Below are 108,795 nucleotides of genomic sequence, written 5' to 3'. Positions count from 1 at the left end.
GATAGCGGTGGTCCATGTAAGCAGCGCCAGAGGACGACCACAGACGAGGCCTTCAGTGCTATTCCACAAAGCAAAGGAAACAACCAAAGGTGCCTTTCTCTTGTTAGTAACTGAAAATGTAACTGATCTCAGTGTGTGAGAGACTTGTGAGAGACGCAGAACCTGATTCTTGTTGATGGTAAATGCTCAGAATGTGAGGACATTGAAGAACTGATGAGGTACAAACAAACAAACAAACGTAAACAAATGTCCGCTAGATTCAAACCATTGTCAAGTTAGTCCAAAAAGGTTCATACTGTGTTACAATGTTACACGTGACGTGTCTTGCCAGGAAGAACAGACATGGTCAATAAAAGAAAAAGAAAAGAAAAAGCAGAAAATCACATCATGGACGAGGAAAAGGCCGAAGTCATCCACTCTGACAGTAACAAAAACCACCGCTGGAGCAGGGAGGACATCGAGCTCTGGAAACGGTCCCCGAGAACCATCAACGGTGCTGAAGGATCTTACATCCTGTCCCACAGCTGGGATGCTGTCCTCAACAGTACAGCAGGGGGCGTAGTCATCCTCTGCTGGCTGGCAAACCTGTATAGAACAGGATGCAAGACACATCACATGTAACATCACATGACTCTTCTGAGGAAGACCACAGGAAGTGGTCTAAACATGTCGAGGTAATGAAAGAAAAGCTTATTTTTTTCTGTATGACTGAACCAAACTTCACACAAGACACTCTGTGTTTCTCAGTGTAAAAGTGTTTCCATCCCATGTGACCCGGCAACTTTCCCTCACTGCACACAGGAAGTGACTTGTTTATATGAAGGCAGACAGAGGCAACAGCAACACTGTGCAAGTGAGAGTATTTACATGACAGAGCATGTTTTCAGCTTGAGGATGCATTCAAATAGTGTTACATTATTGAAGTTCAGAAAGACAAATGGAGGCAAAATAACATCTAGAAGAAAAAAAATCTCAAAAATGCACACACTGCAGCTTTTATTCATCCCATTTAGTACAACTGGTGGTTGTGGAGACACAATCTAATGTCTGGATTCAGGAAGTTACCCTGGCTTAACCTTTCTGAGCAATGATTCATTATTCATTATAATTTCCCTGCTTCAGATAACAACAGGTGTCAAATTGAGCAGTTAAGGATCTGTGTGGCAGGATTCTCCCTAAAGGAAATAATACTCTGAATCAACAATGAGCCAGCAGAGAAGAGCTATAATTCAAGAATGAACCAGGGAAACAAAACATTCACATTGTGGACATCAAGCTAAAGGGAAAGGCCTCTCTGTAAGAATTATAGATGTGTTAGTTGACAACAGTGTACCATTATAATATCCTGCAGGGTTTCACAAATGCCAGTATACTCGGCTGAACAACAACCACGCGCATCCTCGGAGATTTGGTGAAAAGTTCAGGCTCTAATAGTTGAGTTCCCTAAATATTTAATTAAAGTAAAAATATTTAATGTCATTTGTCAGATGCATTGTTGAATCCTGCTTTTATTAGTTGACAGCTAAAACTACTTACACTCAGTGTGATGATAAATCTTTCCTTAGGCGCTGTTTTACTGTTAACTGTTCTTACATGTTGTGAGTGACAATAACTTAAAGGTCCAGCACATATTTTGATTGTGTTTTTAATCGGCCTCTTCCTTCATCTGAAAATGGGCTCTGACTGAGGGAGTGGGTGGGAGACAAGAAGCATTTATCCCATCAAACTAAAGCTAAATGGCTGCGTTTTCTGAACAGTAGAATTCACTTCTGAAAACATTGCTTGGATTGCTTTCTTGTCATGGACTCACAATGCTTATGTGTGTAACACAGAGTGGTTACTCTGCCACATATGAAAGCGATAGTGTACATGTTGGAGATTATTTTCAAGGAAAGTAGTTCTCTGGGCTAACAGTAGTTGCCCAGCTGAGCTTTTAGTTCTCCCCTCTCAAGTTTATCTGTTTAAATCTCCTCTCCTCTCCTCTCCTCTCCTCTTCTCCTCCCTTGGTTTGTTTCCCTGTCCACCTCTGTTGTGTGCCTCAGACTCTCTCTGTCCATGCTCTGCTGTGACAGCTAACAGAGGTGACTGTTTACTCTCATGTGTCAGCCAATTCAAAACAGTGTATTGTGTTCATTCTTTCATTTGCCATCCATTTTTTCCATAGCAATGAAGAAGACAGTGAGATTTAATTTGAATTCGCTGCTACTGTATATCAGGAGAGTATATGTGTATAATAATATGGTATTCCCATACCAATGTTTCAAATAAGATCTGTCTGTGTTGCGTGCCACATTAGGTTTTTGTGCTCATTCTGTGGGGATGATTAATTCATCAGTCTGCTGTCTTTAAATATGAAGGTGGCTGCCTCTATATCGTGACAACAAAACTCACAGTCGAAGGACTTTAAGTCTGACTAAAATGAATGATGTCAAGCTTCCTGGTTTCCCCCGAAACATGACCAACGACTTATTTTTCTGTGCAGTGAAACATCAGGACCTAGAGTAGTGTTAAGGAGAAATATCTGCAGTGACAGTAACAAATCACCACCAGTGATTGGTGATCCTGAGAACATCAGCTATACTGTACATATTACAGGAAGCACAAATCCAAAGCACACACTGGTCACCATGTGTATTTATCATGGCAACAGCAACATACTGAATGAGAGTGTTGAGAGGGAGCAGAGCGATGACTTGCCCACTGATATGGGCTTCTTATGTTTTTAACTGAATTACTGCCTAATTAGGCCACAGACCATATGCTTATCTTTGGTGATAGATCTGATAAGATTATTGTAAATGAATGTAATTCCTAATTTGACGTCTGGATATCAACGCATTTTACCGTAATTGAATTGCAGTTTTTCTCATTTTGTCGGAGAGGGACCCAGAGGGGTGCCTTGAGGGATGCCTTTTTAAAGCTTATTAGATTGTACTCATTAACAAAGCAGCCAAGTGCCTGTGATTATCTGTTTCTATTTGTGTTCTTTCTTGATGGTGTGTGTCTGTGATTATTTGTTTGCGTTACATTGTGAGCACCTGGGGGTCACATGAAACAACATTTTATTAATACTGAGTCAAATTGATTTGATTTGAAAATAGTAGACAGGACTACAAACAAACATATATGACAGGTATGTTACTGCATTTGAATGTTTGTTGGTTAGTGCGTCTGAGTAATTCCCTGTGAGACCTTTGACCTTCTCCAGGTCGATAAAAAACACCGTGGCCACACCCATTTTTGAATCAGACCAAGATGGCACAACAAGTCTAATGATGCTTGCGAGCGGTGCACTGCGGGAATCAGTACGGTAAATACGTTTTTAAAGATATTTTCGGAGCATTTGCCTTGAAGAGTAAGTGTGAAGGGCAGGCAGACATGCTTCAAAGGCCACATACAGTATCAAACCTCAGAAGGCTGCAGCTGCAGCTCTATCTGGTTAGTAATTCAAGGCCCTGAAAAACAACAACAACAACAACAACAACAACAACAATGTTTCACACAGAGGGGCTAACAGCATGGACCATTTATCAGCCAGCTTGATTGTTTTGTGATGGCTCCCCTCTGCATTTGTACCTTTTACTCAGTTGTGCCTCTGGTTGTTTGATGAGGAGCTTCTTTCACTGGGTATTGCAGCACCCGCGATGGCCTGTACGGGCATTAGGCAACACTTTGCTGGGAAGAAAAGGGGAAAGTGAAAGGTGCAAGATGGTGGGTGGTGATACGGCATCTCGTTGAAGTGAATATAGGCTGTTAAAAAGAACAACTTCTATGTAATGTCCAAACCTACCGCTGACTGACTGGGGAGGGTCCTCATTATCCTGCTGGTGATGTTACCATAAAACAGAGAAACATTTTTATGTCCCTCCTCTGCTTATATGCGGCCTGCAGGAATATCATAATGTAATCATGACTCCAATAAGACTGTGTCTCACTTTAACTAGATAATGGCCTCTGTACACCTGCAGGTTTCCAAGCTACAAACACACAAACACACGTGTATGCATGGGCTATTATCGGTACAAACAGGGTAAGATCCATGTCCTCTGTTGGCTCAGACCCAAACACCCTTGGCTCTGTATTCCATCTTACTGTCTGACATCCAAGCAGCATGTCCTCCTTTACTCTTTCTCCTCCTCCCCCCTCCTCCTTTTTTACCTTACATCCCTGGGATGCCACTGTAAAAAGAAGTAAATGTGACTCCCTGAAACAACCCACCCGCTCCCAACAGCAGCATCAACTCTCCAGGGGCAACTACAAGAGTATAATTATCAAATCAATGCTCTAATAAGACCGAACACCAACTTGGGCCGTTCTAACACACCCACCCATCTACCCATCCCTGGCCAAGGTGGCCATTACCGTCCACACCATCACCATCACCACACACACACACAGAGGTTTGTGCTGCTATTCATGTAAGGACTCTCCGTTGACTTGAACGCATTTGGACGACCTAACCGAAGCATTAAACCTAAACATAACCTAACCCTAATTCATATCATTATCCTAACTTTAACTAGAGCATTAGAAATAAAGTTCTGCCTCAGTGGAACTGGGTCCCTATGAGGACCACTACACACACACACACACACACACACACATCAGTATGTCTTTAGCACTGGCCAGGCTGTAGAGGCAGTGAGAGGAGACTCAGACTATTAGTATTCAGAGCACAGGGAGGAAAAATAGAGGAGGGAGCGAAAGAGAGAGAGAGCGAGAGAGAGAGAGAGAGGGGATAGTGAAAGAGAGGGAAGGGAAAAAAACACAAGGAGGGGGAAAATATAAGAGAAGAACACAGGAAACAGGAGGGAGAAGAGGGGAGGGGAGAGATATCATATTGTTCATTTCTCCCTCTCAGTCTGCATTCCCGGTTGAGAGAGAGAGGGAGAGAGAGCGAGAGCGGAATGCTCCTTTACAGGCGTCGCATCTGACTAAAGCAGCGTAAATAGGAAACTGGACTGAGAGGGAGGCAGCAGTTTCTGCAACGCCAAGGTAAGATGTTCCTTTTGTTACTCTCCTCCTGTAGCGTTCACGTCGGCGGCATCTGCGTTATTCGCATCGCGCCTCCTTTGATCCCGCATCCATCCCACACTGAGCTCTGCTGTATTTGCCCTAAATCCGGCGGCATGTGTCTGTTTTCCATGAATATTTAATGTATATAATTTGTGCATCACCCCCCGAGCTCCGGCATCTTTGCATTCCACAATGTTTCGGGCACATTCAGCTATGAGGATGCATGTGGTGAGGAGGCAGTTTCTGTGTGAGGCTGTGTCGGATGTCATGTAGTACAGACAGCAGGCTCGTGTCTGTGTTCAAAGTGTACCAATGGCAGCCATGCTCACTGATAATCATGATTTAACTTTTTATTTTTTTTCCCCCTGCCACGCAAACGCGTTTAGATTAGAAGCCGAATAGATAGTGGGGGGTGCGCGCACGAGCACGCAGGAGTCAGGTTGACGTGCGTAAGACGTGCGTAATTCCCCCCTTCCACCCACACGGTCAGCCCCATCCACCCCACCCTATCCCACGCCACTCCGGCGTAGCTTCCCACAACAGAGAGCCTTATTTATGCAGGTGGTCCAAAAAAAACACACACGAACCCACCGACTCTTAGCAGTAGGTGAAAAATGAAGCGAGGGCGGCTGGTTCTCTCTCTCCCTCTCTCTCGCTCCCTCTCTCTCTGTATGTGTGTTGCCTTACACTCCCTATCTGTAAATAGGTCCCACTCTGCAGGCAGAGGATCTGCAGAGTGGGACCAGCATCTCATGGTTCCTGGCTGGCCACTTGCTTTCTATTTCCTGTCTCATGTTATAGATAATTTAGATTCTCGCAGGCCCGGTGAGATGGGAAGCTGTGAGAGGCTGAGCAGCAGCCTTTGATATGTGTGAATGTGAGACAGATATAGGTTGAGATGAAAGGAGACAGTTTTTTGCCTGACTGTGAGCGGGTGTTGAATTGCATGTTTACAGAGATATACGGCCTTAAACAGATATCATCGCCCGCTCTCCCCCCACCTCATGTTATTTATTCGCTTAAAGGATGTCCAGGAACTATTATAAGACTAGCTAAATTGGAACAACCTCAAGGCAGACGCCCAGCAAAGCTATTACCTCTAGTCAATAGACATTAATATCCCAACATTCAATCTTGGCTCCATACAGCGCTGTCTCTGTCCTGGAGAAAGTGTACTGGCCCACTGTAGTGACCAGAAAGATGGGTTGAAGTAGCGCTATTTGTTTACCACTGTGCATCAATCCGTCACAGATGAACAAGCAGAGAGCGATGATAGCATTGTGTCAGGCCAACAATCGCCGTGGCCTCGGAAGGAAGTGATGCAAAACAACAAAAAAAGCAGGGTATGTCATCTCTGGTGGAGCGAGGTCATGACCTCCACGAATGAGGGATTGTTCTCACAAATGGCGGATGATCTGAGTGTACAAGTGCATCGATTCAAAGTGGTACGCGCGACATGATGCGGCTCAGCAGGGTACAGCAGAGCAGACAGCATCAAAGTCCCGGAACAGAGAGGAGCGGGTCGCGGGGCCACGTCGGCAGCCTGTGGAGCATAGCATTCGGGAAATGGTGTGCTTTTAAAAGGCACAACTATGAGGAAAAAAACTGAAAGAGCAGACACGAGAAGTGTGAAATTCACTTTAACACTTAAAGTAAATTTACAGACCATAACCACCCCCCAAAAAACAAAAACAAAAACAATAACAAACATGCAAAACAAGGATGAGAGGTTTAATTAAAGATGACTTCTAGGTACTAATGAAAACAAAAGAAACAGCATGGCAGCAGATAAGAGGACTTTAAAGCAGGTTGAGTGAGAAAAACATCCTATTAGGAATGTCTAATGGATTGTCTACCGAAACATTATGTTCAATCCAAGTGGCGACGGGTGGTGATGTCACCCATAATAATCTTTACTTAGGTTTTGAAGCCTCCAGGATCATTTTGCAACCAGAATTTCAAAGATGGGACCTGCAACTCTGCTCCTATTTGACAATACCAGCTGTCAATCACACTGGTGTTCCATTCATATGTGCTGTACTGTATCACATATCATGTTCTTCTGAAGAAGACCCGAAACTTGCACTTGATACCAAGTGATATCCTCAGGAATACAATTGTTGAATCTTTGCACAACTGCAGTCACCATTTAATGTATTCTCATTGTGTCATGTCTCAACCAGATGTCAAGCGTTGTATGAGAATAGACTGCCGGCGTTGAAGAAACACTTTTCTGTCGCCCAATCAGCTGACTGTCGTGGGTCTCCATCCGTACTGTACCGTAACATTACTCTGGTGCCCCAAGGGAAGGGTACGGAAAAATGGAACGGTTGGGGCCGGTTACTTTGGTACTATTCCTAATGGAAACACAAAAAAATAGATACTATACCACACTGAACTGAACCGTTCCACTCACACCATATGTCCCTTTTACAGTCTTAGTCTATAGTTCAGTCACAAAAAAATGAATGTTAAATATTCATAGACTACACGTTGAATTGACGATGCAGTGTTCCAGCAGATCACAATGTTGTGCTAAGCATTTGAGTGTCTCTTTCTACGTCTCATCAAGCAGACAGAAGCATTTCAAATGGCTTATCACCGTAATTGCCAAACCCAGCTGAGGTGTGTGAATCATCCCTCAGCTACAGATTCCACATGCAGATTTCAGGCACACGCTCTAAAATGAGACTTGTCAGTGAAAAACCTGCCCTCAGGTTTTTTTTTATTATATTCACCGTCACTCTGCTCGAGGATTTTTGTTCACTGACTTGCGGAAGTGAAGCAGGAATTCTGGTTTAAAGGTGTTCCCAAGCCAAATAAGTAAATAACGTTAAGAAATCTGATACATCCATCTACCAGTTTATCCTCCACATGAGTGTCGTGGGGGACGCTGGTGCCAATCCCAGCTGACATAGGGCAAAATGTGGGGTACATCAATTAAGAGTGTCCAATTTACCTAATTCTCAAATCTGCATGTTTTTTGACTGTGGGAGAAAACCCACGCACTCGCGGGGAGAACATGCAAACTCCATGCAGAAAGACCCTTGTTCCGACCAAACCCGGGTCTTCCTGCTGTAAAGGCAAGAATGTGAGAAATCTGATACAACTAATCAAAAATGATGCCGCTAACTGACCCTCTCTTTTCTCTATGTCTCACTTGTAAAAGAGAATTTAAACTCGGTTTGATTCCCAGTAAAATACAGGTTGTATATAAATGAACAAAGAAAAGAAAAGAGGTTGTGCATTCCATATTAGATAAATATTCATTGGTGTGTACCGCAAACAAAAAAAACGGGAGCTCTGTGTGGAGTTGGTCTTTTTCTCTTTCATTCTGGATGCGTAACCGCAGAAGTGTAACTTCAATTTGAATTGGATTTTTGGGGATTTTGTTTTTCGGTGTTCTCCGTGCACTCAAATCTCTCTGTTCTGTGCAAATACAAGAACGATCCCTTCATTATAAGGGAGAACACACGTGAACGCCTCATCTGCTTTATCGCCGATAAACTAGATTGAGGATGTAACGGCTGGACAGAGCCATTAAAAATAAGACATCTCGCTGATGCACTTATCTTAAGTAATTAGCAAGAGGGGCGAGCCAGAGGCGAGCTGTCTTGCTCAAGGACACCTGTGCAGGCTTGAACTTGCATTATCTCCCTGGCTGGTATATCTGTGAGTTTGAGTGTATGTCCCTTGGGTGTCTGGTCCTTGTTTTCTGTGTTTCTGGAGCCTTTTTTTCACCCAGATTTAGCTCATGATCTGAAAACCAGTTTCTGTAATTGAGCACAGACTTTTGTCAGGACCTGCATATGCTGAAGCTCCATGTTTTTTTCTCCCCTCCGAAGTGTGATTAGACTCTGACCTTGCATGCAGTCCTGTCTCATCTGGCCAATCGGACTGTGACCTTACTGGTCGACTGGTCTTGTTGTGGCGTATTTGTTCCCCGGGAGTATTGATCCCAGGCACAACAGCAGTCAATGGAGCATCTGTGGGAGGTTTAGTGTTGCTCGAGTTGTATTGTGTGTTTCTGGGTATGACGTCTGAGTGGAAAGATTTGTTGACATGTGCCAGAAGACATATTTATCCGCCAATAAACACGTTGACCCTGTAAATATTTTTACTGGTAGTGAATTGCCTCCTCAAACCCTTGATTACCATTGTTGCTGTGTCACCCTGGCCACCAGCGTCCACTTTTTCTTTTTTTTGCCAATCTGTGCTTTAATTTCTTTCTCTTCCTCTTTATCTGTCTCACCTTCAGCTTATAGTCAGTGACCCCCCCCATCTCCCTCTTGCCTCTCATTTGCTCATTCTCTCTCACTCCTCCATTTCTTTATTTCCCCTTCCTCCCTTCCGATGCTCTTGCTGGCATTTGAGGTGGCCAGTTTTGTGCCAGACAGCCATTCTTCAGATTGAGATATCCTGGGTTTTAGGGTTGGAAACACTCAGACTGATTTACTATCTTAATTGGAGAGAGTGGAGGGGGGAGGGGGTACAAGAGTGGATGGTGTTTTGATTCGCTATTTTAGGACCAAATTCTGCAAAAGGATGTGCAGTGATGGACAGATAAGAAGACCGGATTGTCTGAGTTCTCCTTGGACTGACACAAAATCCTGGTGTGACTATCAGTTTCTCAAAAGAAACAGAGCAAGAACAAGAGCAGAAGAGTGTGTTTCTGACAGGAAAGGGAGAAAACTTAAAAGGGAGTGGGAATATTTTTTTTGTTTCGGATCTTGTTTAGTGTGAAATATGTCTTTGCCTAATGTGGTGATTGATGGATGGCTGGAAGATAGATGGACACATAAGGAGGGCATTTCAAGGGAGGTACCACTCAATGCACAAAGACTGACACTGACATTTCACAGAACAACATACATCAAATGATCAATAGTCCTTCCCCTGTCCAACAAGGCACCATGCTTGAGAAATAAGTCCTTCGCTCCACAAGGGCGGAAACATCCCGGTGGAAAAGTCAACTGACCTCTCACCGCGGCCATTGTTTTGGAAGTGATTTATTTTCGAATCAGACAAGGAGCCTGCACAAGACTTTGACATGGCATATTCAATACCTGTTTTTTTGCATCCATTTGATATTATTAGACACACTTTTGCATATATTCTCCTCAGTCTGAGTCCCTGGTGCCTCACAGACTGTGAGAAAGTAGAGTTTTGGGCATTGACCTGCTTTTATTCTGACAGAATGAGTTCAAAAATAAAGACAATATGTAAAGAGGTCTAGTTTCTCTTGGATCACACACACACACACAGTTATAGCAGCTAGACTTATTACAGGTGGTTATTCATTAATCTGATGTTTAGTCTTTGTCTGGTGCGTTTGTCCCTGTGTATCTTAATTGCTATAAATGTAAAATATGTACAACAGTGACCAACAGTGTGGTTACCAAAGTTTCCAAAACAAGTAAACACAGAGCTGCACATATTCCCACTGTTACACCTGGTTCATGCACATAGAAAACTGTCCCTCTGTCTCGTTTTATTCATTTATTTATTCATTCATTTTATAAATATTGATGAATTGTCATGTGTCAGCAACAGGCAGAGATTAAAAAGGAAAGTAGACGCAATGATCAGTTTTATTGGGTGGGTGACCAAACAGACCAAAAACACTGTAAATGGTCCATAAATGAAAATGGCCTCACCATTGTTATCATTGAATCATTAGTTTCTTACATGTAGCCCCTTTTTATTATTATTTTTTTGTTTTTTTGCAGGTGATGGTGGAGCGCTTTAAAATAAGAGTCTCTCAATTCTGAAAGTGACCTCCGATCCACACTGATGTGTTGGACAGACCACAGAAACCTGTGTGTTCCTCTATTTCCTGTCGGAGCTACATGACTAAGAACTCAACTCAGCTCCCGAACCTCCGCTTCTCTGCAGGTTACTGTTTCGCGGTCTTGGAAACTTTAGGAAAATAACAAGCTAAAGGTTATGCATGCACAAATCCCCTTTAATCTGCCAAGTATATTTGCAAAGGAAACTTCAGATGTCGAGGGCTTCTGCTGTGGTTTGCAGATTCACAAACCTGGGCTCGATGACTTTTTTTCTTACTTTGGTACAATAGATCAACAATATAGTAAATATAAAGTAGAGCAACATATGGACTTCAATCCATAATGTTTTGAGTTGTTTTGTTAAACCAGAAGACCTGTTGATGTTGTTGTTATTCTAATCCTACCATTTTTGGATTGTGTTTCCCATGAGCACATTTCACATTGAGAAAAGAGCTCCTCTCTCTCTCTTTCTCTCACTCTGTTTGTGGTCTCCCTAATATGTGTGTTTTGGAGGCTCAACAAAGGAACTTCTAATTATGAAAATGAGTCTGTAATTACAGTATCGTGTTTTGCTTGGAAGTAATACATTAACTTTCAAGATGATTGACCCACTGGTCAGTTTTAGACATCAAAATCACCACTGTATGCCCAGGAGATCAGTGACAGTACGGTCCTGTGCAATTAGGTATGAATCATCACTGAATCATCTGGCACTATTCAAACATACAGTAGATCGAGAAGTATGAGAGAGTGAAAACTGGGGCTTTTACTTAGAACCTGTGAATATAAATGAGGAACTAAAGCCTTGTTTTCACCAAGTGGCACAGTGCAGTTCAGTTTGGAAAGGTAAACCCTGATCTGGCTTTGAGTTTCCACTGCAGGGTGTTTTGGCTGAATGGCGATAGCTGAATCAGCAAGTAGCGTGACGTCATACCGGCGCGACACGGTGTAAGTCTGCCAAAAAAAAGTCCATGAAGAAAAAGAATGCGACACAGTAAACAAAAGGTAACAGTGGAGGACATCCAGCATTTCGTGTTCTTTCTTCTTGGCCTGTGGCTGTTTATCACACAAAGAAGACAAGCTTTGTTTCACAGAAAGCTGCAGGCTTCACACAAAATCCCTGCTGTTTTGTCCTTTTTTTTTACAGTTGCCTGGACGTGACAATTGTCTGTTGACAATAGTGCCGCAACTAAGGATTCTTTTCATCATCGATTGATCTGTCTCAATTAGTTTATTTAGTATTTGTTTGGTCCATAAAATAATCCCCAATCCTAACGATGATGTTCTCAGATGTCCACAAGCCAGTTTTAATGATTTCTTAATGAAACCAGAAAATATTCACAGTTAAGAAGCTGAAAAATCACAAAGCTTGTACTAAAAAAAAACACTAAAATGGAATAATCAATGATCAAAATAGTTGGCGATTAATTTTAGACTAATATTTGATTCATTGAATAATCGTTGCAGCCCTAGTTGACAAATCTAGGGCTTCACAAGTTTACGCAAATTGTACTGCACCAAACTGTACTTGGTGGAAATGGGACTTAAGTGTAATGGGTTTAATACTGTATATGCAAATTGTATTCTTTACATCCCAAAATAGCTCTTAATTCTTAATTCAAAACTGTGGAACATAGATTTCTGTAACATGACAAATGTTGTTCATAAAACTGAACCCGGTAAGAATCAACATCCAACTCTGTAAACGCTGCACAGTTTAAAACTTGTTTTAAATTCTGTTTGATTCAGAACACTTCAGCTGTACCTCAAGGGCCAATTTAAAGCTCATTAATTTGCTGGTTTGGTTCTTCCAGCCATGCAATCATAGTGGATTTTCTTTTTTGTCCAAGCACCAATCCCTGCCACGTTGTAAAGAGGTAAATTAAAATTAATTTCTGGTTTGCCTGAAGTAATGCCCTCTTATTCAAGATAACCCTCGAATCTTTTATATTTGGAGTGTGACAGGTAACTAAATGGATTTTTTCCATTTTTTTGGATGTGGAATGTCAGCAGGCGTCTGATTGACTTTATCGTGCATCAGACGTCACGTGTAGTTGTGTCTGTGTGTTACAAGATCATCTCCCTTTGACGTATCTATCTCTTTGTGGTGTGCATGCTTAAGTAATATTATGTAACTCTGAAGCCAGTGATCTATCAGGGACACACTGGCAGTTTTGGCATCAATGTTCCAACCGTAATGGGAAAAGTGACCGATGTGCCAAAAAATCTATTTGTCCTCTTCTACGTCCTCATCCTAACATTGCCACTTTTTCTTCCTTTTATCCTTTCCAGGGAAAGTGAGAGGGGCGTGGGTGTCGCTCAGTTACACATGAGCACATCAGTCTGGTCTTGGTGATCCGGACCGAGACACCCCTCAGAGCCCCTCGTGTTCCGCCTACAGCCGCCCCTGCCTCCCTCTTCTCAGGTCACACCTTGTAAAAGGTGGACGAGCCAAGACTCTACTTACCCGAGTGCCGTCCGCTAGGTGAGGGCGGGCGAGGGCTGTGTCATCATTGGCTGGCTGCTGGTGAGAGTGCGATGCAGATTGGAGGATGTCGGGGGACTGGGATGAAGACCTGTGTAAGAAGGCGCTGATGTTGGTGGAGGAGCTGTGCTTCAACTCCCAAAGAGGTTACAGCCAGAGCAAAAGCTGCCTGGAGTTCAGCTACCTGCTGAGAGGACGCAACAGACAGCTGGACCCAGGTAACTCGGCACAACGCACCTGACGCTTCGACTGATGTATCACTTTGATGATGTCTGTGCGTGTCTGAAACTGAGTTCAGTGGTTTGTAAGATAGCAATCTGCCGTCTTCTGCCCCCGAGTAACACTCCACCCAAAAAGATAACCTCATCCCTTATACACCACTTTTCCACTGGTTTAAACTCATGTATTAACAGCTTTTTGATCAATAATGACTCCTGGGTCAAATGACTGCAGTGCAAGTGGGTTTTTATCGGCTTCAGCTGTGATTGGCATTAGTGGGAACTCAGCGATGCATGAATTGTGATGCCACCAAAGCACCGCAAAATTAAACAAGTCTGAGACGGGGGGAGGGGGGGGTTTCATGGAGCTCAGTGACAATTTTACACTGGCTATTATTTTTGTATCTTTTACCTCAGTCTCTCTCTCTCTTAATCAATTTTTTCATTCGATGCGACTGATGAAATAAAAAGTACTGAACACTGTCCCAAGTCGTTAAAAGTAAGGTTCGCCACAAAGATTCACGGCTAATGGCTATGCTAACGCTTGCAAAATGAAATGATGCAGGGAGTTGCATCGCTGGCAGACAGAGGAAGTGGCTTACAAAGGTTACTAACTTCCTACTTCACCCAGACCACACAGCTGTGGTCAGCGTGAGTCATGTCAGTGCGAGCGTTAAAACAACCATTGGAGTTTGTCAAACACTGCCACTGAAGAACTCTCTCTGTTAAAGAGGAAACCGTGAACGCCTTTCAAGCCTGCAGAAGGTGAGTAAGTGAATCTTTGATCCCGGAAAGATTTAGAGAATCACCTACTCTGAACTGTTCTCTGTTTCCGATGATAGTCTGGCTTTGACATTCATGTTTGGTGATTCTGTCATGGAAACACAACTCAAAAAAAACCAAACGGCATAACATTTTCAGTATCACCGGCATCTCTGGTGGTTACGCACAACAGTACAAATGTGTGTTAGACTTTCAGGTATGGAAAGGGTAATGTTATGAGGAACGCTCATGTTTAAAGATGGTGAGGGTACTGTGCACTCTGAACAACAAACCATGAAATATTCATCTGTTAGATTGAAATGGCAACAGTACAAGTCAATCCCATTTCTTTTACGATCCCCAAAAGAGTCTCTATATCTAGATTCTAGTAGATAGTTATCTTGTAGCTAGATAACACACACATATATATATATATTTCTCTTATCTACCAAACGGAGCAGATGGATCATGCTGTACTGAGGTGTGTGCAGAGTATTGTGTGTGTTTTTTTTTTTTCTCAATTGAATAATTTAGAAAAGCAATGTACTGTTATGCAGATTAGCATGGATATCTCTGGCTCAGTGTAGATTAGCCTGGATTGGCTGCTTGTTGCCTCTGGAGATTTGGATGACTGTGTGAAGAAATGGCACACCATGGTTGCAGGCGTTGCCCCCCCCCCTTCACTCACTAGCTGTGACTCCTCAGTGTTTGCTGACGGAAGTCTCCAAGCCCTCTGAGAAGCAAGACCACCGTAAGCTGTCAACGGATGGCTTGTGTAAGCAGCAGAGATGTGTTTGATGTGGAGCGATGTACGACTCCCAGTGGGCTTGCATCAGTCGCTGATTGACAGGGAGTCTCAGTCCCACTTCACAGTGCACTTCAGAGGTTTCCAACCCACCCACCTACCCCCTGCTGATTCATTTTCTTATGCTTTGTGGATTAGTGATGGATCTTTGGCAGGATCAGTGCCTGGGAAGCCACAGCAAGTGCCCTAAAGAGAGACAAATTGAGGAGAGTGGTTTGGCCTCTGACAGTCGCTCTGCACGTTTGATCACAGCCACATCTTATCAGTGCACCCTGATCTGCCAATGACACACAACCTACTCCTCTGCCTCGCTTTGTTTTACCTCTCCAGATCAATACATTAACCTCTCTCAGCCTTAAACCACCCCCCCTTTATGTTTCACTCTCCATCACTGTCAAGTCTATCTCACACGCTGTGGTAGATGCATTGACTCGATCCGTTCTCATCCCCTTTTTTCTTCCACCTCACGTGGACGGGGGGAATAAACCCAGTCAGATGCATGTCTGTACGAGACATGCGCATCAATCTGTTTTCAGCCCTCTCTCCCTCTGTTTATCTCAGCGCCGCTGGTGATTCTGTGGTTTGGGTCATGTGTTTCTTTCACCCCCATTACGTTTCATCACTGCTGTCCTTTTCTTCCCTCTGATTATACTTCTACTTGGTCTTACATTGCTTTGCCCTCTTTTCCTCTCCTCTCTTACTCCAACGCGTTTCCCTCCTCCACTCTCACGAACTCCATCATCACTTACTGTCTTCGCTCTCGCTTCCCCTTTTCTCCCCGTTTCCCTCTCTTGTTGCTCACTTCCCACCCTTTCTTGTCCTCCACCGCGACAGATCGATGTCCCCTCACCCATCCCCCAATCATATCTTTTGAACAAGTGCTGATTAATGACATACACAGACTGATGAATAATTCACACAAGAGCATGAGGAAGAGAGAGAGCAAGGGAGCGAGAGGCAAAGGAGGAGGGATGAAGAGAGGTAGGGGTGACAAACAAAGAGACAGTTGCTGAGGAGAAGAATAAAGTCAGAACATGCAGAGCCAGACAGCATGGGAGAGGAGATGACAGCCAGGAGTGAGGGGTGTTTGAGGGAATTTTATGTAGAGGCAGAAACAGAAAGTGAGGGAGGAGTGGACGGAGATGGAAGAGAAACAAATTCCAGAGGACGTTCCTCTGGCTGGGGGATTGACTGCTGTTTTCATTTTTTTCCTCCTGTTACACATAAAACATCTTTTCCTCCCCGTTCTCTGAATGAATTGTCTATGTTTTGTAAATCCCATAGAGACACTAAACTGGAGTAAATTGAGCTAAAAGGGGTGAAAGAAAAGGAGGCATTTATGTGGGACTACTGTAGTGGTGAGTGGTGGGTGAAGAGAACATCCTCTGTGTGATGAAAATGCTGTTCTACACTAAGGCAATGATTGGCCTGCCCGCAGAAGAATTGTTAATTAGTGGCTCCAGTTTGGATGCGGTCCAAGATGGTGACAGGGAAGAATCTCAGCTATACTGTGCAAGTATACACAAATATCTGCACACAGCATCATGAAGATTCTTCAGCTAATCATAAAATATGAATATTCATATTCTGGGACCTGTAGTCAATTGGTGGTCTGACACTATTCAAGTATCTATAAGGATTTACAGAATATTTGTAGTATTTATGAATGTATGAATTCATAATGAATTCACCGTATCACAGGCTGCAACACGTGTCCTTATAAATCCCCCAAGAAAGCTGCAGTCGCTCCCCCAGCTGTTGACTGCTGCTTTCATTTCTGCCTCTTTTGACACAGGCTGTTGCTGGAACTGTCCAGCAGTCTGGTGCTGAAACAGCACATTTTCTTTTTTATTCTGTAGCCTCCACTTTTTTTTTTCATTGGCATGAGTCACACTCCACCCCCTTTCAAGCAACCACATCCCCACCCTTACATCCCCAGGCCCCACACCCCCCAAGACGCAATCCTTGAGCCGTCACGGAATACAAAATCTCATGATTAGAAGGAAATGCAGGAAGACATTGGTGTTTTTTATTTATTTATATATAGATTTTTTCCTTTTTATCTTACCCATCCCACCCCACCCACTTCACCTCATCTCTTCCTGGTGTTTGCCCCAGTTTAAGAATAGGATTTAAATAAGGGATGTACTATGAACGCTTAGGCGATGGCTGCCTATCAGTTAATACCGTCTGCAGGTGCCCCCTCCTGCTCCGTGGTGTGTGGTTTGTAGATATTGTGGTGATGATGGTGTGTGTGTGTAAAGGGGTTATATGTATATGGATTGATAGACTATTTATCTTACAATAAACGTGTAAAGGCAGGACACTACTCTAACAGCGTGGCACTATGGGTGGCATTGTATTTCTGTCGGCTGGTTGATTCGTACACTACTTTGATCCAGCTGGGTGGATTGCCAAGAATCTTGTTTCAGAGGCCATGAATCTTATTGGCTGTGGTGATCAACTGCCTTTATCCTTCATTGTGATCAAGAGGTCATGTGGGTTGTACTTTTTAGATTTCTTTGAGATTTGACACTGTCATGACTCTGTCTGTGGAGTTTCTCAGTTTTTTCCAGGTCATAGTCATCTTCAGGAGTTAGCTGTAGGGCAGCTGGACTTGCTTGCCAACATTTAACTCCTGATTATGATGTGCTGTAGTGTTGATATATATATATGTGATACAATGAGACACAGTATACCTTTATTGGCCCAGCATAGGTGAAATCTAGAAATGGAAGCTGTCACAGTGAATTTGTGGGTGAGATTTAGTCCTAGAGGATGAGACTCTCCTCCATTATTTGATTTTGCCGCATTGCCACGCTCAGCACATGCGTACGTACAAAAAACCCTGCAGATTTTGATATGACCGTTCAAACATGTTGCAGATCTACATGCTGATCAAATCGGACACGAATCTGCTTTGAAAATTGGAATCCATGATCAGATTGCGGTGTCCAGAAAGTCCCGAAAATCAGATTTTAGTCCAGGTAATGAATGTAGCCTCTGTCAAAACTGTAATAATGAAATTAAAGTGCCTCTGTGTCTTCTCTCCTTTACCTTCTCTCCTGGCCTGTAGAGATCTCTGTCAGTCTGCTGTCTGTTATTGTGACATTCTGTGGCATCGTCCTCCTCTCCGTCTCCCTCTTCGTCTCGTGGAAGCTCTGCTGGCTGCCATGGCGGGACAAGGAGGGCGGAGGCTTGAGTCTGACGTCGGGGCTGCTGCCTGGAACCGCCGGTGTTGGAAACCTCGGAGGCGCAGGGGGCTCGTCGCTCTTACCCCCGCTGCTGCAGAGGAAGGAGGGCCACTCCTCATCCTCGCTCTACCCCACCCTGGGTCAGCAGGGCCAGCATCACCCCCACTTCTCTGACCTGGTAGGGCTGGAGAGAGGGGAGGTTGGAGTTGTGGTCGGGGGGCCGAATGAGACCCAGGAGCATTCATACCTGGACATGGATTCCTACCCCAACAACGCTGGTGAGAAGAGCAACACAGGACACTGTTGGTACCCCCGTGTGACTGTGAGAGTAATGTAATGCCTTGGCCGTTCATTTCTCTGTTTTATATACTCACGGTACAGAATTAATACATTTACCTTCATACAGTAAAAATAATTTATCTGTGTTGCAGCAGTGTGATGGATGCTGACCATTAGTGAACATATAAATGGGTTTTCCCTCTCAGTTCAGCTACAGACGCTCAGTTTTACCAAAGTAAAATGCAGAAAAAAAAATCTAATTGAAAACACAATGCATTACAACAGTTTGGCACCATATTGCATGTTAGAAACACACAGATTGACGTATAATCTCCTTTAAGGTGCACTGGCCATCTCATAATATTTTATTATTTATTGAATTTGTTTTTAGCTTTGCATTGGACTCAGCGAACTAAGGACATCTGCCTCATCTTATGCTAAATATCCACCTTCATCATTCAGGTTTATTAAAGTTTGTTGCCCAAACAATGATGCAATGATCATAAAAAAAAACCTCAACAATATATGATTATATTGCAAGTTTTATGAATGTTTTTCACCTGCAATTATCAATTAAATAATTAGTCGCAGCCTTTAAACAAACACATAAAACAAGACTTTATGACATTGGCATAGTTTGACTCAGCCACTTAAAGTCAACACCAACCCGGACAATGACTTTCACAATAAACAATTAAATGTTTTAGCGTTTAGTTTGTTGTTGTTGTATTTATGCTGGCTGTCAGCGCCGATGCAGTTTGTTCATCATCACTCACCGTCAAATATTTGCCCGCTGTCTTTATTGCAGTTGGGTTGTATCCCTTTGATGCTGGCTCATGTTCTGCCGCTGTAAATATGTCTGGTCATTTCTTCCCTTGTCTCTGCTGTTAAATCACTCTAATTCAATCAATGAGATCAATCATTGAGCGGCTCCGGCTTTCAGAAAAGACACCTCGCTTTCGCTGTCAGAGCCACTGCAACGCGTCACTCCACAGCAGCACTAACTAAAGAAGTGGTTTTGTCCATTTTCATCCTCTGGTAGGAACTCTGAAGCTGAGTCAGACGTCTCCAGACGTGCCCAACACAGAGGGTGGAGCCCAACCCCCAAAAGACCTGCCCAACGCTCATTCCCAGCAGCAGGTCACCCCTCGGTCAGTAAACTGGACGTGTATGCTCACATGTGTATGGATTATTTTACAGTTGCGTGAATAAAAACTCTTTATAATTACTGAGAAGAGCTTGATTGAAAAGTACACAAGGACATTACCTGAATAAATGTTGTTTTGTGCTAATTAGAGGACGCTACTTTAATCTTTGTTCCCTCTAATGAAGAATTTTGGTTTCTGTAAAAAGGAAAAATAATTTTGAATAAAAAAATAAAATGGCTTCGACCTTTGGTCTTGAACAGCATGTCTTTTATGAGGCTGAGCGTCAGATAATAATTCTCTGTGGTTCATGCAGCACATTATGAAGCAACATTCTGCCTTCATTTGATTGCACTACAATGCACGCAGATGTAAAAAGGGTGTCTACTTTTTAACAACTGCACTATAAACAAGTGATAAACTTGTTTTGATGGTTTTACCCCTCACAGTATCTCTGATTAAGCTGCTGGACAGCAGTGTGTGTGTGTGTGTGCTTTTCATTTAATATTCACCCTTTGAGCTCTTATTTCTTTGTTTAGGCCCAAGCCTATGACTCACCAGCTCTCCAGTCCTGATTTCCACGGTGAGGAGAAAGAGCAGGTGACCTGTATTGGGCAGATAAAACCGGAGCTCTACAGACCCAAGGGCGACCAAGGCGAAGGCAAACAGGGCGACACCTGCGGCAAGATCAGCTTCCTCCTGCGCTATGCCTTCAAGTAAGCCGCCACCACCACATCACCTGACTCTCGCTCTGTGAAACTGTTGCATTGCAACATTAATAAATCATTTCCAGAAACATTTTGTAGATATAAAGTTTGAGGCCAGTACATTACCGCCAGGTTAGGCTAAAGATGCTGCACCAGTGTCTGTGTGTGAAGCCCCCGTTGACTTGCTGTCTGCAAAACTGCACACCAAAAAAAATAAAGTTTTCTTTGTTAGAACAAATCTGCTTTTCTGTGCGGTGCTGGATCCTCAAAATCATTTTTCATCGCATATTTAAGACCCCAACACTCGCCACAGAAAGTAAATGAAGAATTGTTGTCGACTTGGACTGACATTGAACAATGGTGACTACATAGCATGATGCTCTGGAGTCTACAGCCATTTTGTGCTGCAGGGCTGAGAGAGCAGGACATACTAGTTCATACCAATGATGCTTGGTTCCCTTTAAACCATATTACACAACACAACAGAGTATTGACCAGGGTGTAGAATCTAGTCAGACGCTTAAATCTAAGAAGTAGCAAATGTAAAAGCTGAGAGGAAAACACGGCATTAACTTGACACATTCACCCACAAATGAAAACAGATGAAACCGAAATTAAAACCATGATTCACTGAGCTGCAGAGTTTGAAGCTCGGTGATTAGATGCTTTGTGCCAAAATTCACCTTGAGAGACGGTGTCTACCTATGCTTTTTTTTTTTATGTACCTTCACCATTCTATCACAGAGCCAGCTTCACCCTGAAAAATACATAAATGAATAAATAAAATGAAAAAAAATGAGTCCAGGATTTTGTGGGCACAGTGATGGCAGAGCACTGCACCAAGTCGGTAAACCTGGAAATGGGACCTGAGCACCGTCTCATGAATCCAGCTGTGGATGGAACTGCTGCACGTTTGCACGTCTCCGCTGAATGTTGATATGACTGTTTTTTCGGTTTTTTTTGCCCCACTTTGATCGCAGTTCTTCAAACGCTGTGAGTTAGACGGCTGCAAAACTCTCTCTGATGCCCGAGTTTCTTCATGGTGAAGAACAGAGGGCGGGCGCTTCCATTTTTGTTTATCCTCCTCAGTAGACACAACACAAAAGTGGATTTTTGTGCCATTGGGCATTGGACTCAGCAAACAAATAAACAAGGTGTAGCTCAACGTCTGTATTAATGAACATAGAAGAAATATAAGTGACGCAGCATTGTCTTTACGATGTGACTTCTTTTTGACAATTCTCCATTAAATATTCTGTGCTGGAGAATTTGGTCCGCATAAGTAATTGGACGGTGTCATGCTGTGAGAGACGGTGAGGATATGAATGTGTGTAGCGTAAATGAGGGGCTGCTGTGTGTGTGTGTGTGTGTGTGTGTGTGTGTGTTGTGGGGAAGAGCGTGCAGCTCACTGTCTGTGGCTCAGCTGGCAGCTCGCCGCTCCTGCTCGGCCCTGACATGTAGAAACATTACAACGGGCGAAAGTGCTGATGGTCAGAAAAGAAAGGCAGCGCGAGGCCGTTTCAGTCATGAATTATTTATTACCGGCCACTTTAAACAGCAGCCCCTGTCAACACATAATAACAGCAGACTGTGTTATAGCCGGAGTCACAGACACGGAGAATTAGCAGGAGGGTTGTATTGGTAGGGAGGGTAATGATGAAAACTATTCATGTGTCTTTCTCTCTCTCTCTCTCTCTCTCCCCATTTATAAAGCCACAGGATAATTTATGTCGTGCTGTAGTCGCCTGTCATTACACTGGAGGGAAAGTGTTTCAGTGAGAGCAGTGTAGGACGGAGGGAGAGGGAAAAGAAGAACGCTTAGTACAGATGAAGCTGCATGGCAACTGCGTGCTTATGTGTGTAGGGCAAGATACACGTGGAGGTGTGTTGGCGCTTGGACTGGTGATAAGAAGAACATGTTAATGTGTGAAACCCCTGCTGTTGGGAGCAGCAGTCAGAACAACAATGTCAATCTTCCTCAGATCCTCTGGGAAAGGCATTTCTATTGACGATCCCATTAAAAGCTGACACATTTCCACCGTGGGAATTGCACGGTGGCTTTCGGGCATTGTCTACCAGGAATGAGGCTGTGAATTCTGCTCTGTGCTCGAGCAATAATAGATGTCCTGTGCAGCATGTCTCTGCAATTGTGTGGGGGGAAAAAAGAAGTAACTAATGCAGGAAAATGCATAATCATCAGAAATAGGTGGAGTTCTTTTTCCTTCTTTTAATGAGACATCTTCCTGTCATTCCCATTTATGTAGATCTGTGAACTGGTGGCAGTAGTCTACCACCAGCATGTCACAAAATTATACTGGATTAAATGATCATTAGATACATAATTAAATTGGTCAGGGTTTTTTAGTTCAAATATTTATCTGGCTCGGCTGTAACTGTAATTTCCTGTTGCAGTTTGCTCTGTGTATCACCTCCCTGATTTGCTCTGATTGCAGAGTGGCCATGTTTGTCTAATTGACTTAATTAGATGTGACGCAGAGGTAAACGAGTCCTGCGATTGGCCACGGCTGTATTGTCAACAAGCATCTTATTTGTGACTCGTGCACACAGGCAGCAGATGTTACAAGCGGGGTCACTGTTTCTGTCTGGCCCCCGCTGATCCTTCCTCCGCCCCCACGCGGCTCAAGTTCACGCGGCTCTCCAAAAGCCCCTGATGAAGTGCTGACACTCGGGTTAACACAGTGAGACACAAGTCTAACGAGGTCTGATTAAAGGCCTCCGAGCCGTCTTCATCTTCATCTGGTGATTAAATACATAATAAACTGTGCGTGAGATGCAGGCGTAACTGTGGAGGGGGCCGTCATGTGGATGTGTGCGTGTGTGTGTGTGTCCGATCGCTCAGGTGTACATTTACGTGTGTGTGCGTGACAGAAAAAGACTCAGAGTTCTGCTGCAGTGCTTACACGTGCATATGTGCTCGCTTTGTTGCTTTAAGGGCAAGTCAGCCTTTTTGTTCCTTTATTTTTATCCTATGCCAAAAATGTGTCCCAGGAAGTACAGTTCAGGTGTAGTGTTTATGTAATGTTTCTTGTCAATGAAAGAGCACATTAAGTATGAGACCCCACCCCCCAGGAAACCCAAATCCACCTTCTGGCACATAAAATAAGCAGCACTGAAATGTTTCAGAAAAGGTTTTTCATCTTATATAATTACAAAGTAAAAGACATTTCAAGGTCCAGACAGTCAATGATAATCAGTTAAATAGTCCAGAGATTCATTGGTGTGTTGCAACTGCATTTTGCCATTTTCTCAAACAAAAGTGAATTCAGTTACTTGTGTTTTAAACTTTGATGTTGAGTTTACACACTTGTGAACATGCTTTACTTTATTTCCCACTCCCGGAAGGTGCTGGCCCTTGTGGGGTTCCTGACCCCCAGGTTGTCAACCACTGCTGTAGAGGCTCAGTGCAGTATTGATCAAATTGTACATACTCAGTCTCAGCTGACATACATCAGTCCATCACAGGGTCACATAGGGACAAACAGACGAACCCAGAACCCATGCAAACTGCAGAAAGATCCTGGCTCCGACTGGGTCGCGAACCCGGTGCTAACCATGATTATTAGTGAAATAAATCTTGTTATGTTATTGATTAATTGCTCATGATGATCAGTCCAAACCCCCACAGCTATTTTGCCATTAAAAAAACCTGTTGATTGATTAGTCAGATAATCATCTTTGTCCTCTCCATTCATACCAATAAACACCTCTTTATTAGCTGTTTAAACATTATTAATGAGCTCAGCCTCGACCTGACTCCCTCTCACTAAACGTACATGTGTGCTCATGTTGAACACGGTGCATGCATGATAAAGCTGCAGGGATGACGCACAATCACACACACACACACACACACACACACACACAGCACCACCCACGCTGTGATGTGCATGTGTGGCCTGCACAGGTGTTTGTAAGTGTGGGTTGATCCTGTCTGGGTTGAGTATTTGTCTAAATTTATGCACCCCCCCACCTCTCCCCTTTTATGAGCACATTACTCGTCTAATATATTGTTTTTTTTCTCCTGTTTGTGTATTTGTGTGTTAGTACGGAGCAGTTGGTGGTGAAGATACTGAAAGCTTTGGACCTGCCAGCAAAGGACGCCAACGGTTTCTCTGATCCTTATGTCAAGATCTACCTACTGCCAGACAGGAAGAAGAAATTCCAGACCAAGGTGCGTCACATGTGTACTATCTTCACACTATTCTAAACTTAAAGGTAGTGAAAACAAAACAACAAAGAAAAAGTGTCATCATCTGTGACTTGCTGTTTTCCCTCCTGCTTGTTTCTTCCTGCTCTGATGATCCAGTCTCCTCCCGGGGAATCGTTACAGTCTCACTCGGGTGATCAAATATAATCTGGAGCATAATTTATTCAAGATAATGTGCTTCCGACTATTACAGGGCACTGATACTAAACTCCTGTGTATTATTCTGGTGTTTGAGGACAGTTGAGTCAATATTTGAGTACATTTTGACATGTTCTGTACCGAGAAATAGACCCTTAGTCCTCAACGAAAGAGAGAGAGAGAGAAAAAAAGAAGCTCTCTTCAAATTTATTTTCCGTGGAGAAGCTCAAGGCACCTCAAAAATATGAGTTGTAGTGCTCTGTTGTATATCCATAAATATAACTTGTGGTTTTGTACAGTGTGAGAATAAAACGTGGATAAATCCTGAAGCTGAAATGGATCAGAATTTACTGTAGATCCAAAGGGTTTCAGTAATAATGGGGGTCTGAAATGTCTCCCTTTTGGTTTAGCCTCTTTGTGTGACTGAATCCTGTGTACCACAAAAGCCATTGAAAAGCATGAATGCTACACTCATTTGCATGACATTGCCCCGCTTTTTTTTTTTAGAGTGCGCGCGATTGTTTAACTTCAGTCGTGTCCTTATTATAATGGAACTGTTACAGCACCCGTACTTTTCATGCTCTTATTCATCCCGAGAAAGAGACGAGAAATAGACTTTACCTCCATTAAGATGTTAAACCTTTTGTGTTTGCCGTTTCTAAAAGCACCGCTTCTCCATCAGTCCCTCTTTAATCCAGAGCTAACGTGTAATCATCAAGTGCTAATAAGCCAGAGTGACAAAAACTGTGTCACAACTCTATTGATCACACAGTCTTTATTTTGCGTGACCACATTCATACCAGATTATTTCATGGCATCTTAATCCAACCAGTAAAGCAGCAAATAGTACAAAATGTGTTCAAACGTGATTTGTAGGAAGTTGTAGCCACCACAGCCGCTTTCATCTGGCTGATTTAAAATGATCAGTCGAGACAGAAAATGCAGCATTGAGCTGGAGTTTCGAATAAAAACACTTTCCTATAGGAAGCATTTTCTAGAAAGAACTTGTAAATGTCTGGGAGCAAAATATTGGATTTTAAATTTAGTTTAATGGTCTCTATTTCATTTCGGCAGGTTCGATTTAATCTGTCATCCCACCTGAACAGGTGAAATTTACTTTTCTCCCTCTGGCTGAGGAACAAGGTCAGCTGGTGTGATGGAGGTTAATTTTATTGCCCAAGGGCATTTTAGTTAATGTGGTGTCACTATAAATCAAACCCTCTGGAATAGTCTGTGTCTTGACATGTTTTCTTTTTCAAAGGACATAGATGAGTCATTTTCATGATGTTCACGTGTAATAATGGGATTTATCCTACAGGATAATCAAAAGCTGTGTTTGCTGCTGTGTGACGATTAAAGACAGGAAATGATGCCCGTTTGTGTTCAACACTGCGGTTTGCAGGAGCAGAAAAACAGAAAACACGAACAGAACAGCGACTCAAATATGAGGTTAAAGATTCACCACCAAAACATTTCAAATTCACAGCTTTGGGAGCTTTACCAGAAACACATTTTGACCGACTGCAGCTCCACTCTGTGCTCCTCAGATAAGTGTGGTTTCCACGGATGAGACCTTCACGCCGATAGCTATATTTGAGTCCCAGTCCAAAGCTACATGACACGCTTTGAAAATCCAGCACTTTCTGTGTTTGTGACGACGCGTCCACACACTGTTTGTTTGGTTGAGGAGATAGAGACAAAATATGTTTTGTTTTTTTTTCACTCAAAAACGCCGGCCCTGCTCCCGATAAGACGTTCACTCTGCAGTCATGAAAAACTATTCAGTGACTGTACTTCAAGAAAGACACAGTTGTGTTTAGAAGAAATAAACAGCGTCACAACATGACTGTTGCTGTTGCTGATCTTTATTTTCATTGTTACAGCGTGTGCATAGTGAAGCTATTTTTGGATTCTATTGGATTTTACAGTCTAATCTGGTTGATATCCCATCCAGAGATTTTGCAAGTATCGGACTGATGCAGAGTATCGTATCAGCTCATCCCTAGTGTTTGTAAAATCCATCACTTTTTAGAGGCAATTTATTACAGTGAGTTGTTGATGTTGTGCCTCAAGCCTTCCTGTTGAAAGACGTATATGTGTCTTATGAAACGTCAAAATGTAATAAATTCTCACTCTGTCTCCCGTCTCAGGTTCACAGAAAGACCTTAAACCCAATCTTCAATGAGACATTTCAGTTCGGCGTACCGCTGAATGAGCTACATTCCAGGAAGCTGCATTTCTCTGTGTACGACTTCGACCGCTTCTCCAGACATGACTTGATCGGCCAGGTAGTGGTGGACAACCTGCTGGACTTCAGCGAGGGCAGTGGGGACAAACCTGTCTGGAGGGACATCGTAGAGGGCACTGCGGTAAGGAGAGGCCCACACTAGATTAGATTAGATTAGATCTCATTTAAACGAGGTTTAAGGCGACGCTGGCAGCAGCAGTCGCAAATGAGCGGACTGAGGCTGTGAGAAATGGAACCTTGAATCGAGCAAATCACGCATGGGTTCCAAAATTCTGGATCAAAATTATTATCTTCAATTTGATCCACAACTGCATTCTTGAAAACACTAACATGATTTTTGTTTTGAAGCTGTTGTTTGAGTTCCATTTCTAACATTTTTGTGCACTTTCAAAAGCACGATTTTAGGTTAGAAATACACTTAACTGTTTAGTATTGGTGTTGTCATCTTTGTCGAATTCAGCCTCTTTAATTGGACGATATAAATATGTCAAAATAGGTGGCTCGGATTGGTTTACATTACATTACATGTCATTTAGCAGACGCTTTTATCCAAAGCGACTTACAATGGAATTGAGTACAATCAGCCAGGGGTGGAGTCGAACTTGCAACCATTGCGACCATGATGTCTTTCGCAAACAGGGTACCGGTCTTAACCACTGAGCCACTCCACCCCGTTTATTTTCCCTCAGTACATTCAAAAATGTCTTGATTTTCATTGAGCAAAACATAAACTGGGAATTTAGGAAACTACAAGTTGTTGTTTGTCGCCTGAAGATTGTGGATGTACAGTCACATCGTGTGCAGAGAGGATGCACATAAATGGCACAGACTAGAAACTGCCTGCAGTATAGATGAATTCCGAGTCTGGTAAAGTGAAAAACCAGCTCAGACGGATTACTGGAAAGGAACTGTTGGCCACATTCAAACTTTATATCAAACTGTGTCCAAGGAGATTTATATGAAATATTCATAGAAGGCTATTAGCAAATTAGATAGAGCAAAGTCTTCAAATGTTTTTGGCAGTGGCGATTCATTTATTAAATAAGTTTAAATATCAGCGTCTCAGTGTATTTCACCGCTTCGCTTTGGGAGGTATTGATTAGTGAGGCTCAGAGCCTCTGAGGAGTCATCAGGCTGCAGTGTGACCTGAATATCACCGGTGTCATTACCGTGGTGCCACTGAGACCACAGGCTGTGAGAGGATCAGTAGACGGGAGTGCAGGCAGTGACATAAAAAGCCTGGAGAATCGTCAGCTCTACTTAACACTTTCCTTCACTCGGGGGGTCTTTGACAGATTGACATATGATTCATTTACAGTGATGGCTCCGTCCCTCGGTCTAAACACTCTGCCTGTCCACATTAGGACGCCTGCTGTTGTCCGTCATCAGTCACAGTCTGTACAGTAGCTCTTTTCAGGCAACAGACAATCATCCAAAAGCCATTGGCGTCTGCCTATTAGCGATTTTCACTTTCTCTCTCGGTTTCTGACGCCATGTGTGTATGTGAGATCACAGTGTCCCTGCTCCTTTTCTCAACCCTCACTCACTCACTCACTCACTCACTCACTCACTGTGTGTGTGTGTGTGTGTGTGTGTGTGTGCGTGCGGGGTGATCCACAGGAGAAGGCCGATCTCGGGGAGCTTAATTTCTCGCTGTGTTACCTGCCCACCGCTGGCAGGCTCACTGCTACAATCATCAAGGCCACCAACCTCAAAGCCATGGACCTGACCGGCTTCTCAGGTAAAAGATTAACAAGCTCTCGCATGTCATGCTGCAAAATGACCTTCAGCAGGCAGCTCGACTGGAAAACTCATTTAAAAGGAAAGCGTGACAAAAAAATGGTTTTAACGCCGTATCTTATGAAAGCTGTCGGTGAATGATGCATGTTGTTTTCCAGTCTTCTCTTAGGCTTATATCTTATTCTGATTTATAGTATGTTCGTGTGTAAAAGACACAAAGATACAATCCAGCACATTGCATTGGGTTCTTTACAATTACAAAACCTGTTTTCCTGGAAAACTTTGCATTCATTCTAATTATTATTCGATTACAGTGTGATTTCCCAAAACCTAATAAATCAGTCACCGGAGTAAGGGAACATAAAGCATGTTAAGGAAATGGGGGAAAGTAAATTAATATAAATCTGTGCGACGTGAATCCTGGAAGGAGCTGAGAATTACAAGATTGATCATTCTGTGCGAGAATCTGGGGGAGTTTATACATTATGAATTTACTACCCCAAGCTGCAAAGTTCATTAGTCGCACATGTGACATTCACTTTAAGTTTTCTTCTGCATATTTTTGTTGTAAGCAGAAGTAGCTGCAGGTGTGACTCCAAATGACTGTGAGTCTGCAGAAACGGGACAAACAACAGTCGTTTTTAGACGTTTATTTCAGTAAATACTGAAAATGTTTTATTCTTTACTTACCCGTCTTTTAAAGTATTGACACTTGCGACAGCAGTGTTTTCTCAGATTAAATGAGATCCCAAAATGATAACGACCATCAGTGATCCCAGGATAATTGCACGCAGCTGAAAGATGCTTAAAAACTGAGTGATGGCCGCGTGTGTGTGTGTGTGTGTGTGTGTGTGTGTGTTACCTCTGGCTGCTGTGACTGAGCTGCACATGTTGAATGTTTAACAGAAGTGATTCGACCTGTGCGGGTGCTGCTTTTCTCCTTTTGTGCTCCTAATCCAGCTTTGTCAAGGTGACTTGATTTTCATACCTTTTATGTTGCAGGCACAGATAACTGTGATCATGTTTCTGTGGGATTCCCCCTCCCTCTTATCTTATTCTCTGTGCTTCCTGCCTCTGGTTTTCTTCCTTGAAATATTTTCTATGCTCTGTTTCCGATTCCATCTCCCATCTCTTCTTTTTTTTTCACACACGACTCCTCTTTTTCTTTTCCATCTTTCTAACTATCTCTCTCTCTCTGGGATTGTCCTTCAGACCCGTACGTGAAGGCCTCCCTGGTCTGTGACGGGCGAAGGTTAAAAAAGAGGAAGACTTCCATTAAGAAAAACACACTGAACCCCACGTACAACGAGGCGCTGGTGTTTGACATTCCCAATGAAAATATAGAAAGCGTATCCATCATCATTGCAGTGATGGACTACGACTGGTGAGCGAGCGGTGCTGTTATTACATGGTTGCATGCTCTGGGGACTTGAAAATGAAACTGATCATTGCTGTGAAGTGTGCTCCTTATTGAATGCGTGTGTGTTTGCACATGCAGCATAATGTCTGCTGTGGCAGCGTGGTCGTCAAGACGTTGACGGCGTCGCGGCCTGTGTTGAACAAAATGATGGCTGCCTCATGAGTCACATTGGCGGTGGACGTGCACCACCATGAATAAGCATGACTTATGCTAATGGTGTACGAGGGAAGCAGACCCACCACCAGCCTTTCTCTGTCTGCCACTCACAGCAACACTTGGCTGGTTGATGTGTTTGTGTACAGATGCAACCACCTCCCTGTTATTTAGGCTGCCCTCCATTTGGCACTTCCATAGGTGTGTGTGCTTTTGTGATATTTGTCCTTGTTGCCCACCCCCCCCCCCACCCCCCTGACATCAAGCTTCTACACGATGTCTTGTGTATTTGTGAACTGCTATTCAATATCCCAATCTCAATACCCAAGGTTGATAAATGAGACTCTCTATGCCTGTTTATTACAAGCCCTGTCTCTCTTCCCCCTCTCTCTGCTTTTTTATTTGCTCTCTCTCTCTCTCCCCCTCTCAAAACCCTCCCTTTCCGACTCTGTGCTCTGGCTTCCTCTGTCTATCTCGTGCTTCTATTCCTGATAGTATTGGTCATAACGAGGTTATAGGGATGTGTCGTGTAGGAAGCGAGGCTGACGGGCCAGGAAGAGAGCACTGGGCATCCATGCTGGCCAATCCACGTAAGCCAATCGAGCACTGGCATCAGCTTGTGGAGGTAATGAGCGTATTATAATGTGGGCTTGTTTGTGTGTGTGTGGTGTGTTTATCACACATATGATCTCATACCACATACTGCATTTTATATTCCATATATAGGCTGGTGCAGTACATCATAGGCAACTTGATTTTATCAAATGAGGTTGATAGTAAGCAAGAACTTACTTGAATAATAGCAGTAGTGCTATTGAGAGTAGTACAATAGAGGGCTATATATATATTTATATATATATAAACATATTCCAGTATAGATTAATACATTGTATTCATGTAAACATCATCATTGTTAACCGTAAAATGTATATAATCATTAAATCCATTAAAACAACAAAAGTAAAATAATGGAGACAAAACGATGATTACAATATGGGGGCTTTTATTCTGAAAATAATGCTTTTAATGTTGTAATGTGGTGTTTGTCGTCCTGTCCCGCAAAAAAATAGAACACAGGCATTCAGTGGAATCGCTGGGTGAAGCATGCAGCATGTGCACAGATAATATACAATATGCAATAATGTATAGTTATTTTAAGGTCAACTAAATGTAATTAATTTTTAAAGCCACTAACACTGACCACGCAGAATAGGATGTTACGTGGAGAGAAAAAATGAATTAGGTTATACTCTGTTGGGTAATTCATCTACGACACTGCATCATTCATAAAATGTCCTCTTTCCCTGCAGGAAAAAGCAATTGGTACATTTGTGTCGAAGAGTGCTGCAACATCCTCCCCGAAGCCACACATCGTTGTGGACAGTCCTCACTCCGATTAAAAACTGTGAGTCTCTCCTGATTATTTTTGATTTCTTTTTTTTGTGAAGACACATGATCCAGTCAGCAGCGTGTCAGACCCTTAAAGTGAAGCTCACATCAGACTGACACGAGAAAACTGGTGGAGCCTTTAAAAGCACGACCTGACTGTGAGTGTGTGATAAAGTGGAGGCTGTGGAGCTGTCAGATGTGGGAGCTCAAGGCAAAAACGCATCTGTATAATCTAGATATTGTAGGTTACGTAATCCCTCCCCCCTCCTCCTCCCCCCAAACATACGGTTGCTGCATACTGTTTATATATTCCCCAGCACTGTCTCTCTTGCTTAATCTGCCTCCTCTCCCTCACTCCCTCTTCTTTCAGGTCATTACCGTCTCTCCAGCTCCAGACTTTCCTTTCTTCCCTCTCATCTGTGAATAATTCTCTCCATCAAAGAAAGAGAGACACAGAGACACTGCTAGTGTCCAACTGCTACTCGCTGTTTTGCTCCTGCTAATGAATCCTCCACGTCCTGCGCTGTCTTTATCTGGCCCGGGAAAAACAACAACATCGAACACGGTCGACGCGTCGAGCAACAGGCTACACGGGACACACACACACACACACACACACACACACAAGATTACAGTATGTGCGTAGTTCATGTGTGTTTCAGATTTAGTGTAGAATCTCATCTAGCAGGAGTGTGACGTGACACATTTTTCTCTCTTGAAAACAAAAAAAAAGGAAAAATAGACAGCCGTCATAGAATCATCATGTCAACCAGGACCAAAGGTTCATGCCCTTGTACCGACTAGAAAAGAAGAAAATCACCGTGTGTCCAGCATATGCCATACTGTACTGGAAAGCACTTTTTTTTTTCCTGTATAGAACAGACACAGCATCCATGGAGGATTCTCCCGGCCATTTTGGACGCCTTTCCCAGGCTCCTCACAATCTGGTTTTGGACTTATCTCGCTTATTTTCCCCAGAGGAATGACAACGAAGCATCCAGTGGTCTTTATTGATGTCAGAGGAGCAAAAAAATGAGAACAGACTCATTGGTCTAAGCATGTAACACAACCTTAAAAATGTGTCCCAATACGTCATGCTTTTAGTCCCAGTCCTCATGGTGCTCGTCTGTATCAGATTTTATTCTTTTGAATGATGTGTCTTTTGTGTATAATTGTAACCATCAGGAAAGGATTTTATTCATGCCATTATTTTTTTTTTTATACTGTCCACCAATGATGAGATGTATAAGCTAAAGAGAGACACGGACTGTTTGTTTGCCCCCAGCTTTCTGGCCAAAGTGGCACATTTTTCCTAAAATAGGACGAGACGGGTTGAAAAGCACAGCCTGTGTTTAGGACTGGACCAGCATCAGATTGGAGTGTACTCGCTGGAGGACGTATACCAGGGAGAGATATCACCACTCTATTTTATTTTTCTACCATTCCGGGACTTATTGTTTCCTTCTCTCACGACACCATCGCTCACCTTCGACCGAGAAACGTTTCTTCAAAAATCTCCACATACTTTCCCTGACAAGACTTAAGAAGAACACACACACCTGTGTTGCTTTTATTAGTGTGTTTGTGAGTGTTTGTTTTGTATTTGTGCGTGTCTGTGTGTGTGTGTGTGTGTGGGTGCGCGTGTCTGTGTGTGTCTCTGTGACAGTGTGCGTGACACGTTACTGTGCTCACCGCCTCCCTCGTCCTTTTTCTGTCTTCACGTCCCTCACTCCCCCCCCCGCGGCATTCAGGGACTGAAATGCTTGTCTCGGCGCCAAACGTGTCCCATGTCTTTACAAGAAACCATTTTTGTGTGTCCACGAGTGTGTGTGAGAGTACGTTTTGGGTGTATGTATGTATGTGTGTGTACTTTACATGCCTCATTGCACTAGGTGGGGAAACTTGTCTTTCATAGACATTAGTTTGTATTGTCTATGTCGTCTCTGAAATCAGCTGCCAATCATTCTACCCTCCTTTCCTCTCTAACCCTTTGCCTGATGTAAGTAACTGTGTTGATCGTGTACTTCTTTCAGTAATTTGTGTACTGTATGTGCGAGGAGGGAAAAAAAAAAGCAGATGGCACAGTTGTTGAAAATTAAATTGTTGGGTGTGTTTTGATTCAATTTACCAGAAGGGAATGCTTATAAAAGAAAGAAAGAAAAAAAAAATCTGAGGCTCATTTGTTACGGCCTACGGATCATGACAAATTTAGATCCCCTTTAAGCAAGACAACAGGGAGGAGGTGTTGTGAGAGAATAGGTGCGTCGTGGAACTTCTACACTTCCTATGTAATCAGATACAGACCTATAAAGCCGTGTCTGTCACTGCTACTACTGTAACCTCAGCAAACAAACGGTACAACACCTCACTACAGCTACTACAGTATTGCTGTCGTTGCCATTTGCCTCTCATTGTTTGACACAACAACACACACTTTTATCACAGACGTCTGTGTGTGTGTGTGTTTGCTTTAGGGGAGGGATCCACTTTGTTTATTTCTTTTTTCTTTTACCTTTGGATCATGGAACTGCAGTGAGATTTACTGGTGTGCTTAAACAGGTATTTGGAAGGTGAACACGACCCGCATAATACCCGGCCAGTACTCGATGTGGTTTGTCACCTGGGGTGTTATTGATCAGCTTGTATAAGTAGATATGGTATTGATCCATTGGTCGCAAGGACCCATAATTCTCTCTCTCTTTCCCAGCCACCATCTCGCTCTCCCTCCCTCTCTCTCTGCTTGTGTCTATCCTATTTAGCCCTTGTGTTACAGCCTGGTGATAGATTACAGAACTCATAGTGGAACCAGCACTTTCCCTCACTCTCCTCCTCCCTCTGTCTGTCCCCCATCTCCCTCCATTTTTGTCTCTGTCTTTATCCTTGCTTCTGCTCATCTCTCACTCTATTTTGTTCTACCATCCCCTGCTCCTCTGCTCTTCTTTCTTTCTTTCTTTCTTTCTTTCCTCTGTGCCCCCCCTCCCTCCTCAACTCTCCTCCTCTCACTGTCTTCTCATGTTAGTGCAGTTCTGAATGGTCATGGGGAAACATGTTTGCATGCTTATATTAACATGAATGATGTCAACTTGATACAATGAAAAATTATATAAGAGATGCTTTAAGCAAAATCTGACAATGAACTTGATACTAATACTACTAATGACAACTAAGTGGAGACCTCGCATTTGTTTATCTATGTGGTCAAAAACAACAATGATGAAATAACATTGTTTTATGCTGTATTTATCTTTCTCAAATTGGTATTCGTTTTGATTTTCTGTTGTTTTTTATATATAATTTATTCAAGAGGTTTACTTTTTTATTGGTTTATGCTGAGAATTTGAATGGGGGGTTTAGTCGGGGGAGATTGTTTCAGTCGGGACAGCTGTATCAGGATGCAGGATGTTGGTGAATGTGTAACAGTATGACTGAAGCAATGATAAAGGAAATAAAGGATATGTATAATCCAGCCTTGTGTTTTTGACTTCCTTTAATCCAGTGGCTCTGGAGGAAGGGAAGCTAGAGAAAGCACTATCACACAAGCTAAGCAGTGTGCTATATATAAAATGCAAAGCTCTGGATATTTCAGATGAACATCTGTGTCTATATTTGGCTCACCTGGACAGAAGCAGTCTGAACTTTTTGTTTTATCACCCAGCTCTCTGACTTTCTGCTGTGCATTAAGTCGCGTATAATTATTCAGCCACTTTGTCATGAATTCTTTATTGTGGCCGCGTTTTGCCTAAATGCAAAATGGAGCATGGACCCCTGCTCTGTGTACTTTTCTCCATCTCTCCCCCTCCCTGCCTCTGTTTCGTCTCCCCCTTTATTTTTAAAACACTCTCATTATGATTATTTGTCATGTGGCTATTATCTCCCATTCATGGGAAGAGGCCTGGTAGCAATCTTCAGCAGAAAGCAGTGAGAGGAGGAAGACCGAGCTCAGATGTGCAGGGGGATGACAGGGAAGGAGGAGTAGGAGAGGATTAAACAAATGAAGGAGGATGAAGAACGGGAGAATGCCAGTGAGGAGGTGGAGGAGGAGGACACGAATGGGAAAACCTGGAGAGACGAGGCGATGGCTGCATGCAGAATGTGTGTCGACGTGGAGACAGGCAGTGGAGGAGGAGAGCTCTGTATATAGACACACTCATCATGGGGCACCTGCAGCATACTGACGGTGCTAACAGTTCAAGAAGAGGGAAACACGAGCACACACACACACACACAGTGATCACATGCACACACCCACATGACAGAGTACCAGTTAGCATAGCTTTAATGCTCTTGACTGTTGAGAGAAAACTGGGAGGAGGATGGGGCGATGTTGTCTCCATGGCAACTTTCCCACCATGAAAAAAAAATCATTTAGTCTGAAAGACATTTCACTCAGTTCAGTGAGCTGAAAGAAGCAAAAATGGAGGGAGGGGTAGTGAGTGTGAGACTAAGGGAGGGTGCAATATAGAGCTGTTTGTATCACGCTGAAGGGATTTATTTAAAGTCAGCTGACAGCAAGGCCTTGGCTCTTATTGCTACTATATCTCATTATTATACAGTACATAATCATAATGAAATCCATCACATCATTAAAGATAAATACAGCAGCTTTACTTAGGTATTATAAGGTTTTTTGACCGAAGAAAAAAAAGCAAAATAATAATAATAATGATGATGTGACCAAAGTTTTCAGAAAAGTAAGTGACTTCTATATGAACCGCCTTACTATGCCACACACACACCTTTGAACATTTTTATTCCATCTCTATAAATAATACCCCAAACCTTTCAAAATAATGAATTTGATGCATGCAAGTCAGTATGTAGTATTAAAGTACTTGCCTTTGCAGGGGGAACAGTATTAATATGGGAGCTGGGCCTTGGAATCTGACCTTCTCTATAAATTGCTTTCAAGGAAGAACTTAATAGTGTTCACCTTACAAACAGTGACTTCTGTGAAACACCCTGTGACACTTACTGTGTGGTAGCAAGTGAAGAATTTGAGTTATTCTTTACATAATAAATTAGAGAACCCAGCCTTTTAAGAAATGGAGGCAAAAAAAAAATCCATAGTTAAGCTCTGTTCATTACTCACTACCTGAAGTGCACAACACCAGTGCCAGACTCAATAGAAAAAACCCCAGAGACTGGCAGGGGAGGTTACTATCATTGCATTCCAAATGCTGTGGGTAGTTCTGGTTAACCATTTGTGTGGATGTCAGTGTCTCAGCATGCTGGCTGTGATTACCTGTTGTGAGCAGACCATCTGGACCTCAGCATCCCAGCTAGGCACCACGGTCAGGAGACTGATTGTCTTCCCCACACCACCTGGACCACGCAGACATCAGGCACCAGCTATATCCATCATTCATATTTAACAAAATGAAATAAAGAAAATATTTGTACTTTTCCAAAAAGGAGATGTGGAATGCAGGCTCTCTGTAATTGCTTGGCAACTACTGACAGTTTGTGTGTGGTTGTGTTGAAGTTCAAAGCAGCGAGACACATATTCCTCCGAGCAGCACAAAGCATCACAGTTGCAAAGTGAAAGGTTGCCCACGAAGGCATAGTCACACATACACACTTGCACAAACATTCATGAGACATGCTGTCGGTTTAATTTGGCCACATTGCTCCGTCAAAGTAGATGTGTGGGGGTTAGCTTTGAGCATAAATCCTTCCTCTATTAGGTCACCCGAAGAGGTTCTGCTTATTGACACGCACATGGAAAAGCTGTTTGAGCCCACAGCTTCTTGCTGTTAGTAGAATTTGGGTTAAATTGACATGTAGCATCGTCTCTGTGGGAGGGTTGATGAGCTTTGAAACGCTTTGCTATGCAGAGCAGATTTGCTGGCATTACCACAGGGGAGTTGATGCTATTGTTGGACCCAGAGAAACAGTGTGTTACAACGACAGGTTAGGCGCTGGTGTGTTGCACTGATCTGACAGCAGGTTAGCATGCTGATAGCTGCTGTAGTAATTACGCCCCTGTTATCAGCACTAAGGTTCTGTGGTTGAGTTGTAGAGGAAAGCTCAGAGTATATAGGATACAAAAGCTACAAGCCAGTTAAGGTTATTGGAGGTTTTATCCTCATTTAGATCATATTATAAGGCAGGTTGGATGAAATGCTTTGCGAGGAAAGGGCTGTGAAGCTTTTCCTTTGCACGATTTTACTCCGTCTACTGATAATACATAGTCTACATACTAAAGACAAATCCATCCTCAGGCTTTCTGGCTCTTAAAGAGAGCAAGGCCCTTTAACTCACAATATGTAACCTTGTCTCTGTGATAAAGAGCACGAGCCTGCTGCTGTCCTACTCTAGGTATTTGCTGACATCTCCTGGAGATAAGGCTCAACAGCAGTTGGACATTTCTGGTGTTCTTGCTCGGAATGTGTTTCAAACACAAAACTGTCCTTTGTTATCCATTACAGGGAATATCACAGTACAGTAAAAGTAAAAGGTTTGTCATATTTCATCCTTGGATCTGTCAGTTCCTCTCATGAGTCATATTTGCACTATTATTTTGAACAAATAGACCCATTTAAATGTGTATTTCCAGGAAATCGAGGTCTCCACAAGTTGTGCAGAATATACTGGTCCATATAGGCAGATGTTTCATGCACTGTCCTGTTTTCTATGCAAGAAACATAGTCAAGGTCAAAACTGAGCAGACGCTGGTGGGTATTCAGCAGGTCTTGTAACAGCATCAATAATGCTCCCAGGAACATCTCTATGGTTTTCTCTCCTCTAGGCGTCAGCATCATGTATTTTAAGCCGAGCAAAACTGATTATGTTTTTTTAATTTCGGTTAACAAAAGTCAGTGATTAATTGTGTATTAATAACGTTTAGTCAGTCAGATTCTGAAAAGATTTCCCGGTTCTACCCTTTCCTGTTGGCCCTCTGCCCTGTCTTCCTCAGGATAGACATGAGATTGACTTAAAGCAGATACGATAACAGATGACCTTTCTAGTGACTAATTTTGTTGGTGGAGCACGTAACAGAGACATTTCAATGTATAAATCAAGATAATACTGAGTAATGACCTTATGCCTCCTAGCATTATTCAATGCTGGAATCTACTTTGTGCATATCTTTGAAAAAGAAACTACCACCAAACTAAAACAGATTTACTGGATATACATAAGAATAAATAGCCATCTCATTTAAAACTGCATATTTAAGGACATCAAAACCATGAGCTTAAGTGATTTGGACTAATTCCTTGATTGCTGCATGCCCTTACAAGAGAATGCTGTGAAACGTAAATTGTGGCATATGGGTCAGATCTGTGCCCTTCAGCATGATCTTCTGGGGTCCATGTGCCTTACAGAAAGTGTATGATGATGAACAGACAGAAAAATCCAATCGCTGCATATCATCCAAACAACATTTAATAGCTTTAGCAACTTCGATTGTTATATAAAAACATATAAATACGTGTGTGTTCTTATATTTGTGGCTTTGTGAGTATAACGTATAAACCATACAGAGTGAGGACGATATGTGAAAGAGAGGACATTTTGGCTGGTCCTCATATCTTTGAAGGGCTTTTGGGGGATTAAGACCTGGGTTTGGGGGTTTGGGGGTTAGGGTCAGGGTTAGGCACTTAGTTGTGATGGTTAAGGTTAGGGTAAGGGGCTAGGGGAATGCATTATGTCTATGAGGGTCCTCACTATGAATGAAGCACAAATGTGTGTGTGTGTATTAAAATTGCCACAACAGTAACATGAGATATACATTTACCCCTAATGAGGTTTGTTTGTCTGTCCATTTGTGAGCAACATTACACAAAAAGTACAGAGGACAGACTGTGACTACTTTTTCTCAGTATGTAGGTTATGGTTTGTGTAAGTTTGTGAAACGTTTTCCACCCGAAGAAATATTCTCGTCAGTATCCTGACTGACTGATTTGCTGTCCTGTTCCCTGCTGTCCTGGTGGGGGCAGCACTCTTGTCTTGTCCCTGTCTGTACGGGGAAGGAAAAGGAAACGGGATATGGCCTTTATTTTGTAGGCGTGTCGTTTTGTCACTTCCGTCAAAACTACAACACAAAATGCGTATGCTCATGCTAGTCTAAGTCTTTGTCGATCCGAGCTGTTTTTTCGTTATTGTTTTGTATCCCAGGTTCCGCGACTTCACTAGCAGCCGCACACCATCAGGTCAGTCCCTGTAATGTTTAGCTGAGTGGTAGCTCAGCAGCGAAAGCTCATTTTTACCCTTATTGTCAGTCGCGTATTGATGTTTACCTGCCTAGCAAACGTTGCATCTCTGTGCAGTTTCGCTTTTGTGGAAGCGCTGCTGCTTCGTTTGGTTTCCTTTATGTGTTTCCTCAAGGATAAGGGAACCGACTGACATAATTATTCAGAGCAGAATCGTTTGTTTCATCTGCTCGGACGGGCCACGGCATGTTAGCGTGCTAGCCCCAGTGCTCGCATAGTAGATTTGAAGATAAACAAACGCAAATTCCCATACACAATTTGAACTCATTTAGAGCTGAACGATTCGGAAAAAGTATCAAATTGCAAATTTCCTTCTGCCAATGTCTGCTATTGTATTTTGTTTGTTTGTTAGAAAAGATGAAAGCCATGCTTAAGATACACACTGCCAATCCAATAGGCTCAATACATGATGGGACTTTACCACACAATTATATATTATATGTCAATTACTTCCAATATGCATTACTTAAATAAAGTGTCGAGCAAAGATTTGGTGATCTGTTCTGTATCTCTCTGGTACTGTATCTCCCAATTGCCTGTTTCAAGTTGTGATTTTGTTTTGAAAACAGTTTATTGACCTGGGCTTAATTAATCACTCACTAACCTTTTGGCTTTTATATTGTAAGTGACTCATTACTGAGGTCTGTCTATTACATATAGCAGGAACAAGATGAGGTCATATTGCAACACCGGTTATGCTTTTTTTTATGTGGCAGTAGTGAAGACAAGTGTTCTTTTGCTGTTGGTTCATGTTCCCTCTTCCTCTTGTTCTTTCCCTTTCCTTCTATTTTATTTATTTTTATTTGAACTTACTTGTTGTGTTGTTCAGGGCCACATGGTGTTGTAGTGGTTAGCACTCTCGCCTTGCAGCGAGAAGACCCGGGTTCGAGCCCCGGTTGGAACAAGGGCCTTTCTGCATGGAGTTTGCATGTTCTCCCTGTGTGTGCGTGGGTTCTCTCCGGGTTCTCCGGCTTCCTCCCACAGTCCAAAAACATGCAATGTGGGGAATAGGTAAATTGGACAGTCTAAATTGACCGTAGGAGTGAGTGTGAGAGTGAATGTTTGTTTGTTTCTATCTGTGTGTGGCCCTGCGATGGACTGGCGAACTGTCCAGGGTGTACCCCGCCTATCGCCCGATGTAGCTGAGATTGGCACAGCACCCCCCGCGACCCTCTGGTGGAGGATAAAGTGGTAGATGATGACTGACTGACTGACTGTCATGTGTTGTTCGATTGTTGATTTGGTGTCTCAGTGTTACTCCTCTCTTTTTTTCTCTCCCCTTTCTGTTCCCCCACCTCTTGTCTGTCCCCTATTTTCCAACTGGCTGAAGCAGATGGCTGCACATCTTTGAGTCTGGCTTTCTCATTGTATGAACTGTTGGTCTTCTTTCTTTCTTTGCCTTAAGAGGCAAGACACCTTGTAATATTTTATTAGACTTGATAGAACTGTTAATCACTTTTTCACATTTGTTAAGAAAAGTGTGATATAAATAAAGTGTTTTATTATTGTTATTATTATTATTATTATTGTTATCATTGTTATTGTCATTAGTATTATTTTTATTATTACTATTGATCATGTATAATGTTCTCTAAATCGGGAGGTCACTTGGCTTTATCCTAGCATTTTGCCCCTGTAATCAATATAAATCAACAGTGTAAAATTTAAATGCTGCTGCTTTTTTCTTCACAGTTAGGAAACAGAGAGGATTAATAGATGTGTCAGTGTCGTGATATCACATTTAACAGCCTGTCCCATCCCTGTGTCCAGTTCCATGGTGGCAGGTTCATCACTAATGGAGCCATCCACTAAACCTGGGAACAACCAGGTGGCTGATGTGGTGTTTGTCATCGAAGGGACGGCAAACCTTGGACCCTACTTTGAATCTCTAAGGAAAAATTACATACTTCCAGCTATCGAGTAAGGATACAATGGCTTTACTGTCACACACCTTATTTAGTCATGTCTGAATGCCTTTGTTTAAGTCTAATTTTATTCCCAAAAGATGCTTCAATGGAGGCCCCCCAGCAGAAACAGATTTTGGTGGAGATGTGAGTGTTTCCACCTTACTTTTTTATCAAATTTTCACAGTGTAATTTCAGATTTTCACATTTAACGCTTTTGTTAATATTGCTAACATAGTCTTTATTGTGGTTTTTTTGGACAGTATGGAGGGACACAATATGGTCTTGTGGTGTTCAATACAGTGGACTGTGCTCCTGAGTCATATGTCCAGTGCCATGCACCAACCAGCTCTGCCTTTGAGTTTGTCTCCTGGATAGACAACATCCAGTAAGCTGATATAAAATATTTAATTTATAACTGCTATGCATATCTGATTTAATATTGATTTTTTAAAAATAATTTTAAGATGTACATCTGAATTTTTAGATACTAAAATCTGTTGTCCTACACAGGTTCATGGGAGGTGGAGCAGAAAGCTGTAGTCTAATTGCGGAGGGGCTCTCTGTGGCCTTGCAGCTCTTTGATGACTTTAAGAAGATGAGGGAGCAAATGTAAGGCATTTTTTGTTGCACACTGCTCACTGATGAAGGGGACATGTTACTGTTCCACCTGTGAAAAGCATGTAACATTAAGCTTATTACACCCTGGCTATCTGTCCTGTTTGGTCTTAATAAATCAATGAAACCTGTGTGCATGATCATGTAAACACCTTGTTACCTGACAACTGCATTTGCTAACAAAGCACAGAATCAGTGGGATGACTTAATGACAGGTTTTTACCAGTGTTTGATGTTGATATGTTGCATGTCTCATTTGAACAGATCTGTAGTCTGCTCTTTAGCTTTTCTCAAATGGCAAAGTCTATAACTGAGTGATGAAACCAGTGTGTTTTATCTTTATCTCAGATCCCCTGATGCTTTCCTAATAAAGTGACCAGTAAATCCACGCTCGGTTTATGTGTCGCAATATCCTCCAAATTATTTCATGAAATTCCAGAAAACAACACAAATAATAAGTTACTGTATATGTTAACAGTTACTACAGTACATACGTTAAGGGCATGAGCAGTATTAACAGTCTCACTTTTCTTTTTTCTGCCACTGACAGAGGTCAAACTCACAAAGTGTGTGTTCTGTTGTGCAACTCTCCTCCATATCTGCTTCCTGCTGTGGAGAGTGTGAGCTACACTGGCTGCACAGCTGACAACTTGGTCAAAATCATCAGAGATGTGAGTTATAAATGATATTTTCTCTGTAATGCACTTGAATAGCAAACTGTCATTACTGTGTTTTTTCAAGTTTATAAGTATAACTATTATATTATGGTATCTACTCTGTTTGAGAAAAAGCAGCATTATTGTGTTTCATAAAATATAATGTCTCTTCTGTTTTTTGTTTTTTTTTTTGTAGAAAGGGATTCACTTCTCAGTGGTTGCTCCTCGAAAACTGCCGGCTCTGAGGTCTTTGTTTGAACGGGCATCTGTAGGGGGAGTAGTTGAACCCCATCCCGACTACAGTCAGGACCCCTTTCACATGGTCCTAGTCAGAGGCATTTCACTTCCTGGTGAGAAACTGTTCTTTTATTGTGTAGGCAGCCTTTGTGTCCTGTGTCCAGTTATTTAAATAGACTGCTTTTAATTGGAAGGGAAGTGTTGGCAGTATTTATTATCTTCAACTTTATGCCATTCTCCAACATTTGACATTAATTCCATTAGTAACAAGCTGGTGAAGAACGTTTCATCAAATTGCAACTGTTTTTGTCCAATCTGAATGTAAGCTAAAATTCTTGCTAATAGGTTACCAAAACATCACAACATTATAAGTAGACACTGGGTTGTCAGTGCTGTGTGTCTGCTGGTTGTGAAGTTTGTCTGTCCACATCAGATTGAACTTGAATAGACAGTCGATGCAAGCTACATTTTTTGTTTTAATTTATGTGATGCTGGTGAGATTATTTGTTATCTTTTAAGAGGGCTGCAAATGTAAATTAAAATGATAGGGAATATTTTTGAAACATTGAACAGTTGTATCTGTAACACTATGCATAATAGTAAACACATTTTTTTATTGTCCATATTGTGGTTAGCTTTTTATCTCCAAATCCCCTTGATGGGTCTGCTTTTTCTGATCCTTTTCTCTGTGTTCTTTAGGCTGAAAATGACAAAAGTAAAGCTAGTATTAATGTTGTTAATCTCATTCTGTTGTATGTGTTTCTCAGTGAAGCTACTAAATTGCCCTTTTATCATGTTTTCACTGCATCACTGTAACACTTATTGGCTGCAGGCTCTTCTATGTTTTCCAGATTATTTTTAAATAAATTCCTATTATTTAGTTGGAGTATTTTAGAGGCTAATTTCACATGTGTTAAATCCTGCTGATATAAAAAATGTCACACAAGTCAAGATTATACAGTTTATCATGTAATGTCAGTCTTAACTTTGTATTCGTTTCAACAGTTATTAGTTAAATAAAACATTTTTGAGGTATGCTCATTGATTACTCCTACACTTTTTCATGAGTCTTGATAATTTTTTCTTCTTCTCCTATAATGGAGTACCATTGTTTTGTTGTTGACGTTTGTGAACTGTGTAAAAAAAAAATCTAAACATCTTCTGTTGTTTCCAGTTTCCTCTGGGCCGCTCAAACCTGTCCTCCCTCAGTCATTGCCTGTCCCATCGCAGCCTCTCATTGTACCTTCACAGCCCACTCCACCCATTAATCCAGCCCACCCATATCAGGTAATGTGCAAGAAGCCATACAGCATAAGGCTACCTGGAGACTAATTCTTACCGCCTGCTTTAAATAGTATTTATGGATACAGTGTTTTACCCTGTATTGTCTTCCTTTTCATCTGCTTGCTCACAGAATACGGCCCCCATGACTGCTGCTCAGGTGGCTGCACAGATGGCCGTGGAGGCAGCCAACGTCCAGAAGAATCGCTGTGAGTTACCACTGGTCTCTGTGGGCATCTGTGAACAGTTTACGTTAGCCAAGGTTTTATTTGCAGTGTCTGTGTTTACTGTGGTGGTGTCTGTATTTTTAACAGCAAAACTTAGACCAAAACAAGTTGTGTTATTGTATTGTTGTTTTTTTCCCATGTTGGACTCACCTAGATTGACTTCTGATAATTCTGATAATTGGATCTTTGGATTAGTTAAAATTCAAAGTATTACAAAAATAATTGCACAACCAGAATGCATTGTTTTTGGGCACAGTAGCTCATAGTGTCTCTTGGTATTAGTTTTGTTTTCAAATGTGGCATCTGTTCTGATATTTGTCGGATTCTCTCACTCCCCCTCTAGTCCCAGGAATGGTCAATCAAGGTCCCCCATTCGCCAGTCAGCCAAATATCCCATCAGTCCCTGGAGTAAAGCTCAGTCAGCCAAGCATATCAACAGTTACCACAGCAACGCAGCCTATGATGCAGCAACAAGGTGCTCCCAACCAGCAGCAGCCAGTCCCACCCCCAGGACAGCCTCCACCCAATCAGCAGCCACAGCAGCCGCCTCAGCAGCAGACCACAGCCAATCAGCCCACAGTGCCTTCAGTGCAGCCCAACATGGTAAGTTCTGACAATAATCAATTTGCAAAACCAATACATTTCAATACACTAAAGGCCATTTCACATTGTTTTTTTAAAATCATGCCCTGCACTTAGTTATGTAACACCACCAAAGTCATAGATGATAGATGAAAATGAACAGTTACAATCCCAATTGAAAACATTGAGTGTGTGTGTGTGTGTGTGTGGTCACCAGATTCTCCAAAAATACATATATAAGACTTATACCCAGCATGACACTTTGTTCATGCACAAACGCATACATAACTGTCCTATGTGCTCTTTCCACAACCTTATTTCAGCAGTACTTCAAAGAAAATATCAAATCCATGTTCTCAGTTTCCTCCATGAAAAAGACGCCACATTTAATCAGCAAGTTAAAACAGTAATCCATAATGAAGGACATATGTTCAGATAAACACACGGGACATGCATGCTTGTGGTGGTATTACACTATTTGTTCCTTTTTAAACGTGAGATTGTTTCAAATAATGGAATAACAGTCACATACCCATAAGCTGTTGTAGTCACTCCGTTTAGCCGAGTACTGGCTATGTCAACTTTAAACACTTTTATGCCACTTTCTCTCTTTGTTTACTTGCTGAGGCACTGTGGAGGAATAACGGCATAATGTTGGAATTTGTTCTAAAAAGACAGTAAGGTTAATTTCGTAAGCACAGACTGCTGTCGGAAACCCAAACTGGATTAAGGTTCTGTTGGATTAAGGTTGAATTATATTAACACATATTAAAATAGACACCTACATATAAACTTGCTGTGCTGATTATTAATGGACACCAGAAATAATCTGTAACCTAATAGTTTATTATGTCTTCATACCAATTGCTACCATCACCATCATTTACTTAATCCTAGCAGATGTAGCTGCACTCATTGCTTATCTACTCCCCTGAGCTGTTGACTGTGCACACTAAATGCTGTAACAGAAGTAGATTGAAATTGTCAGTGATTTCTACGTGGGTCCTTACGAATAGACAGTGTGAGACATGTATCTTGAAATCTTTGTTGAAGCCTGTCTTGAATTGATTTCATTGTGTTTAATTGTGAACATGTTGGCATTCTGTGGAGTTTAACCTGCTCATAGCACTCAGTTGAAGACCGGTGTAAAAAATCAGTCCGTGAATGAATGAATGAACGATCAAATGTTAGTGGCCCTGCTCTTGTCTGGAACCGCACAACTAAGACTTTGCTCATCTGTGCTGCTGCTGTATCACCAGCAGCGTAGCGGGGAGTTTGCAGACTAATTCATTGTCTGAAGTCTCATATCAAACTAGTGAATTTTAAACATTAATGCTACTATCAGATCAAAATGTCCCCAATTTCCCTCCAACATCACAGTGATACAGCTACTGTTTTCATATTGGTTCATTATTTATCTCCCAGTAGCAGAAATTAGCTTTCTAATATTAAATAATGTTCTTGTTTAGTTTGCTCTACAGAATGACATGTATAGTATTATTAACACAACGGGAAACCTCATTTAATCTGTGTTCATCCTATGATTTGAAAACTGTACTTGTCTGCCTTAAACAGCATATGTAGACTACATGTAACCACCTCCTCTTCATTGTATTCAACAGCCTGGTGTTTCTGGACCTCAAAGCAATGCAAATCCAATTGGACAGCAGCAAAACATTGCCAATAAGATAGTTGCATGGACTGGCGTTCTGGAGTGGCAAGAGGTAAAACCACAGAAAAATCAGATTTTAAGTCCTTTTTTGAGGGGAAATGTCAGGAAAGCTGAAAAGAAAGCAATAAATGTTATGTTAGGAGGTCTTTTTCTTTTTTGATCATTATAGATTTAATTAGAGTCCTTACTAACAGTAATGACATTTGAATTTCAAGTAGTCCACATTAATGAATAAGAAGAAATGGCTTGCCTTGCCATGTTTGTGTGTCTGAAAAGAAGTACTTCTGTAGCTCTCATATTAATGTTATGCTGTCAACACAACATTTAGTGCTTTAAAAAAGCTGCAAATGCAATAATTAATGCAATAATTGGGCTTTTATGAATCAATATTGGTTATCTTGTACAGAAATTCCATCCAGTTGCAAATATACTGTCTAATATATATTGTGTAAGTCTATGTTGGCAAACACAAAATAAGAAACCAGAGGACATGTGTTAATTAATATTAACAAAATTGGATTTTGTTCCTTCACACCATTTTAAGACTATAACCAGCTGCTAAACAGCTGCTTTGTTTACAGTGACCACACATCTAAGTGTGTAGCATTTATGTGTTCTTTCAACTCTTGGCAGTAAGGTGAATATTTCTTAAAACTATTCTTTTAATTAACTTTACTGGCTTTCTGTCCCAGCTGTAAATGTGCATGTAGTAGACAGACAGCATGACTACACAGTAAAAGGTATGGATTAATTGCCCTTTTGTCATTGATTATTATACACTGTGATTAATTGCACATGTCCATTGGCTAAACTCAAGGTCAGATCAATGTAGTTTACAGCTGCAGTGCTGAGCCAGGAAAATGGATGTTAATGGGTTTCATGCGACAGTCATGAGTCCTTCAAGTGTTTGTGTTTGGTGACACACTCACTGATCAATCTCCTCTGTCAACTGTACTCTCTTCTTCTCTTTTCTGTTTGTCAAAAGTATTTAAGAGCACGAAGCTCAGGCGACTCTTACATATTGTCTATGTAAATATACAGTCACAAGCAACTAGAGTGAAAAGATTAGGGGCATGCAACATTGCTCTTAAACTGCCGTGTCCTCTCCAGTTAACTCATCAGGTTTTAATTGCTGATTCTTCTTTGGACTAATTAAAATGTTGCAGAGAATTGCATTATAGACACGGATATTTATTTAAAGAAGTGGTTGTTGGATTTATTAAATAGAAAAACTCTCACAAAGCCAACCACGAATGCCAACTCATTTGGCTGGAGCTTGTTCTGACTACAGTGTTATCAATATGGTGCATTCTGTTTGGCTGAATTTCAACCTGCTCATTCTGGAGAGCTTTTGCTGTCTAAAATATGGTGCAACCAATTTAAGGTGGTTCTGTGGAAACAGGACTGTTGATTTCACTGCTGTCTTTCACTGTTGCTGTAGCAAGTGTGTCTGAAGAGAAGGCTTAGCATAATGCGTTTGTAATAGACCGCACAAGGACAACCATCGTCTGGACTCATACATGACTGATTGATCATTGATCACTTATTGATGCTCCATAGTTGAACAGCGCAGGGCAGTTTTCCCAGTGGGTTTGTTGCATTGACATGCTTCGAGGGCTGTTCCTTTTTTTTTTTTATTTAATTTTCAACATTTCAACATTGATAATCTGCATGTCTCTCCTCAGCAAATATTAAATGTCATGGCCAGATTCAATGTAAACAGTAACATTATCTACTGCTGTCACCAGGAGTTGGACGCACCTTGATATCCTGTACACTTTTGAAGGAGTTGAGAGATCACATTGACAATGTTTTAATCAGTGATAGTGTTTGGGGATTATAGATTATAGAGTAGCTCTTAATCCTGCAAAACTACATATATTGTAATGTATCAACCAAAAAAAACCTTCTATGGTCTCGAGACCAGAAAATAGAAGCGAAGTTGCACACACGCTTATGTTTGCCTCACACCTCTACATTTAAAATAACAGGCTTTTCTTATAAAAGCCCTGTAAAACAGTGAACACAACTCTTGGCAGGAATGCAATGGGTACAAATAGATCCCAGCACCAACCAATGTACCCCATAATCTGGCAGTAGCTCTGCAGTTATAAGATGTATTTATAGGGAAATCTTAAGAATCACTAATTGCCCTTTAATTACTTGCGAGAACATAAAATATTGACCACAGGAAAATGATAGAGTTATACATTTTTGCTGTGACTTTGTTGCGGTGGGGTCTTGTACATGAACCTTTTCTCTGTTCAACCTTTCCAATACGCAGTGTCAAAAACTTCAAGCATTTTTTTTTCTTCAACGTGGCAAAATGTTAATGTTGGACGCTGTGACGCATCTCAGATGCAGGATTTGTTGTTACATTTTCATACATCTGTAAGAAGAATGCGAAGAGATTGTACTGTGGAGGGCAGCGTTACACCTCTCGGCGTACAGCCTGCCGGAAATTATCAGAAGAAGAAGAATTTGCAATTATAACTTCCTTTTCTTTGCCAAGCACCATAGTATTTAATGTATCCATAATTTGTCTCTTTGGTTGCCCTTGTGCTTAAACTATTTATGACGTCAGTTAAAGTTTACAATTTAAAGCACTAAAAATTGTGCAAGATATGTACTTTATGAATTCATAAATTGTATTTATTTTTATTCATATTCAACAAACAATACAGATACAAAATCACATGAAAAATATATAAAATGCTTTAAAAATTACAAGTTGAAAGGGAATTGGCTGAAGCTAACACTTGTTAACCTCTTACCTACAAAATCAAATCATCACACAACCTGGTTATTTCAGCAACAAAAGAAACATGAATTTGTCAATTACTGTCAGCCTGACATACATCCATTAACTCCAGTATAGTATTTATTGCAAGATTAAATTATTCTTATCAAGTTGTGTGAGTCTGTTTAGTGTTTTAACATTTTCAGAGCAAATATTCCACAGGTTCACTCCTCTGACCGGCAGACAATGAGTTTGTACATTTGTCTTTGGTTCTTCAAAGAAATAAAGTTCCTTTTCGGTTGATTATATTGACTTCCTCCCATTTTAAAGAGCTTCTGGTGAAGCTGGGTGTAAGTGTCCATTTTTTAGCTTCACACATGAATTGCACTGTATTGTAATCTACAATCTAGATAAAAAAAAGAGGATTTGTTGGTTTGCAGTTTTCTTCGCTTATAATTCATATTGCTTTGAGTTGAACCGCTTCGTTCTTTTGGAGTGTATTTTGTCATTCTGCACCTTCTCTCTGCAGAAGCCTAAAGCCTCCTCAATGGATTCAGCCACCAAACTGACGCGGTCTCTACCATGTCAAGTGCACGTCAACCAAGGAGAAAATCTGTGAGTAACTGTCAGTTGACTGAAACTGATCTATAGGGGAGGGATTAGTTTAAACACGTGATGAATAATTACCATGCTATTTCTGTTTCTGAACAGAAATACAGATCAGTGGCCCCAGAAGCTCATCATGCAGCTGATTCCACAGCAGTTACTGGTGTGTAATTTTTTATGAGCTTGTTTTAATGTGTGAATATATTATGTGCTGACAATCATTTGTTTATGAATGCTGCATAACTAAGTCCTCTCTTTCTTGTTCATTTGTAGACAACCTTAGGCCACCTCTTCAGAAACTCTCGAATGGTTCAGTTTCTCTTCACTAACAAAGACTTGGAGTCACTGAAAGGCCTTTACCGCATCATGACCAGTGGATTTGTAAGTTTTCAAAGCATGCTACCTCTCTCGCAACCTCAAATGTGTGTATACATCTTTCAGTTTGCCTCAATCAATTCATGTGCAACAAATGAGTGCAGCTCCCCCTTCTGTCCAGTAGATGGGTCGAACGCGGAGTTGTGATGCAGTATTGTGGTAGAGACTCCAGAGGGGGTTCCAGGGTATACATTTTGTCACATTCAGCTTGGTGATAGGATTTGAAACATGCTTTACCATCAGTACAGACAAATGAACTTTAATTGTTTAGTTTTCATTCAGTTCCAGAAGGGGAGTTTTGTCAGTGTGGTGCATTGTTAATAAGGTAATAACACTGAGAAATAGCCGTGGCTGAGCTCTGCCTCTTTGCCTGAACTTGATTCACGGTCCAGAGAAAGCACAGTAGGAATGAAGTTAATACCATTTGCATTTAATTAATAAAACCAATATGTTTGATTGAGGGAAAAGGGGCTCGGGAGTAGGTTATGTCCCCAAACCAGACCCCAATCCCATAAACATGTGAAAGTCCCATGTCAAGGTCAGTCTGCTCTGTGACCCCTCCACAGGCCGGCTGCGTCCACTTCCCCCACACCACTTCTCCCTGTGAAGTGCGGGTGCTGATGCTGCTCTATTCGTCCAAGAAGAGAATATTCATGGGCCTCATTCCCAATGACCAGAGTGGATTTGTCAATGGAATCCGGCAAGTCATCACCAACCACAAACAGGTCCAGCAGCACAGAGCGGTGAGTAGTGATAGGAGGAGGAGGAGAGCAAGGTTTGTATATGTGGAGTGTGGAGAACAAAAGGAACTGATAATGAGGGGGCATTATAGAGGAGCACCAGGGAATTGAGGTGCATTGTTTAAGACATAAAGGTGCATTGTTATTGACATTTCATTTAGTAGACCCAGTATCTTCACAGCAGCTACTAATGTCTCTCACTCTGGATGAGGCTAATGGGGTTAGCATTAGCTGCAACTGCAACATTAGCTGACCACTGCACACCCACCTCATAATCGCTACTTAAGAGAGGGAAATGTATGTCGATATAATACATCCAATGCTCTTTATGTCACATTTGTTTCCAAATACAGAATCCGTTGCTTTTTGGAAATTGTTTATGTAATACATCAGAGCACAATTTTCTTTTTTAAAGAAGAACCTGACACAACTTCAACTAATATTCTTTTTTTCTCTTGAGACTATAACCGTGGTCTCATGCAAAAAAAGCAAAACATAAGTAAAATCCTTTAGTTGCACTCGGCAATCTCAGCTATAAAGGGAAACTTATCTTCATGTTAAGTGAAGGTCTTGCACTTGACATATGTTCACATGTTCTGTGTTCTGTGAAGGTGGCGTAATCACAAAAATGATTATTATCAAGTGTCCAACAGATAATAAATCTGTAGTAATTCTGGTAATCACTTACCAAGTTATGTAGTAATCCTCAGGATTTGGCTTGTTGGAATAAGAAAGTACATTTCATATGGTCAGAGATGTTCACGGCATGGCCCCACATTCCAGATTTTAACATTACATAAGATAGTATAGGAGACGCGATTCAGTCACAGTTGTTCCTGTGTAGACATAATAGGGACGTACAGAGACGTGGCCTCTCCTTCCAGCCAGAGTTCATTACAGGTTAAAAACACTACTGCCTCGTCCTCATGGCAGTGGAATTTCCCTTCCCCTCCCTGCTCATCCTTATCCTCAGAGATTTTAAATAGTGTCCTCTGGATTAGCTGTCTACTCCACTCCAGCTTATAGCATCCAGTGGTGAGGGGTTCTGCATCGCTGTGAAGCAATGCAGCGTCCAGTCACAGAGAAGCAGCATGCCTCAGTTTAAAAAAGATGCCCGTTGTTGAGTTAATTAACTTTCTTGTCGCAATCTGCTCTCATCAGCGGCAGTAGCACTTATTTACTCACCCTGCTAATTTTATTTCTTCGCAAAAACGCATTAGCCCCATATGTAACTTTGTGTTTAAGTGAATTAGGACATTTAGAGAAAGCAGAGGACATGGAAGTGTAGAGAAGGTTGTTTTTTTTCTACCTTTTTGTGTAACCACACATTCCGTGCTGCATTGCTAATAGTAGAAGCACAACAGCAATCTAAACATAATTCATATTTCACTTGTAGGACTTGGAGTTGAGGCTTTTCTGTTCAAAACAATAAGATTGTGATTTCGTTTGTTAGAAGAAAGACAAAATAGAATGTTTTGCTTGAAAGGTGATATAGGTTTTAAAACCAAGGTATGAATGGGTTAACGGCAAGAGATAAATACAATCAACTGTTATTGTTGGTGAGAAACATCATCCCTGGTTGTCCTGTATGGATTTAACTAGATGAAAAACCTGGTGTCTATCAGACACAAGCTCATTTCTGAGGAACCTGCTACGTTTAGGGCTAAGATGTAAAAATGTGGTTTGGTTAAGATAAGAGATAACGCTTCGGTAACGTTGTCCAAATACATGGAGGTCAGTGAGAGTCCTTAAAAGGATAGCTGTGCAAACCCGTGGCTGTGTGGTGGTGGTGTTAATAATTTGTGCTTCAGAGGAGAAGCAGTGAAACACTGCAGGTAATTTGAGAGCGCTGCTGCCAGTTAAATTATTTTTGCCATTTTTGCTGTCAATGGTCTGATATAGTATGTGATTTCTGTGTTTTCTTATCCCCCTCAAGACTATATAAACAATGTGAAAATAGTATATTTATGTTTTTAGAGTCTGCATGTTTACGGGCATGTGTCCAGAATTTGTTTGCAGAGTTACTTTTGTTCCTCTGTCTTGCTTTACCTTTTATTTGTATTTTATTTATTTTTTAAACCTTCGGGTGTGGATGGATTTGTACACACATTTTCACACTTAAGATTAAGTGCTTTAATCATAAGTCGCCAGTTCGTTTTAAAACCACGGTAACCAAAATAGCAAACACTTCAGCAGGAGGTGCTTGAAATTAAATCTCCACTGGCTTGTCGTCATCATGCTCTATATTTTTGAATTTGCTTCTCGTTTGCACAACCACGGACAAAAGAAGTCGATATGCAGATTCAACCCAAAGCTCTTAATGTCCTTTACATAGAAAATATCAATTACATGCTACAGATATGTTGGCAGTGACTGCAGATTATGGATTCAGTGCATTTGTGCAGAAATAGCAAGATTACATTTGTAGAATTTATTAATTTATTTTGATAAAAGGGCTGGTCAAAGAGTTGTTGGTTCAGCTTTTAAAATGGGTATGGAAAATATTGAGGCGCTCTGTGTAAATCTTCCTGCTGTCCACAAAGGAAATGCACCTGAAGCTGTTTTATTGCAAGTGATAGTGGACAGAATCTTTTGCTAAACTACATTTACATAAATCTCAGTTATGTAAATATTAAAATGAGGCATCAGCAGTTTGAGTGAAACGCATTAAGTGTGTATCTTTGTAGTACCTCATTCCTGGGCTTACCCGAACAGTGTTCTATGGAAGCACACTAACGGCAAAAGCACAGGAGGCCTCAGTACCCACATTCCTGCTTGAGCCCGAAGGCAAAGATTCACAAGGGGAGGAAGTCGGCGGCGTATAGGACTGCGACTAACGACTATTATCGAATATTAGGATTAGTCCATAATCGGATAATAAATCACACAATTTCTCGATGGTGCTCTTTAGCTTCCACTTTTTCAGTTTAACTTGAGGTTGTTTTGGGCATGTGCTAACTAACAATAAAGACAATACAAATACTTGATTCTAAAATATTCATTTGAATAAACATTGCTGCTGTTCAGGATACCTCTACAAAAAAATAATAAAATGCTTGAATAATTCTTTTTATTTAATTTTAATCCAAGGACTGGTACAGTGCTTATATAAAAAAATAAAACAAATAAAGCATCCATTTTTCTGTAATCCAAGGAATCATGAACAAGAAACAAATGTTTTAAAACCCTTAATAAAAAGATTTGTTCCCAGTGTTCTGTAGTCTACAGCAGCCATGCCACTCTGATGTTTACCTGACATCTCCCACTGTTCACTGCACATGTGACTCCCAGCAGAGATATGTCTCACTCCGTATTAAAAAAAAGAAAAGGATGTTGTTCGGGTCCACAGTGTGAAAAATCCATGTGGTGACGTAACCGACAATTAACTTTGTCAGCAACTCATCGGAAATCATGCACATGCACTCATCTGTGTCTGCCGGATCAGTCCCGTCCAATCCAATTTTTTTTGTAAAGCACTTAAAAACAACCACAGTGGACCAGATCAATCTACAACTGGACAAATGCAGACGTCATGGGCAAGTCTTATATACTGAAGTATGAATATGTCTGTTGTTTTTCTGGAGCACTCCAGACAAATATATCATGTCTGTATGTTTATGCTATTTTAGCTTTTTCACCATTACTCCAAAGCATTCATGGTTAATTAATGATTGTGTAGGAAATCTGCTCTGTTGAATCCGTGCTTCATTTATTTTCTGTAATTTTGCTGTGGTTGTATGGTTCAGGTCTTCTGACCCGAGATAATCTCCTTTCCTTTGACATGATGCGCTTGAGCACTGTGTTTAACCACAGTCACCTTTAGCCACATATTGTTCTGAACACAGGGAAATAAAAGAGTTCATGCTGGGCATTTAAAGATGTTAATGAGTATAGAGGTGAGGCAAAGAAGTAGTTGAGAAGAGGATACATACCGAGTTGGTTAATAAAGGTGGTTAGTTCTCCTGTTTTCCATGTGAAATGCACTTCCTGCTGTTTTTAAAGTCATGTTTCTATGCAGCAGCTGGGTGGTGCAGGAGGTCCAATGCAACCAAGTCAGGTCCCGCCGAACCAGAACTTCCTCAACAGGCCGTCTGGTCCCATTCCTGTCTCCCATGGCAACGTCCAGCAGCAGGTAGGTAAACTATATCAGTGCTGGCATGTCTGCCTGTGTTTTCACATCAGTTTCCCCTCTTACACTGCCTGTTGTTACTTCCCCCGACTGGTGCTCATTGATTTCTGCATGTCTGACTGCTAACACTCTCCTCGGCTGTGATCCCCACACACTCTTCACCACTCTTCCTTCTCTTCCTCCTCCTCTTCCACTCTGATCTGTCCTGTGTGCAGTCTGTGGTGGTGGGCATGCCTGTTAGTCAGGTTTCTATGATGGAGGAGCAGCAGAGGCAGAACAACATGGTGAGACACACAGTAGCCTCTTGTCGTTAGGGCGGCCACTATAATTTTTATACATGTGGCCCGAAATAGTTTTGATAATCAAAGTCTCACTTTTGGTCTTGAGTGATAGTTGAAGAACAAAAAAAAAAGTGTCTCTTTTATGGACAGAAAATAACATTCAAACTGATCACATGTGTTATACCTGTGTTGTTTGTGCAGTGTCTAAACATAAGGATGATTTACATAGAAACATTGTTTTACTTCCGTTATATTATAACATGCAGTATTGTATTTTGTTTTTGATTTATCTAAGATAAGTAATGTGGATTTAAACTTGGTTTTTAGTCTCAGATAATTGTCTACGCTTCATGGCTCGTCAAAAATACACAAATCAGCCTCTACATTAAGTCACCAGTCACCTGTGTTAATGTCCTGGCTGAATGGTGTATGTGTCAGTCATGAAGCGGGCGAACGGCTCGTTTTCTATGGGCATGTGTTTACTTAAACGCTCCTCTTGCAGCATGCCACTGACACAAACAATGAACTGAACATGTGCATGCATAGGTTTGTGTATCTTGTTGAATTCAAAGTGTTTGTCATGATTGTGAGGTGACAGGCTTTTGAAAACAGGAGCACACAGCTCTTGTCGCGATATGATGGTTGACATGAATCTCTCCTGAGGACATGATATTTTTAAAAGCTGGTGCACATTAGTGTCTCTAAAATAACCATAAGTTGGTAAACACCCATTTTTCATATAGATTTTTTGTAATTGTATTCAAATACCTGTAATTTAAATGTGAAATAGTTGAATATCTGTGGCCAAAATTCATATTTAAGTAGTAGTCTTAAATACACATATTCTGGTGCTGGTTTTGGTTGATTCACAGGTCAAAGACCACACTGCCTGTTTTTAAATCAAATTCTCAAAACGCACTTTTATTCCTTGCCTTTTGGCTCGGCATGAGAGTTGCCTATTTTAATCCATGTCTCCTCTATGTCAACGCTTTTATTATTTTAATGTTTCTGTTGGTTTTAAGTTGGTCTTAGTGTTTTCTTATGTTTTAAAATAATTAAATTAATACATTTGGATTGGAAAGTTAATGTCATGTGCACGATTTTGCACATGCATCAGTGTTGATTAAGTTGTTTGGAAATGTTCTGTGCTACAAACATAAGCAACAAACTTAAACACTGTATCGTCACTGAATGTATTAATCTGTATTTGGGCAGCATAATAATAATAATAATAATAATAATGATAATAATAATAATGATGATAATACATCAAATTTATATAGCGCTTTTATAGACACTCAAAGACGCTGTACAAGCACATGGCATGTCAAGTAACATTATTGAAGAGAACTGTAAGTTGACCATACTTTGTGTTGATGTAACTGTCGGGCACTCATTCAGATGACAATGAGAGCAGCAGGACCAGCAAACCAACAGCCTCCGGTCAGTGGGGCTCCACCCAACCAGGTTGCACAGGGTGGACAAGCCCCACCACAGGGTCCCATACTCCGTCTCTCAAACCCAGGAGCCAATCCACAGCTACGCAGTCTTCTCCTCAGTCAACAGCAGCCGGTAAGAATTCAACAAATGATTGTGTGACTGAAGGACTATGTGGTAAATGAGTTTTGTCAGAGTTAACACGTCTCACCTCCGTCTCCGTGTTCTTGCAGCAGGGCGGGGTGTCTCACATGCCAGGCATGATGTCTCACCAAGGTTTAGGGCCGCAGTTGGTCCACTCGGCACCAGGAGGGGGGCCTCAAATGCAGAGCCAGTGGAGGCAGCCGTTGGCAGGTCAGCAGGAACCCCCACAGATGTGGAGGGGTGTGTGAAACATGAATTCAAGTCAATGTAAAATCGCAGAATATGGCTGAGAAAGCACTTATTAAAGGGCAATAAGGTCGATAAATCTGAAAGGAAATGAAAACACTGAGCGTTAGGGTAAGTCAGTCACCCAAAAGTTAAATATGAAAGAGCTTTTTGTGCTGTCATTGCTCTTATTTTATTTTACTTATTTAAAAACTTGCTTGAGTTAAATGTTTAGTCCCAGTTGGCTTCAATTTGTCAATTGGTTTGGTTTACATTGATTTAAGAATTGTTTGCAGGAGTTCTATTACATACAATATATATTATATTGATTTTGAAGCTCCAGAATTGGACACTGAAGATTTATGGTGGTCTTTGTGGTTGCCAGACTATGGTAACATTCAAACTGCACTGAAGACGAGTAACAACTAGTGACAGTGAAGATTGATTTTCTTGGGCCTCTTGTCAGTCATTGGCTCCTCTAAGTGGTTTGACAGGTTATTAATACTTCATCTTCTCAAACTCTTTTTTCACTAAGTTTGGCCCAGGTTTGGTTTTTCAGTCAAAGTAATACAGACATCTATAATGTCTTGGTTGATTTAAATGTCCTAGTCTTGAGTCGGCATGTTAATGTAGGATGTACATTAGATTTTAAATCATGCTACAAATTTTAAATTACCTTCTAATTAAGTAACTAAAATGTTTAACAATTAAGTTAACAGCCAATGCAATGGCATTTAATCTCTGAGTCATAACAATGATCTCTTTGACCTTTTCTCTTTAGTTTTATTCCTAAAATTGTAAAAAATACAAATAAAAAAAACCTCCCTCCTCTCCTAAATCTTGTTTCTTCTCTTTACACCACTTCCATCTCTCCCCGTGTGCAGGTCCTGTGATGATGTCTGGAGGTCAGAGAGGAGCCGTGCCCCAGCCCGGGATGCCTCAAGTCTCCAGTGTCATGGAGGATGAAATCCTCATGGACCTTATCTGATTGAGTGTCGAGGACCGAGAAACAGGACTTTCAGTGAACACTTGGCAGCCATTTGCCACTTCTGACACATACATCCACTCTGTTGCTTTATTACCGCGAATGGTCGACATAATTAAGGAACACATCATGAGTAGTATCTTCTGTGGTTTTTTTTTATGAGACTGAGCAGCTGAAGTTAATTAGGGGCAGACGATGTGCATTAGTTTTTCATGTTAATGGTGAAACCTGACATCATGCTAATCCTCCATGCTACATACTGGTTGGAGCCAAATCACTGGAACTGGTCAACTATCTGACGCTTCTGGAGACTCAACGCTGCTTTCATTTTTACTTTTTTTATTAAGTAAATATAGTTTTTTTTTTTTCCTTTTTGCTGTATTTTTGTGCCCCCCTTTTTTTGTTAAAAAAAATGTAGATTAAAAAGGAAAATAAATAATGGAAGAAGTGTTTTATGATTAATGGACTGTCGACATGATACCAAGGTGATAATGTTATGTGTTTTGTGATTATGATATCCAGCCACAGTCTCCCTCCACAGTCCTGCCGCCTCGTATGTGAATGCAGCGTGGATTCTTAAGGTGAGAAACACTGAAATAGACTCAATAATAGATTGTTCTGTGTCTTTTTCTGCCAGAAAGTGTCACAGTGTTAATTTTAACTACTCCAATATGTTGTGGAAACAGAGCCCCCTTGTGCCAAGTAGTCCTACCAGATGGCATCAGTTGGCCATGTTTCCTCTGGCATATCATACAGTCAGGCTGACCGCATGTGCACATGACTCCACATACAATATATGCCAACAGTGCCCTTTTTGAAAATGCTCCCTCGCACACACACACACACATGCCATGCCTGCGAGTTAAACCCAGAACGCCAAACAAAACGCCATGCTGCGTGGTGACGTGTGGAGAAACTGCAGAGCCAAGTCTCCTTCGTTCATGGGGAGAGAAAAAGAGAAAAAGCACCTGAACTTCGTTCAGCCCTCACACATGTGCTCGTGAGACATTCACGTATCAGTTTGTGCAGTCCCCTCACATACACGCACACTTGGACACTGTGTATACACACTCTTACCAACAGGAAGTGATGTCAGTCCCTGTCACCTGGGAGACAGAGACGGTTGCTAAGATACCATGACAGTGGGTTCTTGTTTCTGGGCTTTTTCTCAGCCCTGCTTTCACATTGACTCACACAGACAGACACTAGTCCCTCAGTGGCTGGTGTTCATTCCTCCCATCCCTTTATCAGTGGCTGGCCCTCATAGCTGGGTTCAGCTTCACTTTATCTTTCCCCTTCTCACTCTCACTCTCTCAATCTCCATCTTTATGTCCCCTTCTTACTATCACGCGAGTAACGGCCTCCTGAGCTCATAGCTTTTTCAGTATCTCTTTTATTAACAGGAAAGAAATGTCTATTCGATGAGCTAAATAAAATTCATTTGTAGCTAAAACTGGCCTCAAACTATCATGGCCATTTGGCAAATATCCACTACTATAATTTAAAAAAACATCAATAGTTAAACTATACTTTCTCTTTTTGCTTCATATTGCTAACCATATATATGTATATATATATATATATATATATATATATATATAAATGTGTGTATATATATATATTTGTATATGTATATGTAAAATAAAAATCGATTCCTCTTTATCGTATAATTATAAACAAATAAACTGAATAATTGCCGTAGAAAAAAAGATCTGTAGATGAATCAGTAATGAAATAGCACTAGTTGCAGCTCTACAGTGACCTCGTATATGGCAGCATGTTCAGTAATAAAAGCACCAGATGAGTCATTATCATGTGTTAATGTAGCTCTCAGTCAGGACAAAAGTCAGGACAAAAGTACCCCTTTTGTTTTTTCTGAAGGAAAATTTTACAAAACATGAAATTTCTTCAGAAATATAAGTGCAATTTCAACAATATCATGCTTAAATTTACTATTTACACAGCACACTGGATCTATAAAGGCACAAACATTTAGTCACGGGTATCTGGAGCATTTGACATTACGTTTAGATTAAAATTTTAACAAATTCATCCTGTGGGCCAATTGGACCCTCTGGCGGGCCGGTTCTGGCCCCTGGGCCATATGTTTGACACCCCTGATGTAAAACTTTCATACAATTAAAATCACTTCAAATCAATTGTGATAAAACCCCATCTGAACAGTCTGGATTGAATAAATATTTATGTGGCATTGATTTATTGCTGTAAGTGATGTTAAAGAAATCTAAACTATTTGAATGTAGTAATTTAGAGTTTGTATTGCGCAGTAACAATCAAACATACAAAACGTGAATCTAAAGCATTTATATAAACTACTTCTACTCATGTCCTCCACCTCCTCCTGGTACACCCCCTCCCCCCATCTCCAGATGCAGTTGAGTGTGTAATACTGAGCTCAACCTCCACTCTACTCTTGTATCATGTGTGCAAAACCCTGTGATGGTCAGTCACCTTTCACTGTGTGGAGCGGTTTCTGTTCAACTCCGACAATAGACGCTGAGGCTTCAGGCAGAGTGTGGATAAACGTGTTTTTTTTCTTCTTTGTCTTCCCGCCAATGAGAATCCAGCTCCTCTGCAGAGACAGGAAGACTCTGACTGATGTTTGCATTTAGGCACAGGGCAGCAGTTTTGAACGTCGGCTGAAAGACAGTGGGGACTGTTCAGTTTGCACCGTGTGTAAACATGAGGCCAATGTGCAGAGTCATCACCCACATTAACATGCTTCACTACCTTTAAGCGATTTAAGGAACAGATCGACCAAGCATCTGTCGATGAACACAGGTCAGGTCTTTTCAGACCTTTGAGGGTGAGCTGAAAGTCCCTGAAAGAGTGGCATAAAAATGCTACCACTCTGAGGAGGATTTTAAAACATTCAAATGAAAAATAATGAGTTGTTGATCGGACACAGACATTAGAATCCGTCTGGGCCTTGTGCGCCCAGAGAGAGCGCAAGTCTTTTGGTCAAGTGTAACAAATACACCAGGACCTAAAAATTGCAAGCAATGCAGAGCTCTTGACATGTGATTTAACATAGCTACTATCTGACAATCACCAGCAACATCTAACAGACTTTTCAAAGTAAACGTCGTCCTCTGTCTCTATATCTGCACAGAAAGTTTTCATTGTTTAGAAAATTCCTGCCCTTAAATCCTGGCGGCATCATACGTGTAGAGGGGAAAGCACTGCAGCGACACTCATTCTGCTGCTGTGAGAGAGAGTGGTTGTTTGTCTCTATGGCTCCCTGACCCTCATGTGGAGCATAAAGCGGTATCGATGGATGGATGTTTATTCCACCTGCACAAGACCTGACATGTTTTGGTGAAGGATCCCCCGACGAGAAATAAATCCCGCTGCTCCTCATACACAATCTTTACATTTATGCAATATTTATTTATCACATGTATGCAAGCGTGCAGTCTTACAGCTAAATTTATTTAACGTCTCAATGAAGCACCTGTAAGGCATATTTCCTTTAACATGTCTCGTATAGATTTATTTTAACATTTGAATTAAAAATGCAACTAAATGCATTAAGTGCACTTAACCTTGGTCACTACGTCTCTGAACACATCTTTACATACGACGGGAGCCTGAGCTTTTGGACTGCACTTTACTGCAAAGTGGTTTGGGTCAGAGCAACAGTGGCCTGAATATAAATTGCCCCTGCTATGTGTTGATTGTGTGACATTTTGGTCGTCTGTCCCTGTTGTCGCCCTGAGAAAAGGCAGTGGACCAGTTTAAAGGCCAGTTAGAGGAGGCTATGGGCGCGAGATGAAGATTATACAGCCTGGTGGCAGAAGTGCTGCTCAGCATAATGGGGTTTATAGGCCTGGGGGCAGAGTTTGTTTTAGGCCCTGCTGGAGGAGGTGATGACAGGAGCGGGCAGTGGAGGGGCCAGGAGAGACGATCTTATTATTAAACCTCGCCACACGGGGAGTGGACGTGCTGTGATGGTCCTCGTGGTGGAGGAGCATGTAACACCTAACTCTGGATTTGTCTTCAGGGGCCTGTTGGGTTGAGGTCCATTTAGTGTGGGTGAGTGTGGAGAAGAATGGCACTATTGGCCCTAAATGGATGTTGTTGCCAGACTGGAGTGTTTCTAAAGGGGGAGCATTAAACTCAGTGGTGGAGATTTAAGCCTGGTTGACTTTGAGATTAAGAGAGCTTCTTGTTTCTCAGTTGCTGAACCTTTGCTCTTCTCTTGTGTACAAAGACAAAGTTTTCAAATGTTCTACCTTTGTAGTCTACCTTTGCTAGTCATGACGCCTGAATGTTCAGTTTAGAATCACACAGTTTGTAAACTCTGCAGTCAGTAGCATGCTGTTTTACCATCAGATGCAAATTAGGGCTCTGTTAAGGCCTCAGAGGCTGTGGAGAGTTCAGTGTTGAGATAGAGTGCAAGGAACGGGGTGGGCAGACATGGCAGGAGAGGTGTTCTGGGCATATCTGAACCCACTTCCTCTCACCACGCCATTCCAGCACAGAGTGCGTCAATGGCAGAGGTTTCACCCCGGGGTGGCAACTGCGGCCGAGGCTCTGGGACCTGAGCGTGACCTGGGGCAAAGAGAGCGCCTTGTGTGTCTCTCGAGTGATATGTCAGCACAACACAACGCACAGCATCGCAGGGCAAAGCGTACACGAGCAGCCTCATCCACAGGGCAGAGGCAGAAATTCTAGATGACAAGCTTTCTGTCTTCATATGAGGCACATTAATCCTCACAGTGGCTCCCATCTTTATTCATTTATCGGCCTGTGGTGTCCACTCAATCAATGAGTTAAAGGCTGGCCTGATGGAGCGAGCCCTGCACACCCACCGGAGAGAGGAGGAGGAGGAGGAGGAGGAGAGGGAGGGGAGGTTATACTCCATAGCCTGAGCAGACACTGCAGCACAAAGATGCAAACAGAGTGGGTTGGGAGGAAGAGGAGGAAATGAGAGAGGGGGGCTCTTTTCAGTAATGAGGCAAGTGGTAGAGTGATAACTGGAGGTTAAAAAAGAACAGCCTTGTATCACGGGTGAGCAAGATTGAGACGTTCAAAGTAAAGGAGGCAGAGAACAGTCAATATTAGGGGCGAGCAATAGGGAGAGATCCAGTACAACACCTCCACAGACTATACCGAGGTATGTGTGCCAGAGGAGGAGAGAGGGATGTGGTGGTGGAGAGAGTGTGAGAGTTAGAGCGAGGGAGGGATATCCACTGCACTGTTGTGTGACTGGAAATTTAATAGAGAGAGAGAGGGAGGGAGGCAGGAAGGCAGCAGGGGAGGGGGGGAGAGAGGAGCGAGAGGAAGGAGCGACGCAATGCAAAAGCAGTGAGCGAGAGCTGTTGTTGGAATTACAGAGGACTGGGACAGGCGATCTGTGGACAGTGCTAGACCCTTCACTGCAGAGCGTGGATGAGTGGAGGGGGTCAACTGAGCGACAACATATTGTGCATAAAGTGGAAAAGGGCAGCCAAGGCTATGTGGTGTGTTTGTGTGTACGTGTGTGTGTGTGCAACAGTGTCATGTTTAACATGAGAAACCTGTTGCTGCACCCAGACTACATATGTAGGGGTCAGTCATTACCTTGTTCCTCATCTGAATCGTGCTTCTCTGTACGTGTGTGCGAGAAAGAGAGTAAAGCTGGAGGGGAGACGTGTGTGAGAACACACGCTTGTGATGCAGTGCTGGGGCTGAGGTGCAAGGAAGTGAGTGATCCTCCGAGTCCCAATATAGAATGTTATCAATCCGGCAGTAATCACCAATCTGAACACCCGCCCAACCCCCCACCCACCGACCCAACTCTCACCCATCGCTCTCCCAGCCGCCCCCTCCCTCGTTCCCTCTGCAATGTGATGGACACACTCAGCCACCCACCCACTCCAGTGCATCCTCATGTTAATGTCCTGCTGGTGTGATTGACAACTCAACCCTGTAACCTTAACCCGACCTTAACCGCTTCATCCCGGGAGAAAACTCTTTCCCCTTAACTTCAACAAAACGTCCAGTTCTCTATGTCATGGTAATTGTGTGACACACGCACGCTCCCCTCCCTCCCTGACAGCAGTGACGATCAATACATCTGCATACGTGCTGCATATGCTGTGTATATGACGGGAGCTGCGATGGCAGGCAGGACACAAATCCAATGAGCCAGTGCTGTACAGGTGGGGCTCAACACTCTCTGAGTGTGTGTGTGTGTGTGTGTTCTTGAGCGTTGCCAAGGGAACCGGATAAGCAGTAAATGTCCCTTGTAACAAGCTGTAAACACCACCATCATCATATTATTGAGACATGAGCATATGGACGTGTGTGTGTGTGAGTGAGTGAGAGAGAGTCTGTTATGAAATAAAAAAGCATCAGAAAGGAAATGCAGCAGCTGAGCTCAAACATGATCATTTTTAAAGGGATGATGATGATGATGATGATGAGCACACTTACAGGTGATACTTGTCATCTCATCCTGGGTTGATAATATTTAGAAACCTGCATGATTGGTTGTCTGGGTGTTGTGGTGTGTGTGCAGGGAGCAACAGTAGAGGCACTGTGGCGTGTTTCCTCTTGCATAACAATAAGAGAACATATATGTATACATTTATATTTATGCAAATGATGGGGGACTAAATAGAAATATGCTATATTTAATGTTGCAGGAGCAGCAGCAGCAGCGGCAGCAGCGGCAGCAGCGGAGATCAGCATCCCCTCGCCGTAGACCAGCAGTGGTTCCATCCACCTGAAGATTTCTGAGACAGTTCTCATTACCAGCGGTGGCAGCGCAGCACTTGGAAAGGGTGAATCAATGTGAGAGAGAGGGAGAGAGAGGGAGAGAGAGCGAGAGAGAGAAGACAGCCTCGGCGGCGGCAGCGGCTCTGCAGTGGAATACGCTTCAGTTTGAGGGAAGGTGAGAGCGTTTTCTCTCTCTCTGGAGTTACTCACCAGGCGTTTGAGACAAACATTCAGGACTTAATCGCATCATCATCAAATAAAAGGTAAGTGTCGATGACATTCACACCGTGTGTGTGTGTGTGTGTGCGTGTGACATGTGCTGTCATTGTGCCGTGTGTCTTGTGTGTGTGTGTGTGTGTGTCTGGACAGTTTGTGCGTTTTGCTCCCTGCGCAGAAAAACTACTAATGCGATGGAATGACATTTGTTTTCCTTTACGACCTGATATGGTGCGTGTACATGCGCACGTGCACGTGCGTGAGAGAGATCCGGTCCAGGCCTCCTCACTGATTGTTCTGTGTGCATGTGTATGTGTGTCCACTACACAGGATTCACATGTATGACGAGACGCGCATGTGTGTGATGAAAATCCACGTAAATAACTTAGAGAATCTCCACTTGTCTGATTTTCACACGCTCGATTCAAACTTTTCTTACATCCTCTCAGTGATGTTTCCCCTGTTTCTTGTTCACTACAAGTTAATCTAACCTTTGCGATAAGAGGCGCACACGCGCGCACACACAATCGCGCGCGCTCTTGGCGAGGTAATGTGTGATCCGGTTGGCACACACACACACACACACGCACGCACGCACACACACACACACACACTTCTTTGAACCTCTCTAATGGGAGCAGGCTACAGTGTTAACTCGTGTCGGGGCTCCGTTGGCCACACTGGCCCTCGCCGATGACCCCAGATTTGGAGGAAAATGCGCAGCCACCTTGCGGCTTTACGCGCGGTGGGTTAAGCTGTGAGTCAGAGCTCGGGGCCCCTCAGGCTGGGAACAAGGAGCAGATAGATTAGCACCGATGAATGAAGATCTGCTGCCTCTATCTGCAGCACACAATGACACGGTTATGAGAGGATTTAGTAAAATGCTAATGTGCGGTGTTTCACAGGAATCCGAACGGGAGCGAGACTGGCGCGAGGAGATAGCTGCATGGTACCACGTGTGTGTGTGTGTGTGTGTGTGTGTGTAGTTGAATTTGTTACATCTTTAGGACCTGGCATAATTACAGACCTTTTAAGACTCAGGACAAGTAGTGGTCCTCATGTGGACCAAAACCTGGTCCTAATGAGGCAGAGGAAGTGGTTAAGAGTAAGACTAAGATATGCATTGTGGTTAGGTTAAGGTTAGGGTTGCATGTTTGTGGTTACGGTCAGGAGGGATTACACTTTGTTCAGACAGTCCTAATGAATGGAAGTCCAAAGATGAACGGCTGCACCTGTGTGTGTGTGTGTGTGCGCGTGCGTGTGGACCAAGCTGGATGATAGCCTGACTTTTATGAAAGAAAATAAGATATTAATGGGCTGTTGGAGGGTGAATTGGGGCACTGGGGCAGGATTTGACGGGGGGGGGGAATAATGCGCCCACCTCCGCCCCCACTAACACACACTGGAAGGGAGAGAAACTAGAGGAGACCCTTTAGGCATCTCTTGACAGTGGACAGCATCATTTTTGAAACACTTCTGTTTTTCCTGCTTGTATTTTATGATCTGTGATTTTTGTTTTAATGAATTCACCCATATTAGGTTTTATGCCTGTTACACCTGTAAACTACTACACCGCTGTAGCTCAGCCGTCAAGCGAAAGAGCATGACACACACCATTTATGAGCCACTGCTTCATGACATACAGTAGACGTATCAATAGAGCCAATGTAAAACTTTTAGAGGATGGTATAGTTTTATGTCGCCTGTATTTTATTCACTCATATTCCGCAGCTTTATGTCCATATAATGACCATGTGAGGCTTCTCTCTCAGCTACATATATATGTATATGAACTATATACAGTATGCAGCAGCAAGGCCTCAGTCTCATGAGAGTCTTGTCACATGGTGTCACATTTAAAGGCAGGACTCGAGTCGTGCCAGACTTTGCTGCTTGCCCTCGTTCCTCTCCCTAAAACCAATGAGTAATTTAAGTCAAATGGATTCAGAGTGGGTTAGGATGCTAAAAGCTAACCATTTGAGAATTCAGGGGGAATAAGGAAGTATTTATTTAACATTTGTGATGTGGTCTTAAGGCTCCAACTCCTTTTAAGCTTCCTTCTTGGGAATTCGGGGGCAGAGACACTTGAAAGCAAACTGTGGTGAATTATTAGATGCCTGGAAATAAAGCAGAACTCAGGTTGAGTCATTTTTGTTTTATGTCCTGAAGGTGCAAAGTCCTGACACTTCTCCGCCTGATATGCGCGTTAGTAAAACTGAACTGTCATAATTCACAAGGAGAGGTGAACATGGATTAGTTAATGTAGGTGGAATGTTTTATTCAGTTTATTCCCCCTCTATGGATTCTTTACCTGTAACACAAGCTCCAGTTTCAGACAGTTCTCCTTGTGCTGCAGGCTCATCACTGTGTTAGACATGAGGAAAGACACAATCTTTTGAACTCCAGCATGTGAGAAATATGCAACCACAGGACATATTGTTTTACACCACAACCACCTTTTATATTCTCCTGCACCTGTAGGAGGGAAAACATAAATACAGTTATGTATTTCCTCTACTTTTCCAGCAGCCCAGTGACTTAATGTGGTCAACTCATTAATTTTAACTGTCAGCTGTTAATTTTAACACATAGGTGCATGTGCCCTACAAATCCAAGTCCTAAATCCTTCCTGGGTCTCAAATTAAGCACTCGCTGATTGATTTCATTCATCTGAGGAATCAGGCCAGGATGCTCTTTAATTCCTGAGACACACCACTTATGCATGGCCGACAAGCTTGATGAAAACAAGCGAGCAGGTTGACGGGGACATGGTAAATTACACGTGCACACCTGGCTTAGAGGGAAGGTGTGACTTTGAGATAATGCTCAGCCTTCCACTGGTCCACCGTCTTTGGAGCAGGTCTGGAGAAGCCGCAGCAGATCCTTCCAAACCAAGCGCGTGGGGTGGGAAAGGGCCTGAGGGGTAGTCCAGCATACGAATGATTACCCCCAAACGTTGTCCAATGTCAACGGTTTGTGCATCTTTCGAATGACGCCAGCATGCTTTTAATCTGGTTAGTGTCGTTTGCCTTTCCTCGTCCCCTACTGTACCTAAGAGGACAAAGGACTGCATTAATTCTGGGGGACGTCTCTGCTGCAGCATTAGAATTCAAAGAGTGTAACTGTTGCCCTAAATTTGGTGTCTGTGTGAGCGTGCATGCGCGCGTGTGTGCCAGTGTGCACACGCTCGGTTCTGTATGTGTGGCAGAGAGAGGCAGATTATAGATGACACTAAAACTGCACTAATCAGGGCAAGCTGGTCGCTGATCTCTTCATAGGGCGAGGGTGTCATTGATTGATGGCTGCACAACTTGCTGATGCACACAGGTTGAAGGCTGAAGAGAGAGAGTCGCTGATCAGCATAAGGGGGCTGAAAATTGTGGGAACAACCTCCGGCTGTCTCCTTTAATAATGCAGCATGACGATCTGAGACACTGGGATCATGTCACACACATGTGCAACTGCCATGCTTGGACTGTGAGACGGAGATCTGAGATTTTGTTTTTGAGACAATTTGAGTCTCAGTAACAAGAGGGATGGCAACGCATGAGCACTGACCCGTCCACAGTAGAAATACAAAGCTGCCTATGATGGCCGGGTTGATATAATTAGCCGTGATTGGTTTGCTTGAGTCTCTGGTCCAGACCCGGGTGTTGAAGATTTTCCCTCCAGGAATATTCTCATCAGGACTCATCACGAGAGGGACACCTGCGAATGGACTAAAGCAATCCGTCCCATTCCCTCCTCATGACTTGTACATCAATGCTTTTCCAAACGTCAGATGATGTGTTAGTGAAGATGGTCCAAAAGTGGCCCCTCGCTCACGTGTCAATGCAGTGACTCCACACTCTAAATCAGTCAGGATGCTGTTGGGATAATATCATCACGTGGTTATATTCGTGAATATAACTACGTGAATGTGATGTAGTTAATGAAGGCGGTCACTGGCCTCAGTGACCGCCGCCCCTTGAGGCCAAAGCCTTTGAGCTTGGATGCGTCTCAGCACAAAGTCTTGAGGGAGTTTGACTTGGGTCAGTGGCGGCATGAGAGCTCAGTACAGCATTGCAGTGAGACTGGGGCCTTTCCTCTGTCTGCCTCAATGACTGGATTTGCTGGCTGGATGCACAATAGCAGTGTGATGCTGCTGCTCATGACAGTAAAAATACTGATACATATTGATACAGAGAGCAAAAACAGATGGTGCATGTAAGCCGTAAACATAGAAACTATAACCCTGATGACCAAAGTGCGAGGCTTAACAGTTTTTTTTTTCTCTCTCTCTGTGATTCACGTCTGACACAGACAGGTTTGGTTTCCACGGCACACGATGAGATGCCTGGAGAGAAGCGTGGGGCACGCCGTCGCACAAGTATCAGACTTGCGTCCTTTTTTGGATCTCATTGGAGATTGTCACATTTTCAGTGGAGCGCAGTGTGTTGATGGCACAGTGAGATGGTGGTGATGAGAGACGCCAGCACTAAGAGCCACTGAGGACGTAGGTAGTGCAGCGACAGCCCGCATTTGTGACAAATGGCAGATTTGGCAGTGTAGTTGAGACGATTACTCTCATGTGAAGCTGTACATGCTTTCACTGTTTGTTCTCCAACTCCCTGGACTCTCCACAATATATGTTGACTCAGTTGTACTAGTTTATTTATATATTTTGCCCCTCTTGCACTTTTCTGTGGTGGTATTGGATTGGGTGATGCTGTGGTGAGACTCAAATATCACTGTGTGGACTATTAAAAAAAAGAAAAAAAAAAAGATTTAATTGGTATTGTGGGGTGTACAATATGCCACACTGAAAGCCCAGTGAGTCTTAATGTGGTCATTTTCTTTAAAATGGAGAAAGTTGGAAGGCATAACATCCCATCGTGGGCAATTGATAGCCAATTTTCCTCCCTGCCTTGCACCTCTGGTGACCTCTGTCTAATAATACAGCAAACTGCCCTGCAGATTACTGTTGTCATCAGTCAGTTATCTGTCACCGACCTCCTCACAACTGCGGAAGTTTACTAAGGCAAAAACAGAGACTCTCCATCACACTGCAGGGTTTACTGAACTGACACCCTGCTTTGAGAGCTGCAGAGCAGGGCCACGGACACCTCAAGCCCCCGTCAACAAGACGGAGACACGCAAGATGGTGAGTGGTTACTATGGCAGGTTACTATGGCAACCTCAGGTCTCTATGAGAGCTTCCATTTCGCACAGCGTGGGAGAAATGGAGAGAGATAGAGAGAGAGAGAGAGAGAGGGGTGGAGAGAAGAACCTGCAGAGAGGAGAAGGGTGGAGAAATCAGCAGAGGAGGTGAGGTGTGGAAGTAAACATGCCTTAGGTGAGGCGAAGGGAATTGGGCGAGGAGAAGCGGAGGAGGAAAAGGAGGGATGGAGAGGTTGTACGAGGAGTGTAAACGAGGAAAGGTGATGTTGAGGTGTGAGTGATGGGGTGGGACTGAGGTATGAGAGGGGGAGATCGGAGGGCAAGGAAAACAATCACATGGCCCGCTAGACCAGCTCTGCACCGCATCCATGCATACGCTGGGATATCTCAGCGCTGCTCTGTAATCATCTTAATGCTAACACAGTGTGTTTCCACTCTTTATCTCTCCTTCTCTATCTCTTTCCTTTTCTTCTCTTTTCTCTCCTCTGCCTCACCGTTTCAGTCGGGCGAGGTACTCGACTGCGAGAGACATTGTGTCAGTCTTGGTGACTGGTCTCCATGGAGACGTCCATCAGTCAGTGTGTCTCAGTGTTTCGTGGGCGAAGCCTTATCGTGTTTGTCAGTGTGAGTGTTTATCTGTCTGCGTATTAGTCAGTGTGTCACTCATAGAAAAGGCTGGGGCGAGGCCTGAATGGATGGAGGCCAGAAGAGCAGTGCTTGTTTCACACATGCATACGCTCATACATTCGTTTGTAAAATCGACTCCTAAAAGTGTAAGGTGTTGTGTAGAGTCATGGAGCTGGAGATGCACAGACAGATGGACCATAATTAAAGCGTATCCACCTCTGCCCCACATGTTGCACCACACTGTCTGAATGTTTATTTCCCTTTTTTCCCTCTCCTGAAATCCTAATTAGGCACCAAGCCGCTGCTACACTGCAAAATCCGTACACTGCAGTGTTTGGCTACTGTTGTATGGTGACCTACTTTTGTTTTTAATGTTATTTAATGTCGCCTAACGTTAACTTGTCTGTGCAGTGAGTTATAACGCAGCAGATACAGATATGACGCTGGGATTTAGTTTTGTTTTTGATCGCACTTTTTCACAGTGGATTATTTTGCATTGCCTTTGTTTTTTGCACACTTGTGTATTGCACCTATATGCACTTTTCACAAACTATTTCATATAATAACTATCCAATCTAGTTTTGCCCTTTTACTTATGTTTAACCAACGCAGTTGTTCATTTTAACGTATCTCTTCATAATTCTTATTTAAAATACTGTTGTTCTCAACATTTCTTGCGTTTTCTTCTCATTTTTCTCTGAAGAGCCTAAAATGAGGGGCGACACTTCTATTGCCGGAGTCCTGTTTCGATGACCTTGACTTTGACCTTGAGAAGCGAAGCAATGACATTGCTCAAATTACTTTTTTACAAATGTATTTAAGGTTAAGCAGCAGCATATATTTGATGGGATCATTTAAATTTCTCCAAAAATAGTCCACCTTTTAAAACAAACAAACATTGGTGCAGTATGATGGAGAAAAGAAAGGATGATAGGCCTGGGATTGTTCACCTAGTCCATAGTGATTTATTTTAATTTTATTTGATGTGTTTTTGAAGTGTGGTTGTGTGTGATACTGAAACATATTTAGCGCTGACTTTACTGTGTACCCCACTGCAGCACTGCTGATGCCAACAGGAGCACAAGGACAACAAACTTCCTACCTAATGAATTCTGCTCATGCTTAAGTCTACACTTTCCTAAATATATATATATACTGTAAATTTAAAGGCTTTATCTTGCACACATGTTTGTTAACCACTCACTCTCCTGCACCAGTGTCCATATAGAAAACCAGCATGTTTCCGTCGAGTGTTGCTGGTTTACTGCTGCTGCGTTTGGTGAGAATGTGTAACTCAGGTAAACCTGAATGAGGAATTTCAAACACCAAAGTCACTATAACACATTTTTGCTCACTGATGGGGGGGGGGTATGGATCAACAACTCCTATGTGCTATGATGTAAAACCGCTGATTTTCTCTATGGAGTTTGGTGTGGGGAGTGAGTCGTTCATTTTCCAGTGACAAAGGCTGTGTAACGGCAAGAGAAAGCAGCTTAAATCTCTTTCTTTGTGTAATGGCTTCGGTTTGTTCCTGGTCCCACGAGGAAGTCAGCACAGGGTCAATACCTCAAACAATCACACTTCAAAAAAACCTGAACTAACACATTAACATCCCCAAAGAATATGTTTAAGTTTCATGTGTTTGTAACTCGAGTCTTTAACAATAAGACACTTTTTTAATGACTTTCAAACTATAAGCAATGGCCTTTAGTAGATTTCCCTCAGTTGTTTGTAGCATATTTCATGTACGATGTGCACAGATATATTAAGAATTTGTTTTTTTTTGTTATCTACAAAGTTGCGTAGCATTTTTTTCTTTTTTTTGTTAACTCCACTAAGAGATGCAGGGTGTGGGTATATGGATGTGCAGCACACCAGCCCCAGCTGTTAGATTCATGGCTAATAATAAAGAGTGCACACTATGGGGCTCTGCACCACCAAAATAGTGCAAACTATAAATCCCCTCATTGCACTAGGCACAAATTAATAAACAAAAATGCAGAGGAGGACACTTACTGCTCGCTACTTCAGAGTCTCAGCAACAAAACAACATATTTTATTTTTTAAGATTTGCATATAAGTATTTGTACATGCTTTGTATTACTGAAAACAACAATCCCCTGCTTGCACAGATTTACATGTGCGTACTCCAGTCAAATTAAAGGACCAGTCCTGTTTTTTATATTCTATGATTTATGTCCTTGTTGGCTGCGCATGTTTCTTTTTGTAGAACTTTAACTTTAAATAATAATGAAAACTTTGTTTCGATTTGTTTGTAACTGCACAAAACTTTGATTGTTGTTATCGAGAATAAACAAATCAAACTGTGGTCTTATCTATGCATTTGACCAAACCTACAGATAACCTAAAGGCCATTATAGGTGGGGTATAAAAGATGCCAATATTACCATTATCATCGCATCCACAATCAGCAGAAATTCAACCCAGAAGACACTAATCTGATGTGAATGTTACAGCCAGCTTACTTTAATGCATCAATAATCCAAGAAGTGTCATTGAAAGCAAAACAAACTCTCATCTCCAGATTTACCAAAATTAAAGATGTTTTTTCTCTTTTGGTAAATGCTCCCTGTTCTGTTGCCTGAGAGGCAAAGATCAATAGAGTCAATAGAGAAAATGACTCTTAAAATAGAGTGAGAGCTGCATAAATTAATTTGAATTGCTAAAGACATTCAGACAAATCCCCCATAAACAGGAATATTTTTTTATTGATTTCCTTTGATTTGAAATATAATCTGAGAGGAAGTGTGTTAGTTTGTGTTGCTCATTCCAGCACACACACACACACTGAGTCAGGGTTGACACGCCACAGTTTGACCTCACACACGCACTCGCATGCTTTCTCCTCGGCAAAAGAGAAACAACAGAAGGAAGTGAGGGCAGTGTGAAACGCAGAATTGCTGAACCGTGTCATCCTCAACAAAATAGCTGCGAGCAGCAAACACTCGGCTCGGGAACACAAAATGTTTTACAGCAGCCGAAAACTTGTGCAGTTTACATTCGCTCCCTAAATGGCTGAGAGACATTCCCGAATGCCGGATTCCACCTCGGCGTGCGGGAATTGAGTGCATCAACACACTTAACAACCTTAAATGCGGATTAATTGTTCACAAAATCGTGCAGCTGCCGCACCCGGCCACGGCAGTAATAAGTGGATTTCATTTGAAGTCGAGAGCGGGCACAGTGAAGATGCTACCACAGAAAAAAGACTTTTATCCCAGCATGTAATGATAAGTGGTGCGAGGCCCCCAGTTAGGGATTTGAACATACGTGGTAGGTGATTTAATGTCTGTTAATGGGGGTACTTTAGCAGAGTGATGAACACAGCGACTTTTAATCTGCAGCTCTTGACCCCCCTCTGACGCAGAGGAGGTCCCTGCTTCTGTAGGAGCAATCCTGAATCTGAGGATTCGGAGGCTCTCTCTGAATCCTGCGTCCTCACAAGAGCAACAGAGCATCTTTGGACATTTTGAGTGGGAGGCCGAGTGAGGGGCTGCAGTACATGTATATATATATATATATGTATATATATATATATGTATATATATATATATATATATATATATATATATATATATATATGTATATATGTATATATATATATATATACGTATATCCTGCTTGACAAGGATGAGTGCTGTGGAACAGCAATGGTCCAGTTTATGGAACCTCGTCAGGCTGTTTGCTAAAAAATAAGAACTTGTACGTTTTAAGATTTCACTCCAATAAGCAAAGGCAACTTTGAGAGCGACAGCAACACGTGAGGCTGCAATTCCCATCATGCAATCATATTCCCAATCTGAACAAGTCATTTTTGTCTGATTATAATAATAATAATAATAATATTAATGCATACAGTAGTTAATTATCCAATTAGAAGGTTAAATGACCTTCAGGTTTGCATGATATAATATCTATGTTATATAGATTTCTATCCTGTGTTCTGTATGCAGTTAAATTGGGAACCGGTGGCTCAGTGGTAGAGCGAGTCATCTTTCAACTCGAAGGTTGTGGGTGAGCTTGGGTGTGAATGGGTGAATGGTAAAACTGTAGTGTACCATTTACCATTTTTGGAACTTAACTTGATGATGATGGTGGTTTACTTGAGGACATATCCATGAGCATAGTATAATCATACTCTTGTCATCCATTATATAATCCCGGATTAACATCAACCTTCAGAGGATGACACATTTGAAACATTTGTTCAGACGTTAAAAAAGAAAATAAATACAGACTGGGATGTTCTATAACATCTTTTACTAAAAAAGGGGGGAGTCACTGTAGTCACTTTCTTTTTTAGCAGTTTTTTACAAATTTTTGTTTTGACCACTAACATTTTAGTCTCGTAGTGTAACTGGTGCCTAGTGGAAAGAAACATGTCAACATTTTAGTCCACATTTCAAAAAAGATTTTATTCAAATTCTCTTCCAGCTAAAATGAAAATAAACCACAAATGAATATTATATCACCAGACATGAGAAATCATTTAAGTCTGGGAAGATGCAACACATCTCTCACATCACAACTCTTGCAACATGAGTCAGTTGTTGCCATGATCTTATCACAGACCCGTAGGATGCAGGAAAAAAAACAACCTACACATTTGCATCTACAGCTGTCGATGTCATTGTTGTAGATTATCATTTAATGATGTCATCTGTTCTTTGTCTGCTGAAATTTGACAAATACACCTCGTCTCAGTTTTGGTCAGCAAACTTTACACGGGTGTGCAGGTGACGGGGGGGTAGCTCAGTGGTTAAGACCGGTACCCTGTGTGCAAAAGACTTCATGGTCGCAACTCCTCCCCTGGCAGGTTATACTCAATTCCCTTGTAAGTCGCTTTAGATAAAAGTATCTGCTAAATGACATGTAAAGTAAAAAAGGACCAGAGAATATCCTGTCATTTAGTGCTTTTGCCCATTTTTTTTCCCAGGATAACTTTCAATATCTGGCAGTTATTTACAAATGACTGCATGTTAAAATAGTGAATTAACAATTTAAAATGAAGAAACACAAAGTAAAAAAAAAAAGTTCAATTTGAAATTTGAACAGTTAAAACACATTTACTATAACATTTGTTTGACTTTTTCTCTCAATGTCCAAAAATGGAAATTTACGTACAGACGTTTTTCCAACTCTTTCCTCTCTGGCGGCGACAAAGACACTGATTCTCCGGCTTCCTGCAACAGCACTACTGACATTACCGTAATAACCACATGTTATTGCTTTCAGAAACCATTCGAATTTTTCCGATAGCACAACCCGTTGCGTAATTACAGTAATGCAAAGTGTGCTTGTGCAAACGTGTCGTCTGTGACACACTCTGTGTTAAAGGGTTGAATCCTTATCCGCTTAGCCAAGTATATGAATGTCTCACCTTGGTCGTAACGTACATAAAAATTTTAATCTGTCACTTTTTGAGTTATGCTGCTCAAGCCAAACAAACAGACCAGGGAATATGGCCACAAACATAACCTGGAGATAATGATATTACAGTGAATCACACTTGAGACCACATTAATCAACCGTTTGCTACTCCACATACAACTATCTAATACACACTGAGTCAATAGACAGACTCAAATATGATTCTATATGAAGCCATATTTCTTTGGAACAAAAAAGAACAATAAGGCTGTATTCACCTTAATCTACTGGCATAACAGAGGTGCATCCTTAAATCCCTGTTGAGTGGAGGTTATTGACTAGCCTCATTGATTCACCTGTAAGAACATCCAACGTGTCTGGATATTTCAGTAACCTGGGGGCGGGGGGGGCTTCTCCTCCCCTGGGAGCCAGATATGAATCAGGTTATATCTGCGGCAACACAAAGGACATAAGTACACTATTAGTCACACTGTTTCAAGTGTGTTTGTGTGTGTGTGGGCAAATGACGTCAGGGCTTCATTCATCAGCGAGGCCAATGCTCATCCAGCTTTCTTTCAGCGCTCTGGGGTGGGAGAGCAGATACAGAGGAGGAGGCCGGCAGAAGAGTCAGAGGGAAGGAAGTGAGGGAGTGTGGGGGGCTTCCTCTCTCTCATTCAGCACAATATGTCCCCACTTCCCTTGTGAATAAAAGCTATCCACAAGTACCTTTCGTGGTAGCCCTGCACTCCAACCCCCATCCCGACCATTAAAAAGAGAAAACTCTGTGTGTGACTTGGCTGCTTCTGCAGGATAAAACTGCTTCTTTTTTTTTCTTTTTTTTTTCATTAAATCAGAGCTTCCGTGTCCCGTTGTAGAATTTCCCTTTTCATTTTTTTAAAAGCCCCATGGTCTTTTATCCCAAAGTCAATTTTGCCTGGCAGTTAGTCAAAAGCTCTAAATGTTTATAAGAGCCTGTGAAGAGTGTAAGCTTTGTAAGTGTGATGGACTGCCCTGGGACCAGGACGGGGCTGAATGAGGTTAGAGGATCAGACTGGGCTAAAAAATGAATGATGGTTAGTGGCAGACGGTGGGAGGTTTGGATGGGATTAGAATGGCCCGGGTTCTTGTGTCTGTATTGCAGGATTATAATCTGACCTATGGAAGGATGCTGGAACACATTAAATACATTACATACTTTACTTTAGCCTCTGTATACTGTACGGACAAACAAGTTATTGCAGGTTGAGCGAGGAGCGCCTGCTAAGTGACAATTTAGTGTTTGTTTTATGTTAACCAGCAGACACTGAGGCTAATCATATTAGCGCTGATTTATCATATCTTAAATTTGTCTGCCGATTGTCTGGGACAGTGAGAGAGCGACTCGATTGTGCTGTGTCACATTCCCTTCTAAAAATGACACAGTGAGGCTAACGGTGAGATGAGGCTGATTTGATTTGGGCTCTTTGTGTTCAAATGCCGCTGCGCGCTGTCCGCCAGTCGTCTCATGCGTGCGTCCACTGTGCAAAGACATGCAGATTGGGGTGCGGTGAATGGAAGACTCTCGCGTGCCTGTGTGTGTGAATGGTTGTTTGTCTTGGTTTGGTCCTGTGGTTGGCAGCCAACCTGACCAGGCTGAGCCCTGTTTCTCACCCAGCCTCAGCTTGAATCGGCTCCAGCTCATGACCTTCAAAGGATAAGCAGTGCAGAAAATGGATGGCCAGTTCATTAATTGGGCATTTGTCTGGTGGTCCCATCTGTCACTATTTTTACATCATTAGAAAAAACGCCTGCTTCTAGTAGATAGTCGAATGTTGCGTGCAAGCAATTAGGCAGCGCATGGCCAAGAGGAACGCAATCCGGCTTATAGCCGGAAGGTCGTTGGTCCGATCTTGGGATGGGCCAAGGACTGGGATGTCCCTGGGTTCAATGCAGAGGACAAGTTCACCATCACTAATTGGTGTGTGTGCAAAATTGCTAATGGTGCTTTTCCACTACACGGTACTGGCACAGCTTGACTTTTGTTTTTTTTGCTTTTCCATTAGCAATAGCACCAGGGAGGTTTTTTTCAAACCGAACAATGCCGAACTGTAGATCAGTTCAAACGATCCTGAAAACATGATCTCCAACATTTAGCAAGGACATTTCTAAAATCTCAGTATTTAACAGAGAAGTCTGGTGTATTTAGCGACAGCACTGCAGAACGACGTGATCACAAGCGGCGAGCTGCATCACAACACCTTCCGCCGTAGTTCAGTTCAAACCAAATCTGTGATCGCATAAAACGACGTTGAAGCATTTGTGATGACCGTGACGATGAGTCGCACTGAAACTGTATCGTGGAAGTATAGAGCCATAATTAAATTACTCTTACCTACTTAAAAAATTAAGATTGTAAAAATGACGGCACTAATTTGCAGATTTTAAAGCGCCAATCTTAAACATTTCCTGGTTGTTTTGCTGACATTTGTAGTAACTATCGGTAACAGGAAGTGCAGTTTATTGCTCCAGGTCATAGAATTGTGGCGCAGCGATGACAGCTGCACATGACACGAGTCTGCAGTGAAAAGAGTCGGTTACCTGGCAGAGAAGTTGGAGTTTTGCAGCCTGTCGCCTGCAGCGCTTCATCTCACAGCTCCGCGTGGCCTCACTTTTCCATCCCTGCGAAATTTCAATTTTTGGTTGACTCTTATTAATTAAATTTCTTTCATCCGAAGCGGCAACCGAACAAAAGCCCCTTTCTTATGAATCTCATCACAGACAGTTGGTAAAATTGCAAACATATGAATATTTAAACACTTTTATCAGTGTGCTATAGGCTCAGACATCATTGTGTCCCCTCGTTCAGTGATAGATAGGGACTTAACAAATGTATTTAAATGAAAATGATAATTTTTTTTTTTTTACAAATGACTACTTGTACAGAGGTGCTGCTCGGAGTGATGAGCCAAAAGAGAATTATCATCTGACTCTGCAGTTACCCTCAGCGCTGCAGAGCTTAGAAGTGAAACTGAGCAGAAGAAATAACACATTCTTCCGCTTGCAAATAAAAGTTGAATTCATTAGCAATAAAACGCACCATTGCTCAATTCAATACACTCAAGGCTTTTACAGCTGTACTATACTTGTTTTGGTATGACCAGTAGCCTATGGTGGCAGTGGTTAATATTGCTGTAGAATACAGATTACTGAGTCAGCTGGTTAACTTTACGATTGACACATTTAGCTCGAGTGACTGTGCTTTTTCTGTCTTGAAACTTTATTGTTGTGGTTAAGAAAAAGACACATTCAATTAAAATGTATCATTGGCAGATATTTTTAAACGCCTGGATCACTTTTTGTCCGTTGACCACTCAGATTACTGCCCTTAACCGTGCCCGAGACCTAAAATTGTCTATACAAGGGTGGAAGATGGGAACCAATCCTCCATTCTTCCTTGGACATTTCCCTTGAGACCTTGCCCCCTAGCGATGCCTCAAGGTGCCAAGACTCTGTCAGTCTGTGAGAAGACATCCACAGAAGGTGTTCACTTCAGCCCTCGTCATTATCCTGCCGCACTAACTCCCTGTTAGACCGCGAGGGTTGTCCCTGTTTACAGAGATCTCGTGTGCGCCACAAACTCTCCAAAATTGTTTCTGAATTGTTTTTATTGGGAACTGTTACACGGGCCGTTAAAACCCATCCTGATGCTGTTAAGATCGAAGCAGCCAATTTACCCGCCAGGACTTTATTTATTTCTCTGGGTGTTGAAGCCTTTGACCACAGAGCATGCAAGTCTGCGCCAAGAGCACGTGTGTTAATCAATGATGACGTTGATCGGAAAAACATTGCTCTGTTCATCATATCAGACGTGGACCAGTGCGAACTGAATTCCAACAAAAAAAGTCAATTGGGTAAATTGACGGAATAATCAGCTGCCGTGAAACATGCCATCTCTCTTGTAAGAGAGGCGGCTGTGGCACAGTAGGTAAACTTGTTATGTGCTGTTTGGGAGAAACTCAGTTTCTCACGTTATTATTTTAAATCTCCTTCTCGTCTAAAGAAACAGAGTTTAAGTGAGTAATTTTCCCGGCTGTTTTAACGCGTGATCGGCAAAGGTCATGGCTTCATTCCAAACCTCGTCAGCTTCCTCGTCAGCTCGCGGGTGCAGGCGCTGCCGTCTTGGTGCGTGCCAAGCCAGTAGTGGTGTGGGCCTCCATGCCGACGTGCAGACAAAAGCACAACACAACCATCCGTTTGACTCGCCACTTGTTCAAATGTCAGCGCGCGCGTGTGCGTTCCGCTCGTCTCTCCACCGGTATCAGTTTCCATCTAACCACATACTGCACAGTCCTTTCATGGTCAATATATTCCGCTGATGATCACTCGCTTCTGGCAGACGAAAGAGCAAAATCCTGTGCTCCCGATTCTTCCCCCTGACATTATGGGCTCTGTGGTCACAGGCAGAAATGTAGTGGAGGGTAAAATTATCCAAACTCAATTACCCAACCTTTAGAGTCTGACATAAATCTTTATGGAATGAAATTTGCAGGCTACATCATTGCAGCCGCCATCAAAAACATGAAGCTAGGGGTCTTTCAACCTCTGCGGCCCTTACGGGGCCTCTGGGGAGTCGAGCATGGAAAATTAATTCCGCGAAACTGAGAATTGCTCGGTGCACAAAGTGTTGTTTTAAATTCCTGTCAGGATCCTAAAGATGTCAAATAAGTGCGCTTGAATTACAGGTACTCTATCTGTAGAATAATGTAAAGGTTTAGGACTCGTTCAGCCTCGGAAATTGTCTTAGATTTTTAATATTTTATAGAGCAAAGATTATACTGAATATGTAATATTGTCCAACAGTGTGAGAGAAATGTTTAATTTAACTTTGGCGCTGCTCCGCGAAGCTCCAGAGAAAATTCCAGAGGAATATGGGGAACGATTGCAATGGAAGCTGTTGATTATTGGCCGTTTTTGCAAAAGAAATGCAACCGTTTCCGAGAATCCACTGGTTGAACGGTCACAGAAAAACCTATCAGTGCGAATCCGTTAGTGTTGCTGCGATCCACGACACCCAACAGGAATTCTGCATTCTTTATTGTATATGTCTTTCCTGCAGACTCTTCAGATGCTTAATCTACTGCACATGCACATGCATTGATAACGCAGTCGACTGAAACCGATCCAGATGTGACGCTCACTGTCATAGAGAATTCAACATCAGCACGTTTTAATGTCACGGTTTTCAAAGTCAAATGAACGTCTGTAAGAATCTTTAGGAAAAAGGATCATAATAATATTATGTTAATAAGGTCATTTTATGGTACGAGCATCTTATTTCTAATGCCATTTCCAGCTTGGTAATAACAATGGTATTAGTTAGGAGGTAACACAGTAATCCCATGTGTTTTAGTATTATCCAGGTATATTTAAGTAGAGGAAAATGTACCATATCATGTTATGTCCGACACGTATTTTAAATGATCACATAATTGAGATGGTATTACCATAGTATTACCTCCCCATTGCAAGATTATTACCAAACTATTACTATATTATCACTGTGTTGTTGCTGTAATGTCAAGTATCGACAAAAAACCTCACGCGCGATGTTGCCAGAAAACGCTTGTAGGCGCAAACGAAGAGGGAAAAACACAAATATATACTAATATAAAAAAAAGTCCATTCAGCAATTGAAAAGGACAGTTGTCCAAAGTTTACTTTTCAGTGACATTAAATATTAAACGTTTGGAATAGAAATGTTTACTGCAGAGTTTAACAGTCCTCAGCTCAATTTCAGCCAATCAAAAATTGATCAGGGTTTTTGAATCGATGTCGTTAAACTGGGATTGCTTCTTCTTGGTCGCGATGGCGTTCCAATGAAGCCATGCTCCTCTGAGCAAGGACAAGGCCACAGGGACGGAACCTCTCATGTCACAGCCTTCAGAACAGTTTTGACTGAAGCGCACACGTGGAAGCCGGGAGCTCATATTACGGAGCCGACTGAGGGCCGAAAAGGTGCTAAAACCTGCCCTTTCAGTTTTTTTTTTCTTCTTCTGTGTCCATTTAATTTCTTTTTAGTCAACAGAATGTCATTTTGCTCACCTTTTAATCTGCCACTGCATCATCCCTCACAGGAAAGACTGACCCTGACCTTTCCACTCTGTGATTTATGGTTGTTTGTCATCTGCAGCGACACTCTGAGCAAATTAAAGTAAAAAAAAACATTGCGGCCCGGCTGTAATGCTGCTTAATGCTTTTTAAAGTGTTGATGTCATTCACACTCATGTTCGCTCTGTGCCATTTGTATATGAATGTGTATAGGGTGCTAATGAGGGGGGAGGAGGAGGAGGAGTGGGGTGGATGTGGAATTGGTGGGATACAGCTGGACAGAGTGGGAGACTGTGGTGAATAGGTAACCATGGTAACTCTGTTGGCTAAAATTTGAATGCAGGAGAGAAGAGAGCAAAAAGGGGCAAAGGAAGCTGCAGTGGAAGGACAATTTGGTGGGGTGGGGGGGGGGGGGTTGAGGATTAATATGCATGTAGCAGGTTAATCTTTCATCAAAGTGCAGGTCAGACCTTACTACCCCATGACTACAGCCACACAAGGGGGAGAGATGAATGTCCAGGAAACATCTAGTAGTATAGAGGAAGGTGATGTGAAGCAAATGAGGGAGGAAAGGATGGGGGGAGGGGGGTTTAGGAGGGGAATAAGTTTGCAAAAGAGTTCATTCTGAGGATTACAGGTAGAGATGATTGTATCATGTGGGTAGTGACAGCAGTGAGGCCGAGCACAAACTAGTCTCATTCTTTCCCAACTCCACCCACCCGACCGACCAACATCTGAGCGACCATCTTAACCTCAACCTCCACTGACTCTCCCCTCTTTTCCGTACCTTTTCAACTCTGCTCAGACACAGCCGGCTTGAAATAGCTCAGCAACTTAGCTCTTGCTGATAAGACACAAAAAAAAGGAAAAGAAAAGCAAAAGAAAAAGTGGCTGGAAATTAAAACACGTGTAAAGGTGAGATTAAAAACCAAAAATAACACACGAGTGCCTCTCTCTCTCTGCTCGCAGTGGCACCGCGGCGTGTTGGGATGGAGACGGAGGTTCAGATGCAGCAGGACTGTTGCATCAGTGGTGCAGTTGTTTGCGGTCGCCGTCTCGCCACCACCGGTGTCCTGCTCTGTCTCAGCAGAGATGCTGCTGCTGATAGGGTTTATCATAGCGTCCTTGTGTGTGTTTTAATGTCATTGAACTATACTGTGTACGCATTATTGATCAATCTCACCCCACACCCTGCTAATGCCACCTCTCCTCCCCCTCATCCTGCTCTCTAGAGATACACCTGTCTGTCTGTCTGTCTGTCTCTCTCTGTAGTGTACTGTATATCCACCTGTTTCATATTCATCCCCTTGTATTGTCTCCTTTGCTCTCTGCTTTATGCGTCTCTGTGTTGTCATTCTCCTCCATCTCGCTCTATTTTATATTCCTCTCTCTATTGAGCTCCCTCCCTTCTTCTTCTTCTTCTTCTCTCTCCCTCTCTCTCTCTCTCAGAGTGAGATATTATTAATATTAATGTGTCTCTTCTTCTTTCCTTCCTTTTTTTTCCCCCTCTTCCACTTTTTTTTTCATTCTACTGATCTCCTTTCTGCTCTTCCCAGTATTTAAACCTCTCTCTGGGTCTTTATCCCTCATCATCCTTTTCACTCAACCTTCCTTCCATCTGTCTCGAGCTCCATCTCTTTCTTTCCTTCCCTCTCTTTCTCTCTCTTTCTTCGGCCCGCTCTCTGCAGCTGTTCAGTATTCATCTATTACTGTAGTGTTGATAATTCCCTTCTCTGCCTGCAGCCATACAGTCATCTATCAGATTGATAATCCTTCTCTCCTTTTCATTCTCTGCCTCTATCCCTCTTACCCCGTCTTCCTTTCTTACTGTGCCAAGTGGCAATGCTCGGCGTGTCAAAGTCCCATCATTACAACCATCATCATTAATAACCATGTGGAGATTGCTGGATGCCCTTATTTAAGGTTATTCTGGTCTAAACAAACTGCAGAGGGGAAGTAACGCCCTGTGCCTCTCCAGGTTGGTGGAGCCTGACTCGAGCTGGTCTCATGTTAGCGTTAACTGCACCACTCACCGCCATTCTCCAGCCTCTCGAGCATGCAGTACTTATACGCATATACAGGAATTAGCATTTTTGCAGACAACGTTGTGTCTGTGCTGCTGCAGAGAGTCGTGGATTGTTTTTAAGGGCTGGGATTTGCCTTGATAAACATGGCTTTAATTAAAGGAGGTAGCATGTTGAAACGTCAATATGCCGTTGCCTTATTAATTGCTATAATAGGCATTAACAAATGAGACTGTGGCTGAGATAAGTGGAAGCCTCTATGTCACACCGCTGGTGTTATTAATGGTTAGACCCCATGTCTCATAAAGCCTTGCTTGCACAAAGTGTCTGTTAGTTTTTTTAATTTAAGGTGTTAGGAGCAAGAAGCCTAACAGTGATTATTAGACCTATCTGTGTTTGCACAGGGAGAACAGCGGTTCCCTTAAAAACCCGCTGTTTCACATCGGGAAAATAGAGAATTATTGTCTAGCGTTGAAAGGCGGAATATCTCTGAACCCATTCCTCTCGGCTCCTGTCTATTTCTTCTCGCTGACACTAATAGTTTTGTATTAATTCACAGTAATTCACACACTTTTCACCTTTTGTTCTACAGATTATAAATTAAACCTGTTAATACTGCATGACTTTTGAATGTCATCATTTTTATTTATGTCGATCCCTTGCAGGAAATTTGTTCAGCCGCCTGTGTGTTGTATTATTCATCTCACCTGCCGTTTAAAATCAAAGTGTTACTGAAAGGATTGGCTGATTCACTTAATCAATCAACAACTCAAGTCATTAATCGTGTACAGCCGAGTAAAACACTGTTTTCTTTAAGAAAAACATGCTTTTTGCACTTGAAGAAAACTTGATTTTGGGTTTGATTGTCAACTTGTCGACAATATAAGCACTTCCTCCGCTCACATCAGCCTCATGTCACTTCTGAGGGGCATTTGCCAATATTTCTGGGATGTGTTATTGCACTGAAGTAATAAATGTGGATGACTGTGCGCACTAGTGACTGTGATTCAAACAACATTTACCAGAAGTTTCAGCCATGTGCAGGACTTATTTCATATATATTAAATTAATGCAATTAATTGATAATGACTGCAACATGTTCAGTTCAAAATAAGCAAATCTGGAAACCCTTAAGGCACAAGAAATGTCATGTCTGTAAAAGGTTCCACACAGTTGAGTGTGATTGCGATGCATCGCATGTGTGTTTCTGACTCATTCATGTACGTGCTAAATTCAGTCCCTTTAAAGACTGCCTCAGACTGCATGTTTTTGTATTTCCATTGCACCACCTTTAACCGTTAATTACAGAAATTGGCTTCCACCTGTCCTGGGTGTATGGATTTGATTTCTGACAAAAATGTCTGCTCAGGGATTATGTGGGATTTGATATGAGCAGTGACAAAGAAGTTCTAATGCCTCGCACTGAATTTCTGACAGCCTGTACCATGATGAGTTGTACTGTAGATGTCTGCGCATTATTTATACGTTGCGTTGTCTGTTGGTGAAAACACGATGTTGGCTTTAATATCTGCTTTGTCTCTCTCTCTCTTTTTTCTTTTTCCTCAGTAACTCCCGGGTCCTTCTCACTTCACAAAAAAACGTCAACGTCAACGTCAAATTCCCAGACGACACGTCGGGGGGGGGAAAAAGGGAATAACATCTGTTCATCTGCATATTTCTGTACGGGGATAAAAGTAGCGGAAAAAGCACATAGATTTGACGGAGGACAAAACAATTCTCACAGGATGTGGAACTAGAGGGTACAAATTGCACCTGGAGAATAAAGGGAAAGTAAACATTTTCTCGCAAATCCACCAGTGTGGAGTCACCTCACCTGTACCTCCAGATTAAAGAGCAGGGTCATGTCCCAGTTGCCATGCGCATTGCCACGCTGACCTGCCTTTCCGGCCCTTCCCCCTTCCTCTTTTTACTGGCCCAGCTGCTATTGCGGCTCCTCCTCCCTGGGCCGGAGTTGGTGGGAGCCGCCTCGCCCTGCCCCTCTTTCTGCACCTGCTCCAACCAGGCCAGCCGAGTCATCTGCACCAGGCAAAACCTGGAGGAAGTGCCCGAGAGCATATCAGTCAACACACGTTACCTCAACCTGCAGGAAAATTCAATACAGGTAAATACGTGGCCGAGGGAAGTCGCTCATTAGGCCACATCATGTCACATCATGTCACATCATGTCACATCATGTCACATCATGTCACATCATGTCACATCATGTCACATCATGTCACATGTGGCCGAGTGCATTCACAAATTACACAGAGGTGACATGTAATTGTCCAATTAGTTTTTATTTCAAATGAACATTTTCTTTCCTGTAAATCACATCATCTCATGCAATTTAACGCTTGTCTATTATTTAATTTTAAGGTCTTATCGACTGCTGGTTGTTTCTCAAACAGCGCTGAATGACTGGAGGTCATGGTTCAGTCTCATTTTTATTTACAAGTGCATCGCAACATAAATCCCACAAGAGAAAACACGCACATTTCATCATCTTATACATGCCAGTGCGTCTAATTTCCACACTCTTTCCAGCCCATGGCCTCTTGACACGTCTTAATATAGTTATTGATTTCATTTATTGTAAGTGTGGCCATTTATATAGTTATTGATAAACGAGACAAATCCCATAGGATAGACTGAGGAGTTTCTTCCTCGGAGTGCAGAAACGTACACACAGAGACATTATGCTCATGTGTCTTTAATAATGATGTATGTACCATTTTTATTTATTTACACTTTTGTCCATACTTATAAGGAATGGTTGCCTTTGCAGGCAGTGCAGGTTTTCTCTTAGAAAGTTTGTAGAATAGACCGAGTAGTAAGCAGCAATAATGGGAGAAAAATTGCACTTAAGCTTCGAATGAACTGAGGGAATATTTCATGATTTGAAAGCAAGGCATATTTCTATGACACAATACTGCCTTTTGTATGCATTACCAGTTTATCTGGAGTCCCTCGACAGTGTTTTGTGGCTTTACGGCTGCAAAGGAAGATCATTTAACCACAGACCATCGACACGCAGCACAGGCATCTCAACATTTATAAACACAGCGAGTCGAGTTTACTCTTTACTGCAGCATTTGAAGTAATTGGATTCCTCGTCGTGTTGCTGACAATGTTTTGCTCTTTTGTGTTTTTAAATTCATTTCCACTACATTAATGGAAAGCAATGAGTATCCCAGACATTGTTAAAATTGTCTAGTTCATCTCTAATCATGTCAAACTGCTCTGTACATTGGGCAGAACAGCCTGATATCCCCTATTCCTCAGAGAAAACATCTTATTAAAAGGTATACGGTGGTAATGGAGCGTAAATTGGACATCATACCTCATGATTTTGCGTGTGGGGTTTCATATGAAAAGGAAAACAGTAAAGATGTGATGACAATATTTGTTGCGTTTTCATTTTTAGCCTAAAAATTGCAATTCAGTTTGTCATATCCTGCAGCCCCACTTAAAATGATTAAAAATCTAAAAATGCTCTAACACCTGAAGGCATCTTAGATTCTCTGGCTTATTTTTTCCCTTTACTGAGTACCCTCAGAGTAAAGTCTTGACAGCTTCCACCCCCTCTTAACATCCCAACCCATCTCTTTCTCCATCCCCTCTTTGCCTTAACCCCCTCAGCCCTGCTCTACATACAGAAGAGGCAATGGCCTGACTCCAGGAGTGTCTGTGTGTCTCACAGAGGGGTTTGGCTTCACATATCTCAAACAGTCAGAGATTTAGAGGGCTTTTGGTCACATTCACTTACTGTCTGTTTTTTTGACTTCTTGCCAAATGAGTTCCAGTTGGGCTGACCACATTGATGACAGTACGTGGTGTCCGGGGCCTTCGGCATCCATGTTTTACATGATTGTGTCTTCCTGCAGTGAAACGTCTATTTTAAGTTGTTTTCAGACTTGGAGAATGTCCCAGTCCTCTGGACAATCTCTGCATCTTGTTGTCTATGTATAACAAACGCAGCTAGTGTGTCAGAGTCGGATGAAAGCAGGACAGTGTCCAGATCCTCCAGGTGAGGGTGGCACATAGATGGCACACGCAGGGAGTGGATTATCCAGAGATGCTCCTGCTGTGTTTTCACATGGGCCGCCACACACAGTATTTGGAGATCTGCCTTGGGAGCTGACATTTGTGTTCTCCCATTCTTCAACATGTTAAGAGGTCTGAGAGCAGCTATAGTTGATCATTTATAAAATGAAATAAGTAAAGGTTTCTTGGAAATATGACATGATACAGTGTGTGGTCACACTTCATGGGAATAGTCCAACATTGATAATGAGTATTATCAGAGATAATACACTGGAGATAATAAGAAAGTCCCATGAGTCTCGCTGAAACAACAGTGTGGAACGCTGTCTGGAGCCTGCATTGAAATAAGCTCAGGGTTACAAACACACATGGGTAGGTTTATGGAGGTGCTTATAGACGTGTCACATTTGCTGAATAAGTGAATAAATACTATTAAAATGTGGTCAATCCTTTTTTGCCATATTTCACCCCTCACCCAACAGTGTGCAAAACAAAGACAACTGTGCAATTTTTAACAAGTCAGGATTATGGATTTTTGGTTTTTCAGTGGACCAAATGAGACCCGCTGTCCATCATGTCATGCATGTTGTTTTTAAACAAATGTTCACCAATTTTCAACTGGCCTGGAGTCAGTTTGAATCCACTTTCCATCACAGTGGTCAGTGTTTACCATTATAAGCAGGGAGATAAAAAAAAATATATTTTTGCATTGTTTGTGTATTTTAATATGCATTTTTATTGTATAAACAGTTTAATAATGTTACAAACATTCAGTTATTCATAAAGTAAACATACTTTAAGATTGACTGTATCATTCTCTGTACCTCCAGGTTATCAAGTCTGACACTTTCAAGCACTTGAGGCATCTGGAGATCCTTCAACTCTCCAAGAATCAGATCCGTCAGATTGAAATTGGAGCATTCAATGGCCTCCCCAACCTCAACACACTGGAGCTGTTTGACAACCGCCTCACACTGGTGCCATCACATGCCTTTGAGTACCTCAGCAAACTGCGGGAACTGTGGCTGCGCAACAACCCCATTGAGACTCTGCCAGGCTATGCCTTCCATCGTGTGCCCTCGCTACGTCGCCTAGACCTGGGTGAGCTCAAGAAGTTGAACTTCATCTCTGACGCAGCCTTCGTGGGCCTCATCAATCTACGGTACCTGAACCTGGGCATGTGTGGACTGAAGGACATTCCTAAACTGACAGCCCTTGTGCGTTTGGAGGAGTTGGAGCTGTCAGGAAACCGGCTGGAGATCATCCGACCTGGTTCCTTTCAGGGCTTAGTGTCTCTCCGTAAGCTGTGGCTCATGCACTCACAAGTGTCTGTCATTGAGCGCAATGCCTTTGATGACCTGAAAAACCTGGAAGAGCTCAACCTCTCCCATAACTCCCTCCACTCCTTGCCCCATGATCTCTTCACACCCCTTCACCAGCTGGAGAGGGTACACCTTAATCACAACCCCTGGGTCTGCAACTGTGATGTACTTTGGCTTAGTTGGTGGCTGAAAGAGACGGTGCCTAGCAACACCACCTGCTGTGCCCGCTGTCATGCTCCTCCATTCTTAAAGGGCAAGTACATTGGAGAACTTGACCAAAGGCACTTCATCTGCTTTGCTCCCGTAATTGTGGAGCCACCTACAGACCTCAATGTCACTGAAGGTATGGCTGCTGAGCTGAAGTGTCGCACAAGCACCTCCATGACGTCTGTCAACTGGATCACTCCCAATGGCACGCTGATGACCCACGGCTCTTACCGGGTGCGGATATCGGTTCTTCATGACGGCACACTCAACTTTACAAATGTCACCCTTCGAGATACAGGCCAGTACACCTGCATGGTCACCAATGCTGCTGGCAATACCACAGCAACTGCTGTCCTCAATGTCACTGCTGCTGATGCCAGTGTCAATTACACATACTTCACAACAGTCACTGTGGAGACAGTGGAGACCACCGGGGATGAAGATTCTGCACTGGTCGCCACCAACGAGACCTTCATCCGTGTTCACCCTGGTCCAACTCACTCAGGCCACTTGTGGTTGGAGGGAGTTTCTACTACTGCATCTTCTTTGTCAGCTGGCTCTTCTGCCTCTCCCCGGGCCACCAGACCCACCTTCACTGTGCCCATAACTGAGCCAGGCTTCTCAGGTCTAGATGATGTGATGAAGACCACCAAGATCATCATTGGCTGCTTCGTAGCCATTACTTTCATGGCAGCGGTGATGCTGGTGGTGTTCTATAAGCTGAGGAAACAGCACCAGCTGCATAAACACCACGGCCCTGCTCGTGCCATCGAGATCATCAATGTGGAGGATGAGCTCGGGGCCGGGGCCAGTAGTCGAGGCAGCGGCATCTCTGGAGGCTCCACTGTGGCACAGAGTGGGAGTAGTGGAATAGGAGGGGGCCAGAGCCTCCGGCTGCACCACCCAGAGATGGTCAACCTCCCGAACCTGGCCCGATCAGAGCACCTTAACCACTATTACAAAACCCATCACTTCAATAACAACATGATGGGACTGGGAATGGGTACAGGTTCTGGTGTGGGCCTCATCAACAACAACAACAACCCCTCGCCTTGCTCTCAGAACACATCCTTATCCTGTTCCAAACCCTCCACTGGTGGGGGAACAAATGCAGTTGGCACCTTGCCCTCACCTGTGCCCTTGCCCCAGTTGGGTCTCCACAGTTCTCTGAAAGGCCTAATGGGGAAAGGCCAAAATGAGCCACTGCTCTTTAAGAGCTGCTCTAAAGAAAATGTGCAAGAGACTCAAATCTGAGTAAAAGTGAGAGTGGAATTTAAGAGGTAAGGAGAAAGGGATGCTGGATAGAAACCATGACCGAGAAAGCACTTGTTATGAGTATATGAGACTGATTGTAGCCTACTGTCCTTATGGACAGGTTCCAGCAAAGATGAAATTTCACATAGTCACTGCTTTGTGTGAAGCAGATGGGAAGACTGAAGGAGAGAGAGGACAATATCTGACCACCTGTAATCACACACCCAATGTAAACACCAGAATCACCCAGTTATCTCTGCAACCAGCTATAGTATTTGCCACAGTCCAAGAGCAAGGGAAGATCTCTCCGTTTGCGTCCAAAATCAGAGTGGAATGAATGACACACATGTGCAGTAACTCGCTTTAGGTTTTCTACAGATCACTTCTTATATATCCAGACACATTCAGTGTATATATTTGGAAGGAGGTGAAATGTTGGCTTTTGACTGTGTTGTCAGATTAGTGTTTGGCAGAGACACCGAACAACAATGGTTTGGGTGGATGGTATCGTCCTAGGTTTCCAAGAAGCAGGAAAACAGAACAGAGAAAACAAAATCAGAGCAGTCTTCTATCCAGGACACACGTATCGCACTAATAGTTTGCAGGGAGACAAAACAACAACAGTTGTTTTTTTTCAAAAGAGGTTTCACTCTCACTTTTTTTTCATACCTTACTGGCTACGATCATGTTGTTTGAAGAAGGAAAGAAACCAAATGAGTTACCATGGGAGAAGAGGAAACATCTCATGGCATAAAGGACAATGAAAGATAAATAAGAATTTAAAGGGACTGAAAGTACATATTATATATACCGTAAATATATTTTCATTCAAAGAAATTAATTATAAAGAATCCTTCTCAAGCGCTGCTTGGAAACTACGTCTGAAGAATATATAAAACAACACATAAATACACAGCTGTTGTAGTGGCCCTTCCTTACAACTTCTCTCCACTTGGAACAAGATGGCCGCTCTTGACTGTGCTGCTCAAGGACACATGGGAGAGAGGCATCCGTTGAAACGGAGATAAAACAACAGCCTGGCAACGTGAATTTGAGTACATTTATTTTGGTCTGGACTTTTTTGTAGCCACACAAAGTGTTTTTTCCTTCCTGACGCATTCGCATTAACAGGGTCATTGAAGAAAGTGGATCTTTATGCTCTACAGTGAAAATATGAAATACGACAGCAACGCCTCATCATTTGGTATGCAGCTCAGCTACAGTGATAATAATAATGATCGAAATGGTAATAATGATAACAAGCCATGTAATTATTAACACATTAATGATCAACAGTAGGTTATGTTACTAAAAAGTTGCACATGCTGATTTAGCAGAGCAGTGTTGTCTAAAAAAAAACCCTCAACCCATTTCTGGATTTGATCGACAATATTGTTATTACGTTATCATTATTATCATTCAAATGATCATTATTGTTACTACCTGTGCCTAAAAAAAGCTGAGAAGTCCTTTTTTTTTTTTCATTTGTATATGACACTGAAGGTGTTTTATGACTGATCCTGATGGACCTCAGCTGATGAACAGCAGTGGGACATCATTGTGCCACTAAGTGAACACTTTCATCAGCAGGGAATAACCTGGCCCTCAAAATGGCTTCCTCCAGCTGTGACGTGTCAAGCAGTCAGGACCCCTCATGTAATCACACATTAAAGACAGGACATGAACCTTTGAAGACTGCTCCTTTGCAGAGGATCATTTTCTCAGCTGTATCTCAGTGTTAACATGTGTGAGTGGATTTCATGGCAGCGCGGAGCTAAATGGACAACAGGCATTGCCAAGCATTTTTAAAGGTAAGCGAAGTTTGTTGGGGTGAAGGAGGAAGTGACACACAGTACAGTATACAGTCGTGACGGAATCTTTTTCTAAAGAAAATTGACAATTAAATGAAAAAAATATAGAACCTTATAGATCTCTTTTAAAAAAACAAAACAAACAAAACAAAACTATATACGTGTTTTTCATTTTGGGTTTTTATCTAGTTTTGATTATTTTCAGTTTTTTAAATCAAGTGTTATCTTTATTGTAATATTGTTATTGTTATTATAATTAGCTAATTACACTGGCTATAATTATGAACGATGTTCTGTTAGCAGAGGTCACTTTGAAAAATTAAAAAAACCTGGCACATAAGATGACGGTCTGTGAAATCTGGTGACTATTTTTCTTTTTACCTTTTGTTTGAATCAACTTTATTTGCAGTATCACTCTTTGTATCCCTTTGGCTCTGCTTTGAGAGGAGTCACAGCGAATGTGAAATGATCAGCACTGGGTCCTTTTTCTCTGCACAGGGGGACAGGAAAGACCCTGCTCTGGTTTACACGCTCACTCATTGGCGTTCTGTGCTTTCCTGAATGTCATCGCCATCACAGTGCTCAGAGTGCGATGGCGCTATGTCAACACCTCGTTGCCACGACTACACACTCCAATGTACCAAACAGAGTCACCATCGGCGCCTCGTAAATCCACCCTGTTGCCCCTTGTCAGTCACATTCCTTAGAGGTGCCATATCTCGACGAGCCGGGTAGTGTTCCTCCAGTGGTAGCAAATCAACCTGAGCACTGTACCCATGTTCTTGCATAAAATGCCCCTCTCCTCTCCTCTCCTCTCCTCTCCTCTCCTCTCCTCTCCTCCCCCTCCTCCAGCTCCAACCCTCAGCATCCTGACATCAGGTTTCCTTGGCAACTGTTGCCGCTGCAACAGCCCTTATCACAGCGTCTTGATTTGGGTTTAGAATGTTAAACAGATGAGAGCAGAATGGTATAGAATCTCATTTGTGTGCACAAGCATCCAAAGATCCCCCCCCCTTTTTCTGCCAGGTAATTTGCCCCAATAATGTCCTTTGTCGACATATTTGATTAGTTTACGCCAATAACTATATTTTGTGTGCCGCTGACTTTCTGTAACTGAGTCATGAGATTTAGACAAATATGTCCCCTATGCATTTAATTTGCATGTGCCCCACACCGTTGTGCACGCTGCACTTGTGTTTAACACTCATAACCTGCATCAGTCATTTACATATTCCTTTCCCAGCACATACTCTCATCTGGAGTTATTTACATATTCATCTGCCTATGTGTGTGCAAACGACAGAGACATTATCATGTGGGGTACGAGTGTGGTGTGTCTGTGTGACGGTTTTGTGTGCATCGGTGGCTGAACGCAAGGACTGTTACAAAAGCTATTCCCCCTTAATTCCTCAGATAACGCATGCCCTGCCTATTGCCTGTAGTAGCTCATCACTTACGGAAGCATTGTACAGCCCCTATAGCTTCTGTGAAGTGGCGCAAACCAGAGGCCGTGGTATCGATGTTTCGGCGTAAGAGAGAGCATCGGTTGAGCCAGAGACACACAGTCACGGCGCTGCAGTGTCTGAGTCACAGAGCACTGAACACACTCCCAACACTCTAAGGGAAATGCTGTGTTTACTGTGCAGGAAGGGATCTGCTCTTTCACCCATTCAGGGAATAGGTGAAAAAACACCAGTTTATGTGTGTGTTTTGCTGTGGATTATAAAATGCCTGTTGCAGTTGATGTATACAGCAGGAAGAAATCAGGACATTTGAAGCCTTATGTTGTTTATGGCAGAGGATATTCAACAAATGAGTGTGTGTGTGCACGTGTGTGCATGTTCAGGTGGGCTGATGCTAGCTAGGTGTTGAGTGATGCAGTCAGACCTCCATTTTAAATCCCCATTTAAAACCCGCCCTGTCTGTCTCCTTCTGCTTCAGGCTACTTTTATGATCCTCTCACTGACACTTCAAGTAAAAACAGGAATTCTCTCCCTCCTCCTCTTATTTCCTCCCTCTCTCCACGTCGGTATCAGCCCAAGCGATGAAAGGTCTGCTCAAACAGGTTGACCTCTCCTTTCGACAGAACATCTCCAGCCTCTTTTAGCTCTTTGTCAATCTGCCACGACTAGCTGAGAAGGGTCAAGGCCAGTGGCAGCTCTTGTTTACCTCCCATCTTTAGCCAGCTAGTCAAGGTTAGGGTTGTCATTTTTGGATTGTGCCATTTGTTTTTAATTGTCTTGGAATGGCTTGGTTTTAAACGAGAGTCAGTGATTTTTAACGTGCAATTTCAGTGTCTGTATTTGTGGTTAATGTGGTTGAATCGTTATAATTGTAATGATACACACTAAACGGATTGGGCCTGCTCTCTTATTGTGGATGGGATCATGAGTAATCACAGGTATGAGGGCGATTCTGGTTCAGCGTGATGCTCTTTCTGGCCGGCAGTGTGCAGGGCCATGCCAGTCCCCGAGGGAGGTGTTGCACACACGTTAACCTCGGTGCTATAAACAGCGGTGTGAGCTTCACACTGCTTAAATGCTTTTCTGTCACCCCTCCCTTAAAATAGCAGTGAAGTGACAGCGGATGACAATGCATTATTGATACCCCTGGTGTCACTGATATGTGTGCTTATGCACCAGTGCTCACTTTTAGCCCATAGAGTGGCCAAATACTGCTGTAAATGATATGCATCATTATTGCAAGCCACTGTGTCACTGAGGCCCCGTCCAAAAGCAGTCCTGCCTCCCTGCGCCTCCCTGCGCCTCTGCTGTGGGGTGTTTGGCAGTAAGGGGCTGGTTTCGTCACTATCACACTGGTCGTGTGAGATCGATTTGGCTGCACCAGTTTTGAGATGCCCGTGTCGGGTTATGAGAGAGTGTGCCTTAACTATTTTATTTCTGTCACGGCAATGTCTGCGTATGTTGTCGATTGAGATGCGATGTCACATGTGAAAACGCTGCCCAGCAGCCACTTATCAAACCAACCGGCCACATCGGCATGTACACACACACACACACACACGCAGATCTGACACGCTGACATTGAACCAGTGATTTATCGATCGAGACGGTGCTTTCTTAATCTATGTGCAGCTGAGTGCAGTGGAGGTTGCCACGGACCTCTCAGCTGCTGCCACTCACGTGCGTGTGCTTACACGCCGAGAAGGTGTCCTTAATTTGAGAGTGGCCAGTATATTAGCACATATATCCTTGTTATATCCTTGTTGCCTTGGCTACCATGTCATAGGTCACAAGATGTCCCTTTTGGTCATCTTTCAAGCTTTGAGCTGTGTGGAGTTTAGGGGCAGGGGCTTGTCAGTATGTGTGGGCTGTGATGTGAGAGTGATGAGTGGTGTCTCATCCCAGATGACTATCTCCTTTGTGTCATTCAGCTGCGGGTCAGGGAACCTCTGAGCAGCTGTTCAGAAGAAGACTGAGAAAAATCGCAGACAGTCGCAGAAATGGTGAAATGGGACACGCTCACAGCCCATGTAATTGTACAGCACAGATTAATGGGAATAGTGAATTCAGAGCGCTGCTTAACACAGCTTCTCATGAATGCTGTATAAATAGGGGATATCATGAGAAAACCTTGAAACGCCAATTCCAAACATCAGGGGACTGATTCCGTTTTTCTGTATATGCTGAGAAAACTCCAGAGCCTTTTGCGTTGATGAAAGCCTTAATGCGGAATGGCAAGTTCAGAATAACTGAGCATTTATTAGATTAGACATTTGGGGTGATGCAAGGCTTTACTACAGCAACAAATGATCTGGAATGCTGTGACTTCTGTTTGGATTTGTTCTGGAGCAGCTTCACACCCTGCAGTGCTGTGGAAAAACAGCACGGTTTTGTGATGTGAACAGACTGGGGGGGCTTGTATTGGACTGTCGTGAACAACATGTAGCTATTATGGGGTGTGCTGATCCAGCAGATGTGCTCCTCTCAGAGGACAGACTCAAAGGTAATGCACATTCCTTCTATATCCACAGCAGGCTGACTCCCAGATTTACTGTTTATGGGCACCTTGGCTTGGCATCATAATCACATTCTGCTGTGTATGATATTTGTTTGAAGCTTGGTGGGGGCCGTAAAGTACATTTCAATGCTTTGAAGTGTAAATTCAGGTCTGATGTACAAGAAGGCGACAAAAGCCTTATGGGTACAAGCTGTCAAATCCGTATCTGACTGCTGAGGTGGCGCAGGCTGCAGGAAGGTGTGAGGTCAAATGCAGAGGGTCAGGAGTTGTTTGTGCTCATAGAGGTGATGACAGAGCAGGAATCAGCCCTGACCCAGATAAGCCTCCTCGGCTGAGCTTAGCATCAGACCCGAAACATCCTCGCTGTGAAAAAAAGAGAAAGAGAAGAAGAAGCAGGATACAGTTGTAAACAGTCATCAATATGAAATAAACTTTCACTGGAGATATTGATTTTTCTTTACCTTTTTTTTTTTGTCTCCACCCCCACATGTCAGCCAGTGAGGTATGTTGCTGTTTTCATTTCTGCTGATTTATTTATCCAGTCTGGCCCACAGTACCCTCAGTTCATGCCTGCTCTCATTTATTCTCACAGTCTGGGTGACACTTCCCACACAAGTTTTATTCTGACCACTGATGTCCATGAAGGCTGCGAGTGACAATCAGCAGACATGATGGCGGCCTCCCTTGTGCTCAAGCTGTGGTGTTTCTGTGTGGCCCGTCATGGCTGTGCCATGTTTGTCAGGCCCAGCCGTCAGCAGAGCCCGCATACCACGCAACTGCTTCTGTCGCCTCAGGCCTCCCCTCCCCACCCCCCCGAGCCCAAAGGGACTAGAGTGACAAGGGAGAACAGGGCAGACAGAAATAGGGAGAGAGAGAGAGAGAGAGAGAAAGGAGAGATGGATTGAAAAGAATGACAGGAGTAAAAGATGATAGTGAGAGGCGTACTGTCACTCTGGTTTAGTGTAAGGTACATGTGCGAGTGTGTTTGCATGTGTGTGTATGAATGAAGTATGTCACACCCACAGAGAGGCTCTGGCTCTGTGCACCTCATGTGTTTGTGTAATATCTGCACGAGTTGCATAAGTATGCGGGTTTATGCATGCATCTGAGTGGGTTGCATGTGTACATGTGTGCACTCGAGTTCACAGTGGTGTCTGTGTGTGTGTGTGTGTGTGTGTACAGCACAAATAAAGACATGAAGGAGGAGGGGCGGCCACAGTGCTTATATGTCATCCAGCCCTGAAGGGGAAATGACTCTCTCTCTGTCCCCGACCTAAAGGAGGCAGAGGAGGAGCACGGCTGACTTCTCCTGCGTCTCTGGCTTTTTTCTCACCCTCTGTCAGAAATGTAAAAAGCCTCAGTCACAGCCTCTTCCTCTCTGTGTGAGTCACACACACACACACACACACACACACTTGTGCTTGTTCACACATAGTGGTACATCGCTCATTATTCCACTGTCCTCATCTTATGCCCCTTAACCCTCCCGTTCCCCTCCACTTATCTCTATCTACCTCATGCTTCCTGTCCCCACCATCACCATCACCATCACCACTACCTTCTCATTCTGCCATTTTCCACCACCCCTGCAGCTAGATGTCAACGTGAGATCCAGTTTTAACCCCTCGGTCCACACATGTACACACAGTCTCTCACATACCCATTTGTCCCCCCCACACACACTCCAATTCTCTCTCAGGAAAATGGAAAACAAACCCAACAACAAACCAAGGCTTCTGATATTTCCTTCCTTCTGTTCAATTAAACATGGCCTCCATCTGCTTCTTTGTTTCCAGCTTTTCTTCTGCAATATTGACTATGGTTGTTCTTGTGATTGTTTCTTAAGACTGTGTTTTAACCTGTTATAACCACAGATGTGAATATTAACACTGGAGGAACATGTCATGGGGGTGTGTGTGTGTGTGTGTGTGTGTGTGTGTGTGAGTGCGGTGTGTGTGTGTGTGTGTGTGTGTGTGTTTGGCAGTGAGTGTGCTTAGGAGGAGGAGGGCGGGTTTGATCTGCTTCAAGGTTCTGTGCCAAATCTTTTTCAGAACATTCAATCTCTGTTCATGTGCCATACCGAGAAATTTATGAAATAAAAATAACGTTTTTTTCACAAACTTCAAAGTGAGAATGTGGTGCTTATTTTTGACACTAGCTCTTGTAACTTAAATATTGGACCCCTTTACACCTGACATCAGAATGCCTTTTCTGTGTTGCATTTACACCTGATATTAACATTTGTCTCTGGTGTCCAGATCGAGATCTGATTGGTATCTGATCATGGTCATCCCCGGTTACGTCCCCTCCCCCTCTCCTTCTACAAAGATTTCCAGCAGCAGACTCTGGCGTCACGTCCTGTGTGCTGCCATATCAACAACAACAGCAACGTTAGCTGCACGTGAAGTGGATTCCTCTTCTTTTTCAAAGCTGTGCTTGTAGCCACTAACTTCTGTGGTCACAATGTATTTCTGACCACCTCCTGAAGCAGTTTAGCAGATCAGATAACTAGCCATCCTCGGATGTATTTACACCTGTATTTACAAGTGGTCAGGCACTATCCGATTACTGTCCGATCACAGAAAACACATTTTAATGCCAGGTATAAAGGGGGCCTTAGAGACAGAAAACAACAGTTACATATTGTGTTTGTCTGCAGGTTATTTTGCATTTTGCATTGTCACATGAACACTGACCTTTTCAGGAGCATAGACATCAAAACCTGGTCGTAATTAGGCGGAGCATCATTTTTAAGGTTACCTTAACTTAGGTTAAGCTTAGGGATAAGGCTTTGTTGAGGTTGTCCAAATGATTGGATGTCAATGCAGTGTCCTTGGAAGTATAGCTGCACAAACCTGTGTTTGTGTGCATGCACGTTTCAATGGCATCACGTCAATGTAGAAAATTTGATTTCAGACTGCATCAGTTGGCTGTAGGATGCGTATTGAGACCCAAGCAGATGACCTACGTCTGGGGTTCACGTTTGCCTGTATGTGTTTTTATTTGTGTGTGTGTGTGTTGTATGTGTGAATTTGTATGTGCGTGGATGGTGCAGAGTTGTTGGGGTTGGTTAACATTGAGTAACCGAGTCTTCTCGTCATTTGAGGAGGAAATCGTTTATTTAAATGTCAGCATTCTTGCGGTTAATTGGCACAAATTAACAACAAAGGCACCAAGCTTGGAAAGTGTTAGATGTGATTTGCCGTTCCCAACTTATCACTAAACTTCACTGCTGACAGCTGAGCAGTGAGGAGGAGTTGCACTGTGTCCTTGTGAATCTGGAGAAAGCTTCTGATCTGGTGCCGTGAGAGGAACTGTGGTGTGACATGAGGAAGTCGGGAGTGGCAGAGAAGTATGTGAGGTCAGTCCAGCACATGTACGAGAACAATAGTGAGGTGTGCGGATGGAGTCATGGATGGGTTTAAGGTGAAGGTGGGATTATGTCAAGGTCTGAGCCCCTTCTGGTTTGAAATGGTGATGGACAGGTGGAGATAGGAGGTCAGGCAGGAGTGTCTGTGTACTATGTTGTTTTGCAGAGGATATTTTAATCTGTAGTGAGAGAAGGGGACAGGCGGGAGAGAGTCTGGAAAGGTGAAAGAGGTATGCACTGGGGAGAAGAGCACTAATGGACGGGATTAGAAATGAGCATATTTGAAGGAGTTTGGATGTTAAAGATGGAGCTGCCAGGCTGGAGGAAAAGAGGCAGACCATAGAGAAGGACAATGGATGTTGCTAAGGACTACATTAGGACAGGTGGTGTAACAGAAGTGGACACAAGGGATGGGGCAAGACGGAGGCAGATGATCTGCCAAGGCGACCCCTAAAGGGAGTAGCTAGAAAAAGAGAGTGTCCTCACGAGCAGAGCTCATGGCTTTCATTGGAATGTGCAGTCCTACACAATTATTAATGACCAGGTTTAACCAGTGTTCAATAATGCAATCTGGAATGAAACAATCATTGACATTCAACCAGAACTCTACTTGATTTGACCATGAAGGCCAGGAGACTTGACTCCTGTGGTGGTGTCGTCAAATCCAGGAGCAGCGCTTGAATATTAATGGGTGGATAATAAATGTGTTTACAGCAATTCTAGCTTTTCTGACAGGCTGTGTTCATCTAACAAGTTCATAATTATGAGGCCAACATGCTGCTGGTATATATTCATCATCATCTCAGTTAAACGCCTTAGCATGCTAATTTAGTGTATATATATGTATGTATGTATATATATATATATATATATATATATATATAAGTTTATATGTTTGTATTGATTTGATCATAAACCAAAATTTAAGAAAATGCCACTGGATGAAGAAGATCAACAAAGCTGTTGCAATTCATCCCGAGGTCGACATGAATCTGTGATCCAATAGTTGCTCAGCATTGGAATCCAAACTATAAATGTTATATGACTGTGATGCCAGAGGAAGATTTCATGACAGCAATCTAATGATGAAGTTGAGATCTGGAATAACGTGGTGGACTTAAAGCAAAGCCAATTTTGTTAACAACGATTTGTGAGGAAAACTTTGAAATGCTGTATCATTTTAATGAGTTGCATTCAGATCTGAGAGACTTGCAAATCACGATATGCAATTTTCAAAACTTGTCTCCAGTTTTTGTCTCTTGCTCTCTTGAGGACTTGATTGGCCCAACTCTTAAAACATTCCTGATTGAAAAGTTTCTAAACGACTGTAACGTTACATACTTTGCAGCTACTTTGCATGTATGAAAATCAAGTCACACAACTCCCTGAAACACACAAAAAAATGTATAATTACCTTATGCACAATGTTTTGTCTTAATTAATTTTGTTTCACATTTACATGTATTCATAAACAGCACTGAACTGTATTACCTGCAACTATTTTATCTAATTTATTTCCCCCCTCAAACTGCTTTTACTAACTGTGTTAATTAGAAAGCATTTATTCATGTTTGTAAAGCTGGTTATCTATCAACTTAGGTTTCCTCATTTGTTTCTCCAAAGATTCAGTACATTCTGTAATTAGATTATTGTAATCCAGTTAAACCTATTACTCCTGCAGCCTTTGTGTTGGCGTGTGCGTTAAGAGCAGCAGCTGCAAAAATGCAAACAAGCGATGTTGCACTGACGCCCCGGCACAATGAAGCTGCACCGTGTGAGTTGTGTTAGCGTTTAAAAAAAAGTGTGTGTAACATGTTCCCTGCATGGATGCATGAACTTTAAGTAGGAAATGCAAGTGCTGTTTCTTTCTACAGAAGTGCTGATGTGACACTACCTCCATTTGCATACATGGTTTCAAGGGTGCAGCCCACGGTCAAAGTGATCTTTTTTTTCCTCACTGATACACTACACTACGTGAAATGTCCCCTGATTTATATGTGACAAAACAAAGTCATGCATGCATCTTACAGGTGGAGTACGCAGGACTTGTGAGCTGGTGTTTGTAAACGCAGCAGAAGTAAAGTTGGCCCACCGTCTCCTGTGTGCACGCCTGGAACAGCTTTTCATACGTGCTTATGTAACCAGATTAGATTTGTCACACTGCCTCAGAACCACACGCGGCAGCTTGCATTAGTAGTGATTCAAAGCTCAAACTCTGCACCGCAGACCTCCCGTGTTTCCATCATGGGAACACGGTTTGGTTTGGTTTGGTTTGGAATGGTGAAGTCCTCGGTCAGGCTTGTGTATCCCTTTACTTGGTAGGCGGCGTGTGCGCGCTGTGCCTGATGTCCGTGTCAGCGAGATGCGTCACAGTTTAGTGTAAACTGTTGAAATTAGAAGTCATTTTTATAATGGTGGTAAATTTTGTCATTGGCTTGCATTAAGGGTACACACTCTCTTCACGTCTTGTCCAACCAGTGCGAGGATCGTTGTCCAAGACTCCTCCCCCCTTTTATAAATGCTGCAGCTATCACTCCATCACCGCTGTCCTTCACCGCTTGAAGCGCGGCGTGAGTGATGGAGAGGCTGGTCTCACTGAACACCTCACACAGCTGCAACTTGGTGTCAGAATTCACCACCAGACCTCGACCCCTCACTGCTCTGCCATCTCTTCCCTCCGCCTCTCCCTCAGTTCTTGGCATTTTTCAATATCAGGCATTTGGCAGAGTTTGCTTCAGAAGAGGGGGGTTAGTTGCCCTTTAAGGATAATCTATATATTTTTTTTTTAGCAAAATGCTGCATACTCATCTTTAAACATGACTCTTTCTCAGGGGTAATGGGGAACTGTGGTAAAACTAGTGGAAGGATGGGGGATTTGAAAAAAGAAGAGGAGGGCAGTCCTAATTATAAAAGGCAACCTGTTTCCGTTTTCTGCCTCTCCTCCTGAAAAGGCCAATTCTTGCGGTACGCTGAGATCTAAGTGATTTGCCCCCCTGCTTTCACCCCTTCTGGGGCCTGTCGCATGTCACTCTCCTCTCCGCTGCCATTTGTCTCTGGTTTTCTGCTCTGGTGCTCATGCTGTGTTGGCGTTGGCAGCGTCGGCGTCGGCTACTCTGGGAGGTGTTTGTCGTCCGGAGGTCAAGATTGGCATTAGTCCTGAATGTGAAGGTCAGAGGCAGAAAAAGATGCCTCTGTCTTCTTTAATTCAGTCTGGTGTGATGAACAGACCGAGTCACCCTTCCTCTGCCCCCACCTGCTCACTCTTCCTCCGTATCAGTCCTCTCCTGCTCTGCAGCGATACAGTCGTAAAGTGTAACCTTGGAGACAGGGACTAATCATCCATCCCATAGCTACCCTTTCAATCCTTCTCACCTCACCACCTCGCTGCCTTTCCTTCTCACCTTTGCCTCCCACCTCCTCTCCACCTTTCCCCTCTTCTTCATCCCAACAGGCAACTTAGGTATTTCATTGGGTTTACAGTATTTTCTCAATTACCTGCCTAACTGTGGACCTGCCCTCCCTCCTATTTCCCCTCCATCCTCCCCTCTCTTTGTTTGTCCTGTGGAAGGACATTTGTTTTCCTGTGGGGGTTGAGGGGAATCGACATCGAGAGATGAGTTATTGATTAGAAAGCAGGTTACGGGGAGAGGTAATGCAACTCTGGGGTGTGATCACACGTACAGCATATGACATATCCTGCATACTGTATGAGTGCCACTGTAACATATGCCGTGTGTGCTTGTTGTTACATGGACACACTTTAAGGTGACAAAATCGTCAGTGATGTGTGAAACTCTCAACAATTCACAGTCTTTTTCGATGAAGAGCGTTTGAAAGGTGATTAAATGACACATGCTTATGGCACAATCAGCCATCTGCAACAGGCTTTTGTTTATATTGATCATGAAATTTTCTTTTTAATTAGGATGTGTCAGTGGTGTCGTCAGGGAGGAGTTACTTAGCAGTCTTTTTAAAATAAAATAAAAATGGAAAGATGAATCTACCACTCACTGCATGGCCTGTCTTTATTAGATCTAAAAAAAAAAATCGTTGCAACTGATTTGGAACGTTAGCACATTTCACTGACCGATTCTTTACCAAGTATTCCTGTTGTGTCGGAGATCTACTGTGCAATGAGCTGATTTGTTTCGATTGACGTTGCCAGACTCGGTCAAATCCCTGTGGAGCTTTTCTGGACTAAAATGTCTTTCCAAGGCTATGCACATTGGTCAAGCTGAAAACAAGGCAATTTATTTCAGCTTCAGAGACACAATTTTACAATTTTACCACCCTGTTAAACTCTCTGTAACGTAATGAAAAGCCTACACACGTGGGCCACATGTGGCTCATGCACAAGGGCAGGTAAGACACCGGCAGTTTGCAGTTATACCAAGCAGAGACCGTCATCCCAGGAGCAGGTGAAAAAAATCCAGCAAACAACACAAAATGTAATTTATAACAAGGATTTACCCAGGGACACCATTTCATGCACAGCTATCCATGAAGAGATGTCTTTTTCCCTCCTAAGAGCAGGCAGTGTAAGACACTGTTGTAAGACACTGGTGGAAGCATGTAACACCAGTTCACCAGTCAACATGTTTGAGTGTATGTGCAGTAAAAACAGCTCTTTAACGAGATGCCAGAGGTCTGGACCCTGGCGATGGGCTCACATCCACACATCCGTTTCCATAGAGCTCCTCAAACCCTGACATCTAACGGGACTCTGACATAGGGCATGAGAGCACTTCAGCCAGGGTGGATTGCAGCCCACTATATGTCAGATAATTATCTCTGATATTGTGCATTCCCAACGAGAGCCGAATAACCCGGAGACAATCTGTACAAACAAGCACGATGCGATTATGAATGCATTACCACCCGGCAGACAGACAGACAGTCAACACGCGATGACTTGTCATGCAGCCCTGCAGAATTAAGAGTCCGCTCAGGTTTCTTACACATTGGATTGGAGATGATTGACATGCAAACAGCAGCTGCGTGTGTAGAGTCAGCCTCTCTTCAATTCTCCCATCCTCACCCCAACTTGCTCTGACTCTCCTCTCTGTGTCTCCTGGTTACATGAAGGAGCTGTCTTCCTTTTATCAATGTGAATGGATTTAATGGTGTAAGATGTGATGACTCGCACGTAGGACACTTTAAAGCCCCGCGCTGCCACCTCTTACTTCCATCCCTATGCTGCAGTGCTAAATGATTCAAATTGTTGCAGTAATGACTTGAGGCAAAGGTTTGGGGTGAATCTCTCCTGTTCTCTCAGTCTCATCAGCATCTTCAATCCATTGATTTTCTAGGGGATGGCTACTGACAGGCAGCAGCCACTGCAGTCCTGCAGGATTGCCTGTGTGTGTATCATTCTGTGAGTGTGAACAACAGTTAGGGATAGAAGCAGCAGACATGGGGGCAGAGCCATGTAGTCGCACACCTGTGCGAGGGAGTGCGAGAGCCTTATTTACTTCACTATCTGGTTTATTGAGTCAACCTCCGCGGTCAGGCTCCAGTGCAGCTGCCTGCCTGTCCCTTCAGCCTCGGCTTGGGTGCTTCCACCGCTGCCACTAGGCCTTACCCGCACTCATGCTGCCTGACGGTTAAACGCAGCCGGCAAAACCAAATGCAAACCATGCAGGTGCACCGCACCTCTGCGCCCACACCGTACACTTCAGGCCTATTTAAGCATGGACTAGTGGTGGCAGCAGTGCTGCCTAATGAGACAACATTATTTATAGTCCACTGTGACAGCAGCAGCCTCACCATTAGGCTGATAATGAGTCATTGGGATATTGATGGATGCTTGTCTATATTGGTATTCACCAAGGAGCTAGTGACACTTCTCTGGGTTGCCGTGGATACCGACATTGCCAGCTAAATGATCCAGTAATAATAATGATAACAATGACAACACTATGTGGAGATTGACTTTGTATACCACAGGGAAAGAGGGACGTGGACGTGAGCACGAGCGTAATAGGGACGGAAGGAGAAGAATAAATGTTGGGACTCGGGAGGGAGGTGTGTGTGGGGGGGGAGGGGGTAGTTGTTGTGTCGGGGGTTTGGTGTGGGTGATTAGTCGATGATCAGTGAAGTAGCATTAGCAATGTTAACACATCCCCAGCTTCGCCCTGCACCCCTGCACCCCTACAACCACCCGCCCCCCCAACACATCCCCACCACCCCCTTCCTCTTGCGGCCTCTTTCTTTCTTGCTGCAGCGTTGCCATAGTGACTGAGAAATGTGGGAATACCTCTGTCCTTCAGAGAGAGCGAGAGAGAAAGAGAGAGAGAAAGTAAAACAGGAAGAGATGTAATGAGAGAAAGGGGTAAGAAAGGAAAGAACGAATGAACGAAGAAAATGGTCGGGACAGAGGATGCTGCGGAGCCGGGGAAGGGGAGCAGACATCACTTGTTTAGTCCTTGAAGGAGCAGCAAACGTAGGAAACATTGTGATTTTTACACACTCATGTACACACATAAACAAATGTGCGTCAGAGTCGGTGCTCTGCTAATGCATTTAGCTCCCGTCATTGGCTCCACTTCCATGAAGGAGAGTTAGTGGAAAGTGTTGTGAGACACACACACACACACACACACACACTTTCTCATGCACATGCTCTTAGAGACGCTCCTCACCTGCATTCCCTGTAACACACACACACACACACGTTAATCAGTGACCCACCAGACTCAGATGTATTTACCTGCTCTCTGTGTTGTGAGACCATGGTTACTATGGCAACCCATCCAGACTGAAATAGTCTCTATGACTTTTACTTTCCATTGCATGGCATGTTTCCCCCTCACCTTGTTTTTTTCCCTAAATTCTCCCCCTCGTCGTCTGCCTGAACAAGTAAGCGATTTTAGAGACGAGTGAAGTGGTCTTCCCCTTCTTCCTTCCTCCCCACGCTGTTGTCGCTCCTGTTGTCCCCTTCTCCCGCATTGCTCTCACCTTCCTGCCAACCTGCTGCAAAGATCCTTCTCAAATTCATTTTATTGGCAGCTAGCATTTCCATGGAAACATCTCGAAACCATGGCAACTATGTGAACGGAGCCAAATGCTTTCAAAACTGCAGCACTCGTCCCCTCACTCTACCTTTTTTCTCCCTCACACCATTTTACTCTCTCCCTGCTCTTTTACTCATTATAGACTGTTGTTGCAGTCAGCCTATATGGATATACGTATACATATACATATACATATATGTATACGTATACTCTATATACTCTATACATTATAGCATTGCCTTGCACACAGCATGTGACCTGGCGTCTCATGACTGCACCTGTGTACTTCATGCATGGATTTGGGCTTTGACGGGTTTTGGCTGCGTGGCTGTGTGAACACATGTTGTTTCCTTGTGCACTCAATGCAGGAACCAAACACGATTACGGCTGAGCACCTAATGCCCGAGCCTCCTCTTCCCCCTGCACGACTTTCCTTGAGCTTGTCCTCTCTCAAGTGTTTTCAGCAGCACGCCTGCCTGTCAAACTTCTGACTCCTCTCCTGGGATGCAGCCTGATGATGTGAACTGAAGTAAGACTGAAGTGAACGGCAGCCTGGGAGTCCAGTCACCGCAGCGCTCTCCTGAGTGCGCTTGGCCCTGCTGCAGGTTCTAGCCTCCAGTCAGACGAAGACCACCACTGCTATTTAAATTCTGCTTTACTTTTGAAAGCAGCAACCTAAATGAAAGTTGCTAGTGAAATAGCTTCTCAGTAAATTTGGACAACACGAAGTACAACACAAGTGGCTGCAGGTGTGAATGTAAGAGTAAATGGTCGTTCTTCTCTGGGTG

General features: G+C 42.8%; 3 protein-coding genes across 6 annotated transcripts; all 3 read left to right on the top strand.

Annotated features, from left to right (window-relative positions):
• Positions 1-4,654: 4,654 nt before the first annotated feature.
• On the top strand, positions 4,655-35,182 carry syt3 (synaptotagmin III). Of its 2 annotated transcripts, XM_044050981.1 has the most exons (13): positions 4,655-4,995; positions 10,746-10,911; positions 13,098-13,508; positions 18,152-18,547; positions 19,591-19,699; positions 20,233-20,409; positions 24,466-24,592; positions 26,917-27,135; positions 28,635-28,755; positions 29,967-30,138; positions 30,823-30,952; positions 31,638-31,732; positions 32,087-35,182. In XM_044050981.1, exons 3-12 carry the CDS (start codon positions 13,358-13,360, stop codon positions 31,725-31,727), a joined length of 1,692 nt encoding a protein of 563 aa, XP_043906916.1. In that variant the 5' UTR covers positions 4,655-4,995; positions 10,746-10,911; positions 13,098-13,357; the 3' UTR covers positions 31,728-31,732; positions 32,087-35,182. The 2 variants fall into 2 exon arrangements, with proteins under 2 accessions (XP_043906916.1, XP_043906915.1); XM_044050980.1 differs by lacking the exon at positions 10,746-10,911.
• Positions 35,183-39,744: 4,562 nt separating this feature from the next.
• On the top strand, positions 39,745-59,144 carry med25 (mediator complex subunit 25). Of its 3 annotated transcripts, none has more exons than XM_044050705.1 (20): positions 39,745-39,872; positions 41,703-41,852; positions 41,938-41,983; positions 42,100-42,224; positions 42,350-42,448; positions 43,005-43,125; positions 43,307-43,460; positions 44,522-44,634; positions 44,762-44,837; positions 45,199-45,458; positions 47,060-47,161; positions 50,379-50,464; positions 50,561-50,618; positions 50,729-50,836; positions 51,397-51,573; positions 55,592-55,702; positions 55,915-55,983; positions 57,382-57,552; positions 57,651-57,771; positions 58,671-59,144. In XM_044050705.1, exons 2-20 carry the CDS (start codon positions 41,707-41,709, stop codon positions 58,772-58,774), a joined length of 2,247 nt encoding a protein of 748 aa, XP_043906640.1. In that variant the 5' UTR covers positions 39,745-39,872; positions 41,703-41,706; the 3' UTR covers positions 58,775-59,144. The 3 variants fall into 3 exon arrangements, with proteins under 3 accessions (XP_043906640.1, XP_043906639.1, XP_043906641.1); XM_044050704.1 differs by having other exon boundaries at positions 55,589-55,702; XM_044050706.1 differs by lacking the exon at positions 55,915-55,983 and having other exon boundaries at positions 55,589-55,702.
• Positions 59,145-59,170: 26 nt separating this feature from the next.
• On the top strand, positions 59,171-93,781 carry lrrc4ba (leucine rich repeat containing 4Ba). Its single transcript, XM_044050703.1, has 4 exons — positions 59,171-59,352; positions 65,425-65,760; positions 86,569-87,124; positions 89,880-93,781. Exons 3-4 carry the CDS (start codon positions 86,879-86,881, stop codon positions 91,830-91,832), a joined length of 2,199 nt encoding a protein of 732 aa, XP_043906638.1. The 5' UTR covers positions 59,171-59,352; positions 65,425-65,760; positions 86,569-86,878; the 3' UTR covers positions 91,833-93,781.
• Positions 93,782-108,795: the final 15,014 nt, after the last annotated feature.

Source organism: Solea senegalensis, linkage group LG19, assembly GCF_019176455.1.
Source record: "Solea senegalensis isolate Sse05_10M linkage group LG19, IFAPA_SoseM_1, whole genome shotgun sequence".
NCBI lineage: Eukaryota > Metazoa > Chordata > Actinopteri > Pleuronectiformes > Soleidae > Solea > Solea senegalensis.
The sequence above is the reverse complement of the archived record's forward strand: the minus strand, read 5'-3'. Positions and strand labels throughout refer to the sequence as shown.

What these genes read in the sequence shown, in the direction of transcription:
- syt3 (XM_044050980.1), top strand. Translation starts at nt 13,358, where the DNA reads ATGTCGGGGGACTGGGATGAAGACCTGTGTAAGAAGGCGCTGATGTTG. An exon ending in TTCCTACCCCAACAACGCTG is followed by an intron (nt 18,548 to 19,590) that starts GTGAGAAGAGCA and finishes ATCCTCTGGTAG; the next exon opens with GAACTCTGAAGCTGAGTCAG. An exon ending in CAGCAGCAGGTCACCCCTCG is followed by an intron (nt 19,700 to 20,232) that starts GTCAGTAAACTG and finishes TTCTTTGTTTAG; the next exon opens with GCCCAAGCCTATGACTCACC.
- med25 (XM_044050704.1), top strand. Translation starts at nt 41,707, where the DNA reads ATGGTGGCAGGTTCATCACTAATGGAGCCATCCACTAAACCTGGGAAC. An exon ending in TACATACTTCCAGCTATCGA is followed by an intron (nt 41,853 to 41,937) that starts GTAAGGATACAA and finishes TATTCCCAAAAG; the next exon opens with ATGCTTCAATGGAGGCCCCC. An exon ending in GTGGAGGCAGCCGTTGGCAG is followed by an intron (nt 57,772 to 58,670) that starts GTCAGCAGGAAC and finishes CCCCGTGTGCAG; the next exon opens with GTCCTGTGATGATGTCTGGA.
- lrrc4ba (XM_044050703.1), top strand. Translation starts at nt 86,879, where the DNA reads ATGCGCATTGCCACGCTGACCTGCCTTTCCGGCCCTTCCCCCTTCCTC. An exon ending in TGCAGGAAAATTCAATACAG is followed by an intron (nt 87,125 to 89,879) that starts GTAAATACGTGG and finishes CTGTACCTCCAG; the next exon opens with GTTATCAAGTCTGACACTTT.